The following is a 144,179-nucleotide window of genomic DNA, read 5'->3' as shown; positions in this document are numbered from 1 at the left end:
TTGGTGATATGAGTTTGTTTATATGAGCAAGGTCAATGCTGCCATTTCCTACCGCTCTGTACAAAGGGGAACACTAGCAAACACATCATCCTATATAATAATCTCCATGCGTCCTCCTGTGTCTGTACGTTTTGGCCAACGCACATGCGCGGCACGCGGGCAGACTTAGGACAGCGCAGGAGGCCAGGTGCAGGGGGCTGGTGTGTGAGCGCTTGGCTTTGGGCATGCATAGCGGCGTGCAGACATGGCACGGTCACGCGCGCTTTTTTGCGCTGACTGTATGGATATTGCTTTGGTGGCCACGGGGGGGGTGGAGGCGAGTGACAGGGGGTGAGTTACATAGCAGCCGAAGCCTCGCGCTCGTTATTTTAACAGGCCTAAGGTCCTAGCAAATAATAATAAAATATTCCTGCTTAACCTCCTTAGCGGTAACCCCGTGTGTGACACGGGGTAAGCCGCCGGAGGGTGCCGCTCAGGCCCTGCTGGGCCGATTTACTTAATTTTTTTTTTGCTGGACGCAGCTAGCACTTTGCTAGCTGCGCCAGCACCCCGATCGCCGCCGTCGCGCGCCGGATCGCCGCTATCCGGTGCGGCGCGCGGCCCCCCCCCCCCCCAGACCCCCAGCGCTGCCTGGCCAATCAGTGCCAGGCAGCGCCGAGGGGTGGATCGGGTCTCCCAATGACGTCCCGACGTCGCTGACGTCGGTGACGTCATTCCGCCCCGTCGCCATGGCGACGGGGGAAGCCCTCCAGGAAATCCCGTTCTTTGAACGGGATTTCCTGATCGCCTATCGCCGGAGGCGATCGGCCGGGCTGGGGGGATGCCGCTGAGCAGCGGCTATCATGTAGCGAGCCCTCGGCTCGCTACATGATTTAAATAAAAAATAATTTAAAAAAAACTGCTGCGCTGCCCCCTGGCGGTATTTTTCATACCGCCAAGGGGGTTAAAGGGAACCAGAGACGAAGCACCCTTGTGTATTTTACCATATATATCAGTAAGAACATTAGAGAAAACCCTTACCATGCTCTCTGTTTTATCCTCACTGTTAAAAGTGTATGTTATCAGCTGTGATAAAAATCCCGGACTGAGCATTCAGTCTGGCTTTGCAGGGAATATTTATAGCTGAGTCATTATAGCAGAGCCACAAGGGGGCAGGCTTGGGCTTGAAAAGACACCAGAGAAGACAGACTCAGCTATAATCTTTCTGTAGCAAAGCTACAGAAGTCGGGGATTCTTATCAGAGGTGATAACAGTCAGATTAAACAGGGAACAATGAAACAAAGATCAGATTAGGTGTTTACTGTCATGTTCCCACTGATTTATAAGGTAAAATACAAGAGGGTGCTAAAAGAGACACTGAAGCGAAAAAAAAAATATGATATAGTGAATTGGTTGTGTACTATGAATAATTACTAGAAGATTAGCAGCAAAGAAAATATTCTCATATTTTTATTTTCAGGTATATAGTGTTTTTTCTAACATTGCATCATTCTATAATATGTGCAGATTACACAACATTCAGCATTCAAAATGAGTCTTTCAGAGCAGTCTGTGCACTAATGACCTCTCCTCTAGCAGAGGAAAAGAAAACTGTTGAGATAATAAAAGTCAGATAACAGCCCTCTCCACGACTAAACTTAGTTGAAGAGTTAATGGCTTGTTTGCATAGAGATAACAACTGGAGTTTCTTAACTCTTCCTGTACTGGAAACAATTAGACTGATGTATCTGATCTTAATGTTTTATTTCTTAGCTGTACTACACATACAAATCATAATATCATAATTTTTTTTCAGTGTCTCTTTAATTACATAGTAATTTAGGATGAAAAAACTCGCTCATCAAATTCAACTTTTTATGTCTCGCTGTACCTTAAAGCAGCAGGGACAGCCATATACTATGCCAGGAAAAAAACACACATATATATATAAGTAGATAACTACTTGTTCTGCTTACATAACAGATGTATTGCACTGTCCACGTTTTGATTTCAGTGAGCTTTATATAGTAAATACAGAGAATTATGTTTCTCCTGGCATTTGCCATCTTGGTTCCCTCTGACTGAACCCAATTCTGATGTCATTTCCTCCCTTACTCTTTTTTTTCTCCTAGAATCTTGCAGGTTCACAAAGCTAGCTTGCTTTGTAAACATGTGATCACAGCAATATCAGATTTCAGCCCCATGTCTCTCTGAACTGCCCTCAGCAAATCAGTGAAGGAATGTGGGAGTGGTGATGACAAGCTGACTTCTCGTCGGCAATGTACCAAATAGAGCCAGGCTGACAGATGACATTTATGATAGCAGAAACGTTTCTGAATAGATTGGAGTGCTTGCAATGCAGGGTGAGGCTGCGGGATGCATAACAAACACAGAGCAGTGGGTAAATGGAATTTGATTTTGTGGCTGCCATCCCTGGTTAATCTAGAAGGACGAAAAGTCACAAAGGTAACATGTCTCTCCAATATGGGTTACCATCCTATACCTAGTAATTACATCTATGGATTCACTTCCCTGTACGGATACAAAATTTGCCAAAACTTCTTCCTCTAACGTTAACCACTCCTACAGTGAAGAACCCCGCTTTAAACAGGTAAGTATACTCTCCTTTCCTCCAAACACAGTACATGTTGTTTTGTCCTTTGTACCGATCTAGGAATAAAAATGTTATTTAAAAGCTTGTATATTGCTCTTGGATATATTTATATGCATTAATTAGATCAGCAGTAAGTCGTCGCTTGCCAAGCTAAATAAGCCCAGTTTGTCTAACTTTTCTTGGTAAGTGAGACCTTCAATCCCCTTGATTAATTCAGATGCCCATTTTTGGACCTGTTCTAAAATGTCAACGTCCTTCCTGTAGTGTGGAACTCAAAACAGTAGTTCATATGTGACCTCAAAAGTGATTTGTGCAGTGACAGCTGTCTCTTTTTTTTGTTTCCCTTTTTTATGAATTGTATGTGCGTTACCTCAGGTAACTTACCTGCTGCTCCTGCTGCTTGGTATTGAATATTGTTGTTTAACTTATCCAGTATTTCCAAGTCCTTCTTCAAGTCCGATGCCTAATGCTCAGTTTGAACTTCCAGCGATGGTCTTGAGGAGGACATGGTACCGAGGTAGGTATCTGACTTTCATGGGCGTAACAATCACCCCTGCAACCCCTCCTCCTCCTTTTCCCCAACTGCAAGTGCAGCCAATTAACAAAAAGCCCTCCCTCCCACACTGCCGTCCTACGCTGCCTGCAGCTCCGGTACCCAGTCCCATTACTTCTTCCAGTTGCGGGCGGCCAGTCTGCACAAGAGGAGGTGCGCTCTTTACGTATCTCTACAGCGGCTGCTGGAGAGATACGTAAATAGCACACTTCACTTGCGTCAGATTGGCCGCGACTGGCTGAAGTTACGGGACCCGGTACCCGGTACTGCAGACAGCGGAGAGTGGCGGCGTGGGATCGATCCGTGCGCATGGGTCTAGAGGAAGCTCCAGGTATGTATAAAAAGGTAAGTGTCTCTCGTCTCTGGTACACTTTAAATTCACAGGTTTGCTTCAATGATCGGGCATCGAACATTAGGATGACAGATCAGATCCTTAGCACTATACAGACACACTTCACGGCTATAGCCGAGCAGCACATAGTTGTCAATAATGAATGGAGGAGGGATGGCATACAAACCTGAGGGCTCTTGATCGACAGTGTCATTTAGTGATATAGCATTCTGGGTTGCTAAGCAACATTGGTGGGAAGCTGAACACATGCCAGATTCTAAGCCAAGAGATCCGCGAATAACCATCTTGCCTGAAGATCGTCTATCATGTGTATGAGGCTCAGGGCTGGTTCTAGTGGGGTCCCTGGGCAAAATTAAAGGCCCCCCTGACAGAAACTCCCCCTCCCCCAGCAGCATCAGGGGAAGCTAAATTGTCCCGACACCCCACCAGGACCTCACCCAACTTTATTTTGTACCCAGGGGTCCCTGCAGTGTATTGGCTCATCTGTTCCAGCTCGCGGGCACTCCTCCATATGTCCATGGCTCCAGAGATGGTTTAAGATGTAATGGGAGTAGATGTGGGGCGCTCTTGTGATCCTTTTGATAAGCTGAAGTGGAGGGAGGTCAGAAAAGGTAGCAGGTGGGCCCCTTGTCACCCTCTAGGCCCCAAGCACCTGCCTAGGTTGACTGATGGATGATCCTGCTCCGCCCAGGGGCCCATTATATCTTAGTCCATCTTTGCCCATCTCTGGGGTCGAAAATAAAGTTAGGGAGGGGAGACCTGGGAGGACTTGCCCAGGTTGCCCCAATGGTAGCGCGACCCTGAATAGGTTCATATTGAACACTGCTTAGACTACATGTTCCTATGTTTCCTTAATCAGGTAAAAACACCAATATGCAGTCCACAGAAGCCAATGAGAACTAAAGTTCATCTGATATGACTTCTCAGCTGGAATGGGTTTGGATGCTAAAGGTTACCATGGTTACAGAACTGTCACAGAGCTTGCATTGCTGTACATAATCCTGTTTGTCCACTTATAACAGGAGCTGGAAATGCCATATCACTCCCCAACAGCTGGAGCAGAACAGGTTCATCCTCTGCAGCTTTCACTACATTGTCGCTATACCAGTAGAGCTTGTATGTCCGGTACGTTAGTTGTTCCTATAAACGAAAGAGGAAAAATATGCACGTTGCATCATTGCTTCCAAGTAAATCGAGGATAAATATTGTCTTAAAAGCCGTGAAGAGGTGAGAGATGGGGGTGTCATGTTCCATGGGAATGTGAGACTGCGTGGCAGAAGACCAAGACTCTTTCTACCTCTCTGACAGCTAACAATTACAGAGTCATAGCTGGAATGTGTCTGAGGAGGCCCAACACCCAGTATCTGGTTTACATGGAGGGACAGGTGTGGGCTACAAAGGCAGAATTCGGCACATACATGCACAGCATTCCAAGCAGCGACTGTCTCTGAACACACAGGAATAGCTGCAGGGGAAAAGGCCGGGTGGATCTGTTTGGAGGTTTATAGCATTTTTTTTTACTGATATTCTCTATCCTTTGTACAGCTACAAAAAGGAACTCAATTATACAAATGAATTGTATGTGTTATGGTCAGATCCAGGAGTTGGCCACTTTGGGATCTGGCAGGCCAATGTGCGAAGTGTGGCCAATATGCAATGGTACTGCATTTAACTTACTTCTTTGGACTTTGAAGAAGGGTGAAGGCGCCCATAAATAAATACATGAGGTATTTCATCTCTCCAGATGAACCAACCCAGAAAAACAAGAGGTTAGATCAGGTAAAGTTTGTTCAAGGACAATTAAAAAAGACAACGTGTTTCTCAGGTCTCTATCCGCTTCCTCAGGTCAATAAAGTGCCTTAAAGAACAAGCGACACCCATGCTAACCTAGTAATAAAAAACACATATATAAGTAGATAAATACTACTTCTACTTACATAACAGATGTATTGTGCTATCTACGTAATGATTCCTGTGAATTTTATAAAGGAAAAGCAGAAAATCCTATTGCAGACAGTGGCCATCTTGCCAAGCTCAGTGGCGGCGCTACACTGGGGCTTGCCGGGGCTGAAGCCCCAGCTGAGAAACTGTAAGCCCCTCAGAAAGCCCCCCTGAATCAAGGGCCGGTGTTCCAACACCGGCTCTAGCGTGGGGCGAGAGACTTATCATTCCCTTACCTCAGGGAATGATAAAAAGAGGGGTCCTTTTATGCGCGGCGCCGAGCGGGAGATACAGCTAGCTATAGTCTCCGGGAGTCCGGGCTGCAGCAGACACTAGAGCTTCAGCCGCCTGGTCCACTCCTGTCTCCTTCTCAGCAATACCGCTCGCACTACTTCCTGATTCAGTGCGTGCAGAGCGGTATTGCTGAGGAGGAGACAGAAGTGGACCAGTCGGCTGAAGCTCTAGTGTCTGCTGCAGCCCGGACTCCCGGAGACTATAGCTAGCTGTATCTCCCGCTCGGCGCCGCGCATAGAAGGAGGGGGGTCCACTGAGGTGAGGGCATGATGGGGCCCCCCTCCCCAGCCTCTGCAAATAGTCCCCCACCCTCCTGACCAGGTATAACATTATGTGCATTTACTGGGGTAACGCTGTCACTTATGTGCATTTACTGGGGTAACGCTGTCACTTATACTGGGGTAACGCTGTCACTTATGTGCATTTACTGGGGTAACGCTGTCACTTATACTGGGGTAACGCTGTCACTTATACTGGGGTAACGCTGTCACTTAAAGGGGAACTGAAGAGAGAGGTATATGGAGGCTGTCATGTTTATTTCCTTTTAGACAATACCAGTTGCCTGGCAGCCCTGCTGATCCTCTGCCTCTAATACTATTAGCCATAGCCCCTGAACAAGCATGCAGCAGATCAGGTGTTTCAGTGGTTCAGACTTATAAGTCTGATCTGACAAGACTAGCTGCATGCTTGTTTCTGGTTTTAATCAGATACTACTGCAGAGAAATAGACCAGCAGGGCTGCCGGGCAACTGGTATTGATTAAAAGGAAATAAACATGACAGCCTCCACATACCTCTCTCTTCAGTTCCCCTTTAAGTGCATTTACTGGTGTAACGCTGTCACTTATACTGGGGTAACGCTGTCACTTATGTACATTTACTGGGGTAACGCTGTCACTTATACTGGGGTAACGCTGTCACTTATGTGCATTTACTGGTGTAACGCTGTCACTTATACTGGGGTAACGCTGTCACTTATGTACATTTACTGGGGTAACGCTGTCACTTATACTGGGGTAAAGCTGTCACTTATGTGCATTTACTGGGGTAACGCTGTCACTTATACTGGGGTAACGCTGTCACTTATGTGCATTTACTGGGGTAACGCTGTCACTTATACTGGGGTAACGCTGTCACTTATACTGGGGTAACGCTGTCACTTATGTGCATTTACTGGTGTAACGCTGTCACTTATACTGGGGTAACGCTGTCACTTATGTACATTTACTGGGGTAACGCTGTCACTTATACTGGGGTAAAGCTGTCACTTATGTGCATTTACTGGGGTAACGCTGTCACTTATACTGAGGTAACGCTGTCACTTATGTGCATTTACTGGTGTAACGCTGTCACTTATACTGGGGTAACGCTGTCACTTATGTACATTTACTGGGGTAACGCTGTCACTTATACTGGGGTAAAGCTGTCACTTATGTGCATTTACTGGGGTAACGCTGTCACTTATACTGGGGTAACGCTGTCACTTATACTGGGGTAACGCTGTCACTTATGTGCATTTACTGGTGAAAGGCTGTCTGTCATTACGTGCGTTAGCTGGTGAAAAGCTGTCTCTTATGTGCATTTACTGGTGAAAAGCTGTCTCTTATGGGCATTAACTGGTGAAAGGCTGTCTCTTATGAGCATTAACTGGTGAAAGGCTGTCTGTCATGTGCATTAACTGGTGAAAAGCTGTCTCTTATGTGTATTTACTGGGGAAATGCTGTCTGTCATTATGTGTATGAACTGGTGAAAAGTTGTCCCTTATGTGCATTTACTGCGGAAACGCAGTCTGTCATTATGTGCATTAACTGGTGAAAAGCTGTCCCTTATGTGCATTTACTGCGGAAACGCAGTCTATCATTATGTGAATTAACTGGTGAAAAGCTGTCTCTTATGTGCATTTAATGGGGAAACTGTCTGTCATTACATGCATTAACTGGTGAAAAGCAGGCTCTTATGTGCATTTACTGCAGAAACGCAGTCTGTCATTACGTGCATTAACTGCTGAAAAGCTGATTCTTATGTGCATTTACTGGTGAAAGGCTACCTGTCATTATGTGCGTTTACTTCATTTTTTTTCCATGTAACTACGTTAGCTGGTACAACTACATTACAGTTAGCCCCGCCCACATGACATCATGACCACGCCCAATTTTTGAGCCCCCCAAAAAATCTGAAGCTGGAGCCGCCACTGGCCAAGCTAATGCTGACATCATATCCTCCCTGACTCTTGTTTTCCCCCCTCCTTTCTCTTGTTCATTGTGTATTCATTAGCTGCCCTCCTCCCAGAGTCTTTTTTATTTACACATCCAATCACTGAGTCACCTCAGCCTTGCTTGTAAACACAAGTGATCAGCTAGGCAGGGAAATAAATGGAAGAGGAGGAATATATTATAGATAAAAATAACTCCCAGCATTCAAAAGAACTCCCAGCATTCAACTTTTTGGCACTGTTTGGCACTAGCGCCAGTGCTCCTAAAGTATGTGATAACTCCAAACCATAAGAGCAGAAAAAGTTTTGAACGCAGGATTAGCATCTTTATCACTCAATACACTCAGAGCAGTTGCTGTTGAAATTTGATTTTTATGGTGATAAAACCGCTTTAAAGGGAAGGTCCAAGCAAAAAAAAAAAATGAGTTTCACTTACCTGTGGCTTCTACCAGCCCCATGCAGCCATCCTGTGCCCTCGTAGTCACTCACTGCTGCTCCAGTCCCCCGCTGGCAGCTTTCTGACCTCAGAGGTCAGGGCCGAATTGCGTACATTTTTACGCATTCCAGCTAGTGCAGGAACATTAACACATACATTTTTACGCGTTAGTGGTGCAATGCGTACATTTTTTTTCCTGCACTAGCTGGAATGCGTAAAAATGTATGCAATGTGGCCCTGACCTCCGAGGTCAGAAAGCTGCCAGCGGGGGACTGGAGCAGCAGTTAGTGACTACGAGGGCACAGGATGGCTACCTGGGGCTGGTAGAAGCCCCAGGTAAGTGAAACTAATTTTTTTTTTTTTGCTTGGACCTTCCCTTTAAGGAATTCAATGTGCAGTGTGGGCACCAAGAAGAAATTTTTTTAAAAAAGTGCCTTCAAAATATGGTCACAAGCATGGGCAACAGAAAAATCTGGCGCTCATGCTTGTGACCGTATTATGAAGGCACTGGTATTGACCTTAAGAAGCAGGCCAAGACCCGTAAAACACGTTGTCTTTTATATCTACACTGGTTTTTGGGGTTGCATCTGGAGTGGTAAAGATACCTCCCTCCCCTCCCTTTCTGTTTTTTCTTGTTTTGCTACACTACTTATTTTGTGGGCGCCACCATCCCTAATTACATCCCCCCCCTCCCCCCGAAAAAAAAAGTGGACAACTAGCAACAGGTCATGTAGTGCTCAAGGCTCAGTGATGTGTCTAGGAAATGAAGACTAGCCTGTCTGATCGAGTCACAGAAATGAGCTATTGTAGAACACACTCTGGCCATGAGAGAAATGTATCAAAACACACAGTGCATTGCTGCTTTCTGTGTAATGCTGTCGAAAACAAAAAATCAAGTCATAATTGAATAGTGTATGGCCAGCTTTAGCCACGGACCAGTCACAGTGCCAGTGCTGATCCCAGTCCACGGTTCAAATCTCCTACACGTGAGTATGTTACGTGGGCTTAGAAATGATGGAGAAAGGTGGCCTGTACTGTCCACATAAATTACATTTTCTCTGGCCTTCCAGTTCCCCAGGCCTCAATTCAATCAAGCAGGGCTACCATAGGGGCAACCTGGGCATTTGCCCCTAGATCTTCCCCCGACTATATAGTGGTCTCTGGGGCCCCATACACAATTTTTGTAGTATCGACTCACCTGTCCGGAACGCTCCATCACTACTCCGTGCACTCCTGATGCTGGCCACATATTACCAGTGACCAGGACAGTGGCATGTTATTATGGCATAACAGAGGAGAAGCGCCCCTGCAAGGCGTAATGCAGGAGCAACCGGCCCAGACAGGTGAGTGGCTATGCTGCAGAAAACTCTGCAGGGACCACTATAGAGTTGGGGGGGGGGGGGCTTAGGGGACCCGGCAGCCAACTTGGGGGGCCATGGGCATTTGACAGAGATAATTAGCCTAATGCTGCTTATGGGAGTGCCCCCAAGATTAACTTTGCTCCAGGGCCCATTATCACCAGAACTGGCCCTGCAATAAGGCATCTGTTGGAATTGTTGGATAAACAAGTCCAATCCATGGTGGCTCCATCTCACAACTACAAATTATATTTTCACAATATTCCGCAACATTGTTTAACAAAATTTAGTTAAACGATGTTGACCGACACGCAACACCTGCAGCGATTGTTTGTTTTTGAACAATCAACAGTCATTGAGGATTGTTCAGATCCTCATTGACTTGCGCACGTTCGCCTGAGATTGTGTAAACAATCGTTTACATGATCGTTCGCTGACGACTGCTGATGCAGCCAGATGGATCGTGGAAACAATCGTTCAGTGGGGGCGGGGATCCCCGATCCATCGGCCGGTGGGTATTCAGCTTTAGATTATATAAAAGGATCTGTAGGTAACATTTCAGTGCCAGATATTCCAGGGCACCTGCAGAGGTCCATGCTTCAGTGGGTCAAAGCTGTTCTGGTGGTACCTACACAGCTTAATGATTGTCAAATCAAATCAAGGATATCTTTATTGTCATGCCCAAGATTCATACAGGCATTGAGAAAGCAGGGGTAGGGCGGTGGGGGGGATAAGGAGGAACGTCAAACAGGGTAGGGTAGGGGTACAGTGGGTTAGCAGTTCATGGGCATATTTACGTTTACAGTTCATTTGTCCTATATAACCACTACCTACCAGCTTGGACAGGACAGTAGAAGAGGGTAGAGGGGCCTGGCATGTTGTGGTCCATGGGGTCGGGAGGAGTCGGGCATGACTGAATACGACTGAACAACAACAAGCCATTCTGGGTGTCGGTCATTCTCTTTACTGACACGCCTCTTCCCCAACCCCTTTGGTGGAAGCAGTTTTCTGTAATGAGTTAATTTCCTAACCTTTGCTGCCATCTAACACGGCCTGCTATCTTTATAGCTGTTATAATACCTTCTTCCTGTTCTTAGATGCTCTTTAAGATAAAGGAAATTGGTTTGAGTGAACTCAAAGGAAAGAAAGTTCAGATCTGACTGAGGGGTTTATTGTGCTTAAGTCAGTTTAAGGTAGATAATATCTGACATTGCCTGACTGATAGAAATATGTGGGACCCATGAAATTGTTACTGGTGACCACCAGGCCTTTGTAGCTAGAATGAGGATTGTGTTGTGACTTGAGTCTGCAAACACAGATGAATAAAAAGAAAATAGTCTCCCCATCATCAGTTGCTCCAAACGGAAGACTTTCAGACGGGAGATATTCGAATTAGGCTCTGGCGGTTGTAGCAGATTTTATTCGCAGCGGGAGATTGGAGCATTTATGGCTTTCTTAAAGCAAACCTGAGCAGTTTCAACCCCTCCTCATTCTACAGCCCTGAATAAAGGTACCCATTCATTAATACAGGCGTGTCACTCAACAACGCTCGGCACCTTGGGTGGAGATGGGTTGACTTGGCATGCCCCATCCCCTCTTCCCTGCTTTTTCTCTCCTTTATTCACTTTTCTTTCCCCTCTCTTCCTCTTTTCTGATACTTTCGGATGCTGCTGTCTTATCCGCTTACCTCAGTACGTAACACAATAACTATATTTTCCAAGCAGTCTGTGTTTACACGAAGTAAAATTATACTATCCAGACACTCAGGCTGCCCGGTTCGTTGCATGGTACAAGTAGTCCAGTTCATTCTGGCCACTGAATCGAGCAGTGGCTTTATAGTCAGCAAATCCTAGTTAGCTACATGTTGACTGCAGTGATGCCAGTAAATGTTGCCTTAGTGCTGCTGGCATCCATTATCTGTTCATTTGTATAACTTCTGCTCTTGCAGACCCAACTGTACTATGCACTATTTCTGCGTTATTGAGATAATGTTTACCGCACTTTAAAACTGTAATGTTGATCTGTTTTGTATTGAAAAACTTAATAAAAACTTTTAGTGAAAAAAAAAATAAAGGCGTGTCAAACTCAATTGTGTATGGGGCCAAAATCCAAAACATAGTCTGTCGCGGACCAAATTTTCAAATAAAGAGGCCTAACTATGGTGACTAGGGGAAAGGGGGATCCCCACTCCTTCCCTCTTCAGCAGAGTGGTGCAGTGGAGTAGCTTAATATTATTCACTGTGTTGAGTCTTCTCTAATCTTCCTGACAGCCACACGCTTTGTGCTGCATACCTCTGGCTCCAAATGCATGTCATGTGATCAGAAGCTGGAGGTATGAAAGCACAGAGCGTGCAGCTGCGGGGAAGTACAGTAGAGACTCAACACAACACTGGAGCAAGTATATATTACACTGCTCTGCTCCTCTGCTATGTGTGAGGAGGTAGCGGCAGGGGAAAGGTGAGTGTTTCTTTTACCAGCCACACAAGGGGAGGTGGATCCAAGGAGGGGGCCCCATGCTAATTATGCGCTGGGGGGTCACATGGGTTGTTGCTCCACCCAGGCTCAAACTGACAATGTTTTAACCAGAAACACTGTCATCCTCTGGATGGGAAGGCAGTATACTGCTTATAATGATGCACATTTGAAGCTCTCAATGGGCAGATAAAATGACAAGGAGGGCCACCTTTGGCCCGCAGGGCTTGTGTTTGACACCTGTACACTACTAGATGAGCACCTGATGTGGCCAGAAGATCGATCCATCTCAAATCAGAATCTGACCAGCAGGGGCGTTGCTAGGATCCTAAGAGAGCCGCGGCACATTTGGGCACTCCAGACAGAAAATGTGGGTATGGTCACGAGTGGAGCCAAATTTACATGAACTTAAGTCTAAGTAGGACTGCCCAGCAAAGTGTTGGACGAAGCCCCCTCTCTATTAATAAAAAAAAAAAAAAGAAAGAATGCAGCATGTCACATAAATAGTCAGTGTCACTTAACGATTTATTTTGCCTGGACGTGATTGTCACGTCCAGGCGGATGCTGCTGTGCTTCAGCGTGCTCCCTTGCGCGATCGCGCGCACCCGTGCGTTCTCGTGCCGCCCCCGTTAGCCTGGAGATCAATGAATGGGAACATAGTTCCCATTCATTGATCTAAGTCCCTAAGTCCCCGGTAGAAAGACCGACGGCTTCTTTTCAGAAGCCGTAGTCTTTCTAAGAAAAAAAGTTTCTGTCGTCCTTATACTTCCTGGAAGCTTCCAGGACTAAAAAAAAAATTTCACTGTGGCCATCTTGTGGCCAAATAGTAAAACTACATCTACATACATTTTTTTTTATAAAATAAAAACACATTATTACATTTACAATTAACTGTTTACCTCCCACACCAAAAATTACCCAAATAAAATGTTTAATGAAAAAATAAAATTACAATTAAAATACATAAATAAATAAATAAATAAATAGTTACCTAAGGTTGTAATATGCATGTGAAGAGGGTATATTACGAGCATTTTTTTTAAATTATAAGCTTGTAAATAGTGATGGACGCAAAACTGAAAAAAATGCACCTTTATTTCCAAATAAAATATTGGTGCCATACATTGTGATAGGGACATAATTTAAATGGTGTAATAACCGGGACAAATGGGCAAATACAATTCATAGGTTTTAATTACGGTAGCATGTACTATTTTAAAGCTATAATGGCCGAAAACTGAAAAATAATGAATGTTTTTCCATTTTTCTCTTAATATTTCTGTTAAAATGCATTTAGAAAAAAATAATTCTTAGCAAAATGTACCACCCAAAGAAAGCCTAATTGGTGGCAGAAAAAACAAGATATAGATCAATTCGTTTTGATAATTAGTGATAAAGTTATTTATGAATGAATGGGGGGTGAAAATTACTCTGATGCACAAGGTGAAAAATACACGGGGGCTGAAGTGGTTAAACATAACTAGGCAGAGTTACCTGGCTTCTGTGCTGGCTGGTCTGGCTTTCTGCTGGGCAGACTGGCCTGCTGCCAGGGTACCTGGCAGTTGCCCCATAGCATTCCCTGACCTTCTACTGGACCCCCTCCACTGCTCCCACGGGCCTTCCATTGAGGCACCACAACTCTCAGCATGCCCAGCATAGAAGAACCACAGCTCCCTGCATGCTCCCATAAAGGCATCACAGCACCCAGCATAGCACCACAGCACCCAGTGTGCCCACATAGAGGCACCACAGCACCCAGCATAACCCTGATTGATGCACCACAGCTCCTAGCATGCCCACCATTGAAGCACCACAGCTGACTCTGCCTGGAGGACATCCAGGGCACCCCTGAAATAGATCTGGGGCACTTGCCACTGATCTTTGGGGCTAGCAATGCCCCTACTGACCAGAGAGGAGTTGAATCCTTCCACACACTACAAATCCATACTTAAGAGCATACATTAATGCAAAAACGATGAATTTTGTAACAAGGCCAATCAAAAAAGGCAGGAGGTACATTTCATCTGAAAATTGATCACAAAATTGATCTGCATGATGTGTCTCTTCAAAGAGAGGTGGGGATTCAATTACCTTCATTGTACTTACCTTATCCGAAACAGGAAGCTTTCTCTTATTTGCATGATGAAATAAGCTTGTTACTGTAGCTAAAAAAAAAAATCTTCCCACTATCCCACTGTCACTGCACAGTTCCTACAGTTAGAGAAAGGCACCCAGACTAGGTCAAAAGAAATAAAAATTGGAACATATTTAAGAAAAAAAAAGGGTTTACATGTATTATGGGGCACTAACTATTTTTTGGCATTTTTTTTTATTTTTGATGTTACAACCCCCTTTAAAGCTTAGGTCCACATTAATGTGTCTATCCTCCTCTCTCTCACCTTGCAAAACTTAAGGCCCGTACGGACCTCACAATTTTTCTGTTGATTTTCCCAACGACCGGCAATTTTTTTATTTATTTTCGCAAACAATCAGCAGCGACAAAGCGCTTTATCCCAACCAAAGAATAAGCTTCATCAGAACCATCTTAAGGTCCGTACACACGCCGGACTGGAGGCAACGTGTACGGACCTTTAATGTTGGGAAAATATATGCAGCATAGTTTGCTTACTTTAATTTTTAATCCTCATCAAGAAAAGCCAAAAAACAAACAAACAAAAAAAACAATCTCCATCTCTGCATAAAAATACAGTCCCATAGGACAATCACACATACTGAACATAACCACACTCATACCAGCCTACTACCCCAAAAACCCACCCAACCTTTGCAACCCCTCCTCACGTCCCCTTCCTCTCCTATCCTCCACCTCCTTCTCTAGCACTCTCACACTCCTTTCATGCATGCCTCACACCCCGCTTCCAAGTTCACATCACCAATTATTATTGCTTCTAATTGGAAAAATATCCTCCCATAACTGTTTTAAGATGGCCCAGTTGATGATACCCTTCCTCTCATCCTCCTCCTCAACTATTTCTTCACACTCTCTGTCACTTAGGAAGGTTGATAACTCCATTCTCCACTCACAAATAGAACAGGGTTCAACATCTTTCAATTTTCGAAAAATAAGCCTTCTAGCCAGCCTTATTCCCAAGTCCACCAATGACCATTGATGCCGGCACCCAATAGTTCTTTCTGTAGTTCGGGTGCCGAAAATTGTCATAGGGGTTCTAGACCAACCCTTAAATTCAAGTGTTGTGCAAAAATTCCTTCTATTTCTGTCCAAAAGCCCTCTACTACAGGACACTCCCAGACAGGGACGGATCAAGACCAAGTTGCGCCTGGGGCAAGGTCAGGTTTTGGCGCCTAAAGGTCAGGTTTTGGCGCCTAAACTGCCATTAATTTTGCCGCTTTTTTAAGAATTCAACAAACTGCGCCTGGGGCAAAATACCCGCTTGCCCCCCCCCCCCCTAGATCCGTCCCTGCTCCCAGAACATATGTACAAAGGATCCCGGACTCTGATTACATTTCCAACAAATGTCGTTTGTCACAAGGCCATATCTCACCATCTGCACTGGTGACAAATACCATCTAAAACAGGCATGGGCAAACTTGGCCCTCCAGCTGTTAAGGAACTACAAGTCCTACAATGCATTGCAGGAGTCTGACAGCCACAGCTATGACTCATAAAGGCAAATGCATTGTGGGACTTGTAGTTCTGTAACAGCTGGAGGGCCAAGTTTGCCCATGCCTGATCTAGAAACTAGTTTATAATAAGATAGCTGTAGATGGGAGTCTGGAATACTCCAAATGTTCTCAAAGATATTCAACCAAAGCCCCACTCCAGCTAAATTTTTTCATTTTTTTCCCAACTTGCACAAAATTTAGGGAGGTCCTTGTGGAAGGAATTGTCAACTATTTTATAGATCTTAGATACAATCTTTACTGGTTTTTGCTTCAATAAGAACCCCATTTCATAATTATTAAGCTTATTTCTCAGCACCCCCTCCCTCCTTTTCAGACTTCTCCTAAAGCTCTTAATCTGCAGTACTACATATGGATGGATTTGTTGAGTTTCTAATATGGGAAGTCTCAACTGAACGACCGGCAATTTTTTGAGCAACAATCGGTCGGTTTCGCAATCTCGCGACTTGGGTACAGGCACACGATCACGCGAACGTTGTTTAGCGATGCATGGCATTAACAGTGGATTGGATTCCCGATGACTGCCGATTCCCGATAGTGCCACGATCGCTTGAAGTCATCGCGTGATGTTGTGCATACCCGCCCGCCAAAACATGGATTGGGGAGTGCTTGTCATCTGGGAGACATCATTGGATAACTCTTCGTGTGTCACGAGGTGAGTATGTAGCTTAATAAATTCTTGCCACCCCTTACAATAACCATCATACTCACCCTAGCAACACAGAAGGTCACATAAGTCAGTCTCATACTCACCTACAGGGTATTCCAACACAGAGGATCACATGAACCAGGGACAGTTATAGGTAAAATGGGACCTTGGGAGAAAGTTAATGCTGACAGTAGACCTCTACAGGCTCTGACTTGTGGGCCCCTAAGAAGCTTGAGTCCCTGGGCAGTTGCCCATTTTGACCCTATGGAGGCACCGGGCCTGACATAAACCACTCTAATACTGCCTACCCCTAGCGTCTCCCCCCCACCCCCTTTTCTCCCGACAAGTTTGGCTCTCTGAAATTCTGATGTACCAGCTCCCCTTTCACTGAACCACACCATACACCCAAAGGAACAAGCAGAAGGTGTTGAGTGGTAGGCTGGCCATGGACCACAACACATAACAACATGGTATATAGTACAGATAGAGTTGGGCCGAACCTCCGATTTTAGGTTCGCGAATCGGGTTCGCGAACTTTCGTGGAAGGTTCGGTTCGCGTTAAAGTTCGCGAACCGCAATAGACTTCAATGGGGATGCGAACTTTGAAAAAAAAAATGTATGCTGGCCACAAAAGTGATGGAAAAGATGTTTCAAGGGGTCTAACACCTGGGGGGGGGGGGGGCATGGCGGAGTGGGATACATGTCAAAAGTCCCCGGGAAAAATCTGGATTTGACGCAAAGCTGCGTTTTAAGGGCAGAAATCATATTGAATGCTAAATGACAGGCCTAAAGTGCTTTAAAACATCTTGCATGTGTATACATCAATCAGGTAGTGTAATTAAGGTACTGCTTCACACTGACACACCAAACTGTTCACTGAACAGAACAGGTATACAGTGGCGGGTTCACTGAGCAGAACAGGTATACAGTGGCGGGTTCACTGAACAGAACAGGTATACAGTGGCGGGTTCACTGAACAGTACAGGTATGCAGTGGCGGGTTCACTGAACAGTACAGGTATGCAGTGGCAGGTTCACTGAACAGGTATGCAGTGGTGGGTTCACAGAACAGGTATGCAGTGGTGGGTTCACAGAAGAGGTATGCAGTGGTGGGTTCACAGAACAGGTATGCAGTGGTGGGTTCACAGAACAGGTATGCAGTGGTGGGTTCACAGAACAGGTATGCAGTGGTGGGTTCACAGAACAGGTATGCAGTGGTGGGTTCACTGAACAGGTATGCAGTGGTGGGTTCACAGTACAGGTATGCAGTGGTGGGTTCACAGAACAGGTATGCAGTGGTGGATTCACAGTACAGGTATGCAGTGGTGGGTTCACAGAACAGGTATGCAGTGGTGGGTTCACAGAACAGGTATGCAGTGGTGGGTTCACAGTACAGGTATGCAGTGGTGGGTTCACAGAACAGGTATGCAGTGGTGGGTTCACAGAACAGGTATGCAGTGGTGGGTTCACAGAACAGGTATGCAGTGGTGGGTTCACAGTACAGGTATGCAGTGGTGGGTTCACAGAACAGGTATGCAGCCAGGGACAAGCTAAGCCTAACTAATCTTTCCCTATGAGAGAGTGTGTGCAGCAGCTCGCCCTACTCTCACTAATGCAGGCATACGAGTGACCGTAATGGTCGCCGCTACCTGCCTTTTAGTAGGGGGGGGAGTGGCTCCAGGGGCTAGTGTAGCCTAATTGGCTACACTGGGCCTGCTGACTGTGATGTAGAGGGTCAAAGTTGACCCTCATGGTGCATTATGGGGCGAACCGAACTTCTGCAAAAGTTCGCCTGCGGGATGCGAACGCGAACCACTGAAGTTCGCATGGAACCGTTCGCAGGCGAACCGTTCGGCCCAACTCTACGTACAGACAGAGCCTCACTGTAAATATGCTAAGAAAAGTGAAGTATAAGCACATTATCACTTTAAGGCAGCTTGGCTGCAGTTTGCTGTCAGTTTGCAGACTGGTTGCAGCATGAGCGCTGAGCAGGACAGAGAGTGCAAACATCCTCTTCTCTACTGGAGCCAATCTCCGGAGGCGCAAAGCACTGTTGACAATTCATCTTTCACTTGGAAAGAAGCAGCGCAGAGATGTCAGGTGATATATGGGTATAGTTGGGGTGTGTCTCTCTGGCAGGGAAGATGAGGTGATGGAAAACATACTTATGTATATTGGATTTGTTTTTTTCTTTTTCCTGCTTGAACATTACTGGAAATGATTGCAAAGGTGATGGATTTGTAATGGCGTTAGCTGACTATGGGCTGGTTCACACGGACGTTTTGCTGGCATTAAAAGCAGAGTTTTAAAAGTAAAGTTTTTAGGGATCTACTGCCGTCCCGTGCAAGTGAATGGGATCTTTAGTACAAGCTTTTGCAGGCATTCATGAAAGCCTGTCAGTAGATTCCTGTGTCTCGTCTCATCTCAAAAGCAACATGAAGCTTCTAGAAGGCGTTTGCTGTTGTTGTTGCGTTTGAATGCCAGCAAAAGCCACTGAAAGCCAACAAAAGCCAAAATCCCATCCCTTTCCCTACACCTACTTCCTGCAAAAGCCCAAATCCCATCCCTTTCCCTACACCTACTTTCTGGAAAAGCCACCAAAAGCCCAGAAAACGCAACACTCTCCTGAAAGCCATTAAAAGCCTTCAAAAGACATTAAAAGCTTAGCTGTTAAACACTGGCAATCTTGAAAAGAAAAACCACAGCGTTTGAACGAGCCGCTGAGCAGAAGCTCAGCAGACGCCGTGTGAACCATCCCTAAATTGGCACCACTGCCTTACGCCAGACCAGAGCGAGAAATTTTTACGCTCTTGAGACCAAGAAGGTAAGTATTGCACAAGTTAACTAGTGTTAGTTAAACCCAAACTCAAGAAAAAACAATAATTTTTCTAAACTATGGGAAAAGGCTACAATCTCTGACCTGGTCAGCAGATACACACCTGGCCGCCCACTTCGCTCCTCCAACAACACCCCACGCATCTCACACTCCCATGCTCAACTACAGGACTTTACTAGAGCTGCCCCATCCTGTGGAACTCTCTCCCACTGCCCATCAGGCTTGCCCCCTCCTTCAACACCTCAGCACTTAAAACTCACTCCTTCAAGGAGGCCAACCCCACCTCAACGCTGCCCTAACTCTCTCTGCCGAGAACTTCATGATGCACCCCCCCCCCCCTCTTTTGTGTCACCACCCCCTCCCTCTAGATTGTAAGCCTTTGGCAGGGCTCTCTCCCCTTATGTATCACACTTGATTGTACACCTTACCCGGAATATATAAACCTGTATTATTAGCACTACCACTCCAGTGTATGATCTGGCATTATATTACCTGTATTGTTGTATCTATTGTCTATTACCTGTATTGTGCTGTCACCCCTGTTATTGTCTGTAATCCTATTTATTGTACAGCGCTCCGTAATATGTTGGCTCTATATAAATCCAATAAATAATAATAATAATAATAATAATTATGCGGATCAGCGGGGGCACATCTTGTAGGGGCCATAAAGCAAGTGTGGCCATTGTAATCTTCACACTCTTTATTGGAGAGACAGTTCAAAATCGCCGCAATTTTACTTCAATTCTAATGCAAGTCAATGGTAGTGCTTTTTTCAAAACGCAAACGCAGTGCAGACGGATCTCAAAGTGCTCAGCAGTGTGGCTCGGCCCTCAGAGTGTCCTTAGCACTGGTTTTCTTTTTAGAGTTCCCAATGCGTAGACATGTGGTCAATATGAGCAGTAGGGACTCAGACATTGGATCCATCTGAAAATGGCGCCTGCGAATAATGGCGCACGGTGTTGCCGCTAATCCGTTTGTTGCTTATCGCTATTTAGCGTGAAAGCCTTATTGTTATTTAGCGTTAACACACAGAACCCTCTCTGTACCTATCCCTAACCCCTTGACTCCCCCTGGGGGTGCCTATCCCTAACCACTTCCCTGGTGGTGCCTAACCCTAAGACCCCCCTGGTGGTACCTAACCCTAAGACCCCCCTGGTGGGGCCTAACCCTAACCACCCCCCCGGAGGTGCCTAACCCTAAGCACCCCCTGGTGGTGCCTAACCCTAAGATCTCCCTGGTAGTGCCTAACCCTAAATCTCCCCTGGTGGTGCCTAACCCTAACCTTGACAGTGTTACATTAAATCCATTCACCGTTTTGCAGTTAAATAACTTCTGCAGTTTGGCTTATGTAGGGCGCTATTGATAAATAACGTTACTGTGCACAATAACGTCTGCTGTTTGGCTTATGAACGGTGCTATTGATAAATAACGTTACTGTGTGCCATTTTTCTTCTTTTTTCCCTGTGCTCCATTATTATGCAGTACTAACGATAAATAGCGATAAGCGTATCTTTTTAATGCTGCGCCATTTTTATGCATAGGCGCTGTGCGCCATTAATCACTGATCCGCCAGACATTAACCTGTGTCCCTCACTTCCTTTTTACTTGTAGACAGAAGAAAATTAAACCTTTCTTGTAGGCTGGAAAAAAATTAGAACCATTGCAACTTTTTGCTGATGAATCTATACAGGCTGGCCTCCTACAGTGACTTCAGGGAAGGGGTGGTCTATTAGTGCAACTTATCCCTCTTTTTCCTTGTTGCCAGTGTGAAGGGGAGGGGCTTTGGTACCCAATCAACTTCCGTCCTGCACAGGATGCTTGCATGAGGTAGCTGAAGATCAACACAGAGCAATGCAATTTGATGTTTAACCATAGGTATCTAATGCTAGTACAAAGCTTTAATTAAGTTAAAGTATATGGAGAATTACTGAAATTTGCCCATCTATACTCTGCGATGTAGCATATTTGATTGGAAAAAACACATTCTATTATTATTATTATTTATATAGCGCCGACATGTTCCACAGCGCTGTACAGATTATAATAATTTACTTTTCCAAACCATGCAGAATTGAAGAAGTGGAGGAGCACCTCTGCTGACACATTGCTCTGGCCAGCTGTTGCATCATGGCAATGTAAAGGAACAGAGGGGCATTTTGGTTTTCTGTCCCTGCAATCATATATTGCTCCTCTTAAAGCGTTATGAAAATCAGCATTTATTCTTTGCTCTAAAAGATTCTTTACAGTATAAAACCCACTACCAGAAAACAAATGGTAGCAGAACAGAATTTAAACAGTTAAACTTACAGCACTTTGTTCTGCAGTTGAAAGCTTAGCTCCAGATCAAAGTTAATGAAGTGATTACATTGTCTTGTTTACTTTTCCTTATCAGCCACTATTAGTAAACATTCCTGGCAATGCTTCAGCTGAATACAAGCAGAAAGTGTATACAGTAAAGGTGGCCATACACTGGTCGATTTGCCATCAGATTCGACCAACAGAAAGATGATCCCTCTCTGATCGAATCTGATCAGAGAGGGATCGTATGGCCATCCTTTACTGCAAACAGATTGTGAATCGATTTCAGCCTGAAACCGATCACAATCCGTGGAGCTGCCGCACACCCCCCCCCCCCCCCCCCCCTGCATTCAATACCTGTTCCGGCCGGCGCGAGAAAGAAACAAAACTTCCGGGCACCTTCCATCCAATTTTCTTTATTGCAGTGTTCTGTTACAGGTAATGCGTCTAAGGTACATCCAAATTAAGGATCTTCAAGTGATGGTGTGATGGTCACAGCGTGACCAAGCGTCCACTGAGACGCGAAACAGCCGTCGCAAGCCCCATCTGGAGCCCGGCACCCCCCCACCTCCATCACACCATCACTTGAAGATCCTTAATTTGGATGTACCTTAGACGCATTACCTGTAACAGAGCACTGCAAAAAAAAAAAATTGGACGGAAGGTGCCCGGAAGTTTTGTTTCTTTCTCTACACAGCTGACATCATTGATGCCTTTCTTCACATGAACCGATGTGCACATGTCCCGGCAGCAGATGCAGGCAGCTTCGGTGATTTGGTGAGAACTTTTTTGCCCATGCACTCCACTGCTCCACATTAGTATAGGGAGTGCCACTCAGATCTATTTCTTGTTGACAAAATAGCCGGCCGGCGCGAGACCCCGCTGTCTTCTTCTTCTCCACTCCGGCTCCACTCCGCTCCGGCTACTGAACTCTAGTAGAGGGCGCTCTACTGTTTAAACTTCCTGCCGGGACAGGAAGTTCTGTGTAGCTCTGGAGCCCGAAGCGGAGAAGCGGAGAAGAAGACCAGGGGACTCGCGCCGGCTGAAACAGGTAATGTATTACCGCTGTATTGCGTCGGTCGTCGGGCATTCGAACGCCGCTAACGACGCACTCCCGACCCGCCGCCGACCGAAAAAAATCTTACGCACGGATGGGTCGACGGGAATCAACGGAAATGATCGATTTCGGATGGAAATCGATCATTCTGTCAGCGGTGTGCGCAGCGATTTCACAGCCATTTCGATCACTGTGATCGAAACGGCTGTATATCGGCGGGAAAATCGTTAGGTGTATGGGCCCCTTAAGACAAATCTAGCTGGATACATTATAATATATACATAGAGAAGCTATGCAATACATTGCAGATAAACTGTGCTTTGGGAACTTGTAATTTGTAAACAGATAATAATACTTGTGCATAAAAGCAAATATGACAAATGTATGGATAATAAAAAGTAGGAAAGAACATTCTTACTAAATGTTATGTCAGAGTTTATTCCTGCTTTAATTTGTGTATTATATAGTCACATCTGACCAGGGCCGGTTCTAGACTTTTTGCCGTCCGAGACAAACTTGTGAGGATGCGCCCCCCCCATAGGCAAACGCATTACAACTGCCCAGAATCCCCCTCAGACCGGCCAGTGCAGGGCCGGGCCGAGGCATAGGCTGGAGAGGCTCCAGCCTCAGGGCGCAGTGTAGGAGGGGACGCACAATTCATTCAGCTGTCATTCCTAATTGTGTATGAAGCAGAAAGAAATAAGAAATGGGGATACATATCAGTGACTGCAAGCCAGATAACTAGATATTAAGGTGTTGGGGAGGTTGTGGGCCCTGTGGCACCTCTTAGTCTAATAGCAATCAGTGTGTGACGGCTGGGGTGGCAGGGATGGAGGGGCGCACTTTGGTGTCTCAGCCTTGGGTGCTGGAGGACCTTGTCCCACCTCTGAGTGCGGTGTCCGTGGACAGGCGCAAGTTGAGACACCAGAATATCTGCAGATATCCTGTAGCTCACAGAACTGTCCCCTCTCTTTCCCTGCTACAGCTGACCTTAGATGAAGCAGCAACTTGTGCAGGGCATGGAGCGGCTCTGGGGAACTTAACAGAGTCAGGTATGAGCACAGCCCCGTGCCCTGCTGTGTGAATGCTTCACTTTCCCCTTCATTAGCAATATTCCGCTGTCCTCATTATTATCTGTATCGAAACTGCTCCTGATCGATCCGATTGCCGATTGAGAGCAGTTCAGAAATTTAGGAAATAAATGTCAGATCAGACACGAAATTGCATTGTGTGTACCCAGCATGAAGTCCTACCATATTTTTATACTGTATTGTGCCTGGCTGAGAGAGACCTTTTTGGAACCCCCCCCCTTGACAATGCTGTATAGTTGCCCCCAGTGCCTGCCCGCTCCACCCTCCTTCCCCGTAGCCGCCACTCTGTTACCTTATGAGCTGGCGGCGGCTTATCTGAACTACGGAAGTCTTCTATGATGGAGGACAGGGGCCGGGGAGAGACATAGAGAAAACGGCTGCCGCCAATGCCAGCTCAGAAGGCAACAGAGCGGCGGCCGCAGGGTCCAGGGAGGGAGGGGGAAGCGAGCACAAGAAGAATGCCACGGAGGGGGGGTGGGGTGGTCAGGATGCCGCCCCAGGGCCCATTGCCGCCTGAGGAACATGCCTCACTCGGCATCATGGGCCACCGGGCGCTGTATCTGACTCACTGACCCAACTTTCACACTAGGATTTTTTCATTGCATTGTGTTACCCTTTTTTTCTGCAGGGCAACACTAATACAATGAAAGTCTATGGGACAAATCATTCCTGACACAGTGTGATGCGCAGGAAGCATCCGTTCTGACACAAAAGCATCAGCGCGTTACTGGCCAACATCCGCGGCGATGTGCGTTGACCGGAAGTCATGTAAGTCAATGGCGATGTTATAATGTGTGCATGTGCGGAAGCGTATTTTTTTCAATACACTTCCATACAATTTGTATTTCAGCCACAGGAAGTGAGTGCTAGAGAGCCTTTCTTATAGTTTGGTTTGCTGCCAGAAGTGAGATTACTGCGTATTGCCGCGGTAATCTCTAAAGCCTATTTTAAGAGTTATGGTGCGTTGCGATCGTCTGATCGCACTGCAACTAAAACTCAGGTTGCTGGTGTGAAACCGGCCTGATTCTTATACATGGCTTTATAAACTTATGGATGCACATATCAAACCTACAACCGTGTATATCTTTAGTTTACTTGTCCATTTATTATGTGAAAAAGAACACTTCAGGCCAGTTTCACACTGCAGATTGGCGGTAGCGTTGGGGTTGCGGTCCGGGGAGCGCCCCACAAAAACAGGCCTTTGGGCATTACCGTGTTAGTATGCGGCAATCCTTGTCTGTCAGCCGACCAAGCAGGAAGTGACGCTCACTTCCTTTGGCCGAAGCGATCACGTGCATGGAAGCGTATTGCTAAACGCGATGCATAAAACTTGCAGCGGGCATTTTAACTACCTAATGACCGCGTCACGCCGATGGGCATGAACGTGGCGGGAGCCCCAGGACCGCCTAATGCCAATTGGCGTCAATTCTTGGGGCTCCGCTCCATCATCAGTCTCCCAGCGGCGATCACCGCTACGAGACTGTTAGACCACTGTTTATTTACTCTGTACAGTGTTGCGATCTAAGGCAGCGCTGTACTGGGGAGTGGGGACAGTTGTGTGACACGTGACAACCATGTGACACCTGATGCCTATGACAGCCGATCGCTGGCGGGGGAGGGAAAGAGGGCTGAAGCCAAATACAAAAAAAAATAGCTATATTTACTTAGAAAAAAAAAGTAAACATTTGTAAAAAAAATACTAACATTCCAGGAGCATCAAAGCCCCCCAATAGAAAGCTCTGTTGGTGGGTAGAAAAGGGAGGGGTATTGCTTGTGTGCTGAGTTGTACGGCCCTGCAGCGAGCCCTTAAAGCTGCAGTGCCCTAAATTGAAAAAAAAATAGCCTGGTCACTAGGGGAGTGTAAGCCTATGGTCCAAGTGGTTAAAAAACACACATCGCCATGACTCCCGGTCCGCCGCACTTTGCTGTAGGTCGCCGCATGGTAATGTAAGCATGCCCTTGCATTAGATAGGCTACTTCTGGCGTACTGCCCTGCATGCTATGTGAACTCCCCCATAGACTTTCATTGCCCTAGCTCAGTGATCTGCAAACTTGGCTCTCCAGCTAAAACTACAAGTCCCACAATGCATTTGCCTTTATGAATCATAACTGTGGTTGTCAGACTTACGTAAATGCATTGTGGGACTTGTAGTTTCTCTGGAGAGCCAAGTTTGCAGATCACTGCCCTAGCGCTAGGCTGTGGTAAGATGCCACACTGCGCCAGTGAGAAAGGGCCCTCAATCTCTCTATGTATTTTCTGCAAAAGTAAAAAAAAAAAATATTCAGTTTATTGGTTCCACACACAATGCAAGTCTCCCATCTTGAGTTATATAGGCTTTACTATCCCAGCCCGGTCTTGTTTCACCTCTATGGCAGTTATTGCTGTTTTTTGCAAATATAGCCAGGAGCATGTCCTCCTCATTTGCAAAGCCTTCCAGACCCCCCGTCCCTCTGTTCCCAATACCTTATTTTATATACACACAGGTGCAGCGTAATGCAAAGCATATACAATGGGTTATTGTTGGCCATGTAAATTGTATATGCAAATCGTTCATACATTTAATGTGGCTGTGGCAGGTTAATGTAGATATGCTCTTTGAAGCGTCTCCATCCATTATTTACTTTGACAGGGGATGGTTCCTAAACTGGGACAGAGCAATGTTGTCAGAAGGGATTCTGTTAGTGTGCTCAGGTGATTATAGGGAAGAGGAAGCCAGCCATATGCCCAGCAGGTGGTGTTACACAGAAATGGCCATTGTTATAAAGGGACAATAACGGCGACGTATAGACTGCGATGTACACCTGCATCAGGAAGGCTTTGTTACCGCATGTCTATAGTTTTATGTTTATCATTTACATATGGTAAATGTCTGATTGCACAATGTTTTCTCTGCAGTGTTAAAGTGGACCTGAATCCAGAACTTCACCTCAGCTCTAAAAGATAAGCAACAGCATAATAACTTTAAAGAACAAGTGACACTTATGCTAACCTAGAAATAAAAAACACACATATAAGTAGATAAATACTAGTTCTACTTACATAACAGATGTATTGTACTGTCCACGTTATGATTCTTGTGAATTGTATAAAGGAAAAGCAGAGAATCCGATTCTAGGCAGTTTCCATCTTTGTTACCTTTGACCTCCTGACATCATTTCCTCCTTCACTTTTTTCTCTTCTTACTAATTGTGTATTCGTTACCCTCCCTCCTCCCAGAGTCTTCAGACACTCCCACTGAGGTCTACACTAGCAAGTGCACTGTCTTATTTCATTAGAAGGAGGGGGAACTAAAGGGAAGAGGAGGAATATATTGTAGATGAAAAGACCCCCAGCATGCAACTGTTTGGCAATGGCAATTAAAGGGCCAGTGCTCCTAAGGTATGTGATAACTCCAAACCATAACAGCAGAAAAAGTTTTGAATGCAGGATTAGCATCTTTATCACTTAATACACTCAAACCAGTTGCTGTTGAAATTTGATTTTTATGGTGACAATCCTGCTTTAACATCTTGTATCTACAAATGAATTCTCTCCTGTGGCAGTCACCTGACGCAGCTAAGGCATCAACTTATGACTTGTGCTTAGTCACAGATGAGGGGGGATTATACAGGGTGTATTTCTCTATGTTTTCCTTCTCTCCAGTGCAAGAGTTCAAGTCCACTTTAAGGTAGCCATACATCTAGCGATTCTGATTCAATCAACGCGATTTTATTAAGCGATCGACTTCAGAATGGTTGATCAAAAGTCGATTGACTAGTGACCCACACACTGCAAGCGATATCCTATGCGATTCACCTTCACTAATTGATCTGACCGATGTTATGTCTACATGCTCTGAATACAAAAATTGATTCAGAGTGGATCGAATGATGTAAACAGCAGCCGATTCCTGTGCGATTGACCGATATCTTGCATCCTGCTCAATTGACTAAGCTGGTCGATTGGACATATCAGGCACTTTTCAGCAATTGGGAATACAGGAACACACTCAATTCTCTCTCAATTCTATGAAATGATCAAATCAGATGGTTGGTTGATCGTACAGCCAAATCGATAGATGTATGCCCACCTTTAGGGCCCGTTTCCACTGCAGTGAAAAACACATGACTTGCATTTAGAAAATTCACATTGGAACTAATAGCAATGCAAGTTCAATGGGATACTTTCCATTTTTTTTTTTTAGTAATTTGCAATCAGAAAATAATTTAGACAGCCTGCTAAAAATTTGTTTGCACTAGACTGATGTAGGATAAACACAGGTGCCAGAAAGAATAAAATACACTAAGAACAGTTTAAAGGATACCCGAAGTGACATGTGGCATAATGAGATAGACATGGGTATGTACAGTGCCTAGCACACAAATAACTAGGCTGTGTTCCTTTTTTTCTTTCTCTGTCTGAAAGAATTAATATTCAGGTATGTAAGTGGCTGACTCAGTCCTGACTCATACAGGAAGTGAATACAGTGTGACCCTCACTGATAAGAAATTCCAACTATAAAACACTTTCCTAGCAGAAAATGTCTTCTGAGAGCAGAAAAGAGATAAAAAGGGGAATTTCTTATCAGTGAGGGTCACACTGTAGTCACTTTCTCTCTGAGTCAGGACTGAGTCAGCCACTTACATACCTGATATTTAACTCTTTCAGGCAGAAAAAGAAAAAAAAGGAACACAGCATAGTTATTTGTGTGCTAGGCACTGTATATATACACATGTCTATCTCATCATGTCACATGACACTTTGGGTATCCTTTAAGGCCAGAAACCCACTAGGAGTGATTTCTAATCGCTAGTGATTTGAAAAAGCTCTTGCTAATGCAATACTATGGGGGATTTTTATAAAATCACATCGCTTCAGAGGGATCACACCCATAGCATTACATTAGCAAGAGTTTTCAAATCGCAAAGCGCTCAGAAAAATGCTCCTAGTGGGTTTCTGGCCTCAAAGTGGGAGGCAGTGATGGACTTACCTCCCAACAAGGACACAAAGGGATTGATTCATTAATCTGCGCTTCTAAAGTAGGCGCAGCTTAATGACAGCAGCGTGAGTTAAAAATCTCCTGCGCACGCTAAGCTGCGGTAGTGCAGCATAGCTTACGCTGCTAACATAACGAGCTCTCCATTAATTTAACGAGCACTCCATTAACTTAATGGGCGCTCCACTGAACCCGCAGGCCCAATGGCTTTAAAGGATGAGATTACTGCACTTTGATTGGCCCAATAGGCTGCCTGTCACTTGACAGATTGCACTACCACAGCATAGCGTGCACAGGAGATTTTTAACTCACTCTGAGCACTGACCCACCCCCTCAACCTCCCCGTCGTAGGCACTGGCCTTGAGAATGCCCCGCCCTAAGCATGGGCCTTGCGGGCCTTCCCCCAAATCCGGCCTCGCCTCCATGTAGCTTGCGGACCAACAGATTTGAATATTATAAATAGATTGAGTAGGTGGGCTGTCATACTACATGGAAGGGTAAAATTGGCCAATCATTGGCCATTCAAAATTGTATGTGTGTACCTGACCTCAAGTGCCCAAATTTCCAGCTGTAGATGATAATTGCTATTTTTATCAAGGGCTCCTATGGCTGCACCCAAAATTTCCAGGCCGCGATTGTGTCCAAATATCTCGCTTCCTTGGAAGGGACTCATCCTCTGGTGCCAACTACAGTATTATCTCTCTATTGGTCCTGTGCTCATAACAATCACCTACATACATACTTTGAATAGTGGTAATCATTAACAAACTGTTCACCCATCCCCTTCTTGCACCTCTGTAGTTGCCATTGGCAGGTTTTAGTGCACCGTATCAAGTGTTATGTTTAGAGTGCTTGGGGGGCCCCATTGTAAAACTTGCATCGGGGCCCACAGCTTCTAAGCTACTCCACTGCTATCACAAATAAGCACCCATAGCAAGGAGCTTATTGGCTATAGTCATGCCTTACTTGGGCAAATACATCTTCAAAATGGCCTCTGATCCTAACAAGCCTGCTAGGGTTTGGCTTAGCTAAGCTAGGGACTTTTAATACAAAAGAAGGTTCCCAGTGACCAGGGCATAATGACATCATATAAACATGCCAGTGGCTGGGAATAGTGGCATAGCTGCTAAGAGAAGGCCAGGGCACTTGATTGGACAGGAAGAAGTGACCTGACAGGACAGATGAGAAAGTTGCAAACACCAGTAGGACCTGCTGCTATTTCTCTGCACTGTCCATCTCAAAATGTAAGGAAAATTATTATTTTTTTATCTCTCTCTATTTTTTCAGTTTGGCCTAAAATAGGTCCATTTTTATTGACTGTTGAAGCTACTTTATGGGTTAATTATTATGTTAATATATACAGTATACAATAACCTGGATAAATTAGAATATACTGTAGATCCCAGAAATAACTGCAGGAAAGATCTGTATTGCCATCTGGTGGTCATGAGCCATACTGCAGCTTTCTTGTGGCTATGCTTTTAATGGAAACTGAATGTTAGAGGAATGTGGTCATTGCTTTTACTACACTCTATTTAAAAATGTGATTTGCCTGATAGCCTTTCAGACTCAGTAAGCCACACACCAGGGATCAGAATGCAGCCAGAGGAGTCAGTGGCTCAGAGAGGATTAGAAGCAGCCCCATCATCGGCACAAGAAAATTAGCATTGTTATTATTGATTTCTATAGCGCCAGCCTCTTCCGTGGCGCCGTACAACAGAATACAGGGTATCACAATACAAAATAAACAATACAACAGTTATTACAGGAAAATGGTGGATTACCGCTGATTCAGTCAACAAACCAACTACAGATTTTTACACAGGGGTGGGAGGTATGCAAACATTACACAGCATTCTGAGACAAGAAAGGGGAAGAGAGCTCAATAGGCGAGTACGATAGGTGGAGGGAAGCTGTGTATGAGATGGTAGAAATGGTGGCCAGTGGCCGAAGTGTCCTAGGTAGGAGGGTATGCTTGCCTAAAGAGGTGAGTTTTCAGATTGCGCCTAAAAAGGGTAAGTGTGGGTCAGTGAGGGTGTATCACGCTGATACGTGAATAGAGCAAGCGTAACAAGTGCAATTCAGAGTACTAGTAAGAAATAGCGTGGTCAAAGACAGGCCGAGGTCATTCACGTGAGCAGATGGCTATAGTACAGACGGGCTAGGCAAAATCGTAGTCAGAAATCAGGCAGAGTCATACACATAAATCATATGTCAATCGTATTGGAAGGATCAAACAGGAGCGAAGTCAGGGGCAGGCCGAGTCGTACACAGAAATCACATAGCAGTAGTACAGAGGGGCTAGGCAGATTCATAGTCAAGAGGCAAGCAAAGGTCGGTACACAAAAACATACAATAGTACAGAATTACAATACTACAATAAGCTTCAAGCTTCAAATTTTTGGGAGTCACCATCGCAGAGAACCTGTCCTGGGCTGACAATGCTTTAGCTCTAACTGGCAAAGCACAACAACGCCTCTACTTTCTGAGAAAACTAAGGAGCGCTAACCTCCCACAGAAGCTGCTGGTTAATTTCTACAGATGCACTATAGAAAGCGTTCTGACCAATTGCATGACTGCCTGGTACAACAGCTGCACGAAGGCTACTAGAGAAGCCCTGCAGCGAGTTGTTAAAACAGCAGAAGCCATTATTGGCACTGAACTACCATCACTGGAACTTTTGTATAATACTCGCAGCTTGAGAAGGGCCAAAAACATTATCAAGGACAACACTCACCCTGGAAATGCCCTGTTTGAGCTCCTTCCATCAGGTAAACGTTTTAGATCAATCCGCACACACACAAACAGACTGAAAGACAGCTTTTTCCCATCCGCCATAAACTTGATAAACTCTGAATCCTCTCTGAAATAATTAACACTGTGTACAAATTGTTTAAACATCTGTAATACCTGGCATACTTGTATAATTTCTTCTCTTCCTTGTTACTATCACTATGTTCCCTATATGCACCGTGGGGTTGTCATGAAAAGTAATTTCGTTGTGTTACACAATGACAATAAAGTGAATTGAATTGAATTGAATTAAATACACTGACTGACTAGAGTACATATATACCGTGCTGATGCGCAATATATGAAATGTAGCTCTCAAGATTCTCACTAGCTAAGGGCCAAGAACCAGCGAACTGATTAGTATCAAGGCCGATGAGCAAGTGAATGCTCTGGCCTTAAGTACTCCAGGGACAGACCCTAAGCCCACCCCCAGAATTGACAGCACCTCCTGCAAAAAGGTGTCAGCTGGACATCACAGCTGACACCTCATCAAACACGCCTCCTCAGCCTATAAAGGCCGCCCTGTCCCGCGCGTCTGACCGTACTGCGCACGCGCGCATTGATTCACCGCCGCAGGGCTGCTAGGGATGCCATCGGAGGATGGCAACGCGGAAGTCTCGCCTCGTGAGCGAATACCGCTGGAGGCGCCGCGGGGGACGTCGCAGGACCCGCTGCAGAAAGGTAAGCTCGTTACAGGGTGTTCCAGAGGAGGGGAGAGGATCGAGAGAAGTCTTCCAAGTGGGAGTGAGAAGAGGTGACCAGAGAAGAAGACAGGAGAATGTTGTTGGTAGAGCAGAGATTGCGTGTAGGAGTAGCAGTATTTCCATCCCTATCCTTCTCAATCAGGTTTCTTGAAGTTACAGATTACCCAGCAAGCTCATAGTGAACCAGAACTCCTAGGAGTGTGTAAGGGGCTACAAAGGTCCAAAAAAACCTCTTACTACAATGTTATGCAAAACAAAAGTTTTCCTTCTTAAAACAGAAGGCATTTGTGATAATTCAGGTTGGGGTGAGCATATAATGTCTTCCACGATGCATCACTGCTGAATATGCAAATCATCTCTTTGATGTCACTGAAAGCTAACCACACCTCCATAACCGCTGGAATGTGTCAGCTTGTTAATTGTAAGGAGCCACAATAATCCAACATGCATACAGACTGTTTCGGATTGGTTGATCCTCATCAGTGCAAGGAAACGCTCACCAATCACTACACCTGTGTGATTTGATTAGTTTTAGAACAGAGGATCTTGAGTAGAGTGAAAAAAGTTAATAGCAGTTTAAAATGGGAGGTAGTGGTGGACTTACCACTCCAAATAGACTCAAACAGTCAAGTAATAAGTTGAAAAATTATTTAATTGAACACTCCAAACAATGCAATGCGTTTCACAGGCATTCACCGGCTTCATCAGGCAACCAACAAGAGTAACTGGTAGGATAAAATAAAACAGGCTAAGAATTTAAGCAATAAGCAGAGTAAGTGTTTTTGACAACCGGTGTTGACTTATACAAATACCCAATCAGTGGTGAACTGAAGGCTATCGATAACACCACCTGTGTGATTTGGTTTCACTGATGCAGACAGTGGAGCCAAGGGCGTACTTATAGGAAGGCAGTCCCTGCAAGTGCAGGGGGGCCCAGGCCTGTGGTGGGCCCCCAACTACTAACATTCTCTCCCTCTCATACAGTGGTCCACTGTCCATGGATGAAAGTCATGCTTGATTGGCTTTGTTCTATTGGACAATGGACATGCATGGACCTTACTCACACATGCCCAGTTCAGATGTACACGCCCACGACCAGAAGCACGGCCAGAAGAAACCTAATTAATTCTCCCTGAGTCCTATAGGTACAGATGGTCCCTGCACTGGAATAGTGGGCTGCAGAAGGATCCGGAATGCCTCTCGACCATCCGGAGGTTTCCTGCTACTTAGGTCAGTAATTAGATATTAGAGAGACTCAGAATGGAGTACCGTATATTCCGGCGTATAAGACGACTGGGTGTATAAGACGACCCCCCAACTTTTTCAGTTAAAATATAGAGTTTGTGATATACTCATTGTATAAGACTACCCCTCTTCCAACGCACACCAAATTAAAAAAGAAATCATATACTGGTGCTGTACTGTATGTATATAACAGTATATAGTCAATTGACTGGTTGGATTGGTCAGCTCTCGTTTTCCCTAAGTGGATTGGTCAGCTCTCCTTGTCTACCTGTTTATCAGAGCAATATGGAAGAATAGATCATGCTGTGCCCATAAAATATGCTTCTTTCACCCCTCTGGCCCACCCTTGTATCCTATTTACCTCCCTCTCTGCCTCTCAGATCTCGCACATGTGCACCTGCGTCGCTTCACTACAGTCCTCAGCAGCAAGATCTGAGAGACGGTAACAGGATAGGGGGTATCACCCAGCATCAATGATACCTGGCGTATAAGACGACCCCCAACTTTTCAGAAGATTTTCAAGGGTTAAAAATGAGTCTTATACGCAGGAATATACAGTATCTGTAATTATTTTATGTTAGTAGGAATTTAGTATACTCCCAACATACCAAACATAGAAATAATAGTGAACAGTATCAGAAGATTATCTAGTAGAATTTATTAGTGATGAGCACTAATTTTGCATAACTGTAATTTTGTATCGTAATTCGCAATTATGATGCAAAGTCGTACGGCGAAATTTCGGGAAAAGTTGTATGTAATCTCATGCTAAGTTTAGAAGTTAATTGCAAAGTTCCCATACATACTATTGTTACCAAAATTGCTACTCATGGGAATAAGTAAAAAAAATTTTTTTCAAAAAGACCTTGTAGTTTTTGAGATAATTTTTGAAAAAAGCAAAGGAAAATGGTTTTTAAACTTTTTTCCTGAGTTCAAATAAAATAAAAAAACATTTTTCCTTAGCATTTTGTCAAAAACTGCAAGTTCCTTTTGATTTTTTTAAATTTGTTTCCACTATTCCCATTAACCACTTCACCACTTAGGAATTTTTCCCCTTATGGACCATGTTCACCTTTCAGCGCTCCTTCCATTCATTCACCAATAACTTTATCACTACTTATCACAACAAAATAATCTATATCTTGTTTTTTTTTAACAATGAACAACAGCAAACAACTTTTTTGGTTTGTTTCAACAACAAAAGTTGTTTGATAATTGTGCATTTAAAAGACTTTTGTTGAGCGTGTGTATGAGCCTTCAGCCATAGACCCTGAACAAGCATGCAGATATGGTGCTCTGACTGAAGTCTGATTGGCTAAGCCAGTGCAGGCGTGTGATTCAGACACTACTGGCGCCAAAGTGATAAGCAGAACTGTCAGGCAGCAGGTATTCTTTAAGGCTGGTTTCACAGTGGGACGTTACAGGCGCACGTTAGAGCAGCCTGTAACGCACCCCACCGCACAGCAATGAAAAATCAATGGGCTGTTCACAGTGCCCACGTTGCGTTACTTAGTAACGCTGCGCCACAAGACAACGTACTGCATGCAGTACTATATAAGCGGCAGAGCCGCGTTAGACTGCTTGCACATGCTCGGTAACGTTGGGGAGGAGCGGAGAGCGGCCAGGCACATGGCTAATTAATATTCACTGCACTCAGTGACGTGCAGTGTATACTTCCTGGGGCGGCCGCTCTGTGCGGCGATTGGCCGGGCGGGACCACGTGATGCCGCATGCGTCCAAGAGTACGCATCACGGACGCCAGAGTGAGCTGCACAACGCGGCTCACTCTGACGTCCACAGCAGAGAGCACCAGGCGTTGCGTTAGGGGCACGTTATGCGACCATAACGTCCCCTAAAGCGCAACGTCCTGGTGTGAAACCAGCCTAAAAGGCCTCTCACCTCAGCTTCCCTTTAAGTTTGTATAAACCCATCCATGGTTCCTTTAAATGACAAATAAAAACTCTAGTGCCAGGGATGCGATCTCTGTTGTGTATAGAGTAAGTAGACAGAAGTGCATAATCTGATTTTAAAAATGTGTCTGGAATCCACCAAACCTCACTCTCCACACTTCAATGTGTCAAAACAGTGCTACCATTACACTGCACAGCCGTGAGATCCGCTGCAGGCCGTGAGGATGAGCTGTGCAGTTGTGCTCAGCTGGTTTCACTCAGTAAAATTTAATGACTAAAATCCTTTCTACATAATGTGCAAGCTCTGTAAAAATTGGCTATAAAGTTCACAAGAAAGACTTCTAGCGATAGATTGCAACAATTCCAGCATTTCCAAAAACTTCATCCATGAATATGGAATACGTCTCCTAATGTGCCCAACACATAAATCATGGGTCCCCGAGCAAAGCTTTGATGGGGCCAGGGATGGTCGTAGTCAGCCAACTTCGCTACGCTGTAACTACACGTAGTTTTACCAAATTACGCTTCGCCAAACTACGGCTTCGAAATGAAATATCCGCTTCGTATGCATTTCGTAGACTACGCGTTAAAATACACAATTATGCGTAGTGTGAAGCGTAGTGTATGCGGGTACTTTTTGCCCGTATGCAGAAAATTGTATGCATCAATACCTATTTAAATTCTTATACGAGGAACTCTTCTATGCGTACATCCCCCTTTCCAATGCTTACATTTGTAAGCATACAATCGCACGCGGACAATTAGACGCGAGTAACGCATTTGTAATACACAGGTTAACTACGCATAGTGGGCGTAAGCTACGCATAGCGGTATTTCGCTACGCGTAAATTTGTAAGCACAGTTTTGAAACTTCACCTACTAACTACGATGCATAAATTCGCACTGGCGTAGTTTCTGCTAATCCCTGGATGGAGCCCCCCAATGTTAACACCCTTTCCCTCGTGTCTAACCCTGGTGACCCTTACAACCTGGGGGCCCATCTTACAAGGGTCATAAAACAAGTGTGACCACCAGGATCTTCACACCCATAACAAGTGTAGCCACAAAAACATCTGATCTGAAGGATGGACCCCTTTATCGAAGGGAGAAAAGTAGTAGTTAGGGCCCCCTAATAGTGGCATAGCTAGAAATCAGGGGGCCCCATAGCAAAAGTGTCATGGGGCCCTGAGATGTAGGCACTCTTAAGTAATACCACTTGCCCCTACCCTCTGGATAAGAGTTAATTGGGCAATTTACATTCTCATGCAATCGACACTGCCAGAGCCGGGACAAGGTCCTCCAGCACCCAAGGCTGAGACACCAAAGTGCGCCCCTCCATCCATCCCACCCCGGCTGTCACACACTGATTGCTATTAGACTAAGAGGCGCCACAGGGCCCACAACCTCCCCAACACCTTAATATCTAGTTATCTGGCTTGCAGTCACTGCCATGTATCCCCTTTTCTTATTTATTTCTGCTTCAAACACAATTAGGAATGACAGCTGAATAAATTCTGCGCCCCCTCCTACACTGCGCCCTGAGGCTGGAGCCTCTCCAGCCTATGCCTCGGCCCGGCCCTGGACACTGCACATAGTCCATGGGCACTGAGACAAAGCCAGAGGGGGGAGAAACACAAGAAAGTTAATGGTGAATATTAAGTACCACCTGGGCCCCCTGTGCTCCAGGGCACCATAGTAGCTGCCAGGCATGGATTTACATCACAGGAGCCTATAGACATAGATGTCCTTGCACCCTGCCCTCCATGAACCTACAAACCCGCCCATCATAGCTACAGGTGTCCCTTAGCATTAGGCATACAGAGTTACCCTCAGTATTAAGTAGCTAGTGGTGCCCCAGACTGAAGGGAGATCTGGCCATTGGAATGCCGAGAGCACGGTGATGACGAGAACTGCATGCAATAGAGACATCAGTTCCACATAAAAGCAATACGTGTGTTAGCAGGTACGCCTCGTGCAGGCTTCTCTCATGGTACCCACCCTAATCTCTCTCGAATATTTTGTTCAACCATATACAGGAGAGGCAGTGGCGTACCTACCACAAGGCTACAGGTGCTCACATCCCTGAGTGTAGCCATGGCTACGGGTGCCACTGTGGTGTTCAGCTACTGTGTTCTTCCACCTGGGATCTTTTTTCATAATTCATGTAACATTCGGGAAAATAGCAGCAGGCAGTGCATAGGGCTGTACTACTTCTTGCACTAGATGGAGCACCCAGGACAGTCTGCTGTTGCAGAAACGATTGATTGCAGGTCATCTTATCTCTTTAATGAATAAAACTGCAAGATTCTAAAAAAAAAAAAAATCATTTTTAGGAGATGGAGGATATGTACAATTATGTATCTCATCAATTAATTATCACCTCGGTACTTGAAAAACAAAAAAAGAACAATCAAGGGCCCTTGATAGTGTAGTTTTTTAGTACAGTGTGATTTCTCTTAAAGTGTACCAGAGACAAACATACTTAAAAGATTTAAACATACCTGGGGTTTCCTCCAGCCCCATCCGCACGGATCGCTCCCATTCCACCATCCTCAGTCTTCTCCCTCTTCGGTCCTGGGTCTCGTAACTTCGGCCAGTCGACGCAAGCGCAGTGCGCTCCCTCAGTCTCTCTCCAGTGGAGAATAGTACTGCGCAGGCACAGTACTATTCTCCGCTGGAGAGACTGAGGGAAGGCACTGCGCGTACGTAAAACTGTCCGCGACTGGCCGAAGTTACGGGACCCAGGACCGAATAGGGAAAAGACTGAGGATGGTGGAATGGGAGCGATCCGTGCGGATGGGGCTGGAGGAAACCCCAGGTATGTGTAAATCTATGTTTGTTTGTTTCTGGTTTCCTTTAAGATAGATAAGAAATGGGTACTCACAAAGGTGAGTTACTGCTAAGGCAACCACTGCAATAGCAGGTGGAAAAATTAGACCTGACCCCACTCGGATTAAAAAGTTGCTTTCTGTAGACATGGAATGGAAAGGGGCAGCATCCTTCCACGGATGGACTTAAGAATATTTGTTCTTGAACAGAAGCGACAGATTAGAGTAAAATATGTTAAAAACTATTTAAAAGGGATGCGCTTTTGCTGGCTTTGAACTACAGATCAGTCGCTCCTATTTATTGCCTGAGGAAGCGGGTAAATGCCTGTGAAATGCGTTACTTTTTTGGAGTTAATGAATAAAGAATTTTTCTACTGGATGCTGACTGCTTTGAGTTTATTTGGGGAGGTAAGTCCTCCTACCGCTACTCCCTATTAAACTGTTTTTAATGTATTTGACTCTAATCTGACACCTCTGTTCAAAAACAAATATTTTCACCTCCGAGAAAAAGAATGTGCGGATCAACTTACCTAAACTTATCTCAATAAAAACAACCTGTTTTGAAACATGAAATCTAAATATGCTGGGTGAGTTGGGCCCGGGCTCACTAGAGCGCTTCCTGCAGCGCTTGCCTGGCAAAGCGCTGCAACAATAAACCCTTTGGGGGTGTAGCGTTGGGATTGCAGAACGATTGCAAAAGCTCTGAATGCTGCATTTTTGGAGCGATCCCAGAGCGACTGCATTGAAGGAATGCAGAGGCAAATTGCATTCCTTTAGGATTACTCCGGGAATCGTGCACAAAATTGTGATGATTCATGAACTGGAAATCACAAGCGTTTTCCAAAATTGGAAAGCTCCTCATAGAGGGCCACAGCAACAAATATACCTGAACAGCTGCTGGTACAGAATTCTTAGAAACAAAAAAAAAGAATGGTGTATGGCTGCCATCTGCTGGTGAAATAGATGATTTTTTTGGCAATGTTTAGATGACCTGTCTCATAGAATATCCAGTTAATGCAAGAAGTTTTGAATCAGGATGATTTATTTTATTTTTATTTATTGTATTTATAAAGTGCCACTTTATAAATTTATAAATTTGGAAAAATTACACTTTGTGAAAAAAAAACAATAAAAATCCATTTCCGCTAACTTGTGACAAAAAATAAAATCTTCTATGAACCCACCTAACAGAATACCTTGGGGTGTCTTCTTTCTAAAATGGGGTCACTTGTGGGGTTCCTATACTGCCCTGGCATTTTAGGGGCCCTAAACCGTAAGAGGTGTAGTCTAGAAACCAAATGTCGCAAAATGACCTGTGAAATCCTAAAGGTACTCATTGGACTTTGGGCCCCTTAGCGCACCTAGGCTGCAAAAAAGTGTCACATATGTGGTATCGCCGTACTCAGGAGAAGTAGTATAATGTGTTTTGGGGTGTATTTTTACACATACCCATGCTGGGTGGGAGAAATCTCTCTGTAAATGGACAATTGTGTGTAAAAAAAAATCAAAAAAATCTCATTTACAGAGATATTTCTCCCACCCAGCATGGCCTAGGTGCGCTAGGTGCGCTAAGGGGCCCAAAGTCCTATGAGCACCTTTAGGCTTTACAGGGGTGCTTACAATTTAGCACCCCCAAAATGCCAGGACAGTAAACACACCCCACAAATGACCCCATTTTGGAAAGAAGACACACCAAAGTATTCAGAGAGGGGCATGGTGAGTCCGTGGCAGATTTCATTTTTTTCTGTCACAAGTTAGCAGAAATGGAAACTTTTTCTGTCACAAAGTGTCATTTTCCGCTAACTTGTGACAAAAAAATAAAATCTTCTATGAACTCACCATGCCTCTTAGTGAATACTTTGGGATGTCTTCTTTCCAAAATGGGGTCATTTGTGGGGTATTTATACTATCCTGGAATTCTAGCACCTCATGAAACATGACAGGTGCTCAGAAAAGTCAGAGATGCTTCAAAATGGGAAAATTCACTTTTTGCACCATAGTTTGTAAACGCTATAACTTTTACCCAAACCAATAAATATACACTTATTGGATTTTTTTTATCAAAGACATGTAGCACAATAAATCTGGACAAAAATGTATATAGAAATTTTACTTTATTCGAAAAATGCCAGCACAGACAGTTAAAAAAATCATTTTTTTGACAAAATTCATGTCTTTTTTGATGAATATCATAAAAACTAAAAATCACAGCAGCAATAAAATAGCACCAAAAGAAAGCTGTATTAGTGACAATAAAAGGAGGTAAAATTATTTTAGATAGTAGGTTGTATGACCGAGCAATAAACCGTTAAAGCTGCAGTGGTCTGAATGGAAAAAAAGTGACTGGTCCTTAAAGAGACTCTGAAGCGAGAATAAATCTCGCTTCAGAGCTTATATTCAGCAGGGGCATGTGTGCCTCTGCTAAAACGCCGCTATTCCACAGCTAAACGGGGGTCCCTTACCTCCCAAATCCCCTCGTGGAGTCCCGGGGATCTCTTCCTGGTGAGGCAGGGCTAATGGTCGCAGCCCTGCCTCCATGCGCGTCTATCAGCGCGTATCTCCGCCTCTCCCCCGCCCCTCTCAGTCTTCCTTTGCTGAGAGGGGCGGGGGAGAGGCGGCGATGCGCCGCTGATAGACGGCGCTGAGAGGCAGGGCTGCAGCCGTTAGCCCTGCCTCAACAGCAGAAAAATCTACGACCAAGTTGGTTGCGGATTTTGCGGGGGGGGGGGGGATTTAGGAGGTAAGGGATCCCCGTTTAGCCGCGGGATAGCGGCATTTTAGCAGGGGCACACATGCCCCTGCTGAATATTTAAGGGGTTTTATGACAGCAGTCCTTAAGTGGTTAAAGGGGTACTTAAAGGACAACCAAGGTGACATGTGACATGATGAGATAGACATGTATATGTATAGTGCCAAGCACACAAATAACTAGGCTGTGTTCCTGTTTTTCTTTTTCTGCCTGAAAGATTTAAACATCAGGTATGAAAAAGACAGTTTCTATCTGGGTCGAGACCAGATCGGACTGGGTCAGACTATAGTATAACCCTCATTGATAAGTAATTACAGCCATAAAATACTTTCCTGTCAGTAAATGGCTTCCGAGAGCAGGAAAGATATAAAATGGGTGAACAATTCATAGATTTGAGCTCTGACGTAGTTCAGTGAAGGTGTCATTGAGCAGAGACAATGAAACAGTAAAAACTTAAAAACTAGATTTAAATATAAAATAAAACTGTGGGATATCTTAAAAAGTCATTTTTAGGAGAAGGAGAATAGATCCAATTGTTTTTCTCATCAGTTTATTTTCACCTCAGATGTCATTTAAGCCAGGATTAAAAAATAATTTCTACATACACGGTGATGCCCAACCACAGCATCACCGCCGGCCCAGCCACAGTATCACCGCCAGCCAGGCCACAGCATCACTGCTAGTCCTTTCAGCCCACACATCATCCCCAATCCAGCCAAAAACAGTATTGCCAGGCCAGACAGGCACAGCAGCCAGTAGAGGAGAATTCAGAAGCCAGGTGAGAGGTGTCTACCAATGCCATAATAAGGGGGCATTCTGCCTATTTATGTGAAATGCTGTCTATTTATGTGCCTCATGACTGCAGAATTTGTCTTGTTGGGGGCCTCATGATTGCTGAATTTGTCTTGTTGGGGGCTCCATGATTGCTGAATTTGTCTTGTTGGGGGCCTCATGATTGCTGAATTTGTCTTGTTGGGGGGCCTCATGATTGCTGAATTTGTCATGTTGGGGGCCTTATGATTGCTGAATTTGTCTTGTTGGCGGGCCTCATGATTGCTGAATTTGTCATGTTGGGGGGCCTTATGATTGCTGAATTTGTCATGTTGGGGGCCTCATGATTGCTGAATTTGTCTTGTTGGGGGTCACATGATTGCTGAATTTGTCTTGATGGGGGCCTCATAATTGCTGAATTTGTCTTGTTGGGGGTCACATGATTGCTAACTGTGAGACTATGGGAAAAGCTGAATCATCATCATATGAGACAATAGCATTAAACCTACTTTTTTAGCTTTTTAAAACAGAAAATAAAACTGGGAGGTTCTAAAAAAATGAATACATTTTTCAGGAGTAGGATGGATGAAATTGTCAATCTTTACAGTTTATTTTCAACTTGGATTTTCCATAATGTTCATGTATGAGTTAAAATGTTTGTATTTAGTTTAAATTGCTGTTGGCACTTTGCGATAGATAAGTGACTTTTGGGTTGCAGTTTGGGCACTCGGCCTCCAAAAGGTTCGCCACCTCTGTCTTAATCTAATGTCCCACCATAGCTAAGTTCATGTAAATTTGTATCCACCCGTGACTGCACCCACATTCTGGTCCATGACCACACCCATTTTTCGGCGCGGCGCGCTACGCACGCCACAACATAACCCCATTTTTCAGCATGTGCTACATCTACGCACGCTGCGCCACTTCTTCCCATAACCCCCGCCCCCTTTTTGTACCCCCTGGAAAAAATTTTGCGGACGCCCATGGTTATAAGAGATCATTGGTTCCCCAGTTATTGATTGCTGCTAAAAGCTTGATTCCAATTACAGTAAGTGGAGATGTCAGGATCCTCCAACCATTAGAGTTTGGATTAGGAAAGTTAATTTATTGAAGGATGCGGAGAATCAGATTGCTCTTCAGCAGGATAGATTGGGTTTTTTTATGATAAATGGGATATTTGGTTTGAGTTTCAAAACTCATCTAAATATGAAATTTTGTTGAGGGTGTCGAAGAAGGCAGGGGCGTAGGGGCAACGGTTGCAGCAGTCACCTGTGCGACCGGGACCTGGGACCCTGAGGGGCCCGCTCGTCCTCCCCACCTGCTGCCACTGAGGGAGTAAGAATAGGGTGACCATATTTTGGTTTCCAAAAAAGAGGACGATCACAACAACATGTGGGCTTGGTCATGGGTGGGGCCAAATATACAAGACCTTAGCAGTGTGCTGTCCAACTTCGCGGGCATTAAGGGCCGTTTTTTTTTCCAGACCACATGGTGGAGGGCCGGCCGACCACAAAAAACAATCAGATTCGCAGAAGATTTCCCCACAAAATGCAATGAGATTGGCAACAGATTTCCCCACAAATGGAATCAGATTGGCAGCATATTTCCCCACAAATGCAATGAGATTGGCAGCAGATCTCCCGACAAATGCAATGAGATTGGCAGCAGATTTCCCCACAAATGCAATGAGATTGGCAGCAGATTTCCCCACAAATGCTATGAGATTGGCAGCACATTTCCCCACAAATGCTATGAGATTGGCAGCACATTTCCCCACAAATGCTATGAGATTGGCAGCACATTTCCCCACAAATGCTATGGTCCTTAAAAAGACTCTGAAGCGAGAATAAATCTCGCTTCAGAGCTTATATTCAGCAGGGGCATGTGTGCCCCTGCTAAAACACCGCTATCCCGCGGCTAAACGGGGGTCCCTTACCTCCCAAATCCCCTCCTGGAGTCCCGGGGATCTCTTCCTGGTGAGGCAGGGCTAATGGCCACAGCCCTGCCTCCATGCGCGTCTATCAGCGCATATCTCCGCCTCTCCCCCTCCCCTCTCAGTCTTCCTTTGCTGAAAAGGGCGGGGGAGAGGCGGCGATGTGCCGCTGATAGACGGCGCTGAGAGGCAGGGCTGCAGCCGTTAGCCCTGCCTCAACAGCAGCAAAATCTATGACCAAGTTGGTCGCGGATTTTGCAGGGGGGGATTTGGGAGGTAAGGGACTCCCGTTTAGCTGCGGGATAGCGGCGTTTTAGCAGGGGCACACATGCCCCTGCTGAATATGTATACGTATAGTGCCAAGCACACAAATAACTAGGCTGTGTTCCTTTTTTTCTTTTTCTGCCTGAAAGATTTAAACATCAGGTATGGAAGTGACAGTTTCTGTCCAGGTCGGACTGGGTCAGACTATAGCATAACCCTCATTGATAAGTAATTACAGCCATAAAATACTTTCCTGTCAGTAAATGGCTTCTGAGAGCAGGAAATATATAAAATGGGTGAACAGTTCATAGATTTGAGCTCTGACGTACTTCAGTGAAGGTGTCATTGAGCAGAGACAATGAAACAGTAAAAACTTAAAAACTAGATTTAAATATAAAATAAAACTGTGGGATATCTTAAAAAGTCATTTTTAGGAGAAGGAGAATAGATCCAATTGTTTTTCTCATCAGTTTATTTTCACCTCAGATGTCATTTAAGCCAGGATTAAAAAATAATTTCTACATACACGGTGATGCCCAACCACAGCATCACCGCCGGCCCAGCCACAGTATCACCGCCAGCCAGGCCACAGCATCACTGCTAGTCCTTTCAGCCCACACATCATCCCCAATCCAGCCAAAAACAGTATTGCCAGGCCAGACAGGCACAGCAGCCAGTAGAGGAGAATTCAGAAGCCAGGTGAGAGGTGTCTACCAATGCCATAATAAGGGGGTATTCTGCCTATTTATGTGAAATGCTGTCTATTTATGTGCCTCATGACTGCTGAATTTGTCTTGTTGGGGGCCTCATGATTGCTGAATTTGTCTTGTTGGTGGCCTCATGATTGCTAAATTTGTCTTGTTGGGTGCCTCATGACTAGTGTTGGGCGAACAGTGTTCGCCACTGTTCGGTTCTGCAGAACATCACCCTGTTCGGGTGATGTTCGAGTTCGGCCGAACACCTGATGGTGTTCGGCCAAACCGTTCGGCCACATGGCCGAACTAAGAGCGCATGGCCGAACGTTCCCCGAACGTTCGGCTAGCGCTGTGATTGGCCGAACGGGTCACGTGGTTCGGACCCGAACGCGCTCTGATTGGCCGAACTGTCACGTGGTTCGGGTAAATAAATACCCGAACCATGTCATATTTCCGCCATTTGTCTGTGGGTTTAGCTTTGGGTAGGCAGGCAGGGTAGTTCGCGCTCCAGCCACGCTAGCCAGGGTCCCCCCAGTCATTGTGTCGCTGCTGGGAATAGTAGTACACCGCTCGCTCAGCATTCTGTTTACTGCCACTCTGTGTACCTCGCTCAGCCACACTATATAGCATTCTGTTTACTGTTCTGTGTCTGTTGGGAATAGTAGTACACCGCTCGCTCAGCCACACTATATAGCATTCTGTTTACTGCCACTCTGTGTACCTCGCTCAGCCACACTATATAGCATTCTGTTTACTGTTCTGTGTCTGCTGGGAATAGTAGTACACCGCTCGCTCAGCCACACTATATAGCATTCTGTTTACTGTTCTGTGTCTGCTGGGAATAGTAGTACACCGCTCGCTCAGCCACACTATATAGCATTCTGTTTACTGCCACTCTGTGTACCTCGCTCAGCCACACTATATAGCATTCTGTTTACTGTTCTGTGTGTGCTGGGAATAGTAGTACACCGCTCGCTCAGTCACACTATATAGCATTCTGTTTACTGCCACTCTGTGTACCTCGCTCAGCCACACTATATAGCATTCTGTTTACTGTTCTGTGTCTGCTGGGAATAGTAGTACACCGCTCGCTCAGCCACACTATATAGCATTCTGTTTACTGCCACTCTGTGTCTGCTGGGAATAGTAGTACACCGCTCACCCGCCACTGTATAGCATTGTGCTCTGTGTCGCTGCTGGGAATAGTGGTACACCGCTCACCCGCCACTGTATAGCATTGTGCTCTGTGTCGCTGCTGGGAATAGTGGTACACCGCTCACCCGCCACTGTATAGCATTGTGCTCTGTGTCGCTGCTGGGAATAGTGGTACACCGCTCAGCCACACTATATAGCATTCTGTTTACTGTTCTGTGTCTGCTGGGAATAGTAGTACACCGCTCGCTCAGCCACACTATATAGCATTCTGTTTACTGCCACTCTGTGTACCTCGCTCAGCCACACTATATAGCATTCTGTTTACTGCCACTCTGTGTCTTCTGGGAATAGTAGTACACCGCTCACCCGCCACTGTATAGCATTGTGCTCTGTGTCGCTGCTGGGAATAGTGGTACTGTATAGCATTTCTGTACTGCCACTGTACTGCTGCCAGTCAGCGTGTACTGTAAGGATAAGTAAAATGAGGAAGAAATCCGGTGAAAGAGGGAGGGGCAAGGGAAGAGGTGTTTCCCCTGACGGTTCACGTACAGGCCACAGGGGAGCACCCAAGAAAACCCACTCAATACCGCCCATGTTGTCCAGGACAACAACCCTCACAAATCCAAAAGAACAGGACCAGATAATTACTTGGATGACCTCTCAAGCATCCAGCAGTGGGTTAAGCAGCACCAGCACATCACGCACGAGGTCCGAGTCCTCAGCCAGTTACAAGGAGCCAGTGGGCACAAAGCTGACACAACCGGCAGCGACACCACGCACACAACTGCCAGATAACCAGTCCGATGAATTACCTCAGGACACAATGGGGTATTCGCAGGAGCTATTCCCAGCCCAACAAACTTCCACCTTTCAAAGGTCAATGGAGGAACAGCCAGAAATGTTGTGCCCGGATTCACAACCATTAACTGTGGGAAATGCACCGCGCACTGAAATACAAGGCGAGTCCGAGGAGGACTCGGAAACCCAAATCCCAGAGCAAGTTGGGCAGGAGGGGTTGCAATTGCAGGAGGTCGGCCGACAAGATCTGGAAGACGACGTTGGAGTGAGCTGCGCAGAGGTTGTTCTGGGGAGCTCTACTCCACGGCGGCGGCCCCCCACAATGACATATGACGAGTTTGAGGAGATGGAAGAGGAGGGTATGGACAATGTGGACAGAGACCCAGATTTTGTTTGTGAACGAGAACATCGCCGTCGTAGCAGCAGCACAGATGAGTCTGTTGAAGAACCCACTGCTGCACGAGTTCGCCTTGTGCCACAAGGTAGGCGGCGCGCAATTTCAGGCACCACAAGCGTGGAAGTTCAAGTGAGAGGCAAAAGAGGAGCAAACAGAAATCGCCAGCAAGGCAGGTGCTCCAAAGTCTGGGCTTTCTTTGAAGACTGCACTGAGGATGTTACCATGGCGATTTGCAAGGTGTGCAAGACCCGCCTGAGCAGGGGGAAAAGTATTAACAACCTCTCCACCACCAGCATGAGCCGCCACATGCTATCCAAACATCCCACTCTGTGGGCAAACTCGGCAGGACAGGGTACCAGCAACACTGCCTCCCTTGGGTTCACCAGACTCACCACCAGACCCGCCTCAGCACCAGCGGTAGCCCAGCCATTGCGTGGTTCACAACATTCACAGACATCAGACGACGCTGACACTGTCACTTTCCGGAGTAGTGCTCTTGAGGTCTCCCAGTCTTCATCAAACACAACAACCAACAGCCCTTCCGTGTGCAGCGCTACGGTTCAGTTGTCTGTGTCGGAGATGTTTGAGCGCAAGAGGAAATTGCCAGCAAATGACCCCCGGGCCGTGGCAGTAACAGCCAGCATAGCCAAGCTTCTGGCCTGCGAAATGCTGCCATATCGAGTGGTGGAGACAAACAGCTTCAAGGGCATGATGTCAGTGGCCATCCCACGTTACGTGGTTCCCAGCCGCTACCACTTTGCGCGCTCTGCAGTGCCTGAGTTGCATGAGCACGTGCTCAGCAAAATAACCCGAAGCTTGAAGAATGCCGTTGCCTGCAAGGTTCACCTCACCACTGACACCTGGACGAGTGCGTTCGGCCAGGGTCGATACATCTCCCTTACCGCGCACTGGGTGAACCTTGTGGAGCCTGGCAGCGATTCCTCACCTGCTACGGCGCGGGTGTTGCCCACGCCGCAAACAGCTGCACCGCCGTCCCTCCCACTGGATAACAACAGCAGCACCTACCTCTCTGACTCCTTCTCCTCCAACGCATCTCAAAGCTGTACCTCATCCGGAAACGCTAACCCAGCAGCAGTAGGATCGTGGAAGCAGTGCAGCACAGCTGTTGGCATGCGTCAGCAAGCGTTGCTGAAGCTGATCTGCCTTGGGGATAAGCAGCACACAGGGGAGGAAATTTGGAAGGGAATAAAGGAACAGACGGATTTGTGGCTGGCACCGCTGGACCTGAAACCGGGCATGGTTGTGTGTGATAATGGGAGTAATCTCATTCGCGCTTTAAGGTTGGCTAAGCTGACACACATCCCTTGCCTGGCGCACGTGATGAACCTAGTAGTTCAGCGGTTCCTGAGGACATACCCAGGCGTGGCCGATCTTCTGTTGAAGGTGCGTCGAGTGGCCAAACATTGTAGAAATTCCAGTACTGCTTCGGGGGCACTCGCCAAGATGCAGGAGCGCTTCAATCTCCCCCACCATCGCTTGCTGTGTGATGTCCCTACGCGCTGGAATTCTACGCTGCACATGCTAGCCCGCTTTTGTGAGCAGAAGAGTGCAGTGGTCCAGTACATGACGGCGCAGTACCGAGGCGCATCCGGACAGCTGCCAAGCTTCTGTGGATCCGATTGGGCCAACATGTTGGACCTCTGCCAAGTCCTCCAAAATTTTGAGCAATCCACGTTGCTTGTGAGCAGTGACAACTCTTCAGTCAGCATTACCATACCACTGCTGTGTTTACTGAAGAGGTCAATGTTGAAAATCAAGGAAACAGCTGTCATGATGCAACTGGGGGAATCTGAAGGAGAAAACGATCAGCGTGATGGTACCAACATCAGGCCATCCGCCTCAGGGAACGCTGGCCCCAGCAGCTATGACGAAGAAGAGGAGGAGGAACAGCTGGAGTTGGAGCAAGAATTTCATGCCACCACTGACGAGGGCCAGAGCGGTGCACGTTGGACTTCCACAATTCAGCGCGAATGGTCAGCAGAAGCAGACCAGGAGGAAGGTGACGACTATGATGCATCACAACAACTATCACAACGCTCACAAGAGGATGATGAAGAATGGAAGAATACCAGCAGGCCCTTGTGGAGACTTTAGAGAGGAGATTGACATCCTCCCCCTCCTCTAGCCAGTTGTACGCCGACAGACTGACTTCCGCAAACCCAGGACGACCAGGAGGGCAGCAAGCAACGCAAGCCGCAACTAGTGACCAAAAGGGAATGGTATCGGCAGTGTCCTTGGAGTGGGAAAATTTTCTGACACCCATGCAGCAGCAGCCCACTGAACAGCAAGCGTGCAGATCCACCTCTAACACCGATCGCCTGGAGAAGATGGTCAAGGACTACATGTCAGATGACGTAGCTGTGTCGAACAATCCATCTGCACCCTTCAACTATTGGGTATCGAAGCTAGACACCTGGCACGAACTGGCAATGTACGCAATAGAGGTGCTGGCTTGCTCGGCAGCCAGCGTTATGTCGGAACGCTGTTTCAGTGCTGCCGGAGGCATCGTCACAGATCGGCGTATCCGCCTCTCCACAGAAAATGCAGACCGTCTGACTCAAATTAAAATGAATCAATCCTGGATTGGAAATGACTACGCAACACTCCAGGACCCCAACCAAGTAACATGACCAATGAACATCTGGGATGGTGTAGCGTTTCCGGTCCCTGTTTATTGAACCTCTCATCTGTATTACATTTATGACTACATGGCGGCAAAAAGCATTGCTGCTATATCCGCACGCTTTTTGTCCTCATGCAAGGCCTGGGTTGTTGTGTCTCACAAAGCGTGGCCTTCTCCTCCTGCACCTCCTCCTGTTCCATCACGTCTGCTGCTGCTGGGTTAGCGTTGCCGCGTGGTCCCTGTTTATTGAACCACTTATCTTTATTACATTTATGACTGCATGGCGGTACAAAGCATGCTATCCGCACGCTTCTTGTCCTCATGCAAGGCCTGGGTTGTTGTGTCTCACAAAGCGTGGCCTTCTCCTCCTGCGCCTCCTCCTGTTCCATCACGTCTGCTGCTGCTGGGTTAGCGTTGCCGCGTGGTCCCTGTTTATTGAACCACTTATCTTTATTACATTTATGACTGCATGGCGGTACAAAGCATGCTATCCGCACGCTTCTTGTCCTCATGCAAGGCCTGGGTTGTTGTGTCTCACAAAGCGTGGCCTTCTCCTCCTGCGCCTCCTCCTGTTCCATCACGTCTGCTGCTGCTGGTGCTGGGTTAGCGTTACCGGTCCCTTTTCGTGGAACCTCTTCTCTGTATTACATTTATGACTGCATGGCGAAAAAAAGCATGTTACCTGTGCAAAGAAACATGACATTTTCCACATTTAAAAGACAGTTTTTCCTTTGAAACTTTACAATCAATTTTCTCAAAAACTATAAGCTCTTTTTCACATATTTTTTTCCCTCTTGTACCCACTCCCAAGGTGCACATACCCTGCTAATTTGGGGTATGTAGCATGTAAGAAAGCTTTACAAAGCACGAAAGTTCGGGTCCCCATTGACTTCCATTATGTTCGGAGTTCGGCGCGAACACCCGAACATCGCGGCGATGTTCGGCGAACGTTCGCGAACCCGAACATCTAGGTGTTCGCCCAACACTACTCATGACTGCAGAATTTGTCTTGTTGGGTGCCTCATGACTGCAGAATTTGTCTTGTTGGGGGCCTCATGATTGATGAATTTGTCTTGTTGGTGGCCTCATGATTTGTTGGGGGCCTCATGATTGCTAAATTTGTCTTGTTGGGGGCCCCATGATTGCTGAATTTGTCTTGTTGGGGGCCTCATGCTTGCTGAATTTGTCTTGTTGGGGGGCCTCATGATTGCTGAATTTGTCTTGTTGGGGGTCACATGATTGCTGAATTTGTCTTGTTGGGGGTCACAAGATTGCTGAATTTGTCTTGTTGGGGGGCCTCATGATTGCTGAATTTGTCATGTTGGGGGCCTTATGATTGCTGAATTTGTCATGTTGGGGGCCTCATGATTGCTGAATTTGTCTTGTTGGGGGTCACATGATTGCTGAATTTGTCTTGATAGGGGCCTCATAATTGCTGAATTTGTCTTGTTGGGGGTCACATGATTGCTAACTGTGAGACTATGGGAAAAGCTGAATCATCATCATATGAGACAATAGCATTAAACCTACTTTTTTAGCTTTTTAAAACAGAAAATAAAACTGGGAGGTTCTAAAAAAATGAATACATTTTTCAGTAGGATGGATGAAATTGTCAATCTTTACAGTTTATTTTCAACTTGGATTTTCCATAATGTTCATGTATGAGTTAAAATGTTTGTATTTAGTTAAAATTGCTGTTGGCACTTTGCGATAGATAAGTGACTTTTGGGTTGCAGTTTGGGCACTCGGCCTCCAAAAGGTTCGCCACCTCTGTCTTAATCTAATGTCCCTCCATTGCTAAGTTTATGTAAATTTGTATCCACCCGTGACTGCACCCACATTCTGGTCCATGACCACACCCATTTTTCGGCGCGGCGCGCTACGCATGGCACAGCATAACCCCATTTTTCAGCATGTGCTACGCCTATGCACGCTGCACCACTTCTTCCCATAACCCCCACCCCCTTTTTGTACCCCCTGGAAAATTTTCTGCGGACGCCAATGGTTATAAGAGATCATTGGTTCCCCAGTTATTGATTGCTGCTAAAAGCTTGATTCCAATTACAGTAAGTGGAGATGTCAGGATCCTCCAACCATTAGAGTTTGGATTGGGAAAGTTAATTTATTGAAGGATGCGGAGAATCAGATTGCTCTTCAGCAGGATAGATTGAGGTTTTTTTTATGATAAATGGGATAGTTGGTTTGAGTTTCAAAACTCATCTGAATATGAAATTTTGTTGAGGGTGTCGAACAAGGCAGGGGCGTAGGGGCAACGGTTGCAGCAGTCGCCTGTGCGACCGGGACCTGGGACCCTGAGGGGCCCGCTCGTCCTCCCCACCTGCTGCCGCTGAGGGAGTAAGATTAGGGTGACCATATTTTGATTTCCAAAAAAGAGGACGATCACAACAGCATGTGGGCTTGGTCATGGGTGGGGCCAAATATACAAGACCTTAGCAGTGTGCTGTCCAACTTCGCGGGCATGAAGGGCCGTTTTTTTTTTTCAGACCACATGGTGGAGGGCCGGCCGACCACAAAATGCAATCAGATTCGCAGAAGATTTCCCCACAAAATGCAATGAGATTCGCAACAGATTTTCCCACAAATGGAATCAGATTGGCAGCATATTTCCCCACAAATGCAATGAGATTGGCAGCAGATCTCCCGACAAATGCAATGAGATTGGCAGCAGATTTCCCCACAAATGCAATGAGATTGGCAGCAGATTTCCCCACACATGCTATGAGATTGGCAGCACATTTCCCCACAAATGCAATGAGATTGGCAGCACATTTCCCCACAAATGCTATGAGATTGGCAGCACATTTCCCCACAAATGCTATGAGATTGGCAGCACATTTCCCCACAAATGCTATGAGATTGGCAGCAGATTTCCCCACAAATGCTATGAGATTGGCAGCACATTTCCCCACAAATGCTATGAGATTGGCAGCATATTTTCCCACAAATGCAATGAGATTGGCAGCAGATTTACCCACAAATGCTATGAGATGGGCAGCAGATTTTCCCACAAATGCTATGAGATTGGCAGCAGATTTCCCCACAAATGCTATGAGATTGGCAGCAGATTTCCCTACAAATGCTATGAGATTGGCAGCAGATTTCCCCACAAATGCTATGAGATTGGCAGCAGATTTCCCCACAAATGCTATGAGATTGGCAGCAGATTTCCCCACAAATGCTATGAGATTGGCAGCACATTCTCCCACAAATGCAATCATATTGGCAGCAGATTTCCCCACAAATGCAATCTTATTGGCAGCAGATTTCCCCACAAGTGCAAGGAGATTGGCAGCAGATTTTCCCACAAATGCTATGAGATTGGTAGCAGATTTCCCCACAAATGCTATGAGATTGGTAGCAGATTTCCCCACAAATGCTATGAGATTAGCAGCAGATTTCCCCACAATTGCTATGAGATTGGCAGCACATTTCCCCACAAATGCTATGAGATTGGCAGCACATTTCCCCACAATTGCTATGAGATTGGCAGCACATCTCCCCACAAATGCTATGAGATTGGCAGCACATTCCCCCACAAATGCTATCATATTGGCAGCAGTCTGAGACTCAGTCTAGTGATAGGAATTCCGGCTCTTTAGAAAGCATCGGCTCTTCTGGCTTGCTTGGCCGCTCGGCTCCCTTTAAAGAGCCGTCTCGTGTTCGGCTCCCAAACGGCTCTTCACTACCAACTACCCGGACATTTTTAAAAACCCGCCAGGACGCCCCGGACAGGTCGGAAAAAGCGGACCTGTCTGGGCAAAAGAGGACGCCTGGTCACCCTAAGTAAGATATTCACTTCGCCACAATCCAAGCGCTGCAGCTACAAACTTCTTCCTGTTCTTGTGTTCCATCTCACTGTAAGAGTGCCCTCTAGTGCTCTTATTGTGAGATGGAACACAAGAACAGCAAGAAGATTGTAGCTGCAGCACGTGGATTTGGCAAGCAAGTATCTGATGACTGCTGAGCCGCTGAGCAGCAGATTTCCCTACAAATGCTATGAGATTGGCAGCATATTTCCACACAAATGCTATGAGATTGGCAGCAGATTTCCCCAAAAATGCTATGAGATTGGCAACAGATTTCCCCACAAATGCTATGAGAATGGCAGCACATTCTCCCACAAATGCAATCATATTGGCAGCAGATTTCCCCACAAATGCAATCTTATTTGCAGCAGATTTCCCCACAAGTGCAAGGAGATTGCCAGCAGATTTTCCCACAAATGCTATAAGATTGGCAGCAGATTTCCCCACAAATGCTATAAGATTAGCAGCAGATTTCCCCACAATTGCTATGAGATTGGCAGCACATTTCCCCACAAATGCTATGAGATTGGCAGCACATTTCCCCACAATTGCTATGAGATTGGCAGCACATTTCCCCACAAATGCTATGAGATTGGCAGCACATTCCCCCACAAATGCAATCATATTGGCAGCAGATTTCCCCACAAATGCAATCTTATTGGCAGCAGATTTCCCCACAAGTGCAAGGAGATTGGCAGCAGATTTTCCCACAAATGCTATGAGATTGGCAGCAGATTTCCCCACAAATGCTATGAGATTGGCAGCAGATTTCCCCACAAATGCTATGAGATTGGCAGCAGATTTCCTCACAAATGCTATGAGATTGGCAGCAGATTTCCCCACAAATGCTATGAGATTGGCAGCAGATTTCCTCACAAATGCTATGAGATTGGCAGCACATTTCCCCACAAATGCTATTAGATTGGCAGCGCATTTCCCCACAAATGCTATGAGATTGGCAGCACATTTCCCCACAAATGCAATCTTATTGGCAGCACATTTCCTCACAAGTGCAAGGAGATTGCCAGCATACACACCTCAGATCGGCAGGAGATAGGAGCCGAGTCAGTCACATGCCCACACCAGCCGCGCGCCGGTGAATTCAAATGCAGGAAGTGACATCATCGGTCACGTCCAGCATTTAAAGTCCACCCTGTGGCTGTTATGCGCCGGTCTGGCTAGTTCCCATCATGAAGAGCCGTTTTGGGAGCCGAACGAGCCGGCTCTTTGGGAGCCGAGCAGCCGAGCCAGAAGAGCCAATGCTTAAAGAGCTGGAATTCCCATCACTAGACTGAGTCTCAGTCTGAGACTCAGTCTAGTGATAGGAATTCCGGCTCTTTAGAAAGCATCGGCTCTTTTAGCTTGCTTGGCCGCTCGGCTCCCTTTAAAGAGCCGCCTCGTGTTCGGCTCCCAAACGGCTCTTCACTACCAACTACCCGGACATTTTTAAAAACCCGCCAGGACGCCCCGGACAGGTAGAAAAAAGCGGACCTGTCTGGGCAAAAGAGGACGCCTGGTCACCTTAAGTAAGATACTCACTTCGCCACAATCCAAGCGCTGCAGCTACAAACTTCTTCCTGTTCTTGTGTTCTTGTGTTCCATCTCACTGTAAGAGTGCCCTCTAGTGCTCTTACTGTGAGATGGAACACAAGAACAGGAAGAAGATTGTAGCTGCAGCACGTGGATTTGGCAAGCAAGTATCTGATGACTGCTGAGCCGCTGCTGGTCCTGCTGCTGCGTCCCCCCTCCACCTGGTTACCCTGGTTACCTATACTGAGGTACCTATTCCTGACTATCTAATACTCAGTCATCTAATCCTCTGGAGAAACATATGGACCATAACTCACATCTCTGCTGTGGTGAAAGCATCCTATTTTCACCTGAAGAGCATCACAAAAATCAAGCACCTCATACCCCCAGAAGATCTGCCAACCTTAGTCCATGCCTTCATTACATCCCGACTGGACTACTGCAATGGTCTCTACACTGGCCTTCCAAAAAAGGACCTGTATCGCCTACAGCTGATACAGAATACTGCTATCAGTCTGTTAACCAACCAACCCCGTCACTGCCACATAACGCCAGTCCTGCACTCCCATCACTGGCTACCTATAAAATGGAGGGTCCTTTTCAAGATCGGCCTACTGACATTTAAATCACTAAATAATCTGGGTCCTGGATACATGAAAGAAATGTTACAGCTGCGTAGCAATCCCCGCAATCTCAGATCCACAGGTTCTAATAATCTAGTCATACCCAGAGTCCACTTGGAAACTTTTGGTCCCAGAGCCTTCTGTCATGCTGCTCTTATGTTTTGGAACTCCTTACCTCAGCAGATCAGGACAGCTCCATCCCTGGACGTGTTTACATCCAGACTGAAACCCACCTGTTCAGTTTGGCATTTGCAGAAATATAACTTTTGTTGTGTGAATACTTCATCCTACTACCAACTACTGAATCTGAGAGAGCCTAAGCGCTTTGAGTCCTATGGGAGAAAAGCGCTAGAGAAATGTTATTGTATTGTATCATGTGAACCAGTTCTGATAACTATAAATTGCTAATGTTATTTTCATTTTGTTCCTACTTCACAGGATTCCCCTTTAATATCATTGTTTTTTCCCTCTTTCCAATCACCATGCTATTTTATAATGTGAAAACATAATTACACCCCTCCGACCACAACCTACACCTGGCTCCACCTTCTCTGCGTTCCTCGTCATCTCTTGTAATTGTAACGTTCTAGGACACAAATCTCACGCTTGCCATGGCAGGATAATATAAAGTGTATCAACGTAAGACTAGACAAGTTATGTCTTGTTGATGTTCTTTCTTCTTTATTAGTGTAACAATGTCTTAACTCCAACGTTTCCACTGTAATTATAGTATATGTGTCATCTTGTGTAGGATAACCAATAGAAAAATCCCTCCCAAAACTCAATGTGTAGGTGGCTAATACAATATCTGGAGAAAGAAAAATGAGCTTGAGTTGTTTAATCAGTTTGGGCAAGAATGAACGCATAGCATACTTCTTGTAGAACAATGTCCCTGGGGTAAGGCTGTGTGATATAAACTGCACGGAAGATAGAAAGTACATGATCAGAAGTTACCTACAGTGAAAGCCGCAGGATACATTTTTTTTTTCCAGAGCTACACCCAGGAGACTAATATGCAAATTACTACTGCTATGCTAAACTTGCCCATTCATAGCCACCATCAACTGAGAATCAAGTGTTTGTACCACAGGTGCAGTACGCTCCCGATAACGTGGGCGCGTACACAGAAGTTGCCGACCTTTCCGGGGTCGGCGATCCTTCAGAGGCTACCAGCAGGATCCAGGAGAAGCCCTGAGCTGCAACAAGTGACGCAACTGACTTCTAGGGGCTGGAAGAAGCCCCTGGTAAGTTTTTATTTATTTAAAGAGAAACTTTGACCAAGAATTGAACTTTATCCCAATGAGTAGCTGATACCCCCTTTTACATGAGAAATGTATTCCTTTTCACAAACAGACCATCAGGGGGCACTGTATGACTGATATTGTGGTGAAACCCCTCCCATAAGAAACTCTGAGGACGGTGGTACTCCTGGCAGTTTCCTGTCTGTGAACCTTGTTGCATTGTGGGAAATAGCTGTTTACAGCTGTTTCCAACTGCCAAAAAAGCATGCAGCAGCTACATCACCTGCCAACAGTAAAAATGTCAACATGTAATAAATGTCAGAATGTAAATCAGGGATTTAAAAGATTTTACAATGGGCAAACACTGACTAAATCATGTATACATAATTATTGTAAAAATGAAGCACTTTTTTTATTACATTATTGTCACGATCGCTTCTGCAGCGTGTACTGCTGGCTGCAGTTGTATTGCAGCCCAGGCAGTTCTGATTTCATTGCGTGCATTTGCTTGCATGGTTTTGTTTGCACTCAAACTAGTTGCTGATTCCATCTGCAGTTGCTCTGCAGCAGGGATGCTCGGATGTGCCTCATCCACGAATTCGGCAATCCGCGTGGTTGCAAAAAAAAATCCGCATTCGGCCCCGCCGCATGCGGATTTTCGTCCGCGTCCACGCAACCACGCGGATTTTCTGCCATGAATGGTGTAATCACGCGTGGATTCCCGCCCGGAGGCGGATTTTCTTTTAACGTTAATAACAAAGCCCCCATACATGCTACAATCCCCCAAATTGCATGGATTATTGAGGTGATAAGGGGCAACATAACTTCAACATAAAAAATTCCCCAAATTTTTTTTTTTCTAGAGAAAATGGATTTTAAAGTGAAATCAACACTTTAAATGGGGCTATTAATTGGTAATAAGTGGTTTTAAAAAGGGATATATACGCGTTAAGCAGTCAAAGAGGTGAAGGCGAGTTCCAATGGCACTTGGCGGCGAAGGTACCGCTGGAGAAGGATGAGTGGCTGGCGCCAAAAAGGCCCCAGAGAGGTTTTTGTAATTTTTTTTTGTTTTTTTTGCAGCAATTAGCAATGACATCGCAGCAGAGTTGTCAGTGGACACGGGCAGTGTGAACGCAGAGTGCAGTGGTGGTAGCGACTGAGTCAGGAGAAGGACTATGCGGGCGGTCAGTTCAGCAGCACAGAAGGACCACGGCAACATACTGGTAGTAGTAGTAGCAGCACAGCGTCATAGTGCTGGCCAAAAATTAAAAGGTGCACACAGGCCTCAGAAGAAGCAAGGCTTATTCCACAGCGAAACGGTCGTAAGGCTGTGCACCCACTGGCGCCCACAGACGTCCCTCCCTCACCTCAGCAGCAGCACGATAAGTACTTGTGATACAGTGCCACTTGATGCCACACCATTGTTTTCACTCATGTATGCCTGCTGATATATATTAAAAGCTACAGTGCCAGACCATTTCCTTCCTTTCTTGCAATATGTTCCATGATACTGCTCACCAACGGTCTTGAGCACGTAGCCTCTGCTGGGGATACACGTTTATCTGCTAATACTTGCTACATCTCATCCCCGGGTCATCCTGAGTGCCTGCCTAACCTTTTCTTTTTTAAAAATTAAATGCACCCGGTGACACGGGCAGTGTGAACGCAGACAGAGTACATTGGTTGAAGCGAGTGAGTCAGGAGGAGGAGGACAATGCCGGCGGTCTATTCAGCAGCACAGAAGGACCATGGCAACATACTGGTGGTAGTAGTAGCAGCACAGCGTCATAGTGCTGGCCAAAAAATTAAATGCACCCGGTGACCCGGGCAGTGTGAACGCAGACAGAGTACATTGGTGGAAGCGACTGAGTCAGGAGGAGGAGGACAATGCGGGCGGTCAGATCAGCAGCAGCAGCACAGAAGGACCATGGCAACATACTGGTGGTAGTAGTAGCAGCACAGGCACAGCGTCATAGTGCTGGCCAAAAAATTAAATGCACCCGGTGACCCGGGCAGTGTGAACGCAGACAGAGTACATTGGTGGAAGCGACTGAGTCAGGAGGAGGAGGACAATGCGGGCGGTCAGATCAGCAGCAGCAGCACAGAAGGATCATGGCAACATACTGGTGGTAGTAGTAGTAGCACAATGTCATAGTGCTGGCCAAAAAATTAAATGCACCCGGTGACCCGGGCCGTGATAACGCAGTCAGAGTGCATTGGTGGTACCATGGTAGCGACTGAGTCAGGAGGAGGAGGAGGACAAAGCGGGCGTTCAGTTCAGCAGCAGCAGCACAGAAGGATCATGGCAACATACTGGTGGTAGTAGTAGCAGCACAGCGTCATAGTGCTGGCCAAAAAATTAAATGCACCCGGTGACCCGGGCAGTGATAACGCAGACAGAGTACATTGGTGGTACCGTGGTAGCGACTGAGTCAGGAGAAGGAGGAGGACAAAGCGGGCGTTCAGTTCAGCAGCAGCAGCAGCACAGAAGGACCATGGCAACATACTGGTGGTAGTAGTAGCAGCACAGCGTCATAGTGCTGGCCAAAAAATTAAATGCACCCGGTGACCCGGGCAGTGATAACGCAGACAGAATACATTGGTGGTACCGTGGTAGCGACTGAGTCAGGAGAAGTAGGAGGACAAAGCGGGCGTTCAGTTCAGCAGCAGCAGCAGCACAGAAGGACCATGGCAACATACTGGTGGTAGTAGTAGCAGCACAGCGTCATAGTGCTGGCCAAAAAATTAAATGCACCCGGTGACCCGGGCAGTGATAACGCAGACAGAGTACATTGGTGGTACCGTGGTAGCGACTGAGTCAGGAGGAGGAGGAGGACAAAGCGGGCGTTCAGTTCAGCAGCAGCAGCAGCACAGAAGGACCATGGCAACATACTGGTGGTAGTAGTAGCAGTACAGCGTCATAGTGCTGGCCAAAAAATTAAATGCACCCGGTGACCCGGGCAGTGATAACGCAGACAGAGTACATTGGTGGTACCGTGGTAGCGACTGAGTCAGGAGGAGGAGGAGGACAAAGCGGGCGTTCAGTTCAGCAGCAGCAGCAGCAGCAGCACAGAAGGACCATGGCAACATACTGGTGGTAGTAGTAGTAGCACAGCGTCATAGTGCTGGCCAAAAAATTAAATGCACCCGGTGACCCGGGCAGTGATAACGCAGACAGAGTACATTGGTGGAAGCGACTGAGTCAGGAGGAGGAGGACAATGCGGGCGGTCAGTTCAGCAGCACAGAAGGACCATGGCAACATACTGGTGGTAGTAGTAGTAGCACAGCGTCATAGTGCTGGCCAAAAAATGAAATGCACCCAGTGACCCGGGCAGTGTGAACGCAGAGTGTAGTAGCGACTGAGTCAGGAGGACAAAGCGGGCGGTCAGTTCAGCAGCTCAGAAGGAGGACCATGGCAACTTACTGGTAGTAGTACCATAACACCAAAAAGTTAACCAAGGTAGGCACTAGGCAGGTAGTAACTGTCTTTATAAAGGCAGGCATAGTTAACAACAGCACATGCAGCAGCCACTTCATGTCCCCCTGTGTCCGACAATAGGGGCCAGGAACTCACCTTCCACCCAAGCCTGGTTGATTTTCAGGAAGGTGAGTTTGTCCACAGAGGCGTGGGAGAGCCGAGAGCGCTTCTCTGTGACCACGCCACCGGCCGCACTAAAGCATCTCTCTGAGAGGACACTGGAAGGAGGGCAGGATAGGAGTTCGAGGGCGTACTGGGAAAGCTCGCTCCAGATGTCCAGTTTCTTGACCCAGTACTCCAAGGGGTCCACGGGGCTGTCGGTGTCATTGAGCCCGCTGGATGACCCCATATAGTCAGACACCATGGTGGTCAGTCGTTGCTTGTGCTGGTTGGTGGTGGATGCTGTGGCGGGCACCTCTGTTCTGGGCTGCTGCACTGCATACAGGCTCTTGCTTAGGCTCTTCAGGTCTCCGGGGCGCCAGTTGCTGCTGCTGCTGCTGGTGGTTGTTGTTGTGCTGCTAGTGGCAATAGCAGGCACCTCTTGCTGGCTTGGCAGAGCAGTTACAGTGGGGGTGGAAGGCTGGGGGAATGCTTCCAGTAGTCTGCGCACAAGGGCCTCCTTCAACTCCCTTGTGCGTTGCTCGGTGGTGGATGGCGTCATTAAGTCTCCCAGCTTCCCCTTCAGACGGGGATCAAGCATCAAGGTAATCCAGATGTCCTCCCTTGAACGCATCTAGATCACCCGGGAGTCCCTGCGAAGGCAGCGCAACATGTGCACAGCCATGGGAAACAAGTGGGCCCTGCCAGCAAGATCTTCCTCGTCCTCGCCATTGTCCCATAACGCATGCCTGTCCTCTTCCTGTGCCATGTCGTTGTCCTCCTCAAACCGCCATCCATGTACAACGCCTGCTGCACTCTGCTCCTCCTCCTCCTCCTCATTCAGGTTAGGGACCTCCAACTCTTCCACTACCTGCTGTGAGCCCTCCTCTGAGCTGGACTGTGCTGCCATCTGCTCCTGTTTTTCCAACTGCCTCAGGGCTTCATCCCCACGCTCAATTAAATTGTCCATTGCCTGCTCCAGTAGACAAACCAAGGGCACCCACTGGCACACAGAGGCCCGCTCCTCACTGACCATCTTGGTTGCCTCCAGGAAGGGACTCAGCACCAGGCATACTTGCTGCATCAGTGTCCACTGAGTGGCAGTAATCATGGGGACTTGCTGGTTGCTGGGGACACTTGGGTCTAGCATGTAGGCCCTAAGAGCCAGCCTGTGCTGACACAGCCGCTCCAACATGGCCAGAGTCAAATTCCAGTGAACTGGCATGTCGATGATCATCCGGTGTTGTGGCCTTCCATACTGCTGCTGTAAGGTGGACAAGAGTGCAGAGGCAGTGGCTGACAGGCGGAAAAAGCGTACCACCGCCCGGGCATCCTGCAGCAGCTCGCTCATCCCCTGGTAGGTGCGCAAGAAGCGCTGCACCACAAGGTTGAGCATGTGGGCCAAGCAGGGGATGTGCTGGAGGTTTCCCTGCTGCACTGCTGCCACCAGGTTGGCCCCGTTATCGGCTGCCACATACCCCACTTCCAGGCCTCTGGGGGTCAGCCACCTCCGCTCCTGCTTCCTGAGCGCGGCCAGGACGTTGGTGGCCGTAAGCCTCTCCTTCCCCAGGGTCACCAATTTTAAAAGGGCTTGGCAGTGCCGAGGCTTGGCGCTGCTGCTGCCGAGGCGGGCTTGCTTTCCGGGCGCAGAGGGAGTGTCGTGACAGGACCCTTCTGCATCCCCCCTGATCCCGCGTGGTGGCACCACTAGCTGGGCTGATGCGCTCTTGTCCTCCCTCCCTTCCATCAGTGTCACCCAGTGGGCCGTAAAGGACAGGTAGCGACCTGTCCCAAATCTGCTACTCCACGAGTCCATGGTCACGTGGACCCGCTTGCCCACAGAGTAGTCCAGGGAACGGGCCACGTTTTCCACCGCAAACTTGTGGAGTGCTGGGATCGCGCTCCTGCTGAAATAGTGGCGACTGAGGACTTGCCACTCGGGGATGCCAAATTGGAGCAGCGTCCGCATGGCGCTCCCCTCCTGCACCAGGGAGTAGGGAAGCAGCTGTGATGCCATGGCCCGGGCCAGCAAGCCATTTAGTTTGCGGATCCGCCTGTGGCTTGGAGGCAGAGGCTTGGTCAGACCCTGAAAGGTGTCGCTAAGCAGGGTCTGACGACGCTGGGATGCAGGGGAGACAGAGGAGAGAGACGAACACTGGCTGCCAGCCTCAATGTCTGTGTCCTGAGTAGCCGAGGTGGAAGAGCGCTTGCGTGCTACTACTGCTGCTGCTGTGGGGGATTCACGACCCTGAGGGAGGGATGATGCTGCTGCGCTGGTGGGCCTTCTGCTCTCAGGAACCCCTGCCAGCAGTGCCTGCTTCCTCTTAAACTCCGCATACTCGCGGCAGTGGCGGCTTCTCAGGTGGCCCTGGAGGGATGAGGTACCCATCTTGCTCAGACTTTTCCCACGGCTCAATCTTTTGCTGCATAACCTGCACACTGCATACCTTTTGTCATCAGTACATTCCTCAAAGCAATCCCACACTAGTGACTTTAATTTACTGCGGCCCCCACTAGCAGAGGGTGCAGCGGAACAATGTGTGGTAGTAGTTGCCGGGGGTTGCATGGTGGTGGTGCCGGCTGAAGCAGTGTCCTGTCTACTTCCTCCACGCCCACTGCTGCCGATGCCCCTGCCTGACATATGGCGATATCCTTGCCTAGGCCGAGGTGACTCGTCATCCTGCTCTGCCTCTGATCATTCTTCCACGGACTCAGCAGGCTGCACATAGTTAGGGTCCACAACGTCGTCATCAGCAGCAGCATCATCATAATCCAGCTCTTCCTCTGACTCCCCCACCTCCTCTTCTGTCCCTACATCCCCAGACACAGACCCCTCTTCTTCATCACCAGAACTCAACAACGCTTGTGATTGTGGCCCGATCTCAATCTCTGCCACATCAGTCCCCAGTAAGTCCTGAGCTTCTTGCATCAGCAGGTTCCCAGAAGCCGGACTGAGGGACAGAACGCTGTCATCCTGGGAGGACTGCTGACCAGTGGGTGCTGGGGTGGATGTCACAACAAGCGTGGGACGTTGGCTGCTGCTGCTGCTGCTGCTTGGAGTGGTGCTCACAGTAGAGGTCTGGGAGGAAGTCATGATGTCCATGAGTACGTCAGGTTCCATTTGCTCAACCACCACACGGGGACCAGAAACTTTAAAATATTTGGACAATGGCGTCCGCTGACTCGGCCCAGGCTTTGCTGCCCCCCTTTCTGCTGCATCACGACCACGTACAGCTGGGCGTCCTCTCCCTGGACGTGGAGCAGTCCCAGAAGTGGCTGAGGCAATTGAACTCCCTTTCCTCTCACCCCGCGAAACCCTGCCAGACATGTTGCTAGTAATGAATCACTGGATGCAGTGGGCACAGTACAAGGTCACTGAAGGATGCACCAGGCACAGTACAACGGCACTGAAGGATGCAGTGGGCACAGTACAAGGTCACTGAAGGATGCAGTGGGCACAGCAGTGGGCACTGGATATACAACTAGGTCACTGAAGGATGCAGTGGGCACAGTACAAGGTCACTGAAGGATGCAGTGGGCACAGTACAAGGTCACTGAAGGATGCAGTGGGCACAGCAGTGGGCACTGGATATACAACTAGGTCACTGAAGGATGCAGTGGGCACAGTACAAGGTCACTGAAGGATGCAGTGGGCACAGCAGTGGGCACTGGATATACAACTAGGTCACTGAAGGATGCAGTGGGCACAGTACAAGGTCACTGAAGGATGCAGTGGGCACAGTACAAGGTCACTGAAGGATGCAGTGGGCACAGCAGTGGGCACTGGATATACAACTAGGTCACTGAAGGATGCAGTGGGCACAGTACAAGGTCACTGAAGGATGCAGTGGGCACAGTACAAGGTCACTGAAGGATGCAGTGGGCACATCAGTGGGCACTGGATATACAACTAGGTCACTGAAGGATGCAGTGGGCACAGTACAAGGTCACTGAAGGATGCAGTGGGCACAGTACAAGGTCACTGAAGGATGCAGTGGGCACAGTACAAGGTCACTGAAGGATGCAGTGGGCACAGCAGTGGGCACTGGATATACAACTAGGTCACTGAAGGATGCAGTGGGCACAGTACAAGGTCACTGAAGGATGCAGTGGGCACAGTACAAGGTCACTGAAGGATGCAGTGGGCACAGCAGTGGGCACTGGATATACAACTAGGTCACTGAAGGATGCAGTGGGCACAGTACAAGGTCACTGAAGGATGCAGTGGGCACAGCAGTGGGCACTGGATATACAACTAGGTCACTGAAGGATGCAGTGGGCACAGTACAAGGTCACTGAAGGATGCAGTGGGCACAGCAGTGGGCACTGGATATACAACTAGGTCACTGAACGATGCAGTGGGCACAGTACAAGGTCACTGCAGGATGCAGTGGGCACAGCAGTGGGCACTGGATATACAACTAGGTCACTGAAGGATGCAGTGGGCACAGTACAAGGTCACTGCAGGATGCAGTGGGCACAGCAGTGGGCACTGGATATACAACTAGGTCACTGAAGGATGCAGTGGGCACAGTACAAGGTCACTGAAGGATGCAGTGGGCACAGCAGTGGCCACTGGATATACAACTAGGTCACTGAAGGATGCAGTGGGCACACAAGGATGTCACACTGTGTAATGAGATGCTTATATGCCAGCGAGCGAGCGAGCAGTGGGCACTGGGCACGGCACAAGGTCACTGACAGAATGAATGAACAGCGCTGGCAGAGAGTGGCGGCGCCGGCGGTGTGACTGGCTGCCTGCAAATAGTACAAGTGTATAACTGTCACTGGAATATACAAGTGAACCCTGCAGCTGCACTAACCTGCCTGCCTGCACTACACACAGATAATCCCCACTCCCACTACACTGACTACACTGCAGCACTGAACCTGCCTGCACTACACACAGTTAAATAATCACTAGACTCCCACACTCCCACTACACTACACTGACTACAACTAACTACAGCAATCACTCACTGACTAGCTAACTGTGTACAGTATAAGAGCAGTGTTAGCAAAAAAACCGCTTTGTTTTTAACACAATAAATGCACTTGCTCAAACAACAATGGCCTGGAGATAATCCTCTCAGCACCACAGTCTAGCAAGGACAGAGCTTTTCATCATGGCCGCCGCTTTATATTCAGGAGGGGAGGGCATAGCTCCCCTCCTGTGATTGGTTGCTAGGGCCTGGCTGGGGCACTCTGATTGGCCTGCAATGTGTCACTTCCGCATAGTTTGACGCATTTCCGCAAACCACGACTTCAGCGCCGGGTTTCACGAGCGTGAATGCGGATTTCTGTCCACATTCACGCGTAGCCGAAGCAGATTTTCGTGGTTGAAAATCTATTCACGGATTTTCGTGTCCGAGGCGGAATGCGTCAAAATGGTCGTGAATCCACGCGTAAGCGTGATCACGACCTGGCGGTGAGCACCACTGCTCTGCAGTTCTGGCCAGCTCAGGATTTAATAATTACCATTCACCTGTGTGGGAATCTGCATGTCTGCTCCCATTGGATGACCTCAGTATAAAGATCTGCTTCCTGCAGGGCTCCACGGGCTATCATAGTTTCAGATCAGTCTGTTCCACCCCGTTCCTAGATCTCGTGTGGACTGCACTGACTCCTGCGAAGGGGTCAGTGAGTCCTTCTAGTCCTGATCCTGTTTATCAGTATTTGTTACTTTGCTAGTCTTGCATCATATATCGGTTTCATCGCCAATATATACGCATACTAGCGTGTTTGTTATTTTCCTTGTATTCGTGTTACGTTAATACATCAGTGTCGCTGATATATACGTACTTGAACTGTTTATATCCTGTGTTCAGTCAGTCAGTTTCCAGCACGTTTAGGTAGGTTGCAGTTATCGTGATCACCCGTGCTTAGTTAGTTTAGTCCTGTTCCTGTTACCTTGCGTGGATTGCGCTCACTTCTGCGTAGAAGTAGCGAATCCTTCCTAGTCCTGTTCCTTGTCCTGCTCCAGTTCTTAGCTCGTGTTCCTTGCTTATGTCATATATCGGTTTATCGCCGATAAATACATATGTCAGTCGTTTGTAGTTTCATTGATAGCTGTAATCGTAATACGCTAGGAAATCATACCTATTGTATATTTATGTGTATTACGTCAGCCTTCTTGACTCTATTTCCTGACTATTCTGTCCTGTCCTTGTGAGGCACGCCACCGCTACAATCGCATTGGCTGCCTCATTCCAGTCTGTCTTGTTATGGACGCTTGCAGCTACTTAAGCAGTGACTAGTTAAGCAAGCGTTCATTCTGTTACCTGTCCTGATCTTCTGAGTTCTGGTTTATGCGCTCAGCGCTACCTTGCGCTGAGCCACTATAGTGGAAGGATTGTTTGTGGCTGTTCGGATCTACGCCTGCTCTGTGCGCCACATCTCCTGTTGGAGTCAGTCCTCTCCTCCACTAAACTGGGGATATCCTGGTTCCTTGTGCTAGCGTGTGTACCTCCTTCACGTCAGGTTATGCATTACGTGCTGACTGTGGAGAATATACCACCAAGCCTAACAATTATTTACACTGGAGTTCCTCTTTAAGTATTTATATAGCGCCGACATATTACATGGAGCTGTACAGAGTATACATTGTCTTGTCACTAAAGGTACATACACATGTCGTTTAGCTGAAAAGACTGGATTTGACCGATCCACCAAGTGGATCAGTCAAAACTAGTCTTATCAGTTGAACGACCGATCGTACACACGCCCTATCAGGGCCGGTTTAAGCAACAATGGGGCCCCAGGGCAAAATAAACCTGGGGGGGCCCCCCCAACAGATACCCCGGAACAAAAATCGGCATTAGGGGACCTTTTTTGCAGCTGGTATAGTCAGGGTGTGAAGTCCCAATCGGTCGGAGCTCCACATTCTGGCTATCCCAGCCTGCATGGGGGACAAGGGGTTAAAAAGTTTCAGGAGGGGGGACCCCACATAATTTTTTGTTTAAAAAATTTCCCACACTCTAAACATAAATAAAAAAAAATGGGAAAATAGGAAAAAATGCCAGGGATCTTCATAGAGCCATATTGCGGCTGTATAGCGATCTCTGGCCAAAGCGGAGCGGCTGCGTATAGACCCCCTGGAAACCCCGTCAGGAAATTTATTGCGCTTTCGTTTGATGCATGTAAAATTACACTACCGTTAGGTTTGCTACTAAAAGTGACATTTACCGCATTTAAAAGTATACTTTTTTCCTTCAAAACTTTAAATCGATTTTCTCAAAAACTATAAGGTCTTTTTGAAAAATTGTTTTTTCCTCTTATTCCTAATGATCTCCTTAACATATCCTGCAAATTTAGGGTTTCTAGCATTTAAGGTGGATTTGCTATTAACCATTAAAGTCGGCAGGTTTTTAAATGTGTATTTTTTTTCCTTTGAAACTTTAAAATCGATTTTCTCAAAAACTATAAGGCCGATTTGAAAAATTTGTTTTCCTCTTGTAGCCACTGGGGGCCCCTACAAGCTCTGGGGCCCTGGGGCAGCTGCCTCCTTTGCCTCTATGGTAGCGCCGGCCCTGGCCCTATTTGATGTCCAAATGACCGGTCATTTGGAAAAATTCGACGTGTGTACGAGCCTTAACTGTCCCTCAGAGGGGCTCACAATCTAGTCCCTACCATAGTCATATCTATGTATATATCGTGTAGAGCATGTTTCATAGCCTAGGGCAGGCATGGGCAAACTTGGCCTTCCAGCTGTTAAGGAACTACAAGTCCCACAATGCATTGCAGGAGTCTTACAGCCACAGTCATGACTCATAAAGGCAAATGCATTGTGGGACTTGTAGTTCCTTAACAGCTGGAGGGCCAAGTTTGCCCATGCCTGGTCTAGGGCCAATTTAGGGGGAAGCTAATTAAGTTATCTGTATGTTTTGGGGATGTGGGAGGAAACCAGACTGCCTGAAAGAAACCCACACAGACACGGGGAGAACATACAAACTCCTTGCAGATGTTGACCTGGCTGGGAATTCGAACTGGGGACCCACGGCTGAACGGAGACACCAGGGAGGATGGTGAGGGACACATCCGTGCTTATGGGGCTAGAGGAAGCCCCGGGTCAGGATAAAATCTTTATATTTGGACATCTCTGGTTTCCTTTAACTACTATTATGAATGCATTTTTGAAGGAGGAGTTGCACTTATAATGATGACACTTTCACTTAGACTAGTTTTACACCTAAGCGGTGCGGTGATTGCGCAGCAGGGGAGCCTGCCACCACATCACTGCACCACAGAGATCAGCCACAGTGTGGCGACAGGGTCATGTGCATAGCGTTGCCCCCAGTGACGTACTACTTGCTGGGCAGGAAGTACATCACTGGGGTCTGTCAGTCCGCACCACGCTGCCGTCATTCACACTTGCTGCATCGCTCATTGACTTGCATTGCTGCATAATCTGTGCGGTAGGCACGGATTGTGTGGTAATGGGCTGCAGACTTTGCGTCGGGAATGCGGTGACCTGGATACTCCTGGCGCACCATGTCACAATGTGTGAATTGTGCAAGTCTCCATAGACTTGCATGGCCCTTGCGGTGGAGATGCGTAACACGGGGCAACGCAGCACGCAAGTGTAAACGGGGCCTTAAAGCGAACGCCAGGTAAAAATATACAAATTAAATTATATAATTCTATGCTCCTACTCCTAAAAATGACTTTTTTGAGATATCCCATGGTTTTGTCTTGTTCAAAGGGAACCTAAAGCAAACCTTAAAAAAAGAGTTTCACTTAACTGGGGCTTTGACCAGCCCCTGCAACCACCCTGTGCCCACTGAATAATCCTCCGGTTCCCCTCCGCAGCTCAGTCTCAATTTTACCGACTGAGCCTGTTGCTGGCCACTGCACCTGCTCCATCAGCAAAATAAAAAATGAGCCACCGCGGGGGACCGGAGAATCGTTTTGTCCCGGCGCGGACACAGGGCGGCTGCAGGGGCTGGTCGAAACCCAAGGCAATTGGAACTCTTTTTTTTAAGGTTTGTTTTAGGTTCCCTTTAAAGAGAACCAGAGATCCTGTAAAGAAAAGAAGTTATACATACCTGGGGCTTCCTCCAGCCCCATAAGCACTGATCGATCCCACGCCGCCGTCCAGCGCTGCCCACAGCTATGAGAACCGAGAACCCTGCTCTGCCGCCAGTCGGAGCCAGTCTAGCGTAGCAGAGGTGCGTCTTTGCGTATCTCTGCAGCGCTGTATGGAAAGATACGTAGAGGGCGCACTTCTCCTGCGTAGCCCGTCTCCGATTACATCACTGATGGGATCCGGTTCTCGTAGTTGCGGGCAGCGGTGGATGGCGGCGTGGGATCGATCAGCACGTATGGGGCTGGAGGAAGCCCCAGGTATGTATAACTTATTTTCTTTACAGGATCTCTGGTTCCCTTTAAACATTTACAAAGCAGATTTTATGTTTTATTGTCATTGCTTAATTGCAGTCTCTCAAGAGTCTCAGAGCTAAAATATATGAACTATTGACCCTTTTTTTATCTATCCCGTTTTAGGAAAGAGCTTTAGGGCTGTAAATCCTGATCAATGCGGCTTACGCTAAAATCGGACAAGACAGAAAATGTCACTTGCATACCTGAAGGTTACCGTAACTCTTTAAAGCAGAGTTCCCCAACCCTGTCCTCAAGGCCCACCAACAGTACATGTTTTGCAGAAAACCACAAACATGCACAGGTGAGGTAATTAGCATCAGAGCTGATTAACTACCTCTGTGGATTTCCACAAAACATGCACTGTTGGTGGGCCTTGAGGACAGGGTTGGGGAACACTGCTTAAAGGACTTACGAGGTGAAAATTTTAAAAACAAAAGTGCAGTACCTGTGTTTATTCTGTATCCACGGAGGACGCCATCCGCGGACTGCGTTTACTTCCGCCAGGTCCCCTGCCCTTTGCCAGACCTCCGGTCGGCTCCCGACCCCACTGTCTGGGTCAGGCTCTCATTCCACAGGTAAAATGGCCGCCGTCATCGACATGTTATTTCCAGATAAAAAACTGTGAGATAGAGTAAAGGAGGGGTATGGCCTGATTGAAGACAAATCTTGTTATAAAAGTACAAAACTTTATTTAATACTTGCAAAACATCAGGATATCAAAAAATATATAAAATTCCGCCACGGTAACCCAACCCCCATGCAGCCCGAGCCAATCCCTCCCCGAACCCCATATACCCCCACTCCTATCCACTTAATTGGTTATGGCCATTGGGGACATGTGCACATGGAAAAAATCCTCAGCAGTGTTCAGTAGATAATTATTCTGTATCATATAGAGCTCAGTATTCAGCACAGCGTGTGCATACAGAACATTACACCAAGGCAAGCCGGATACTTCCTGTTTCCATAGGCTCTTTGACCACCACAGCAGTATATATCAATGTAACATAAGCGATGTGTAGGTGCTAGTTAGTCAGGGGCGTAGCAATAGGGGTTGCAGAGGTAGCGACCGCATCGGGGCCCTTGGGCCAGAGGGGCCTCATGGGGCCCTTACTAAACCAAAGTATAAGCTGTTTATTGGTCCTGAGGTGGAAATAATCACTTCTATAGATGCTTTGAATGGTAGTAATCATTAACAAACTGTTCCCCATCCCCTTCTTGCACCTCTAATACTGTAGATGACCTTGGCAGGTTTTGGTGCGCCGTATCAATTGTTACGTATAGAGTGCTTGGGGGGGGCCCAATGTAAAACTCGCACCGGGGCCCCGAGCTCCATAGCTATGCCACTGCAGTTAGTCATGTAGGTGACAGAAGCACATAGGCAGCAATTCACATATAGAAGCATCAGCGACAAAGGCACATGAAGCAGCAGTTCACATGTAGATAGCATCAGCAGGCAGTGTGTGAGAGCCAGTCAATCATGCAGATCACGGAAGCACATATAGTAGCAGTTCACATATGAATAGCGTCAACAATGCGTCTGTGTGTAGCCAAACAAATATTGCTGGGTTTGTTGGCACAACATATGCCCAGAGGGCTCTTACTGTGTCCTTAGGTGCAGTTGTTGACGACCTGTGGTGCTGAGCAACTGAAGGGAAACTCCATTCAAATTCAATGTGGCTGTAGAAGAAGTGGCTGTGTGGGAGATGGGAGCCAGGAGCCCGGGTATGGCGGCTTAGGAGCATGGAGGAGGCACCGTCATGGCGGAGGACGGCGTCCTTAATCGATTTCGCTGGGTCTGCCGGCTTCTTCAGGAGGCGTGTCATTGCAGCGATGACGCTGCAGGTAAATGCGGGCCGCCGCCCAATCCAGCCGCAACGCCCGGCATCTCCCGCCCCCACCCCAGGGCCAACGCGAGCGGGGGGGCGGGGCAGGCAGACACGACAGGCGCACCGACCAATAGCGCGCCCGGCGCATCCGCCACAACCCGCCCTCCCCCCCCCGCACGCAGGCCCAGGGGAAGGGGCAGGAGCCACCACAAAGCAGCCGGATTCGACGGAGGCAGTGCAAAAGCCGCAGACGTCCAACACATGGACCCAGAGTCAATGCTGCGGTGGCCGCAGCGCATGGCATAGCCAAAATCCAAAATTAGATATGCCACCTATCTACAATTGTAGCCCAAACCTTAACTACTGTTAGCATGTTACCATAATGCAGCAAAATTTACTCCACTTATAACTATTGTTTAACTGAACCCCATCAATCAAAGTGGGGAAGCGCACACATATCAGGCGCAGCTCCCCACCTCAATGGAGTCTATGCTTTTACAAGCAACTTATGCAAACAGGGTGGTACAGCCCACACAGGGAGTAAACCATACAGTGTGAGATGCCCCGGAGGACACCAGTCCGCACCTCGCCCAAAGCAGAGGTGCAGCGCAAGCGCAGGTAGCTAAAATATATGAACTATTGACCCTTTTTTTATCTATCCCGTTTTAGGAAAGAGCTTTAGGGCTGTAAATCCTGATCAATGCGGCTTACGCTAAAATCGGACAAGACAGAAAATGTCACTTGCATACCTGAAGGTTACCGTAACTCTTTAAAGCAGAGTTCCCCAACCCTGTCCTTAAGGCCCACCAACAGTACATGTTTTGCAGAAAACCACAAACATGCACAGGTGAGGTAATTAGCATCTCAGCAGAGCTGATTATTGATTAACTACCTCTGTGGATTTCCACAAAACATGCACTGTTGGTGGGCCTTGAGGACAGGGTTGGGGAACACTGCTTAAAGGACTTACGAGGTGAAAATTTTAAAAACAAAAGTGCAGTACCTGTGTTTATTCTGTATCCACGGAGGACGCCATCCGCGGACTGCGTTTACTTCCGCCAGGTCCCCTGCCCTTTGCCAGACCTCTGGTCGGCTCCCGACCCCACTGTCCAGGTCAGGCTCTCATTCCACAGGTAAAATGGCCGCCGTCATCACCATGTTATTTCCAGCACGTTAAATTCCATCCAAGTTTTATGGGATTTATTTTATGCTGCTACACATAATGTATGATTCCAAACTGGCCCGACTAGTTTGCACCTATTTAGTTTCAGCCTTTCAGGTGAGCTCATTGTACTGCATTCATCATCACACATTGTAAGCAGCTGTTGGGGAAGATGACCCATTGGCATGGGTGTTTACCTGGCAGTATCTGAGTCAGCGGGAACACATGGCAATGCTTTTATAATAAGCAATGTATAATTCTCCAAGAATCTGGATACACACTAAATCTGGGCAATTCAGGCTAATAAGTCCTCCACAGTTGGCTGATCCAATGCTAAATGATCAGTTTGGTGACCTGAAAAAAGGGATCCTTGGACCTGTTACCAACACATAGGCCTAGTGCACACCAGAGCGGTTCTGCTGCGGTTTGCGATCCGCTTGCGGGTGCAGATGTGCTAGGGTAATGTATTTCAATGGGCTGGTGCACACCAGAGCGGGAGGCGTTTTGTAGAAACGCATACTCCCGGGCTGCTGCAGATTTTGGATTGCGGATGCGTTTCTGCCTCAATGTTAAGTATAGGAAAAACGCAAACCGCTCTGAAAAACGGCACTTCAGAGCGGTTTGCCAGGCGTTTTTTGTTACAGTAGCTGTTCAGTAACAGCTTTACTGTAACAATACATGAAATCTACTACACCAAAAACGCTTCACAAAACCGCAAAATGCTAGCTGAAACACTACAGAAAAAGAAGAAAAAGCGTTTCAAAATCTGCCAGCATTTTGCGGATCTGCACCATAGGCCTGGTGCACACCAAAAACCGCTAGCAGATCCGCAAAATGCTAGCAGATTTTGAAACGCTTTTTCTTCTTTTTCTGTAGCGTTTCAGCTAGCATTTTGCGGTTTTGTGAAGCGTTTTTGGTGTAGTAGATTTCATGTATTGTTACAAAAAAGCTGTTACTGAACATCTACTGTAACAAAAAACGCCTGGCAAACCGCTCTGAAGTGCCGTTTTTCAGAGCGGTTTGCGTTTTTCCTATACTTAACATTGAGGCAGAAACACATCCGCAATCCAAAATCTGCAGCAGCCCGGGAGTATGCGTTTCTGCAAAACGCCTCCCGCTCTGGTGTGCACCAGTCCATTGAAATACAATACCCTGGCGGATCCGCACCCGCAAGCGGATCGCAAACCGCAGCAGAACCGCTCTGGTGTGCACTAGGCCATAAAGCTGCTTACACATGTCCTATGTAGCTGGATAATGTAATGGTTAAAGCGGACCCAAACCAAACATTTTTTTTTATTAAAAATATTTCGTTGCACCACTCTGACACATACAAAGATAAATAAACATTCCTTCAAGCCTATGCGCATTTCAGTGCATGCTTTTCACCCTTCTCTTTTCATTACTAGGGTTATACTGGGGGCAGCCATTAGCAATTCCTCCATTGCCGGACACCACCTACTCCACCAGTTTGCCGGATTATGTCCCGGCAATTTGAAAGGAAGGGAGGGGTTCCTCCAATAAATGTAAAATATTTTCTTTTTGTCATCGTACAGCTGAAAAAAGGCTGCTATTTATTATTATAATTTAGAAAATAGATTTTATTTCTGAAATCTTGTATTTTTAATTTGGGTCCACTTTAAGGGCTCTGACACAGGAGACCAGGGTTCGAAACTTGTCTCTTCCAGTTTAGTAAGCTGTCCCTATTCAGTAGGAGACCTTGGGCAAGACTCCCAGTGCCCTTTTCCACTAGCCATCACAAACACCAGCGATTTTTCATTAATTTTGTTATGGGATTGCGATTTTTCATTTGCATTTTAATATCCCGCTAAAAATACCCAGAAAGCGATTGCGATTTACAAATCGAATCACTATAGTGGAAAATACTTCTCATGATTTCTATGATAAAGTAGCAGCCCTAGCGATTTAAAAATCACTAGCGATTCACGATTTTGCGATTCAGCTGTGCAGTGGAAAAAGGCCCTAACACTACTACTGCTTATAGAGTGCATCCTAGCGGCTGCAGCTCTGGCGCTTTGAGTCCACCAGGAGAAAAGCACAATATAAATGTTATTTGTCTCGTCATATGGAAGTTGTTCAAAATGAATGACTTATCGATTATCATTTAAGAAAATGAAGCGAAAGAAAATGATAAGCGAAGGTTCAAATGCAAAAAAGTCATCAGATCAGCGGAGAGGATCATTGGGAGACTCCTCCCCCCCACTTTACCTCCTCTACAACTCTAGCAGAGTTCCCCAACCCTGTCCTCAAGGCCCACCAACAGTGCATGTTTTGTGGAAATGCTCAGAGGTAGATAATCAGCTCTGCTGAAACACTAATTACCTCACCTGTGCATGTTTGTGGTTTTCTGCAAAACATGTACTGTTGGTTGGCCTTGAGGACATGGTAGGGGAACTGTGCTCTAGAGCAGTGCTGTCCAACTTCACGGGCATGGAGGGACATTTTTTTTTCAGACCCAATGGTGGAGGGCCGAAGGTTCTTGCTAGAGCCGCAGACATATTCCCCCCCCCCCCCCCCCCCCCACCCCGGAAAAATGTGCAATTAAAGGACAATTAGATTGGCAGCACTTTCCACAAAATGCTATTTAACCACCTTAGCGGTATGGACGAGCTCAGCTCATCCATTACCGCCAGAGGGTGCCGCTCAGGTCCTGCTGGGCCGATTTTAATGAAATAAAGTGCAGCACACGCAGCCAGCACTTTGCCAGCGAGCAGCGGCGAAAGAGGGTCCCCCCAGCCTCCTGAGCCCTGCGCAGCCGGAACAAATAGTTCCGGCCAGCGCTAAGGGTTGGATCGGAGGCGGCTGATGTCAGGACGTCGGCTGACGTCCATGACGTCACTCCGCTCGTCGCCATGGCGACGAAGTAAACAAAACACGGAAGGCCGCTCATTGCGGCCTTCCGTGTTACTTTTGGCCGCCGGAGGCGATCAGAAGAACGCCTCCGGAGCGCCCTCTAGTGGGCTTTCATGCAGCCAACTTTAAGTTGGCTGCATGCAATAGTTTTTTTTTTTATTTAAAAAAACCCCTCCCGCAGCCACCCTGGCGATCTTAATAGAACGCCAGGGTGGTTAAGATTTTGGTGAAGTTGTGTGGCGAAAACCGCCAAAAACCATAAGGGTCCCGTTGTGCGTAGAGCGGTGCTCATAGCGCGCCGTGCCGAAAAATTGGAGTGGCCATGGACCAGAATGCGGGTGTGGCCACGGGTGGAGACAAATTTACATGAACTTAGCAATGTGGGACATTAGATTAGAACAGTGGTTGCGAACCTTTTGGAGGCCGAGTGCCCAAACTGCAACCCAAAAGTCATTTATCTATCGCAAAGTGGCAACAGCAATTTAAACTACATACAAACGTTTTAACTCATACATGAACATTATGGAAAATCCAAGTTGAAAATAAACTGTGAAGATAAACAATTTCATCCATCCTACTCCTGAAAATGTGTTTTTTTTAGAACCTCCCAGTTTTATTTTCCGTTTTAAAAAGCTAAAAAAGTAGGTTTAATGCTATTGTCTCATGATGATGATTCAGCTTTTCCATAGTCTCGTAGTTCGCAATCATGTGACCCCCAACAAGACAAATTCAGCAATCATAAGGCCCCCAACAAATCATGAGGCCCCCAACAAGACAAATTCTGCAATCATGAGGCCCCCAACAAGACACATTCAGCAATCATGATGCCCCTAACAAGACAAATTTAGCAATCATGAGGCCCCCAACAAAGCATGAGGCTCCCAACAAGACACATTCAGCAATCATGAGTCCCCCAGCACAACAAATTCAGGATTCATGAGGCACATAAATAGACAGCTTTTCACATAAATAAGCAGAATGCCCCTTTAATATGGTAGACACCTCTCACCTGGCTTCTAAATTCTCCTCTACTGGCTGCTGTGCCTGGCTGGCCTGGCAATAGTGTTTTTGGCCGGATTGGGGATGATGTGTGGGATGAAATGCCTTGCAGTGCTGCTGTGGCCGGGCTGGCGGTGATGCTGTGGTGTGGCCAGATGAGGTAGTGACAGGTGCCCCCCCCCCCCCCCCAGTTAGTGACAGGTGTCCTCCCCCCTCAGCTGAGGTAATGACAGGTGCCCCCCCCAGTTAGATAGTGACAGGTGTCCCCCCAGATGAGGTAGTGACGGGTGCCCCCCAGTTAGATAGTGACAGGTGTCCCCCCTTCAGCTGAGGTAGTGACAGGTGCCCCCCCCCAGTTATATAGTGACAGGTGCCCACCCAGTTAGATAGTGACAGGTGCCCCCCAGTTAGTGACAGGTGCCCCCCCCCCAGTTGAGGTAGTGACAGGTGCACCCCCCCAGTTAGATAGTGACAGGTGTCCCCCCAGTTAGATAGTGACAATTTTGCCATTTAAGTTGGTTTTTAAGCTCATTTAATGTAATCTTATACTTTTGGCACCTCTGTTCATTGTATACAATTTTGAGTCCACCCTTGGTGGAGGGTTGCTACCCTTTCTTCCTGTCTACAGAGAGTGACTTCTTAATCCTGAGTGGGGTCAGGACAATCTCCCCTCTTGCCTTTACAGTGGTTGCCTGCTGGTGACCCTGACTTGTGAGTATCTAGCAATACAAACTTATTGCCACCTTGTCCAGTACGAATTACACTATTGGGGCTCTTGGTGTTCCCTGTTTTTATCTCTTTGCAAGTGACAGGTGTCCCCCCAGCTAGATAGTGACAGGTGTCCCCCCAGCTAGATAGTGACAGGTGTCCTCCCAGCTAGATAGTGACAGGTGTCCCCCCAGCTAGATAGTGACAGGTGTCCCCCCAGCTAGATAGTGACAGGTGTCCCCCCAGCTAGATAGTGACAGGTGTCCCCCCAGCTAGATAGTGATAGGTGTCCCCCCAGCTAGATAGTGACAGGTGTCCCCCCAGCTAGATAGTGACAGGTGTCCCCCCAGCTAGATAGTGACAGGTGTCCCCCCAGCTAGATAGTTACAGGTGCCCCCCCCCCCCAGCTAGATAGTGACAGGTGTCCCCCCAGCTAGATAGTGACAGGTGTCCCCCCAGCTAGATAGTGATAGGTGTCTCCCCAGCTAGATAGTGATAGGTGTCCCCCCAGCTAGATAGTGATAGGTGTCTCCCCAGCTAGATAGTGATAGGTGTCCCCCCAGCTAGATAGTGATAGGTGTCCCCCCAGCTAGATAGTGATAGGTGTCCCCCCAGCTAGATAGTGACAGGTGTCCCCCCAGCTAGATAGTTACAGGTGCCCCCCCCCAGCTAGATAGTGACAGGTGTCCCCCCAGCTAGATAGTGACAGGTGTCCTCCTAGCTAGATAGTGACATGTGCCCCCCCAGCTAGATAGTGACAGGTGCCCCCACCAATTAGATAGCGAGGTGTCCAGTGCCTCGCCCGTTACCTCTCCTGTGTCCCCGCTGCCGCTGCCCCACAGCTCAGACCTCACAGATCGTGGCGACTGAAGCAGGCAGAGTGCGCATGGCAACCGCGCGGAGGAACGTCACATGCGGAAGTCACTAATGATGTCACTTCCGCATGTGACGTTCTCGTGTATGTGAGTACCATGCGCACTCTGTTTACCTCAGTTGCCGCAATCTGTGAGGTCTGAGCTGTGAGGCAGCGGGGACACAGGAGAGGCCACTATAAGAGGGAGCAGGCATGGCGCCGATAGCGCAAGCCATGCCTGCATCTCAGGGAGACGAGCGGGCAGCGGCAGGTGGCCTGGCGGGCCGGATGCGGCCCGCGGGCCGCCAGTTGGACAGCGCTGCTCTAGAGCATTAAAGTGAACCAGAGACGAAGCACCCTCATGTATTTCACCATATATATCAGTGGGAATATTAGAGAAAGCACCTACCCTGCTCTCTGTTTAATCCTTCACTGCTCAGCTTGCTTGTTATCAGCCCTGATAAAATCCCCGACTGAGCATTCAGTCTGGCTTTGCTCAGGAATCATTATAGCTGAGTCTGTCTTCTCTGATGTATTTTTTAAGCCCAAGCCTGCCCCCTTCTGGCTCTGCTTTCTTGGTCTGTATATTCAAAGCATCACAGAGAGCAGTGATGAGATGGGAGGCGATGCTAATGTAAGGGTATATTGAAAAACTTTTTTTTTTATCTATATATGTTATTCATAAGAGGTTTTTAGAAATGTAGTATGTAACTGAACAGAGGCGCCAAAAGTATAAAAACAGTATTTAAAATATTAAAAATTGCTTAGGAGGCAGTGGTGGACTTACCTCCTTCAAGCAGACACAGGAAACTGTGTATATCAACAAAAAGTAAATTTATTGGTACACTCCAGGGTATTGCTTACAACGCGTTTCGCAGGTCTATACCCGCTTCTTCAGGCAGTAGAGGTAGGAGTACACTGATAGGGACAAAAGGCACGCATTTGGTATGTGATTTAGACACAACATGATAAACATACATTCAATTTCTTTATTTGGATATATGAATTTTGGGGGGAAGGTAACTATTTGTGAAGGGGAATGAGGGGAGCCACTGGGTGAAAATCGGATTATTTAGCATAGGAAAATTAAGTAAAATATAATCACTATAATGGTATGTGCAGCGTATATTATGGACCTATATGGGAAGATGGGAGGAGCCTAGAGGGAGGATGATATGTGCAGCGTATATTATGGACCTATATGGGAAGATGGGAGGAGCTTAGAGGGAGGATGTGGAGTGTAGGGGCTGAATAAATATAGGGAGGTTGTGAATGGTGGATAGAGGAGTGTGACATATAGTGCTGAGGGGAAGATCATATAAGGTGTACAAAGCCTTATATGATTTTACAGGTTTTTAAATGCCAGGTATAGTATTTATTATGTAAAATCTATCAGGGGATATGTTTATTTTGTGCCAAAGCGTTCATCTCTGGTTTCCTTTAAAGCAGTACGATCAGCCATACCATGCCAGGGGAAAAAAACACATATATAGGTAGATAAATACTTGAGCTACTTGCATAACACATGTATTATACTGTCCATGTTTTGATTTCAGTGAATGTTATATAGTAAATGACGAGAATTCTGTTCCTGGTGGGGGCCATGTCTTTTGCCCACAGTTAAGGCTAACTCGTGATGTCATTTCTGCCCTTTATTTTTTTTCTTGTCTACTCCAATCGCTGAGTTGCCTCAGCGTTGCTTGTAAACACAAATGAGTAGGGGATCAGGTTTCAGATAAGCAGCTGGCAGGGGAATAAAGGGAAGAGGAGGAATAGATTATAGATAAAAAGAACCCCCAGCATGCAATTCTTTGGCACCGACTACTAAAGAGCCAGTGCTCCTAAGGTATATGATAACTCCAAATCATAACAGCAGAAAAAGTTTTGAAAGTTTTGAATGCAGGATTAGTATCTTTATCACTTAATACACTCAGACCAGTTGCTGTTGAAATTTGATTTTTATGGTGACGATACCGCTTTAATGGAGTCATTAGGGGAGAAATAGTAAAATAAATGGTACTTACCGGGGGCTTCCTCCAGCTCCAAGCTCCCAGGACGTCCCTTGCCCGAAGCTCTGCCCGCAGCCGTTCGCCGCAGGTCCGTCCCGGTCCCCGGCGATGACGTCAGAGCGACCTCCAGCTCTACTGTTTAAACTTCCTGTCGGGACAGAAAGCAGTGAAGCCTGCCAGAACCCAGAAGGAGCAGCGGTGACATGCGCCGGCAGAACAGGTAATGTATGCAGGGGGGGCGGCGGCAGCTTCACAGATGGTGAATCGATGGCAGCCATACGATCCCTCTCTGATCAGTTTCGATCAGAGAGGGATCTATCTGTTGGTCGATCTGATGGCAAATCGACCAGTGTATGGCTACCTTTAGGCTGCTTTCACAGTGAGACGTTACAGGCGCACGTTAGTGCAGCCTGTAACGCTCCCCAACGCACAGCAATGTAACTGCAATGGGCTGTTCACAGTGCCCACGTTGCGTTACATTGTAACGCTGCACGTCAATCTAAAGTGCAGCATGCTACGGCGTTAGAGCGGCTTTGCCGCGTTAGCCTGCTTGCACAGGCACAGTGATTAGCCACATGGCTAATTAATATTCACTGCACTGTGCTGACGTCACTGGCGGGACCCTGTGATGCGGAGTGTTCCGCTCACGTGGCTCTTTGCTAACGTCCTCTGCCACCACCACCATGCGTTGCGTTAGGTGCACGTTATGCGACCTTAACATACCACCTAACACAACGTCTTAGTGTGAAAGAAGCCTAATGCTGGGTACACACGGTGCGTTCCCGCACTCGATGCCCCGCTCGATTCCCGGCCGCTCGATTCGTTCCGACATGTCCAATTCGCGATTTGATGGATCGTTAGGTCGATTTGGCATACTTTACATGAGAATCGACCTAACAATCATTGAAACGTGATCGGAAATAATCGAGCGGACAGGAATCGAGCTGGGCATCGAGTGTGTGTACACAGCATTAGATTTACCTGTCAGATAAATAATTTCCAACATGTTGGAAATTATCTAACCATCTATCTGCTGAGCAATTAGTTCTACTCAGCAGGAAATAACCAGAAGACAATGCACCAGAGATAATGACCAGTCTCTACCAGTACTTTACAGAAAATAATCTAATTACAGAAAATCTAATGCTGGGCATACATGGGTTGATGTGGCGGCCGATTAGCCGCCGGATCGACCCCCGCCGCGTCCCCGCTCGTCCGCGCGGATTGATCCCCGCTCGTCCCCGCCGGCGGTCCTTATCAGCTGCTCGATTCCCTGCCATTGTCCGCCGGCGGGAATCGAGCGGGCGCGGGGTGGAGTGGCTTGATCGGTCCAGCTGAATATTATCAGAACAGAAACGTACTGTGTATCCCCAGCATAACAGAAAAATCTGTACTTTTCCGTTAGCCGGGCGCATCCGGCAGGTGGCGCTAATTACATTAATAGTTCACGTAACAAAAGTGTTAATGTAACCGATTGTATTGTATTCTGCCTCTCTCCTATAGAACACTGGCAGTCGGGAGGCACGTGTGTTCCCCCAGAGTTGTTCGTCGCAAGAAAACAACCAGGATTCCCTGCCACAACGAACATCTCTGGAGGGACACGCATGTCCCCGCCGACTGCCAGTATTGTATAGGAGAGAGGGCAAGGGGGAGAAGAGCGAGAGTCAAAGCCGCTCACAAAATAAGCCGCCGGCTTAATTTTAATTTAATAAACTTACTTTTTACAATACATTTGGCTGCAGCGAGACTCCCAGTAAAAACACAATACAATTGGTTACATTAACACTTTTGTTACTTGAACTATTAATGTAATTAGCGCCACCTGCCGAATACGCCCAGCTAACGGAAAAGTACCGAAAAATCTTACAGAAAATTGTATGGTGTGTACTAGGCATAAAATAAGCCTGAAGATCTCTTTACAAAATCGCTATATGCTAGTGATTTTTTTTTTTTTGACGTTTCACACCATGTAAATGGCATGATGCTTTTAACAGGCGGCTGACTGCAGTGGCCCGGTTGTCACACGTCTGACCGCATTGCTACGGCGCGTCCTGCGCTATGGACCAGAATATTGAGTGAGAGCAGCTAAGGACACCGGAGCATACAGTCAATGCAGCACGGCACTCTCCCCGCCCACTCCATCCGTGCAGCGCTCTGGCCACGCCCGCTACTTCCTTACATCACAAGCAGGCTCTTTTATTGGCGGAAGGTTTAGACCCAGCAAAAAGTTGTGGTCCCGCCTACTCCACTATTCTCCTGGATACGGCCGTGTGCAGCGCGCCTGCGCACTGCTCTCGCCGAGGCCCAAAGAAGGGGGAGCTTGCAGTGGCGCAGGGAAGCAGGCCGCCTACTTTGGTGTTCCCCTGGATACGGCCGTGTGCAGCGCGCCTGCGCAGTGTGTTCGCTGAAGTTTGGGGGAGGAGCCGGCGGTGGCCCAAGTCCGGATACAAGCGGTTCAGTTCTCTGCCGCCTTAGCTTTACTCGGTTGTTGCTGAGAGCCCGCAGCGCACCGTCCCGCCGGAGCCTGCCAGAGAGAGGTGAGTCACGTGACTGCGGTGGGGGAGTCCGGGTGGTCAGGAGTGAGTGCAGCGGGGAGACCTCTCTCTCCACTGGCCGCCATGCGCTGCCTTGTCCCATACACATTGCCAATGTGCCCTCCTGACAGCTGTTCCTCCTCACTCCCCGCCTGCGCTGTAGCTACTCACCCCCAACTAGAGCCTCTGCTGGGACTTGTGGTTCTTCCGTCCCCTATGCTTCTTGTTCTATGCAGAGACTTATGGCTGCCTCTTCCTCAGCTGGAGTCTGCTGGGACTTGTGGTTCTCTTAATCCTTCCAGATGGGTCTCTGCTGTGCTGTGACTTGTGGTTCCTCTTCCTTCCAGCTGGAGTCTGTGCTGTGCTGGGACTTGTGTTCCTCCCTCCTCCAGCTGGAGTTTGTGCTGTGCTGGGACTTGTGGTTCCCCTTCCTTCCAGCTGGAGTATGTGCTGTGATGGGACTTGTTCCTCCAGCTGGAGTATGTGCTGGGACTTGTGGTACTCCCTCCTCCAGCTGGAGGCTGTGCTGGGACTTGTGGTACTCCCTCCTCCAGCTGGAGGCTGTGCTGGGACTTGTGGTACTCCCTCCTCCAGCTGGAGTCTGTGCTGTGCTAGGACTTGTGTTCCTCCCTCCTCCAGCTGGAGTCTGTGCTGTGCTGGGACTTGTGGCTACCCCCCCCCCCCCCCCAGCTCCCCATTTCCCAGGTGGTCTGCTGTGTCCAATGCTGTGCTGAGATCTGTGGTCCCCCTTCCGTCCAGCTGGAGTCTGTGTGGTGCTGGGAGTTATAGTCCCCCCCCCCCCCCCCATTCCAGCTGGAGACTGCTGAGATTTGGGGTTCCCCTTCCTTCCAGATGGAGTAGGTGCAGCGCTGGGATTTGTGGTTCCTGCCGCTCTGTTGAAGTCAGTGTTGGGACTTGTGTTCCCCCCCCCCCCCCCCCTCATTCTAGCTGGTGTCTGTGCTGGGACTTGTGGTTCCTCCTACCCTACCAGCTGGATTTTGTGCTGTAAATTGTGGTTCCTCCACGATCAAGATATTCATTATACTTGCTAAGTTAGCAATAACTGCCAGATGCTACGGTTAAGGTAAAAAAAACTCAATGAAGCATATAAAAAAAAATTGGGCCTATTGTATCTGAGAAAACCTTACAACTCCTAGTCAGCTTGTTTCACTATATATACCGTATACTCCTCAAACCTTTCCACATACCATATGGCTGAAATTTTACCAACCCTGCCAATCAAAAAAAAAAAATGTACTTCTAACAAATTAAGCCAGTTGCATTGCTATGCATTACTAGAATCACCTCCTCACATTCATGTATGTAAGATTTTGCATGTGTTTCACACCCATCACCCCTCTGGAGTCCTCTGCCACAACAGATTAGTCACTCCCCAACGTTTGAGATCTTTAGAAGTGCCCTCAACACATTTACTTTTTCCATCAAGCATATGGTCTACCTTAGGCCACCATGTTGACAAGTTGTACTTCCTACCAGATCACTTAAAACACACTGGACCGTATGCAATTGACTTTTTCTCCTAGGAGATCATTTTTCATCATCCATTTAAAATACCTTTGTAGCGCTTTACAATAGAAAAAGTACCTAAAAGTAAGTGGGAAAAGTACTGTTAAAATTTATTTTGAGCATTTTTTTTCTGCTGGTGGTTTAAAAGGCATTTTATTTACAAGTTGTGAAAGTATCACCTAGGAAAAAAACTAAGGTGAAAAAACGAATTGCATATGGCCTCCTGTCTCTAGGTATAGATATTCTTTACTACCCCACCTCGTTTTCCCTCTGTTCCATTATACTGTAAGCTTGCAAGGGCAGGGCTCTCTCACCCTTTTGTGTTTTGGATTTTATTACACATTTATTCATATTAATTATTTCACTGTTATTACCAATTCTGTACTTTGTACAGATTCTGTGTCTTTGTATACTGCAGTATAGCATGGTTTGTATTATATTGTAACCCAGGTTTATTTCTTACTTTGTACAGCGCTATGGAACCTGTTGGCACTTTATGAATCATTAATATGTGCATGGCCACTTGCAGATCATAAGCTTGATGGAATTGTTTCAAATTGTAGGACCCTGCATGATGATTTCCTTCCTTGCAACCTGCCTTTCATGTATATCTCATAACTCAGGAAGGGTTAGCCTCTGGATCCTAATGAGGCTTACCCCGTCCTCAGCCAGCCAGATTCAGCACTTGCACCCCAGGAAAAAGTCAAAGCAATGACTGAGGCCTGCCTGTGCAGGTGCACTAGCAGCTTTCTGATCAGGCTCCATCGGAACTAGTCGAGCCAGATTGGGTCCTCTACTGTGCCGGCACAGACTGCTTGTGCCTTTACAGCAGAGCAAACCCGATCGGGCTCGGCTATTTCCGCCAGACCCCAAGGGAAGGCTGCCAGTGCGCCTGCGTAGGAATGGCGACAAACGGACTTTCGGGGGAGCCAGTGCTGGATCCCCATTGCTGAGGACGGGGCAAGCCTCTATTGCAGTGGTCTCAAACTCAATTTACCTGGGGGGCCGCAGGAGGCAAAGTCAGGATGAGGCTGGGCCGCATAAGGAATTTCACAATCGCGGCGCATCGCCGCCTCTGCCCGCCCCTCTCACTCTTTCTTCACAGAGAGGGGCGGGGAGAGGCGGCGATCCGTGCGGCGATTGACGTCAGGAGGGGCAGAGCTGAAGCTGAAAGCTCTGCCCCTTCCAGGAAATGCCGGCGGATTGCCCCCTGGGCGATTTGGGGGCTCTGCAGCCCTCGTTTAGCGGCGGGATGCGGCCGATTACTTTGGATCACTGAAGCGAAGTATAAGGAAGCTTTTGCCAGCGAGGGCCACAAAATATTGTATCGATGGCCGCAAATGGGCCGCGAGTTTGAGACCCCTGCTCTATTGGGATCCAGAGGTTTTCTCCTCTCGAGGTAAGTACCCCCCAGGTGCACTTTTTTACTTCACACTACCATAAAATATGTTCTGCTGATCAAAGCGGAATGTATCAGCAGACATGCAAACAGTTATGCAAGGCAACAGAATCTGTTTTCATCTATTCATTCAGTTCCAATGAGCGGTACTGAAGACTCTGCAGTACATAAAGTGAACCTGAGGTGAGAGGGATATGTCCTCCTTTAAAGGATACCCGAAGTGACATGAGATAGACATGGGTATGTACAGTGCCTAGCATACAAATAACTATGCTGTGGTCCTTTTTTTTTTTTTTTTCTTTCTCTGCCTGAAAGAGTTAAATATCAGGTATGTAAGTGGCTGATTCAGTCCTGACTCAGACAGGAAGTGACTACAGTGTGACCCTTACTGATAAGAAATTCCCCTTTTTATCTCTTTCTTGCTCTCAGAAGCCATTTTCTGCTAGGAAAGTGTTTTTATAGTTGGAATTTCTTATCAGTGAAGGTCACACTGCAATCACTTCCTGTCTGAGTCAGGACTGAGTCAGCCACTTACATACCTGATATTTAACTCTTTCAGGCAGAGAAGGAAAAAAAACACAGCATAGTTATTTGTGCTAGGCACTGTACATACCCATGTCTATCTCATTATGTCACATGTCACTTCGGGTATCCTTTAAAGCCATACCAGTTGACTGGCTGCCCTGATGATCCTCTGCCTGTAGGCAGCAGCGGTGGTACACTGCAAAGGGTGATGGCAATAGCTGACTGATGTACAATGGTGCATATGTGAACGAGGCGATGAACGCATTGTGTCCTGAGGGTTGTACATTTGGCGCAGTGTGAACTGAGGGGAAAAAGATAGAGGCCTCAGTGAAGTCTCTGGCTTGCATAGCTTTTTGCACATGCAGCTTCATGCTACTGATCAGACTATACTGGTGTCTGTGTAGTGCGGCCTCGCTCACACGGAGGGAGGAGTGCAGCCACAAGCAAAATATTCAACAATATTGTCAAATAAGTTTAGAGGGACCGATCATAAGAACAGAGGGGTTTAAGAAGATTGGAGAAGCGTCTGGGCTATCCAAAGGCTTCTCTTGCCTGAATTAAGTGACCTTTTTTTTTTTTTTTTTTTCCCCTCCTAGCTCCAGGTACACTTTTATGCTTGGTAAAGTCTAGGACTGGTGCTGATTAGTTCTGGCAAGCTCTTGTTTTCTGTGGAGACTGGTTTGGCTTGGCAAGCAGGAGTAGTCCCACTTCGTGTATAATAGTAATTGTCAGAGGATTTACCAACCTGGTGAATCATTGAGAAGTTTTTCTTTCGTCCTCTTCTGTTCAGGTGTGCTTTAAAGCAAACGTGAGGTTTGCAAAGGAGAGAGAAGTCTATAGGTTCTAAGGTGGCTTCTCCATTCTCCTGCGTCAGCCCCGGGGCTGTGGAGTCAGTACAAAAATCATCCGACTTCTCAGTTAAAGGATACCCAAAGTGACATGATGAGATAGATATGTTTGTACAGTGCCTAGGACACAAATAACTATGCTGTGTTTTTTTTTTTCCTTTCTTTGCCTTAAAGAGTTAAATATCAGGTATTGTAAGTGGCTGACTCAGTCCTGGCTCAGACAGGAAGAGACTACAGTGTGACCCTCACTGATAAAACATTCCCCTTTTTATATCTTGCTCCTCTCAGAAGCCATTTTCTGCTAGGAAAGTGTTTTATAGTTGGAATTTCTTATCGGTGAGGGTCACACTGTAGTCACTTTCTGTCTGAGTCTGAACTGAGTCAGCCACTTACATACCTGATATTTAACTCTTTCAGACAGAGAAAGAAAAAAAAGGAACACAGCATAGTTATTTGTGTGCTTGGCACTGTACACACCCATGTCTATCTCATCATGTCACATGTCACTTCAGGTATCCTGTAAAGGAGTCATCAGGGAACATTTAATAAAATAAGTGCTACTTACTGGGGGCTTCCTCCAGCCCCAAGCTCCCAGCATGTCCCTCGCCGCAGCTCTCACCGCAGCCGTTCGCCACAGCTCGCTCCTGGTCCCTGTCGATGTCAGGGCGACCTCCAGGTCGGCCTGTACTGCGCCTGCTCGAGCGGCGCTGTCAATCACCGCCACGTGGGACGCTGTGGACTGCGCAGGCACAGGGACATGCTGGAGGAAGCCCCCGGTAAGTAGCACTTATTTTATTAAATGTTCCCTGATGACTCCTTTAATGAAACCACCAACTCCAGGCATTCAAAGCCGTGGTCAGCCTGTTTCAGTGCTGGGACCTGTGATGTGTAGCCTCCATGTGCACTTGCACTGTCCCACTCAGGCAACTGGTAGAGCCCGATCAGGTCTGTGCTACAGTGCAGTAGCGGGGACTCGATCCGACCCCGCTTTTTCCAAAGAAAGTGGTGCTAGTGAGCCTGTGTGAGCTGAAGAGAAGCTTTTTTTTTTGGGGGGGGGGGGGGGGGGGGGCAGCGCTGGAAAAGGCCTTCAGAGGGAAGCCTCATTAGGACCCAGAGGCCTCCCCTTATCAAGGCAAGTGCCTCCACTATTTTAGAGTGCTTCTGAGCTCAGAGCTTCCTCTCTGTTCTCCCCAGGCTCTTTTAGCCGGCTGCCCCACACGGCTAGTTTTAATGAGAACCCGGCTGTCATCGGCTCACCTTCTCCTATGCTGTCAGCAGTGTAGTCACAGAAGCACCGGCCCTGCATTCTCTCTTGCCCCACCCGGCTACTTTTTCATGCCACCCGGCTGGAAAAAATTTCCGGGGAAAACACTGCTCTCTACTCTTAAAGATTGGGCACAGGATGAAAATCGGGGGAAAAAAAATTGTTGCGATGCACAGAAATCCTAGAAAATCCCTGAAAATTTACTGGATGAACTTTCAGGGAGCAAAGGAAGGGTTAAAGCATCAGTCTTTCCTGTACAACTAATGCTGAGGTGAGTCATGCGTACTGATTACACACTTGTTACACTCAACTGTAGGCCAAAGCCTACTTTTTTTGACAATGTTGTCATTTTCATGACGAACCAATAAAGAGCTAATCTCTTTTATTTTTGCTACCTTTGTGTGGTGCCAGCCTTTTTCTACAATACTTTATGTGGACCCTGAGGGTACTGGGGTCTGAGGCTTAGGCACGCAGCAATTCCTCCCTAAGGCATAGTGCTCCTCCACTTCTGTTTGATACTCAACTGTATCTAAATTAACCCTCTGGGCGATATAATTACATCACCCAGGAGGGGGCGCAGCACTTTTTTTTTTTAATTTCTTTTTTTTTATATCATGTAGCGAGCCCTGGACTCGCTACATGATAGCCGCTGCGCAGCGGCATCCCCCCACCCACTCCGATCGCCTTCAGCGATCAGAGTAAGCAGAAAATCCCGTTCAGAACGGGATTTCCTGCTGGGCTTCCCCGGGCGCCATGGCGACAGGGCGGCATGACGTCACCGACGTCGTGACGTCAGAGGGAGTCCCGATCCACCCCTCAGCGCTGCCTGGCACTGATTGGCCAGGCTGCGCAAGGGGTCGGGGAGGGGGGGGGGGCTGCGCAGCACGGCGGGTAGCGGCGGATCGGCGGCGATCGGAAGTTACACACAGCTAGCAAAGTGCTAGCTGCGTGTAACAAAAATAAAATTACGCAAATCGGCCCTCCAGGGCCTGAGAACTCCTCCTCCTGCGCGACATACCCCGAGCTCAGCTCGGGATTATCGCCCAGGAGGTTAACAGCTCAGTGCAGCTGACTTCTATGCGGAATTAAGTTTTCAGTCTGTTCTTTGCAAGAGCTTGGGTCCAATTTTTTTTTTTTTTTGTGTTATGAGCAAATTATTTAATATTCCTCCACTAGTCAGAAATGGGGATATTCCAATGAAATGTGAATAATTGAGTTGATGCATAATTTGCCTAACAAATGTAACCTCAGCTCTGAATTATTTGCAACTCATTGATGGTCTCTTACCTGAAGTGATAGTGGGAGTAATTTTAAAGCGGATCCAAGATGAAAAACGAACTATAACAAGTAACTTGTCTATATATCTTTTCTAAAGTTTAGATCGTTTACACAGCAAATCTAGCTGCAAACAGCTTGAAAAGTTTATGATTTATTCCTGTGATACAATGAGCGGCCATGTTCTGTTTGTCACATTTGTCACAGGCAAGCTGATAGCATCTCCTGCCCTCAGCCTGTGAAAACTTCCCTTTCCTCCTCCCCTCTGCCTCTGAAATCTCTGGCTAGTAACCTCCTCCTCCTGCCCAGACTGTGCTCCCATAATCCCTTGCTACATGGGTCAGAGAGTGCCAAGGCACTCTGGAGAAGCTGTGGGCAAGGCTTGTTTAGTTTATAGGGAATTAGTGTTAAAACAAAACGGTATTTGGCTTGAGGAATGCCCTATAAACTATTTGAAAGGAACACCGTTATGCAATGAGTAAAAGTTTATCTTGGATCCACTTTAAAGGACAACTAAAGTGCGAGGGGTATGGAGGCTGCCATATTTCCTTTTAAACAATACTAGTGGCATTGCAGCCCTGCTGATCTACAGTGGTGTGAAAAACTATTTGCCCCCTTCCTGATTTCTTATTTTTTTGCATGTTTGTCACATTTAAATGTTTCTGCTCATCAAAAACCGTTAATTATTAGTCAAAGATAACATAATTGAACACACAATGCAGTTTTAAATGATGTTTTTTATTTTAAGGCAAAGAAACTCCAAATCTACATGTCCCAGTGTGAAAAAGTGATTGCCCCCCTTGTTTAAAAATAACTTAATTGTGGTTTATCACACCTAAGTTCAATTTCTGTAGTCACCCCCAGGCCTGATTACTGCCACACCTGTTTCAATCAAGAAATCACTTAAATAGGAGCTATCTGACACAGAGAAGTAGACCAAAAGCACCTCAAAAGCTAGACATCATGCCAAGATCCAAAGAAATTCAGGAACAAATGAGAACAAAAGTACTGTAATTGAGATCTATCAGTCTGGTAAAGGTTGTAAAGCCATTTCTAAAGCTTTGGGACTCCAGCGAACCACAGTGAGAGCCATTATCCATAAATGGCAAAAACATGGAACAGTGATGAACCTTCCCAGGAGTGGCCGGCTGACCAAAATTACCCCAAGAGCGCAGAGAAAACTCATCCGAGAGGCCACAAAAGACCCCAGGGCAACATCTAAAGAACTGCAGGCCTCACTTGCCTCAATTAAGGTCAGTGTTCACGACTCCACCATAAGAAAGAGACTGGGCAAAAACGGCCTGCATGGCAGATATCCAAGGCGCAAACCACTTTTAAGCAAAAAGAACATTAAGGCTCATCTCAATTTTGCTAAAAAACATCTCAATGATTGCCAAGACTTTTGGGAAAATACCTTGTGGAAGGTGCGTGTCCCGTTACATCTGGCGTAGAAGTAACACAGCATTTCAGCAAAAGCACATCATACCAACAGTAAAATATGGTGGTGGTAGTGTGATGGTCTGGGGTTGTTTTGCTGCTTCAGGACCTGGAAGGCTTGCTGTGATAGATGGAACCATAAATTCTACTGTCTACCAAAAAATCCTGAAGGAGAATGTCCGGCCATCTGTTTCTCAACTCAAGCTGAAGCGATCTTGGGTGCTGCAGCAGGACAATGACCCAAAACACACCAGCAAATCCACCTCTGAATGGCTAAAGAAAAACAAAATGAAGACTTTGGAGTGGCCTAGTCAAAGCCCTGACCTGAATCCTATTGAGATGTTGTGGCATGACCTTAAAAAGGCGGTTCATGCTAGAAAACCCTCAATAAAAGCTGAATTACAACAATTCTGCAATTCTGCAAAGATGAGTGGGCCAAAATTCCTCGAGCGCTGTAAAAGACTCATTGCAAGTTATCGCAAATGCTTGATTGCAGTTATTGCTGCTAAGGGTGGTCCAATCAGTTATTAGGTTCAGGGGGCAATTTCTTTTTCACACAGGGCCATGTAGGTTTTGAGTTATTTTTCTCACTAAATAATAAAAACCATCATTTAAAACTGCATTTTGTGTTCAATTATGTTATCTTTGACTAATAATTAACGGTTTTTGATGAGCAGAAACATTTAAGTGTGATAAACATGCAAAAGAATAAGAAATCAGGAAGGGGGGCAAATAGTTTTTCACACCACTGTATATCTGGATAACATCAGAAACAAGTATGCCGCTAATCTTGTTAGATCTGGCGATGTCAAAAACCTGATCTGCTGCATGCTTGTTCAGGGTCTATGGCTAAAAGCATTAGAGGCAGAGGTTCAGCAGGATAGCCAGGCAACTGGTATTGTTTAAAAGGAAGAAAATTATGGCAGCCTCCATATCCCTCTCATTACAGTTGTCCTTTAACCCCATGTGAAGCTAAATATTTGCAAAATTGTACTTCGCTTGTCTATTGTAGTGCTTCTGTTTCCTATAAGGGTAGCTATAGACCAGTGGCAAAGCGCCTGCAATTTGCTTAGTCACAGAAGTGCTGAAATTATGACAGCAATCGCAATTTGGCTATTGCAGCCACTGATGTGATTGCTCTCAAAGTGCTGCAGGCAGCGATTTGCGATTCAATGGACTGAAAGAGGTAGGAAAGATTTTTTTTTTCGCAATGCCAGTCTTTAGTCAGTCTTAAAGGTCAACTGAAGTGGTAGGTATATGGAGGCTGCCATATTTATTTCCTGTTAGGCTGCGTCCACACTAGGTCCGGAAACGTATCCGTGGCTGCATTTTTCAAACCTGATGAAAAACGGAGTCCCGGATACTAATGTTTAAAATAGCAGCCAGCCTCACCCAAGTAAAAAACGGATCCGTCTGCGTTTGTGGGGATCCGTTTTCAAAACCTGAACGGAAGGTCCGGACCTGCTGCATTTTCATTTTCACGCAACGGATCAGGACCACGGATACACGCAGGGGCAGTAAAAGCAATGAGAAAACGCATCTCCAGCTCCACAGGCAAAAAACTGATGTGAAAACGGATAGCCTGAGCTTTATGATTGGCCCAAAAAATCCTCCAACTCCTTCCTAATGATAGAGACGTTTTCTGTCAGGGAAAAACCTGAATGGAAACTGATGCACTTTCATCAGTTTGCAGTACGGTTGGTACTTCCCCTGATCCGGACTGCAGTGTCCGTCCTGCAACCGGGTCTAGTGTGGACCTAGCCTTAAACAATACCGGTTGCCTGGCAGCCCTGCTAATCTATGTGGCTGCTGTAGTGTCTGAATAACACACCAGAAACCAGCATGCAGCTAATTTAGTCAGATATTATGTCAGAAACACCTGATCTGCATAAGCCCTGTTATTGCCTAAAAGGAAATAAATATTGGAGCCTCCACATACCTCTCGCTACAGTTGTCCTTTATATTATTGATAATTATATAGATTGTAATCTTGATCAAAAACCCGATTCATAATTGAATAATGTATGGCCAAGATTGCACCTTCACATCCATATGAAGAGATCTTTTGTAGGCCACGTTAGGATTAATTTTCTGTCCCTATGTGTCTGAGTTGATGCCCTTTTCCTCAGTCACCACAATCCTGTAAGCTGACTTTCTTGTTCTTTCTACCCAGTGATTATCTTAGACAAGGGATTTCTTGTTTTCATGTTGCAAGTTGTTGGTTCAGGTTCTGCAGTTGTTTCTATGGAAACATAACATCTGCTTCATATCCAATTTGCTAAATTCTAGTCAGATCTTTGTTGCTGTTCATAGGCTGCCTGTCTGGGAATTTCCCTGAAAATGAGTTCTTCTGGTCCTCTGACTTCCAGGAATGCACACAGGGCTTTTTCTACACACTGCCATTGCCTTAGATGTGTGCACAGCCTGGGCTTGTGTTACATAAGCACTGTAACGGAAATGATATAAAGATGTTATATACAAGTGTTTTTATGTATGTACTAGTTTTCCCCTCTCCCCGCTGTGAATTCAGTGCGTCTTGATTAACTTGTATAACCATTCACAAACCACAGTTATATTGAGTGGCTATTGTTTTGTACTTGCTTGTGGTCCTTGCTTTGGTAAGTGGCTGGTTTTGTAACAGCTGTTTCAGTATCTATGCTACACATCCTTACCGTAATTGTCTGCATTGGTAAGAGCTGTGAAGGTTGCATGTAAATGCTCGTGTGAAAGAAGAGGACGTTTGTTATTATTTAAAGTGCCAATATATTTTGTTTCGTTGTGCAAAGTAAGAAACAAACATGGGGTACAAAACAATAGACAATGGTGTACAGCAATATACAAAATACAGAATTAGTAATTTCAGTGGCAAAAATAACATGATTATTAAAATGTATAACAAATTCCAAAGCACAAAAGGGTGAGAGAGCTCTGCCCTTGTGAGCTTACAATCTAAAGGAATGGGAGGGAACAAGAGGTAGGGTAGTATACAGTATTCATACCTAGAGGCAGTGTGTTTTAGGAGTGCAACTTGGCCAGAGGTAGAACGGGAAATGGCCTAAAGGGCCCATACACTTAACAATTTTCCCGCCGATATACAGCAGATTCGATCACTGTGATCGAATCTGCTGTGAAATCGTTGAGCAAACGCTGACCGATCGATTTCTGTCAAATAGATCGTTTCCGTCCGTGCGGAAGATTTCGCTCGATCGCCGGTGGGTCGGGAGTGCGTCGATGGCGGCGTTCGAATGACCGACGCTAGCGGCAATACATTACCTGCTCCGCCGGCGCGTGTACCCGCTGTCACTTCTCCACGCTGGGCTCCGGCTGGCTGCACTTCCTGTCCTGACAGGAAGTTTAAACAGTAGATCGCCCTCTACTGTTTAAACTTTCCCCGGCTGGAAATAAAGTGAAGCTGGAGCCCAGAGCGGAGAAGAGACAGCGGAGACCAGGGGACTCGCGCCGGCCAGATCAGGTAATGTATGCGGGGGGGCGGGAGGAATTGTCGGCAGGCAGCGGCAGCTCCAGATTGTGAATCTGTTTCATACTGAAATCGATTCACAATCTGTTTGCAGTAAAGGCAGCCATACGATCCCTCTCTGATCAGATTCGATCAGAGGGGGATCTATCTGTTGGTCAATCTGATGGCAAATCGACCAGTGTATGGCAACCTTAAGTTAGAGCGTATGCTTGTTGTAAGAAGTGAGTTAACAATGCATACATCCATAAAGGGTGCCGTAGTAATTTTGTTGTTGGCGATAGCCACTTGTAGACTAAGGGCCTGTTTCCACTGGGAGCGAATCATCTGCAGGGTTTTTCTGCTTACGAGCTGCATAGGGAAACACTGCCTATCTTTCTTTTTAGTGGATTGCCGTCCAGATCGCACTTTAGTGAATAGAAAAAGCAGCTTGTGTGATCGCATGCACAGCATGATTGTGGAAAAGGGCTCTAATGCTGGGAATACACGTTTCGTTTTTGCCTTCGTTTTAGCCTTCGATTCGTTCGGTAAACGAATCGAGTGTTGAAAACGTATGTGAAAATAGTCATAATCTCATTATAGTTTCGATTAATAGACCCCAAAAACGAACGACTAGTGATCGAACATGTTTGATATTATCTCTCTTTATCCATCTAATCGAACCATTGGTAGGCTTGATGGCTGTTCAGATCGATTATATATTCGTTTATGCCGTCCGTCCCTGTACTACGTTTCGTTTCTTTGCAGCCTTCGATCATTGGAAAAACGAAACCATCAGAATCGGAAAAAAAAACCGAAACCGTGGGTGGTGATATTAACCGTACGATCGATTATTTCGGGATCGAAAAGGACAAAAGGCACAATCGAAACGAAGGCAAAAACGAAACGTGTATTCCCAGCATTAGCGATCGTTTGTGTAACTTTTTTTTCTTGACAATAGAAGTTTCCCTCTTTTCTGAAGGTCTGTGCCTCTTTTGGGGTTTTATAGCTTTTCACTGCCTTGTGTGAGAATTTCTTGCACTTCCTGTCCAGACAGGAAGTGAGATAATCTTTCTAAGAGCAACAGAACGCAACAAAAACCTTTATTTTTATTATTGTAGAATGGAAACCTAGTAGAATCCACTACAAGGTTGTGGTTTGTTTGGGGGTGGGTAGTTATTGGGTCTTGAGTCAAATCTGCCGTTTGATTCTCCCTAGTGGTGAGATCTGGTGAATTGTTGTGACCATGATATTGTGTACTCTGCTGTCTGGCTGAGAACCTTGGCCAGACCTGGGATGAGGGTCCTGCTATATATTACAAAGGTTGTTGGACACCCCATGTCCCCATCTAGATGATGCTCTATAGGGATGGAGGATTTAAACACATTGTGTAATGTCAGTGGTCTCTTCTTACTAAAGTGCTGTATTATGTAGCTACCCTTTATAGTATTATTTATACTGTCTTAGTTTCTGCATGAAAACCAACAGGTGTTGCTGATCGGCCCTCCCTTCTCAGTCTTTGTTTTCCAGTAAATAGGTTTCAGCACACCTGCTATGCTTTGTGGATTTTCTCAGCTTCTGTGCATGTAAAACTGTTTAACATTGCAGATATGGCTCGAGGACACCAGAAGCTACAATCCCAACAGAAAAATGCCAAGAAACAGGCGGAACAGAAGAAGAAACAAGGACATGATCAGAAGGCTGCAGCTAAAGCTGCTCTAGTGTTCACCTGCTCTGTGTGTCGGGTAAGACTTTAATCCCCAGCGCTGATCTTACAGGCTAACGGCCGTCCGCTACTTGTGTCTAATAATCTAATTGTGCTCGCCACTCACATCCCTGCTCCTTTCTGTCTCTTCGGGAGACGAGCAGCCTGCCATATTCACTTTTTTAAAGTGTTGGCTTTTTAATCTAGAATTTTTTTATTTTTTTTATCCATAATTCATTATTGGTAAGATTTAAAGAGAACCTGTAACAAAAAATCTCCCTCTGGGAGATACTTACATCGGAAGGGGAAGCTTCAGGGTCCCAATGAGGCTTCCTTGTCCTCTGTAGCCTGGGGGAATCCAACGCTGGCTCCCCCAAAACTTCCTCGACAAAGCCTGACCATTACTGCGCAATATTTACCTACTGAGATCTGCCGCAGTAGCGGCTCCTCATTCAGGCTAGGGTGGAAATAACAGAGCCTGATCGATCTGCTCTACTGCATAGGCGGAAAGGACTCGGGCCTGCGCAGTAGAGCAGATACGGTCGGCTCGGCTAGTTCTGCCGTAGCCCAAACGAATAGTCGCTACTGTGCCTGCTCTGGATCACAATAGGTAAATATTTACCTTGCCGCTGTTCAGGGGGTCGCAGTGCTTGCTTCCCGGAACGGAGGAGGATGGAGGAAGTCTTGGTAGGATCCAGAGGCTTCCCCCTCCCAAGGCAAGTATCCCCCAGAAGGTTTTTTTTTTTTCTTTCTTTAAAGCGGATCCAAGATGGAAAAACTATAACAAGTAACTTGTCTATATATCTTATCTAAAGTTTAGATAGTTTACACAGCAAATCTAGCTGCAAACTACTTCAATAGTTTGATTTATTCCCTTGATACAATGAGGGCAGCCATGTTCTATTTGTCACAGGCTGAAGGCTGGAGATGCTATCAGCTTGCCTGTGTGTAGTGTGACAAATTCAGACCCTTCTCCTTCCCTCTGCCTCTGAAATCTCTGACTAGTAACCTCCTCCTCCTGGCCAGACTAAGCTCCCATAAGCCCTTGCTACATAGAGTGCCAAGGCACTATGAGCTGTGGGCGAGGCTTGTTTAATTTATAGGGAATTAGTGTATTAAAACAAAACAAAAGTATTTGGCTTAAGGAATGCCCTATAAACTATATGAAAGGAACACAATTCTGCAATGAGTAAAAGTTTATCTCAGATCCACTTTAAGTTACATTCCAACTTTCAACTGAAAAGTATATTTTATTTGTATGCCTGAATGCTAGGTGAGCCGGACTGTGAATTACCAGTGGGAGTGGACAGTGTATTGTCCGCTCTGAAGGTCTGTTGTGGGCTGGCTGGAGCCCGGGGTGGATGTCATTCAACCATAGGCTATATGGGAAACTCATTTGCTCTTATGGAAATTACAGACCGCACAAGGAATGCTGTATGCTTATCGCAGCGGGTCCAATGGTTACATTACAGACTGACAATTAGGAAGGAACAGATGTTGTTGTTTAGAAAATGGGATCTGTTCATTGTCCGGTTTCCAGTGTGGTCAATGTCCATTCTCTGCTGTAGTGGGAACCCAGCCTTAGGCTCGGTTACCACTTGCAGCAGATAAGCAGGAGTGGACAGTGTAATGTCTGCTCTGATGGTCAGGCTGGAGCCTGGGGCAGATGTTACCCCCATAGGCGCTATATGGAGAACACATCCACCTGGCCCAGGATTATCGCAGACTGCACAGAAGTTCAATCTGCTTACCGTATATACTCGGGTATAAGTCGCAAAATTTAGGACTGATTCAAAGTAAAAAAGTGGGGGGGTCGACTTATAGTCGCATAGTCCTAAATTTTGCGACTTACAGCCTGAGTGGGGTGAGGGTGTGTGTTATGGATGTGGGGTGTGTGTGTGTGGAGGGGTTACTCACCATCCATCGCTGGGCGCAGTGTCCTCTTTTCCTCTCTTCTCCCTCACTCGCGCGTCTGCCCCCTTAAGAGAGATGGTCCGGCTCCCGATGTCACATGACGTCGGGACCGGAAGTTACCGCGCGAGTGGAGAAGCGAGCAGAAGAGAGGAGACTGCGCTCAGCGGTGGATGGTGAGAGGAGACTGCTGCAGCGGCGGGGAAAGCGGGCATGGAGGCAAACATCCCACCTTCCACAGCCTCTATCCTCCATCTACTTCCTCTCCCACGCATCCCCTTGTGCTGATACCAGCGTCTCCTGTGATGATGTCATCACAGGAAACGCTGGTATCAACGCATGGGATGCCTGGGAGAGGAAGTAGATGGAGGATAGAAGGTGAGATGTTTGCCTCCATGCCCACTCTCCCCACCGCTGCAGCCTATACATGGGGGCAACTGTACTGGCTACCTACCTATGCTGCTGGCAACTATACTGGCTACCTACCTATACTACTGGCAACTATACTGGCTACCTACCTATGCTACTGGCAACTATACTGGCTACCTACCTATACTAATGGCAACTATACTTGCTACCTACCTATGCTACTGGCAACTATACTGGCTACCTACCTATACTAATGGCAACTATACTGGCTACCTACCTATGCTACTGGCAACTATACTGGCTACCTACCTATACTAATGGCAACTATACTGGCTACCTACCTATGCTACTGGCAACTATACTGGCTACCTACCTATGCTACTGGCAACTATACTGGCTACCTACCTATGCTAATGGCAACTATACTGGCTACCTACCTATGCTACTGGCAACTATACTGGCTACCTACCTATGCTACTGGCAACTATACTGGCTACCTACCTATACTGGGGGCAACTATACCTGGCTGCCTACCTATGCTGGCTACCTATACTGGAGGCAGATACCTGGCTGGCTTACCTATAGACTCTATAGACTTACCTATAGACTTATACTTGAATAATTGGAAAAATCCACCTTGTGAGGGTCAAATTTTGGGGGTCGACTTATACACGGGGTCGACTTGTATCCGAGTATATACGGTAGCTGTTCACAAGTTTGAACAGTTCCTTTTTATAAAATAGCAAACGTTCACTGTCCATTTAGCCAAGGAATGGAGAAGGGACAAATGTCCGTTCTCCACTCACAGGGAGACACAGCCTTAATTGTAGCCCTTACACTGAGGGGAAAAAAGACAGCCTAGTTCTATACAGGATTGTGACTACATAATTTTATCCCATCATGCCGCGTCAGTTCAGGTAACCTTTGAGCGCACCTTATATACTCGCGTATAAGCCTAATTTTTCAGTACAAAAAATGTGCTGAAATGTGACCCCCCTCAGCTTATATGTGAGTCAGTAGAGCAGAATGGATGGTGGAACAGGTTTTGTTATTAGCAGAGGAGCGTAAGGATAGTGCACTAGTGATCCTGCTCTTGCCAAATGGCTCCCTGCTGTGTCCGTCTCCCGCAACATGGTGTGCAGAGTGCGCTGCTCAAGACTACCTGTGTCCCCTGGCTTGTGGAGCGGAGCGTGCAAGCAACATGTCAGTGGTGCAATACTCGGGGATTCTTCCTGTGTGGCAATTGCTGTGTCTCATATCTGATGCCATCTAGTGGCCTCTTGACACAGCTGTATCATCCTTGGGGAACATCTGACTATGGGGAGAGGAGCTGACTTGTACTTGGGGCACATCTGGCTACTGGGGAGGGATCCAGACTGGGGTGGGGGCTTATACACGAGTCAATCACTTTTTCCTAGTTTCTCAGGGGAAAGTGGGTACCTTGGCTTATATGCGCGTATATACGGTACTTAAAATTAGCTTCTGATCAATAATGCAGTGTGCTTGTACTGATTTTGCTTTTGTTACAACATGTAAGCATATTTCTGCCAATGATTGTATTACACAAATGAGCCAGGAGCAACCTGTCCACGCTGCTCAGTGTTCTCAGATGTTATCAGCACTTTCACAGAGCTATGCTGATGAATTTAAAGAGTCAACTTAATCCAGCAGAAGCGATGAACACAGCTTCAAAGCACATTATTCAAGCAGTGACCCAGCACAGACTGCAATCTCTATGGGATTAGTATATGCATGGAGTGAAGCTACGTACACACGCCCAACTAGTGCACAACATGCACACGACCACCCGACGTACCGCGTGACCTGTATGTCCAGGCGGATAAACGACCAATTCATTTACCTACTGTGTACGCAAGCGGAATGACGGACTACACATTAGGAAGGGCATTGCTATGACAGGAAGGGTCAGTTTTAGGGGATTGCTATGTGAGGAAGGATTAGTGTTAGTCTTTTAAAGGAAGTCTGAAGCCAGTTTTAAAATATAAAAATGGATACTCGCCTAAGGAGAGGGAAGGCTCTGGGTCCTATAGATCCTTCCCATTCTCCTGTTGGTCTCTGCGTTCCCCACCCCCCACTCGCAGTCCACGACCAATTGGTGGTGCACTGCTCTCGTCCGGGTTGGGGAGACTTCGACTGTCTTTGAAAGCACTCGAGCTTCCAAAAACGGGCCGCTTTGTACTGCGCACGTGCAAGCGCCCTCTCTGGCGCACTCATGCTTGCACAGTAAAGATCCGCCGGTCCAGGAGCCAGAGTGCTTACGAAGGCTGCTGAAATCTCCCGCTGCGGGAGATTCGAGTGGAGCAGCCTGTGGGGAAACAAGGAGACCGGCAGGTGCATAGCAAGGCTTTATAAGAGCCTTCCCTCTCCTTAGGTGAGTTTTTCTTTTATTTTAAAGGGAAGGTTCAGGGACAGTTGGTAAAAAATAAAAATCCGAATCCACTTACCTGGGGCTTCCTCCAGCCCGTGGCAGGTAGGAGGTGCCCTCGGCGCCGCTCCGCAGGCTCCCGGTGGCCGAACCGACCTGGCCAGGCCGGCGGCCAGGTCGGGCCTCTTCTGCACTCCATTGTGCGGTCCACGCCGGCGCGCTGACGTCATCGGACGTCCTCCGGGCTGTACTGCGCAGGCTCAGAACTACTGAGCCTGCGCAGTACAGCCCGGAGGACGTCCGATGACGTCAGCGCGCCGGCGTGGACCGCACAATGGAGTGCAGAAGAGGCCCGACCTGGCCGCCGGCCAGGTCGGGTCGACCACCGGGAGCCTGCGGAGCGGCGCCGAGGGCACCTCCTGCCTGCCACGGGCTGGAGGAAGCCCCAGGTAAGTGGATTCGGATTTTTATTTTTTACCAACTGTCCCTGAACCTTCCCTTTAACATTGGCTTCAGACTTTCTTTAGGGGCCTGCTATCAGGGCTGTGGAGTCTGAGTCGGGGCAATTTTGCGTACCCGGAGTCTGAGTCATTGTTTCATAAACTGAGGAGTCGGAGTTGGATGATTTTAGTACAAAATCCTCAGCCCTGTTAGATATTAGACTAAGGAGTCGAGGAGTCAGAGTTGGGAGCCATTTTGAGTACCCGGAGTTGGAGTTGAAGTCGTCGTTTCATAAACTGAGGAGTCGGAGTTGGAAGATTTTTGTACCGACTCCACAGCCCTGCCTGCTATGTGAGGGAGGGTTTGGTGTTTAGGAGTTTGCTTTCGGGGGAGGTTTTGTTTAGATTAGTGTTGGGTGCTGAGCAAGCCAATAGTGATATATTTGTAATCTTACATTACCGATATTCTACCTGTCGGCAATACCCTGTGCCCAAATGGACACGCCAGCGTTTTGGATGACATTTTGCGATTGTTTTGCTCTTGTTGTAGCGTGCTGCCCTTCACTATCATATGTTAGTGCTTTATTCATGGGAGGTACAGAACTGAAATAACAGCCAGAAAAGTGACCTATTAGTAAGTCTAGTCTTTATCTTTCCTATATGACAACTGTTGCCAGTATGAGGAATGCTGTAGTGAGGTGCAGATGTGTCTAACATGTAGTCCACTAATGTCCTCATCCGTAAGCCTTATGGTTGGTCACCTTACAGTGGAGTGCAATGCCAAGAATTGAATTGCTCTTCTTATGGCTATCTGGTGGTCTGACGTGCAGTGGGGCTCCCAGGTGGTCCTAGGAAGACCCCGGGAGTGCAGTGCAGCAGACTTGGGGTATCCCACTCTGTAGATAATGTCTGCTGCATCTGCTTGTGCATGGCATCCAGGGCTCAGCACAGACAGTAACGAGAGCCGCCCTGCACATGCTGACATGTGTCAAAGCTTAGGAATGCAAGAGATGTGCTCTGCTCAGGGCTAAATGAGTTTGAAAAAAAAATCTCTTCACTACATCAGCATGAGCAGACTCTGGACAAATGACAGAGAAGAAATCTACTGGTTCAGATTTGTATTAGCAAGTTATAGCTGATCTTAATGAAAGAAAAAATAGTTTACAAAAATGTCTGCGGAGTGTAGCAGATTTGCTTTTTTTTTTTTTTTTCCGCTGCTCCACTTATGTGTGCTGTACTGTGTGACTACTTAGAACAAGGCGTCTAGAGTAATCACTATAAAGCTATGCAGACTCTACATTGAAGTTGCCCGAAATGGTCATTTGTGATCATTTCTGTTGCTGGTTTAGGAATGGCTGCTGTACAGACACTTCTTGCAGTGCAGACAGTGTCAGACACTTCTTGCAGAGTGGTGATACCATTCTTTTTAGGGTGCCCGGCTTCAGTCTCAGCCAAGGCACTATCTGCAAGAAGTTTTTGTGTTCTCCCAGTGTCTGCGTGGGTTTCCTCCAGGCACTGACTATGGTAGGATCTCGTTGACCATCCCTGGTGGCGGATGCTGGAATTGGCAGGTGGTGTGTATGGTGGGGCTTGGTGACCCAGTTGGTTTGGAAACCAGGGGCAGGTAGTGGTTAGAGAGAGATGCAGCCTCTATAGATGGGGGCCCTCCTACACATCATTGTATGAGGCGGGGCATAGCCTATGCATTTCCTGTATAACCAGTGACAGCATCCACTCCCCACCAGCTGAAGGTAGACTTATCACGAGGGTAATACCAGGCTGGCACTGCCGAGATCTGATGGAGAATGCCAGCTTTCTGGCTGCATTGCTGATTCTCTGTAGGGATGCTCTTTCGGCTTTCGCAGTATTGAAATTTCCCATTTCCAATCAGAAATGGGATTTCTGTGGAAATACTGCATTACCACAACTCTGTCATTTTAGCCCAATCACAGAACTCGGAAGTATATGGCCAATCAGAGAATGCAAAAAAGACTCCTTGGGAAATCCACGGAATCAGTAATCTACATTGTATGCAGAATTGGAAACTAGCATTTCCGACCATCCCTAATCCTCTGTAATATTGTGATTTATTCACCTGCAGCAGATTAGGGAAATCATGTCTGCAGTCTGGTTCCTAGCCAGTGATTTAGAATGCTTTATAGCCTCAGAATCCTCTCTCCAGCCAAGGAAAGGACTTCCTGCAGCAGCAGGTCAGCCATTGGCAGCCTCCATATTTCACGTGTCCGGTTTATGCTAATGCTTTCTGTGTTCTGAGCTCATAACGGTCATCTGGGCTCATTTTCAACTTATTTGATAAACTGCATTCATCATGCTAGGTACACACCATACCATTTTCTGGCAGATTCACCTGCCAGATCGATTATTTCCAGCATGTCCAATCTGAATTTCGATAGATTTTTCAATTTTCCAATACTTTTTTTTTTTTCCATTCAGTTCTATGGAAACCAATGAAATTCAGATTAGACATGTTGGAAATAATTGACCTGGCAGGTAAATCTGCCAGAAAATTGTATGGTGTGTACCAAGCATTAAATCCATGAAGTACGTCACTTGTAGACATACGTGGGTGCTGAGCAAGACACTTTAAATGTAAATACATACAGATGAGTGAAATGGCTTCCCCGCTAGATTGGCTCTAGACTGCCATGGACATGTGACTATGGTAGGGATTACATTGTGAGGTCATCTGAAGGACAGTCAGTGACAAGACTATTGACTGTTAAAGGGGCACTATGGCGTAAAATTTAAAATAAGTACGTTTTTTTTTCCAGCATAAAATGAGCCATAAATTACTTTTCTTCTATGTTGCTGTTACTTACAGTAGGTAGTAGAAATCTGACAGAAGTGACAGGTTTTGGACTAGTCCATCTCTTCATGGGGGGATTCTCAGGGATTTATTTATTTTTCAAAAGCACTTAGTGATTGGCAGTTGCTCTGTCCAACTGCCAAAACACTGTGTAGCGGGCAGGGAAGCTGGCCAGCATCATTGTTTAAATCCTTTTTAGGGAATATCTTCATAAAGAATAAAAGCCTTGCTGAAAATCCCCCATGAAGAGATGGACTAGTCCAAAACCTGTCGCTTCTGTCAGATTTCTGCTACCTGCTGTAAGTGACAGCAACATAGGAGAAAAGTATAGTTCATTTTACTTTGGAAAAAAAAACATACTTCTTGTTTGTTTGCACATATTTTACATTTTACAATTTTTCACCAGTGTCCCTTTAAAGGAGTCATCAGGGAAAGTATAGTAAAATGAGTGGTACTTACTGGGGGCTTCCTCCAGCTCCAAGCTCCCAGGATGTCCCTCGCCGCAGCTCTGCACGCAGCTGTTCGCCACAAGTCCGTCCCAGTCCCCGGCGATTACATCAGAGCGACCTCTAGGTCGCTCTGTACTGCGCCTGCGTGAGCGGCGCTGTCAATCACCGCCACGTGGGCCGGAGCGGACTGCGCAGGCTGGCAGAGCTGCGGCGAGGGACATCCTGGGAGTTTGGAGCTGGAGGAAGCCCCCGGTAAGTAGCACTCATTTTACTATACTTTCCCTGATGACTTCTTTTTAAGCGCTGCAGATTAAAAGAAAAAAAGTTTAGGAAAGCCATTGCTCTCCATAAGGTCTAGGACTGCTCAGATTGTGGCCTGTGTGTACTGAGGAGGCCTGGGGACACTTGAAACAGCTGGCGACACTGGCCTTTTGTGTTCTGGTGTAACTTTTACCATACCGAGTGGCGGAATCCACTTGCCTTTGTTGTGGGACTGCTCTGAGATTATTCAGTCAGATTTTGTGTGACCAGCATAAGGGGTCCACCTTTATCTTTTTGTTCCCCATATTGCTCAGTGATATATACAGTAGTAAACCTCTGGAAATGGTAAACTCAGTCCTCAGGTCCCAGCAGCTGCATCTGTGTAAATATACAATGTATGATGGATTCTGATTTAATAAACTTCTCATACAGTATACTTATCCTGGTCCCTTGGAGTTTACTGTACATGGATTATACTGTATATGCTTGAGGGGAGCTCTGTATTTGCTCATACATGAGCAGGCCAGGTGTACAGAGGGGAGAATGAGCGAGTCAGGCATTGAAGCCACAAGCTTGACATAGTTTATCTCTGGTGTCTATGGGAGGATGTATAGTGGCTTTTGGGTTATTCTCTAGCTGAGTCATCTGCATTCCCCAGCATGGGTAGGTCTCCTTTCACACTGTGTGCATAAATGATTCACCGTCAGTATACATCACAGCGGTGTGATCTCCACCCTAAAATCACAAATACGTTTCTGCAATAAAATCAACTGCAAATTTACAAACACTATTATTATTATTCCACATACTTTTTTTTTAAAGTGTAACTTGGGCATATAAAGACAAAAATCAATTCTTTATTTTTATCTGGTAAACAAGTAAAAAGGATGCTAACCAGGCAATTAAAAGGTTAAAATCACTTTCTTTTCTTGTTGATAAATGATTATTCCCCAGTTTACCTGACTCTTATTTGGTACATTGCCGCACAAAGGAAGTTGCAGGGCATGCTGGGTTGTCCTTTTTGCTTCTCTACTTCCCCTCACTTAACTAATGCAGCCTGATTGACTGAAGCCTCTTTCCCTCCCTTTTTTCCCTCCCACACCTCTGTTCCTCTTGGCCAATATTTCTGATGCGGCGACAATGCACTTTCTATATTGGAAGGCGGCAAGGCTGTGGGGTCGGTACAAAGATGATCCGACTCCAACTCAGTTTATGAAACCTTCGACTCCAGGTTCCCAAAAACGGCTCTGATTTCTCGACTCCGACTCCTTATTCTTTACAGGGCTGTGGATTTGGTACAAAAATCATCCGATCCCGACTTTGACGCCTCAGTTTATGAAACCTCCAACTCCAGGTACCCGAAATTGCTCCGACTACTCGACTCCGACCAGGGTTGCTTTCCACGGAATAATCACAAGTTACCACGGTGGTGACTCGTGATTCAAATCAGCTCTAATTGCCCTAGATGAGGCGGGGTTAATTACCCAGAACGCCGCTCTCCGCCCAGCGTTTCAATGAGGTGCAAGCGTCCGAATGGACGCGTTGCAAGCCTCGTGTCCTAATGGGGAAGTGCTCCATAGCGAGACTTGCAACGCGTCCATTCGGAGGCTTGCACCTCTGTAATGCTGATCGGCGTTCTGGATAATTAACCCTGCCGCATCTAGTCGCTCAGCTGCAGCAATTAGAGCTCATTTGATTCACTAGTAACCACCGTGGTTACTCGTGATTAATTTGTGGAGAGCAACCCTAACTCCGACTCCACAGCTCTGGAGGGCGGGCAATACATACACAATCAGGTAGAGTGAGGGAGGAAATGACATCAGGCTTGGCTTCAAAATGGCAGCAATTAAAATGGGAAATGCTGGATTTTTTGTTTACGTGGACAGTGCATTACATATGTACCGTAAGTAGAGCAAGTATTAACTTGTGTGGTAACCCCTTCCCCACCCCCCAGAGATAGTATAGCTGGCAGCTCCTGTTTTAAAGGGGACCTTAAAGGGAACCAGAGAGGATTCAATATACATACCTGGGGCTTCCTCCAGCCCCATACGCACGGATCGCTCCCACGCCGCCGTCCTCCGCTGCCTGGATCCGCAGCCACCGGGTCCCGTCATTGCCGCGAGTCGGCAAGTCGGCCGGCGGACGCGGCCAATTCTCCGCATTACAGGGTGCTCTCTCTCCATACAGATACGCATGTGGCTGCTTACTGCGCTGCCGCATGCGTACATGTATGGAGGGAGCCCCTGTGATGCGGACAATTGGCCGCGTCCGCCGGAAGTGACGGGCCCGGTACCGGCGGATCCAGGAAGCTGAGGACGGCGGCGTGGGAGCGATTCAGGCTTATGGAGCTGGAAGAAGCCCCAGGTATGTATAAAATCATTTTCTTTTTTCAACCCCCCGTTCCTCTCTGGTTCCCTTTAACTGAGAGGGATATGGATATTTCCTTCTAAACAATACCAGTTGCTTGGCAGTCCTGCTGATCTCTTTGGCTGCAGTAGTTTGCTGAATCGCACACCTGAAACAAGCATGCAGCTAATACAGTGACTTCAGTCAGAGCACCTGATCTGCATGCTTGTTGAGGGGCTGTGTCTGAAAGCATTAGAGGCACAGGATCAGCAGGCGAGTGAGGCAACTGGTATTTTAAAAGGACAAATCCATACCCTCCTCAGTTTAGGTTCCCTTTAAACACTGTGCTTCATTCACACTGCACAGCAGGATCTACTTAAAAGAATACTGTAAGGGGTCGGGGGGAAAATGAGTTGAACTTGTCCGGGGCTTCTAATGGTCCCCCGAAGACATCCTGTGCCTGCGCAGCCACTCACTGATGCTCCGGCCCCGCCTCTGGTTTACTTCTGGAATTTCGGACTTTAAAGTCTGAAAACCACCGTGCCTGCGTTGCCGTGTCCTCGCTCCCGCTGATGTCACCAGGAGCGTACTGCGTAGGCACAAACTATACTGGGCCTGAGCAATACACTCCTGGTGACATCAGTGGTAGCAAGGGCACGGCCACGCAGGCACAGTGGGTTTCAGACTTTAAAGTCGGAAATTCCAGAAGTGAACCGGAGGCGGGGCCGGGACATCGGTGAGTGGCTGCGCGGGCACAGGAGGTATGCGGGGGACCATTAGAAGCCCCGGGTGAGTACAACGCCTTTTCCCCCAACCTCCCTACAGTATCCCTTTAAATACTGTATTTAGAAAGGATGCTTCTTGCCCAGAAGGGTTAAACAACTTGCGGTTTGTCAGCTGTGACACAATTACTGCAAGAAAAATAAATGAAAGACATTACATAATGGCCCAAATTATGTCTCCACCCAAGACAAACCTGAACGTTACTCTAATCTCGTGTAAATAGTGACAGAACAGCTATAAGAGGCGTAGTGGGCTGATGAGGCTGTATCTGCAGTTCAATTTATTTAATTTTTTCCAGAACTGTTCATTTATAATGTACATTGTCAGGAAAAAGGATTGGCACAATTCCATGTTTTACGGTAAAGCAGAAGAAATCGCCATGTTTGCAGCCTTCGTAAATGTTCTTGGAACTGTCAACATGTCAACAATAGGATGTCTATCAAGGCTTTAGAATGGACTTGAGCTCTTGCACAGGACAGAAGGAAAACATAGAGAAATGCACCCTGTATGTATTTAGAGAGTTTAGCCTGTTGACCCCCCCCCCATCTATGACTAATCACCACTGTAATTTGATCTCTCAGCTGGCTGCCTTAGCAGAGCAGCCAATCCAATTTGTAAACACAGGATGTTAACCCTATTTCTGCCTCCATAAAAGCGGGAAGTAGACACACTGCAGACTTATTGCATGATCTGTATCTCCTGTAACAAAAATTTTTTTTTTTTAAAAGTCATTCTGCTGTTGCTTTACTTTTAGAGCAGAGACCACGTTCTGAGTTCAGGTCTGTTTTAACCACTTGCCGACCAGGGCTGTATTGGCTGATCTGTGCTGCGTGGGCTCTCCAGCCCGCAGCACAGATCAGTATTATGCCAGGGCGATCAGACTTCCCCCCCCCCCCCCCCCCCCCTTTTTCCCCACTAGGGGGATGTCCTGCCCGGGGGGTCTGATCGCCGCCGGCCATCTGCGTTTTGCGGGGGGGGGCTTCTCAAAGCCCCCCTCCGCAGCCATTTCCGCCCTCTGCCTCCTTACCTCCCTCTCTCCGTAATGCGCAGGACGGAGTTCCGTCCTGCGCATTGAAGGATAGGCTTCCGCCTATCAGATGCCGGCGATCCCCGGCCAATCAGAGGCCGGGGATCGCCGATCTGCCTTACGGCGCTGCTGCGCAGCAGCGCCGTATGATGTAAACAGCGGGGATTTCTTCCCTGCGTGTTTACATTTAGCCGGCGAGCCGCAATCGGTGGCTCTCCGGCTGTTCACGGAGACACCCTCCGTGAACTGACATGGAAAGGCCACTCGATCGAGCGGCCGTTTCCATGGTAACCCGCAGGCGACCAGTTTACGCCGATCGGCGTTAGCTGGTCGTCAAGAGGTTAAGCAAGGTTCCCACTTGACAAGTTTGCATGTGTTTTTTAGCATTGCTAAATGCGAACAGTTGCATTCCCAATGATGCGTTTTCTGTTCGCATTGTAGGCACAAAAGAAAAAACAAAACTTAACAGCGTGTTGCATACTGTCAGTCACTGTGCGAATTTACTCTATTTACACTTTTACATTAGTCTTCTGTGGAAGACCACAAACCTTTTTCCGCAGACAAATGCGTTTGGTGTCCAGTGTAAAAATAAAATAAAAGCAAAAGTGCGTGTTTACTGTGCATACAAGTGTGAACCCAGCCTTACCTATCGTCATACTATTGCCTGACTTATCATACATGCAGCAGTTCACATTGCTTTGATATTGTCATGGTTTTCCCTAAAGTGATTTGTGTTGTTGTGTTTTTGTTTTTTTTTTGTTTTTCCTCTTTTTATTATAGACACAAATGCCAGACCCCAAAACGTTCAAACAGCACTTTGAGAGCAAACATCCCAAGGTGCCGCTGCCTCCAGAGCTGGTTGGAGTCGAGGCATAGAATAAAAGGTAAGTTAGTAGTGGCGGAACAATATCAACGTGGACTTCTCACCAGCAGGTGGTGCTTGCCATCATTCTTTATAACTCACTGGTTTTATTTACATTTTGGTGACTTGTAATTGGCACACAGCAAGTGGGACTCCTTTATCAAAACAATACTAAAATACTTAAACCAATGTATTTATTTAAGTATTTATATAGCGCTGACATATTACGCAGCGATGTACAGAGTATATTGTCTTGTCACTAACTGTCCCTCAGAGGGGCTCACAATCTAATCCCTACCATAGTCCTTTGTCTGTATGTATTGTGCAGCACATGTTTCAGTTCAATAGTCTAGGGCCTATTTTGGGGGAAGCCAATTAACTTATCTGTATGTTCTTGGGATGTGGGAGGAAACGAGTGCCCGGAGGAAACCCACGCCGACACCTGGCTGGGATTACAACCGGGGACCCAGCGCTGCGAGGTGAGAGCGCTAACCGCTACGCCACCGTGATCCAATCTTCACACATTCATTTATAGTGTTAAAGCTCAATTTAACCCCAAAGTGGACAAGGCATGTTCTCAAAGCAGCTATGCTAGCTGGCGTAAATTATAAGTGTTACCTGTGGATCTGAACTTCATTAAAATCTGAAACCTAGTGTATTCTACTTGCTGCAGATGTGCAACTATACATACAGGCTTAAAGAACTGAAGCATGAGTGATCTATAGGCTGCCATATTTATTATACATATGGCAGCCTCTGCATCTCTCCCAGTCCAGATGTACTTTAAATGAAGTCTGAAGTGAAAATAAACTTATGATATAATAAATTGTATGTATAATACACAGATGAGTCTCATATTGTTAACAGTACAGGAAGAGTTAACAAATGTCACTTATCTATGCAAAAGAGCTTCTCTGAGGTCCCTGGCTAATTTTGTCAGAGCAGTGCTATTTTCTGAAGCACTTATTCATCAAAGAAACTGTGAAAAACAACTTCAGATGGGATTTTACTGCAGGGAAGTTCTAAGGTCATCAGCTGTGCTCTATTTCGTAGTTTAAAGTACTGAGTGTAGTTTGTAAACTGCAACTATTAGAGAATGATGCAATGTTAAAGAAAAACAGCTATATAACTAAAAATAAAAATGACATTTTCTTTGCTACTGTTTCTTAATTATCCATACTACACATACAATTCATTATATCGTTCCCAGAACCCCCCCCCCCCCCCCCCCCCTGTAGTGAATATTCTCTCTCCAGCTGGGAGATGCAGAACCACACAACACTCAACTTGGTGGAAATGCATCTGATTTGTGTATTTGAAACAAGTGTAAATAGGCAGTCAGTGAATTTCAGTGAGTTTACAGACTAATCGGCTTCTTGTACATTTCAGTGTGTTTGGCCACAGGCGCATCATTTGCTTGTACAGGATGGGATACATGTTTGACTAGCTGACCCTAGTTTGTCATTATATTTACATACACAATCACAATGCTTTCTACTTTAACCTTTTGCCGACCGCGTCACGCCGGTGGGCGTGGCCGCGGCGGCAGCCCCAGGGCCGCCTAACGCCAATTGGCGTAAAGTCCTGGGGCCAGCTAATGCAGGAGATCGCGTGCATGATGCGCGCGCATCTCCTGCTTGGGGGGCGGAGCTCCGCCTCGCCTTCAGTCTCCGAGCGGCAGTAGCCGCTCGGGAGACTGTTAGACGGCGAGATCGCCGTCTATTTCTGTGTACAGCGCTGCGATCAGCAGCAGCGCTGCACTGGGGACAGCCGTGTGACACGGCTGTCCCCCTGGGGGACAAGAGAGCGATCGGCTCTCATAGGCAGAAGCCTATGACAGCCGATCGCCATAATTGGCCGGCTGCGGGGAGGTAGGGAGGGAATTTATGTAAACAAACAGTGATTTTTTCAATAAAAAAATCACTAACAATAATATTTATATTAAAAAAATAAACATGTGGGGGGCGATCAGACCCCACCAACAGAGAGCTCTGTTGGTGGGGAGAAAAGGGGGGGGAGATCACTTGGGTGCTGTGTTGTGCGGCCCTGTAGTTTGGCCTTAAAGCTGCAGTGGCCATTTAAGCAAAAAAAGGCCTGGTCGTTTGGGGGGTTTGACACTGCAGTCTTCAAGAGGTTAAGGGCCTGTTTCCGCAGAGTTTCCCCGCACACAAATCGCACGGGGAAACTCTGCCATAGGAAACTATGGTGCCGCCGGCCGAATCGCTTGCGCTAGCGATTTCGGACGAAACTGCCCAGTTTTTGTGCGGGAGGCTGCAAATCCCATTGCCCTGCATGGCACGGCTTCTGGGAATTCGCCTGCGATCCCGCACACCCGGAAGTGCCGCCGCGCGTCTCGCTGACGCATGCGGCACAAGTGGAAACGGGCCCTATCACACTGATGTACATTTTAGTATGTTTGGCTACCTGACTCTAGTTTGTCATTCTGTTTACATGCACAATAGCAAAGACCAATATAAAACAATGCAGTCTAGCTTACATAAGTGGTCACAAGATCAATACGTATCTCCTTTAACAATTAGCAAACCTTTAACAGACTTGATCCACAACACTTGGGCCTAGTGCACACCAGAGCGGTTCTGCTGCGGTTTGCGATCTGCTTGCGGGTGCGGATCCGCTAGGGTAATGTATTTCAATGGGCTGGTGCACACCAGAGCGGGAGGCGTTTTGCAGAAACGCATACTCCCGGGCTGCTGCAGATTTTGGATTGCGGATGCGTTTCTGCCTCAATGTTAAGTATAGGAAAAACGCAAACCGCTCTGAAAAACGGCACTTCAGAGCGGTTTGCCAGGAGTTTTTTGTTACAGTAGCTGTTCAGTAACAGCTTTACTGTAACAATACATGAAATCTACTACACCAAAAACGCTTCACAAAACCGCAAAATGCTAGCTGAAACGCTACAGAAAAAGAAGAAAAAGCTTTTCAAAATCTGCTAGCATTTTGCAGATCTGCTAGCGGTTTTTGGTGTGCACCAGGCCTTGGAGGACTTTTCACAATGCACACTTGTTCTGTGAAGGACAAGAAATTCCTATGGTCTCTGAAGGTAAAACATTTGTTCTTATAACAGGTAATATAATTAAAAGAAAAAGACTGGTCCCTAATGAATCAATATAAAATAATACAATTTATATTCTTCACAATCCTCCATTTGATCCTATGTTTAAATAGGATCATTCTATTTTAGCAGCAATATTACAGTAATTGACCCCCTGGGTATGAGTTTTGTGCCTTAACTGGTGGTATGCAGGATCTACACATATATATTGCAGCACAACAGTATAATATTCAGTGCTCATAGATTAGTACACTGAAATATTATCATTAGTGTTAGATATTAACCTCCTCAGCGGTATGCCCGACACTATTGGGCATACCGCCGGCTGTCCCCAGGAGTCCCACAGTATGATTTTAAGTCATCGCATAGTTGTAATAGCTTCAGCTAGCACTAGGCATCCTCAGATTACTTTTGACCACCACCCTGCACCCCCCCTGGATCCAGCGTGCGCGATCTCCGGTCCTCTCTATGGGGAGGATCGGGTCTGCGCATGACGTCATGTTCGATCCTCCCCATAGAGAAGAGCAGAGCTGTCCGGGGAGGCTGCGCCGATTGCTGGATCCAGTCTGGGTAATGTATTTAGCGGCAGTCGGGGGGATCAAAAGTAATCTGAGGATGCCGACCACCACTGCTAGCTAGCCTAGTGCTAGCTGAAGCTATTACAGCTATGCGATGACTTAAAATCATCCAGGGGGACCGTCGGCTGCAATCCCTCCGGCGTGCGTAACACCCAGGAGGTTAAGGAGTAAGGGTGGATTCACATTAAGGCGCATCCGCCCGTACACTTGCGTTCCACTCTGTGAGCGGGAACGTAAGGTCCCGACATGTTGGGAACGTCCGCTCCGATGAGTGGAGCGGAACGTAGCAATGTGAACTTTCCCATAGAGAAAGCATTGCTGCGGCTGCTGCGTTCTGCTCATCTGAGCATTTTTTCAAAAAAAAAAGTTTAAATAAATTCTCAAGACAACAGAATGTAATGGTCACACAAGCTACAGCATGTGTTATCAGTAGTTAGCTTTATTAGTATATCATCCTAATCTAGCACTGCATAGATTACAGGAAAACTGAAGGTGGTCAACTTTAACAGGTTGCTTAAAGCCACATATCACCCATAAGGTTAAAACTTCTTAAAGGGACACCGAGCAGTGCAGAAACTATGGAAAGATGCATACCATTTTGAAGCTCTCTTTCTCCTCTTTCCAACAATATATAAACCACCGCCCTAGGCCTTTTAGTTTTCGATATTTTCACGATCGAAATCGTGGCAAACGGTATTTATATCGCGAAAATGACAAACTAAAAGGTGTAGGGCGGCGGTTTATGTGTCGTTGGAAAGAGGAGCAAGAGAGCTTCAAAATGGTATGGACGACTTTTTTTCCCCAAAGTCTGCAGCTCCATTCAGCTGCCGACTTTGGGGAAAAGTCGTCCTGTGTAATACAAGCAACTATGGAAAGATGCATACCATTTTGAAGCTTTTTCTCCTCTTTCCAATGACTCATAAACCGCCACGCTAGGCCTTTTCGTTTTCGATACTTTTGCAATCGATATTGCAGCGGCTGCGATTTCGATCACGAAAATAGCGAAAACTAAAAGGTGTAGGGCGGCGGTTTATGTTTCGTTGGAAAGAGGAGAAAGAGAGCTTCAAAATGGTATGCATCTTTCTATAGTTTCTGCACTGCTCGGAGTCCCTAATGCATTTTGAAAAAAAAAAATCTTCTGGTGGGTCCAGGAAATGTCAGTTCATTGTAGTTTTGCTGAAACAAGTAGAATATTCATCTGATGGGTGATGGAGGGTGGTGAATTCAGCACCACAAGACCAGTGTGGCTCAAAGTATGAAGGAAAGTCCTTTTGGCCAACAAGATGTAAAGGGTGTAAGTAACTTATCCGGTACAGAGAAAGTGTAAATTCAGTGGTTCATTGTGCTCCATATTCTGCCTGTATAGTACAGTGTTCACCTCTCAGCACATCTCTCTGCTGACAATAAGCCTCCACACACTGCCTGACAGTCCCAATCCTCTTTTGGAAGGACTCCTCTCACATGCAAGGGAGCAGCTGCCAGGCAGTAAATTCGCCTCCTTCAGCATCCCATTAGTGATGGCCATGTCTAGGAGAACTCATGGAGAAGCATGTGATCAGATTGGTTCCAGATATGCAAGTCCCTTATTTGCTAGTTATGACCATGTGCTAAAACAGGATGTGCACACAGCAAATCAGAGCTTTGTAAATTAATCAGCTGATCAAACAAATCACATGATCATCACATCCCATATGAAAAAAGCCTTTGCTTTGCTTTGCTTGCACTGCTGGGTTCCCAGGTTCAGTCCCAGGGCACTCTAGCTGGAGTTTAGATTCTCTCCCTGCTTTGGAACACGTTTCCTCCAGACACCCTGGTTGCCATTCACACACTAGGTTAACTGGGCTCCTGCCAAAATTGGCCCTAACACTGCCATGGGAATATTTACTTGTGAGCTGCTCTGAGGGTCAGTTAGTGACTTCTTGTAAAATGCAGCAAAAAAATGTTCAGTATACATTCACTGAGTGCATCAGTATAGTCGTGGCATTGCCTCTCAGATGAAATAACCCTCCCATGTGACCATTCCGAAGTAGGGATGATCAATGAGATGCAATTTGTTCAAAAATTATGTAAATTTGTATGCAGTTTGAAATCGGACCAATCAATTTAAACCCAGGTCTAAATTGATCGGTCCATTTTCAAGCTACAAATATTTGCATAAAAATTTGCATATCTGTGATCATCCCTGTTCCCAAGCATGTGAGCGGGTTAGTTTGCTTTGTAGCAAGTAAACTGGGTACATACAGGTCTCATATCCAGTGCTGTGGAGTCCGTACAAAAATCATCCAACTTAGACTCCTCGGGTTTAGGGATGGCCCGAACCATTCGTCGGATGAATCTCTGTGCCCTGTACTACTTCCGGGTCGCTATGACCTGGAGTAGTACGCCTGCGCTGGCCTGGCGGTGCGCGTCCTAGATCGCACTCCTGTTGCCGGGCACTCTCTGCGCATGACCGTGACGTCACGCACATGCGCAGAAAGTGCCCGGCAACAGGAGCGCGATCTAGGACGCGCACCGCCGAGCCAGTGCAGGCGCACTACTCTGGGTCATAGCAACCCGAAAGTAGTACAGGGCTCAGATGCTGAGATGTTCGCCGGCGAACGGTTCGGGAACCGTTCGCGACATCTCTACTCAGGTTATGAAACCTCCGACTCCAGGTACCTTAAATGGCTCCGACTCCTTAAGCTGGCCACTAACGGTCCAATTTCTAGCGAAAATTCATTCGAGCGATCAGAAATTCTGATCAGATGAAAAATCGTTCACTGCACCATCAACTAACCAATCATTGCTTCCTATCTATCACGACCACCAAGAAAATCCAAATTTTCGTTCGAAAATTCATTCGGGCGACATTTTTTTTTCACTCGTTCATAATCGATTGTGGCCATCAATGGAGATTATTTACAACCAATCCGATCAGAATTTCTGATCGCTCTAACGATTTTTCGCTAGAAATTGGACCGTTAGTGGCCAGCTTTAGTCAAATACTTCCCATGGCTGTGGATTTGGTACAAAAATCATCAGACTCCTCAGTTTATCAAACCACCAACTCCCACTCCAGATACCCAAAATCTCCAACTCTGACTCCACATTGCTGCTTATATCCTAGTTACTATAACAGATGTTGACAGAAATTCAGTTTCAATAAGGTTTTATTGGATTTTCATCACAGGTAACAAAAAAGTGACACTGGCTTCCGTTAGTTTACTGCACAGGGGGTTACAAAATAGGCATTTAGCGTTATGAAAAAACTAGAATTATAAAACAGAGGAATTTAAAGTGTGCTTGTGTCACTGTTTATGGAGTGAGACCCCAGGCTGAGTATTGAAGCTCTATGTCAGCTTCAAATTTTTTTGTATGCGTGTGATAACAAATTTGCTTTAAAGGATACATGAGTAAAATGAAAGTAGTGAAACTTCTTCCTGCCCCCAGAAGTTTATCTGCTCCAGCGGTGCAGTTTGAGCTTACAGAGGACGGCAGCCTGGAGGACAATGAAACTGCACGGTTAGAATAGATGGACTTCTAGGGGCTGGAAGAAGTCTCAGGTAAGTAAAACTTTGCTACTTTCGTTTAAAGGACAACTGAAGTTAAAAGGTGTGTGGAGGTGGCCATATTTCTTTCTTTTAAGCACTACCCATTGCCTGGCTGTCCCGTTGATCCTCTGCCTCTAATACATTTATCTATAGACCCTGAACAAGCACGCAGCAGATCAGGTGTTTCTGACATTGTCAGATCTGACATGATTAGTTGCATGCTTGTTTCTGGTGGTGTTCTGGCACTGCTGCAGCTAAATAGACTAGCGGGGCTGCCAGGCAACTGGTATTGTTTAAAAGGAAATGTATATGGCAGCCTCCATATACCTCTCACTTCAGTTGTCCTTCAACTCGTGTTTCCTATAAGTAGAAAATTGCTGGCAGAGAAGTGTGTTATTCCCCCACAATGCAGATCTGACCCAGCCCACCTCCTTCCACTGCTGGGAGAGACTAGCGTTGTGGCTAGCACTGCAGTACTTCCCTGCCTAAAGGATACCCGAAGTGATATGTGACATGAGATAGACATGTGTATGTACAGTGCCTAGCACACAAACAACTACCGGTATGCTGTGTTCCTTTTTTTTTATCGCTTTGCCTGAAAGAGTTAAATATCATGTTTGTAAGTGGCTGACTCAGACAGGAAGTGACTACAGTGTGACCCTCACTGATAAGAATTTCCCTTTTTACCTCTTTCTTGCTCTCATAAGCCATTTTCTGCTAGGAAAGTGTTTTATAGTTGGAATTTCTTATCATTGAGGGTAAGTGAGTCAGCCACTTACATACCTGATATTTAACTCTTTCAGACAGAGAAAGAAAAAAAGGAACATAGCATAGTTATGTGTGCTAGGCACTGTACATGCCTATCTATCATGTCACATCTCACTTCTGGTATCCTTTAAAGCGGATCCAGGATGAAAAACTAACACTGACAAGTAACTTGTCTAGATATCTTATCTAAAGTTTAGATAGTTTACACAGCAAATTTAGCTGCACACAGCTTCAACAGTATATGATTATTTTTTCCTGTGATACAATGAGGGCAGCCATGTTCTGCTTGTCACACACAGGCAAGCTGATCTGCATCTCCACCCCTCAGTCTGTGAAAACTTCACTCTCCTCTCTGCCTCTGAAATCGCTGGCTAGTAACACCTCCCCCTCCTCCTGCCCAGACTGAGCTCCCATAAGCCCCTTGCTGCATGGGTCTCAAAGTGCTAAGGCACTGGAGAAGCTGTGGGTGAGGTTTTAGTTTATAGGAAGTTAGAGAATTAAAACTAAAAAAAGTATGGCTTGAGGAATGCCCTATAAACTACAGGATCTTCTCAAAAAATTAGCATATTGTGATAAAGTTCATTATTTTCTGTAATGTACTGATAAACATTAGACTTTCATATATTTTAGATTCAAATACACACAACTGAAGTAGTTCAAGCCTTTTATTGTTTTAATATTGATGATTTTGGCATACAGCTCATGAAAACCCCAAATTCCTATCTAAAAAAATTAGCATATTTCATCCGACCAATAAAAGAAGTGTTTTTAAAACAAAAAAAGTCAACCTTCAAATAATTATGTTCAGTAATGCACTCAATACTTGGTTGGGAATCCTTTTGCAGAAATGACTGCTTCAATGCAGCGTGGCATGGAGGCAATCAGCCTGTGGCACTGCTCAGGTGTTATGGAGGCCCAGGATGCTTCGATAGCGGCCTTAAGCTCATCCAGAGTGTTGGGTCTTGCATCTCTCAACTTTCTCTTCACAATATCCCACAGATTCTCTATGGGGTTCAGGTCAGGACAGTTGGCAGGCCATTTGAGCACAGTAATACCATGGTCAGTAAACCATTTACCAGTGGTTTTGGCACTGTGAGCAGGTGCCAGGTCGTGCTGAAAAATTAAATCTTCATCTCCATAAAGCTTTTCAGCAGATGGAAGCATGAACCCACTTTTAAACCAGAAACAGCGGCAGAAGCGCCTGACCTGGGCTACAGAGAAGCGGCACTGGACAGTTGCTCAGTGGTCCAAAGTACTTTTTTCGGATGAAAGCAACTTTTACATGTCATTTGGAAATCAAGGTGCCAGAGTCTGGAGGAAGACTGGGGAGAGGGAAATGCCAAAATGCCTGAAGTCCAGTGTCAAGTACCCACAGTCAGTGATGGTCTGGGGTGCCATATCAACTGCTGGTGTTGGTCCTCTGTGTTTTTATCAAGGGCAGGGTCAATGCAGCTAACTATCAGGAGATTTTGGAGCACGTCATGCTTCCATCTGCTGAAAAGCTTTATGGAGATGAAGATTTCATTTTTCAGCACGACCTGGCACCTGCTCACAGTGCCAAAACCACTGGCAAATGGTTTTCTGACCATGGTATTACTGTGCTCAATTGGCCTGCCAACTCTCCTGACCTGAACCCCATAGAGAATCTGTGGGATATTGTGAAGAGAAAGTTGAGACGCAAGACCCAACACTCTGGATGAGCTTAAGGCCGCTATCGAAGCATCCTGGGCCTCCATAGCACCTGAGCAGTGCCACAGGTTGATTGCCTTCATGCCACGCCGCATTGAAGCAGTCATTTCGGCAAAAGGATTCCCAACCAAGTATTGAGTGCATAACTGAACATAATAATTTAAAGGTTGACTTTTTTGTTTTAAAAACACTTTTCTTTTATTGGTCGGATGAAATATGCTAATTTTTTGAGATAGGAATTTTGGGTTTTCATGAGCTGTATGCCAAAATCATCAATATTAAAACCATAAAAGGCTTGAACTACTTCAGTTGTGTGTATTTGAATGTAAAATATATGAAAGTCTAATGTTTATCAGTACATTACAGAAAATAATGAACTTTATCACAATATGCTAATTTTTTTTAGAAGATCCTGTATATGAAAGGAAAACCATTATGCAATGAGTAAAAGTTTATCTCAGATCCACTTTAACATGTTAAAAGTATTTATATAGTGCTGTCTTCCACGGCGCTTTACAGGGTATATCGTCTTGTCACTAACTGGCTCTCAGAGGGGCCCGCAATCTTAATTACTACCAAATACATATGTCTATTGTAGTCTAAAGGGGCCCATACACCTAACGATTTTCCCGCCGATATACATTCGATTCTATCAGTGATCGGATCGGCTGTGAAATCGCCGCGCACACTGCTCGAATGCCTGACGACCGACGCAATACAGCGGGTATACATTACCTGTTTTGTCCGGCGCGAGTCTTCGCTCTGGTCTGGTCTCCGTCATGCTTTACTTCTTCCTGCCCCGTAGGAAGTTTAAACAGTAGAGGGCACTCTACTGTTTAAACTTCCTGCCGGGCAGGAAGAAGTGAAGCATGCCGGAGACCAGAGCGGAAAAGAAGACAGCAGAGACCTGGGGAGTCGCGCTGGCGGAGCAGGTAATCCCGGGGGGCGGGCGGCGGCGGCAGCACCACCACCACAGATTGTGAATGGTTTCAGGCTGAAATCGGTTCACAAGCTGTTCGCAGTAAGGCAGCCATACGATCCCTCTCTGATCAGATTCGATCAGAGAGGGATCTATCTGTTGGTCGAATCTGATGGCAAATCGACCAGTGTATGGCCACCTTAAGGCCAATTTAGGGGGAAGCCAATTAACTTGCCACTAAAGCTACAAGAGGGGTGGGAGGGCTGGAAGGAAGCCCCTGGTAAGCAAAATAGAACGTGTTCCCCGTCTCAGGTTTACTTTAAAAGCTGAATGCTTGATTGCATCTTTCTGCTTTTACTGTTTTTAATCTGTCATTTCGTGTTTCATCTAACAATTGTTCGTTTCAATTTTTTTTTTTTTTTATGTTTAGGGATTTCCTTCATTGTACTGACTGTTCTTGGGTGGTTTATTGGAAAAGGGGACTCTAGAAACCACGTTTTTATGCTGTTTCCTCAAAAGAATTCATACAGAGACCTCTAAATGTACAGTTATTTACTAATTTGTAAATCTCAAGCCGGCAACCCTCAAATTTTTACAGTTGTAATTATATTGATTTGATGTCCATAATGTGTATAATTTGTTCAATAAAAGTAGTACTTTGATTTTACTCTGGTCTTTTCATTGTGAAATGTGTGGATGGGTTGAATGGTGTAATGGGATCTGCAGGCTGTGGTGGATGGAGGAGAGATGATGTGATATCCTCCTGGAAAATAAGCATTTCGGGCTGGTGCACACCGAGCTGCTTTTTCAGCGTTTTCAGATCCGCTTGCGGCTGCGGATCCGCTTGGTCAATGTATCTCAGTGGGGTGGTGCATACCAGAGCGGGAGGCGTTTTGCAGAAACGAATCCTCCCGGGGTGAGGCATTTTTTTGGATTGTGGATGTGTTTCTGCCTCAATGTTAAGTATAGGAAAAACGCAAACCGCTCCTGAAAAACGCCAGTTCAGAGCGGTTTTGCAGGCGTTTTTGTTACAGTAGCTGTTCAGTAACAGCTTTTACTGTAACAATACATGAAATCTACTACACCAAAAACGCTTCACAAAACCGCAAAATGCTAGCTGAAACGCTACAGAAAAAGAAAAAGCGTTTCAAAATCTGCTAGCATTTTGCGGATCTGCTAGTGGTTTTTGGTGTGCACCAGGCCTTCTTCAGGATGTTAAATACAAGTATCTACTCCCTGGTGTCTAGTGGCTCCCCTATACAGTTCCCTGGTGTGTAGTGGTTTTCACTTCATCCCTTTATACCGTTCCCTGGTGTCTAGTGGCCCTGTTCCCTGCTCTATAGAGTTCCCTAATGTCTAATACCTCCTTCCTCCCCTGTACAGTTCCTAGGTGTATAGTGGTTCTTACTTCATCCCCCATACCGATCCCTGGTGTCTAGTGTGTCGTCTTCCCTCCTGTATACAGTTCCCTAGTATCTAATGCCTCCTTTCTCCCCTATACAGTTTCCTTGTGTATAGTGGTCCTCACTTTATCTCCTATACAGTTCCTTTGTGTCTACTGGCCTACTCCCCTATACCGTTCACTGTTGTCTAGTGGCCCCTCTCACCTATACAGTTCCCTAGTGTCTAATGCCTCCTCCCTCCCCTATACAGTTCCCTGGTGTTTAGTGCTTCCCTCATGATCTAGGGATTCACCCCCAATATTGCTTTTCTTGTGGTCTAGATTGGGTCAAACCTAATGCAGTGTTCTCCCTAGGCTATTTTAGCCGGGTGCTCCACCCGACTAGTTTTGGTGAGCACCCGGCTGTCATTGGCTCACCTCCTCCTATGCTGTAAGCAGAATTGCACACACAAGCACCGGCCCTGCACTCTCTCATCTCGCCCCACCCGGCTACTTTTTCATACCACCCAGCTGGGAAAAATTTCTGGGGAGAACACTGCTAATGGAAAGTGGGAAACTACTTGATCGCCAAATTTGATGGCTCTGTGGGCCAGATTTGTCCTGCGGACCAGAGTTTAGCTACCCATACACTACGTCTATTACCCATCTATATACATCAGATTCGATTAGTGTGATCGACTCTGCTGTGAAATCGATAATGCAAATGTTGACTGACCAATTTCCATCCAAAATCGATCAAGTCTGTCTTGGCAGAAAATTTTGCTTGATTGCGGCTGGGTTGGGAGCTTTTTGTTGATTTGATGACCGATGCAGCATAGCAGCAGCAATACATAACCTATCCGCTGTAATGGGCAGCCATTAGATCCCTTTGATCAGAGAGGATCCATCTGGTCAATTGCCACCAGATCGACCAACAGTGTATGGCTGCCTTTTGCGGTGTATGCTCCAGACCGAAAGATCTAGCTTGAAAGGGGGCAGTTGGGTGTCCAGTGGACAATCTACTGGCCTCCTCTAGTCTAAAATGTGCACCCTACTCCAGGGGCCGTGAAGAGTGTTGGCAAGAGAGCGTGCTCGCACCTGTCTGCCGGTGAGCTTCTCCCTGTGTCGTCTCTCCATACCCGCTCGTGCGCCTACTCCCCGTGGTGTGTATGTTACGTGACTGTACATCCCCCAATGTAACAGCACAGGCGGAGCACATTTTACATGGGGCCCAGCGGTTGGCCCTGGAAGGTGAAATCTAATAAAAATATATCTTATCGTGGTGTGTGGCCGTAATAGATTCCTCCCAGATTTCAATCAGAGTGATCGTCTTGTTGGTCGAATCTAGTGGCCATCTCCCAGTGTATGGAAACCTTTAACAATGGCTAGTATCTCTGTAGCTGTGAAGCTTCCTACACGCACACGCTGAGGCAGATAACCAGGCGTGTGTACAGAGGCTCAAAACCCACAAGCAATACACCTGGTGGATCAACTCTCTCCCAGTGACGGCCAATCCCATTGTGCATGCCGCTCGATGCCACGCCCACATAGTGACCGAGTGCGTCGACAGCTGCTCAGCTGAGTTGCCTTTTAGCAGCCCAGCCTAGGGAATGTCTCCCATGGGCATTGGGTCCTGACAGCCGACATCCTTTGAAGGTGTATAAGCACCTTTTTTTTAAAAAACGGATCCATGATGAAAAACTAACTTTAACAAGTAACTTGTCTTCAAAGTTTAGATAGTTTACACAGCAAATCTAGCTGCAAACAGCTTCAACAGTTTATGATTTTGTATTCCTGTAATACAATGAGGGCAGCCATGTTCTGTTTGTCACAGGCTGAGGGCTGGAGATGCTATCAGCTTGCCTGTGTATAAATTCAGTCCCCTCTCCTCGCCTCTGAAATCAATGGCTAGTAACCTCCTCCTGCCCAGACTGAGCTCCCATAAGCCCTTGCTACAGTGCCAAGGCACAAAAGGAGCTGTGGGCGAGGCTTGTTTAGTTTATAGGGAATTAGAGTATTAAAACAAAGCATTTGGCTTGAGAAATGTCCTATAAAGTATATGAAAGGAACACAATTATGCAATGAGTAAGTTTATCTCGGATCCACTTTAACCACGCAGTTGGTTTTACGAACGGTAAGGGTATGTAGTGTATCTACATTATTCAGATGGTGTGTTTAGAAAATCTGGCTATATTGGGGTTTTTGAGTTAACAATTCTGCAGGTTTCAAAATATGAAGGACAGAACAGAAGCTTTTTAAATGTATCATTTACAAATGTTATGTCCTATCCATTTAGACTACATTAAAGTTCCCTCTAAAGACTTTGGTAAGCCTCATGCATACACTTGTCTGATCATTGCTGAAGGGAGTGGTCGGGCCGTCTTGGCAAATTCACCTAGCTTGTCTTCATTCAGCTGTGTTTAAATGTACACAAGTTGATATATAGTATTTCCTGTTCCTATGTCAGATGTGGCCAGTGACATCCTGCACCTGGCAGAACTAGTTCCTTTCATTTCAGTCATACTGCTGATAAGCAAAAAGGAGCGTGCCCAGTCCAGGCTGCTGTTCATACAGACTTATCAGGCCTTTCTTATCTCGGCAGCAGATGCTGTTCTATGAACGCAGTTGTGAGTTTGTTCCAGGCAATACTGCCCAAAATGAATGTTCTGCAGTTCTATCCATATCCAGGGCTGTGGAGTCTGAGCAATTTTTGGGTACCTGGAGTTGGTCGTTTCATACAAATGAGTCAGATGATTTTTGTACCCCCTTAAAGCCTTGTAAGGGCTGTGGAGTCAGTTGAGGAGTCGGAGAAATTTTGGGTACCTAGAGTTGATAGTTTCATAACCTGAGGAGTCAGAATTTGAATCAAATGATTTTTTTTGTAATGACTCCACAGCCCTGGTCCTCTGTGGTGTTGGCCAGACTACAATCTGCAGATCTAGTACACACGATACAATTTTCCCATCAGAAATTTTACAACATGTCCAATCTGCTTCCAATTGAGAAAGGGATTGATTTTTTTTCTTTACTGATCTTAAAAGGAACCTGAACTGAGTAACATTATTTAAAATAAACACATGATGTACCTGTAAATGAATATTACATACTTACCTCGCGGTCAGTTCCTCTCGGAAGCTCACCATTTTCTTCTTGCAGTGATTCCCTTCCCGTTCTGACAAGATTTTGTCAGAATTGAACTATACCGGTTGCTGTCAGTTATATATCAGCTGCTGTCAGTTACAACTGAATGTGCAAGGTAATGTCCATGTTTCCCTATGGCTCTAGTGGGCGATATAACAGTTTAACAGTGTGCTGACCAGGAAGCTGTTATGGGGTAATGACCATTTTGAAAATGGAAGACAGAGAATTCCATCGATCACAGTAGAGAAAGAGGATGCAGGAGAGGAGAAAGAAATTGATGAGCAGACTACATGGGAGGTAAGTATGACCTGTGTATGTTTATTTGCAGTTCAGGTTCTCTTTAAAGGGAACGATAATGGAGAGGGATATGGATGTTTCCTTTTAAACAATACCAGTTGCTTGGAAGTCCTGCTGATCTCTTTGGCTGCAATAGTGGCTGAATCACACACCTGAAACAAGCATGCAGCAGAGCACCTGATCTGCATGCTTGAGGGGCAGAAACGTATTAGAGACACAAGATCAGCAGGAGGGTCAAACAACTGGTATTTTAAAAGGTAAAATCAATATCCTCTGTTAGGTTCCCTTTAAAAGCAATCCCTTTCTCAATTGGAAGCAGACCGGACATGTTAAATTGTTGAGGGACTTAAAATTTCCTGTCAGTCTGATGTAAAAATTGCATTGTGTGTAGCAGGTGCTTTGGGTCCGCCAGGAGAAAAGCGCAATATAAATGTTTTGTCTTCTCTTGTCTAAAGAGGCTGCTACACAAAAAGCTATTTTCGCTTCAGATCCTACTTCTGAATAAGAAAAAAATGTACAGCCTACCGATTACCAGTGACCAATCCCAATTTCAAAAAATGTTCTCTTTCTTGATCGGACATTCTGGAAAGTACTGATTGATTAGGACATCTGTGTGTATGCCCTTTCAATCGATATCCAAATGGCAAAATGAGAAAATCGCATATGCCTGTACACTAGCTCTCTTCTACATGTGATCGATGTCCGATCTGAATAACCTTTAAATCATATTCAAGCAAATGGTCAGAAGTGAAAATTGTGTAATGTGTATCAGGCTTCTATTATTATTTAGTGTTTATATAGTGCCAACATCTTCCACAGCACTGTACAGAGTATATAGTCCTGTCACTTAACTGTCCCTCAGAGGAGCTCACAATCTAATCCCTACCATAGTCACATGTCTGTATTGTGTAATGTATGTATTGTAGTCTAGCGCAAATTTATTCATTTTTTAGCTGAATAAATTTGCATATAAAATTTGCACGATCCTGCTTCAACTTGGAATTATTTGCAACTTCCTGACGATAATGATTATCTCTATTCAACCCACGTATAGACGATGATTACCACAACAGCACCAATAAAGTGCTAAGGCAATGATTGGGGGCGGGTCCTTGGTGCGGTCACAACCTCTGCATGCACTATTGTGTACAGCAAGACCCCTGTCATACCTCCAACACCAACCTCAGCCCACACTTACACCGCTTTCCTCCGCAGTAACAGGAACATTAGCATTTCTTCTGGACATATCTCCATTATTTGCACGCTATGATATATTGCAATATTTTTTATGCAATGTCCGTCTTTATTGCAGTCCTGCCAGAGCCTGTTTCGAGCACACATAAATCCCAATCAACGGAAGACGGTATCGCAAAGACTTCCTGCAGCATTATTCTCTGCAGGGAACCGGAGACCGATCAATATATATGGCTTGCCAGCTCTTTACAAACCATTGCTGACTGATAGATTCTGTTGTGCCTGGGGCTTTTATTATCTGCATTCATTTATAGCTCTGAGGAAAAAGGACAAGAGTACCCAAGTGACAGCCAACGCTCCAAAGGTCAGTGATGACATCACTAAGGCTATTTCCGTAGACATTAAACATTGCTAAACAAAGCTGAGGCATTTCTTCTGATCAAATGATTTTTAATAACAAAGACCGGTCCACAAATAACTTCCTCTACGGGGGAAAAAAAGTAAACTATGGGTAGAGGGGTAACTATAGGCTGACCAAGGGTCCTCTTTTGCCTGGACAGGTCCACTTTTTCAGACCTGTCTGGGCCATCCTCCCGGGTTTTTGAAATGTCCGGGGCTGGGGTTCACCACATTTCCCCCTCACCCCCGGGGCCTGACTCCAATCCCCCCCTCCCTCACCTCGGGGGACCCCCCCTCCTATTATGAGCGGCGGGAGAGCAGCATATACAGCAGGCTCCGGCGGGGTAATCAGACGCTAGATGTCCAGCTGCCTCCCGGGCTACGCTGTCTCCTCTGTATGCTGCTCGCATTGCTTCCTGGTTTATTGCAAGCAGCATACAGAGGAGACACCGTAGCCCAGGAGGCAGCTGGACATCTAGTGCCTGATTACCCCGCCGGAGCCTGTTGTATATGCCGCTCATAAAAGGACTGAGGCGGGGATCCCTAGGTGAGGCAAGGAGGATAGGAGTCAGACCCCTACCCCACTAAACTACCCGTCTACCTACCCTCCCATCCGGCTACCTAACTGCCTACCCTCCCACCCTGCTACCTAACTGCCCACCCTCCCACCTGGCTACCTAACTGAAAGCTACCTAACTGCCTACCCTGCCACCCAACTACCTAACTGCCACCCAGCTACCTATCTGCCTACCCTGCCACCCAGCTACCTATCTGCCTACCCTGCTACCTAACTGCCTACCCCTGTCTACCTATCTGCCTACCCTACCACCCAGCTACCTAACTGCCTACCCTGCCACCCAGCTACCTATCTGCCTACCCTGCTACCTATCTGCCTACCCTCCCACCCGTCTAACTATCTGCCTACCCTGCCACCCGGCTACCTAACTGCCTACCCGACTACCTATCTGCCTACCCTGCCACCCGGCTACCTATCTACCTACCCTCCCACCCGTCTGCCTACACTGCCACCCAGCTACTTAACTGCCCACCTGGCTACCTATCTGCCTACCCTCCCACCTGTCTACCTAACTGCCCACCCGGCTACCTATCTGCCTACTCTTCCACCCAGCTACCTAACTGCCTACCCAGTGCAGTGCCTGCACCGCAAATAGCGTGCCAGCTTGCTCAACCACTTTCCCTCAAGGTAATTAATGTTAGCCCACTATAGACCTGGCTACATATACTGCATTTTGTGGGGAAATCTGGCGACAAGCTGATTGCATTTTGTGGGGAAATCTGGCGACAATCTGATAGCATTTGTGGGGAAATGTGCTGCCAATAAGATTGCATTTGTGGGGAAATGTGCTGCCAATCCCATTGCATTTGTAGGGAAATGTGCTGCCAATCTCATACCATTTGTGGGGAAATCTGCTGCCAATCTCATAGCATTTGTGGGGAAATCTGCTGCCAATCTCGATGCATTTGTGGGGAAATCTGCTGCCAATCTCATTGCATTTGTGGGGAAATCTGCTGCCAATCTCATTGCATTTGTCGAGAAATATGCCGCCAATCTTAATCCATTTGTGGGGAAATATGCTGCCAATCTCATTGCATTTGTAGAGAAATATGCTGTCAATCTGATTCCATTTGTGGGGAAATCTGTTGTCAATCTCATTGCATTTTGTGGGGATATCCTCTGCGAATCTGATTGCATTTTGTGGTCGGCCGGCCCTCCACCATGTGGTCTGGAAAAAAAAGGCCCTCCATGCCCGTGAAGTTGGACAGCACACAGCTAAGATCTTGTATATTTGGCCCCACCCATGACCACGCACACATGCTGTTGTGATTGTTCCCTTTTCTGGAAATCAAACTATGGTCACCCTAGGTAACTATTGGGTGGAAAAGTCTCCTAAGCAAAGCTGCTTCTAGTCATAGACTGTGGGGATGAAGGGGGAAGGGGGGGGGGTGAGAGTGATATGCCATGCACTGTTATACAGTTACCTCTGGGGGAGGGGCCATGGTGCATGCACTGTTATTGGGGGTGGGGAGTCATGGTGCATGCACTGTTATGGGTGGGTAGAATCATGGTGCATGCACTGTTATACTGCTATGGGAGGGGGTGTGATGGTGCATGCACTGTTATTGGGGGTGGGGGGAGTCATGATGCATGCACTGTTATCCATTGAATGTATATGATACAGTATATCTATGCCCCTGCAGACTACATCTTAGCTCCGGGTGTCGATATACATATCTCCGCCGCAATCGCTGCTGCGCGCGCTCCTGCTCGCTCGCGTCACCGCCCGGAAATCAGTGAATGGGAAAGCGGTTCCACGTTACATGTCCATGCTTCACTTCCTGTAAGCGTACATAGTACATTTACAGGATACAATAAAGGAGCACTATGGCGAAAAATTGTAAAGTGTAAAATATGTGCAAACATATACAAATAAGAAGTACGTTTTTCCCAGAGTAAAATGAACCATAAATTACTTTTCTCCTATGTTGCTGTCACAGTATGTAGTAGAAATGCGACAGAAGTGACAGGTTTTGAACTAGTCCATCTCTTCATAGGGGATTCTCAGCAAGGCTTTTATTCTTTATAAAGATATTCCCTAAAAAGGATTTAAACAATGATGCTGACCAGCTTCCCTGCTCGCTACACAGTTTTTTGGCAGTTGGACAGAGCAACTGCCATTCACGAAGTGCTTTTGAAAATAAATAAATCTCTGAGAATCCCTCCGTGAAGAGATGGACTAGTCCAAAACCTGTCGGTTATATCAGATTTTTACTACCTACTATAAGTGACAGCAACATAGGAGAAAAGTAATTTATGGCTCATTTTACTCTGGAAAAATGTACTATTTTTTAAATTATGGGCTTGTAAATAGTGATGGACGCAAAACTGAAAAAATTCACCTTTATTTCCAAATAAAATATTGGCGCTATACATTGTGATAGGGACATAGTTTAAATAGCGTAAAAGCTGGGACAAATGGGCAAATAAAATATGTGGGTTTTAATTATGGTAGCATGTATTATTTAAAAACTATAATGGACAAAAACTGAGAAATTGTGAATTTTTTCTTATTTCCGTTAAAATACATTTTGAATAAAATAATTCTTAGCATAATGTACCACCCAAAGAAAGCTTAATTGGTGGCAAAAATAACAAGGTATAGATCATCTTGTTGTGTTGAGTAGTGATAAAGTTATTGGAGAATGAATGGAAGGAGCACTGAAAGGTGAAAATTGCTCTGGTGCTCAAGGGGAAAAACCCCTCAGTGGTGAAATGGTTAAGGGGGGGGGGGGAAGAGTCATGGTGCATGCACTGTTATGGGGGGGGGATCATGTTGGCCACACTTGTCATATGGTTTCCCAGCTGTGGGGTTTCCACAGAGGAAGGGGTAAAGGCCTGTACCCACTATGTGTTTTTTACGACGACCAGAGCAACTATACAAATGACATTTGGCAACACACGGCGGATCTGATTTTTAAAGAGAAACTCCAACCAAGAATTGAACTTTTTCCCAATCAGTAGCTGATACCCCATTTTACATGAGAAAGACAATGATTTTCACAAACAGACCATCAGGGGGCGCTGTGTGACTGATTTTGTGCTAAAACCCCTCCCACAAGAGGCTCTGAAGACCGCGGTACTGCTGGCAAACTGCTACAATGTAACAATGTTCAGAGACAGGAAATAGCTGTTATTAGCTGTCTAACAGACAGAGCAGCTAGAAACAGCTAAATAACCTGCCCACAGTAACAATGTCACCATGTAATAAATGTCAGAATGTTAATCTGGGAGAGGAAAGATTTTACAATGAGCAAACACTGACTAAATCATTTATACATAATTATGGTAAAAAATGAAGCACTTTTTTTACTACATTATTTTCACTGGAGTTCCTCTTTAAGATCTCGACTACCATGCAAAGTGCCACAACTGTTTGAACTCTCATTCGCTCCCATCCTTTGCTGTCACTTGTTACACTTACCACAGGCAGGAGGATGGATCAGGGACCGCTTGTTGTCGGGGGACGTCACTGCGATCCATCTTCCTGTGTCATTAGGTAAGCAATCAGCTTTAGGGGCTGAGAACTTGAGGCAATTCCCATCTTTCAGATAGACCAAGTAAATCACTGGGTCCAAAGATCCCCACATTGTTACCACAATTTGGAGTATAGTAGTAGTGTTCAAATTATTAGCTAATTTTTATCCGTTTTTCAAGAGGATAAGTTGGATGGCATGATAGTATTATTATGCCAATGTATCAGGTTTGCCAATAGGAGGGTCCATACCGCCCGAGATAGATAATTACCTCAGTCATAGGAAGCCACTGGATTGTCTAGATCAGTGTTCCCCAACCCTGTCCTCAAGGCCCAACATGGGTGTCACTAGGCAATTTGATCCGGGGCACCGTCCACAAACCTGTAGCCATGGTGCCCCGGATCTATTATAGCCCCCCACACTTCCCCCATCTACAAACAGCAGCTGCTTACCTTTGCCTCGATTCCAGCGTGGAGCCTGGAGACCACAGCCGCAGACCTCTCTCTGTTCATGTACATTTGGCCCCACCTATGAACACGGGCACTTTCCCGCGACATGACACGCCCATTCTTTGCCGCTATTCGCGCTGCACAATCTGCCGCACAAAGGAAGTTGCAGGGCATGCTGGGTTGTCTTTTTTTGCTTCTTTATTTCCCCTCAGACTTAACTAATGTACAGAAGCAAAAAAAGGAGAACTGTAGTGAAAATGACATAATTAACAAAATTGTTTTGTTTTTTTACAATATTCATTTAAAGTGTACCAAAGACATTAAAGTCCTAAGATGTGATATTTACCCGGGGCTTCCTCCATCCCCATGAGCTTGTCTGATTCCCACACCGCCCTCCCGCAGTCTGCTGTTTAACCGCAATCAGCCCCGGTAATGCGCAGAAGATGCAGACTGGACCCAACTGAGCCTGTTACTGGGGATGATTGCGGGAGGACGGCGTGGGACTCGGATGAGCTTGTGGGGCTGGAGGAAGCCCCGAGTAAGTATCAAATCTTTAGACTTTAACGTCTCTGGTTTACGTTAAGTTATTTAGTCTGTGTTTGCCCATTGTAAAATTTTTACTCTCCCTGATATACATTCTAAAATGTACCACTGGTGGTGACATCTTTAGCCCCTTTGCTGGTCCAATTCCCGCGGCAAGGGGGCAGCGCAGAACTTTTTTTTTTTTTAAATCATGCAGCGAGCCCAGGGCTCGCTACATGATAGCCGCTAAGCAGCGGGCTTCCCCGGTTGCCATGGCGACGGGGCGGGATGATGTCACCAACGTCGGGACGTCACAGGGAATCCCGATCCACCCCTCGGCGTTGCCTGGCACTGATTGGCCAGGCTGCGCAGGGGTCGGCTCGGCTTGGCGGGTAGCTACTGCCAAGGCTCTCTGAAAACCTGTGGGCGTGGTTTATTTAGTTTATAGGGAATTAGAGTATTAAAACAAAAACAAAAAAGTATTTGGCTTGAGGAATGCCCTATAAACAATAGGAAAGGAACACAATTATGCAATGAGTAAAAGTTCACCTCGGATCCACTTTAACACCTAGATGAGCACATACCATTACAGTATATTCCCGTTCTGATGTGATTATAGCATTTCTTGCAACGCAATGCAGCCAATACAGCGGGAAAGAGTTAAACGTAACCCGACGCTGAAACCTGTTAGGTCAATTTCAAAGGGAAGCTTCAGACACTTACACATGCACAGTTGTGACTATTGTACTTTAAAGACTTTGCAGACTTCCCGGGGCTTAGAGGTGACCTTCCACTTTTGTTGCCGCAGTTCTTATTTTATAATCGATGTTTACTTGGGAAAGATGCAGTGGTGGTAATTATTCATTCTGGGTTTAATGCACACATGCCTGGAATTGGGGAAACTAATCAATTTGAGATCTGTGCGCTCATTTTAATGAAGATTGTTAATTAAGCAGTGCAGACTGCTAACAGCTTTAAAAGTCTGATTGAAAAAAAGCAATTTGATTCTTAATAAAAATAAAAAAAAAATAGGCAAATTCTCATCAGGAAAGATACACTGATATTCGTGTTATTGAAGTTTGCTCGTGGGATTTACAGAAGTAGCGCAGTAATAAGCATTCACATAAGTGCCAGTTCCAGGCAAATATTTACAGTTTTTTTATATCATGGAAATGGGTTAGAATGTGTTTCCCCTTTTGCTGGCTTTTTAACCACAGTGGAAATTTTGACCCCACTTCCTGTCCCTGAGACCTCCATGAATGTGCTGAGCCCTGGTGGTCCTGGGACAGGAAATGAGGACATCAATAGCATTTATTAATACTTAAAGAAAACCTGTAACTAAAAAAGTTCCCCTGGGGGGTACTCAATTGGGGTGGGGGAAGTCTCCGGATCCGATCGAGACTTCCCCTGTCCTCCTGTGTCCCACGGCGGTCTCGCTGGGCCCCTCCAAATAGCGGGGATGTAAATATTTACCTTCCCGCCTCCAGCGCAGGCGCAATATCGGCTCTCCGCTCGGAGTTAGGCGGAAATAGCCGATCGCTGTTGGTCCGCTCTACTGCGCAGGCGCAAATCTCATGCACCTGCGTTGTAGAGCGGACCCGACGGAGATCGGCTATTTCCGCCTATCTCTGTGCTGAGAGCCGCAACAGCTCCCGCTGGAGCCAGGAAAGGTAAATAAAACAGCGCTTGTCAGGCTTGTCGGAGGAGGATTCCGGGATGCTTCGGGGAGCCAGCGCTGGACTGCCTGCAGCTACACGGATGGAGAAAGCCTCATTGGGACCCCGAGGCTTCCCCCTCCCGAGGTGAGTAAAACCCAGGGGATTTATTTTCTGTTACAGAATCTCTTTAAAGTGAACCCAAGGTGAATATAAACGTATGAGATAAACAATTATATTTATCCTCCTACTCCTAAAAATTACTTTTGTAAGTATCCCAGGGTTTTCTTTTATTTTTAAACATTTACAAAGTAGGTTGAATGTTTTACTGTCTCTAATCAGTGGTGACCTATTAAGTGTCCCAGAGTTAGAAAATGGCCAGTAGTTCATGTATGTTTGCTGATCAACAGGGATTAGTAAAGCACTGCAGCACAAGTAATTGTATGGAATTATTCACACTGCGGCGATTGTGGCGTGTTTGCAATTTCTGCTGATCGCAAACGTGCTGCATGCAGCATTTTCCTTGCAATTGCATTGTGATTCTCATTTACAGAAATGTGAATCGGAAAACACAATTGCGGAAAAAACACAGAAAATAGCTATGTGAAATCGTGGTTCTGAGTGTGAATGGGGCTTAACCACTTAAGGACTGCAGTCATAAAACCCCTTAAGGACCAGAGCCTTTTTTTCCATTCAGACCACTGCAGCTTTCACGGTTTATTGCTCGGTCATACAACCTACCACCTAAATGAATTTTACCTCCTTTTCTTCTCTCTAATATAGCTTTCTTTTGATGCTATTTGATTGCTCCTGCGATTTTTACTTTTTATTATATTCATCAAAAAAGACATGAATTTTGGCAAAAAAATGATTTTTTTAACTTTCTGTGCTGACATTTTTCAAATAAAGTAAAATTTCTGTATACATGCAGCGCGAAAAATGTGGACAAACATGTTTTGGATAAAAAAAAACCCATTCAGTGTATATTTATTGGTTTGGGTAAAAGTTATAGCGTTTACAAACTATGGTGTAAAAAGTGAATTTTCCCATTTTGAAGCATCTCCGACTTTTCTGAGCACCTGTCATGTTTCATGAGGTGCTAAAATTCCAGGATAGTATAAATATCCCCCAAATGACCCCATTTTGGAAAGAAGACATCCCAAAGTATTCACTGAGAGGCATGGTGAGTTCATAGAAGATATTATTTTTTGTCACAAGTTAGCGGAAAATGACATTTTGTGACAAAAAAAAAATGAAAAAAAAAATTCCATTTCTTCTAACTTGCGACAAAAAAAAATGAAATCTGCCACGGACTCACAATGCTCCTCTCTGAATACCTTGAAGTGTCTACTTTCCAAAATGGGGTCATTTATGGGGTGTGTTTACTGTCCTGGCATTTTGGGGGGTGCTAAATTGTAAGCACCCCTGTAAAGCCTAAAGGTGCTCATTGCACTTAGGGCCCCTTAGCGCAGTTAGGCTGCAAAAAAGTGCCACACATGTGGTATCGCCGTACTCAGGAGAAGTAGTATAATGTGTTTTGGGGTGTATTTTTACACATACCCATGCTGGGTGGGAGAAATATCTCTGTAAATCACAATTTTTTGATTTTTTTACACACAATTGTCCATTTACAGAGATATTTCTCCCACCCAGCACGGGTATGTGTAAAAATACACCACAAAACACATCATACTACTTCTCCTGAGTACGGCGATACCACATGTGTGGCACTTTTTTGCACCCCAACTGTGCTAAGGGGCCCAAAGTCCAATGAGTACCTTTAGGATTTCACAGGTCATTTCACGACATTTGGTTTCAAGACTACTCCTCACGGTTTAGGGCCCCTAAAATGCCAGGGCAGTATAGGAACCCCACAAGTGACCCCATTTTAGAAAGAAGACACCCAAAGGTATTCCGTTAGGAGTATGGTGAGTTCATAGAAGATTTTATTTTTTTGTCGCAAGTTAGCGGAAATTGATTTTAATTGTTTTTTTTCACAAAGTGTCATTTTCCGCTAACTTGTGACAAAAAATAAAATCTTCTATGAACTCACCATACTCCTAACTGAATACCTTGGGATGTCTTCTTTCTAAAATGGGGTCACTAGTGGGGTTCCTATACTGCCCTGGGATTTTAGGGGCCCTAAACCGTGAGGAGTAGTCTTGAAACCAAATTTCGCAAAATGACCTGTGAAATCCTAAAGGTACTCATTGGACTTTGGGCCCCTTAGCGCAGTAAGGGTGCAAAAAAGTGCCACACATGAGGTATCGCCGTACTCAGGAGAAGTAGTATAATTTGTTTTGCGGTGTATTTTTACACATACCCATGCTGGGTGGGAGAAATATCTCTGTAAATGGACAATTGTGTGTAAAAAAATTAAAAAATTGTGATTTACAGAGATATTTCTCCCACCCAACATGGGTATGTGTAAAAATACACCCCAAAACACATTATACTACTTCTCCTGAGTACGGCGATACCACATGTGTGGCACTTTTTTGCACCCCAACTGCGCTAAGGGGCCCAAAGTCCAATGAGTACCTTTAGGATTTCACAGGTCATTTTGCGAAATTTGGTTTCAAGACTACTCCTCACGGTTTAGGGCCCCTAAAATGCCAGGGTAGTATAGGAACCCCACAAGTGACCCCATTTTAGAAAGGAGACACCCCAAGGTATTCAGTTAGGAGTATGGTGAGTTCATAGAAGATTTTATTTTTTGTCACAAGTTAGCGGAAAATTACACTTTGTGAAAAAAAACAATTAAAATCAATTTCCGCTAACTTGTGACAAAAAAATAAAATCTTCTATGAACTCACCATACTCCTAACTAAATACCTTGGGGTGTCTCCTTTCTAAAATGGGGTCACTTGTGGGGTTCCTATACTGCCCTGGGATTTTAGGGGCCCTAAACCGTGAGGAGTAGTCTTGAAACCAAATGTCGCAAAATGACCTGTGAAATCTTAAAGGTACTCATTGGACTTTGGGCCCCTTAGCGCAGTTAAGGTGCAAAAAAGTGCCACACATGAGGTATCCCCGTACTCAGGAGAAGTAGTTTAATTTGTTTTGCGGCGTATTTTTACACATACCCATGCTGGGTGGGAGAAATATCTCTGTAAATGGACAATTGTGTGTAAAAAAATTAAAAAATTGTGATTTACAGAGATATTTCTCCCACCCAGCATGGGTATGTGTAAAAATACACCCCAAAACACATTATACTACTTCTCCTGAGTACGACGATACCACATGTGTGGCACTTTTTTGCACCCCAACTGCGCTAAGGGGCCCAAAGTCCAATGAGTACCTTTAGGATTTCACAGGTCATTTTGCGAAATTTGGTTTCAAGACTACTCCTCACGGTTTAGGGCCCCTAAAATGCCAGGGCAGTATAGGAACCCCACAAGTGACCCCATTTTAGAAAGGAGACACCCCAAGGTATTTAGTTAGGAGTATGGTGAGTTCATAGAAGATTTTATTTTTTTGTCACAAGTTAGCGGAAATTGATTTTAATTGTTTTTTTTCACAAAGTGTCATTTTCCGCTAACTTGTGACAAAAAATAAAATCTTCTATGAACTCACCATACTCCTAACTGAATACCTTGGGGTGTCTTCTTTCTAAAATGGGGTCACTTGTGGGGTTCCTATACTGCCCTGGCATTTTAGGGGCCCTAAACCGTGAGGAGTAGTCTTGAAACCAAATTTCGCAAAATGACCTGTGAAATCCTAAAGGTACTCATTGGACTTTGGGCCCCTTAGCGCAGTTAGGGTGCAAAAAAGTGCCACACATGAGGTATCCCCGTACTCAGGAGAAGTATTATAATTTGTTTTGCGGTGTATTTTTACACATACCCATGCTGGGTGGGAGAAATATCTCTGTAAATCAGAATTTTTTGATTTTTTTACACATAATTGTCCACTTACAGAGCTATTTCTCCCACCCAGCATGGGTATGTGTAAAAATACACCCCAAAACACATTATACTACTTCTCCTGAGTACAGCGATACCTCATGTGTGACACTTTTTTAGCAGCCTAGTTGCACAAAGGGGCCCAAAGTCCAATGAGCACCTTTAGGCTTTACAGGGGTGCTCACAATTTAGCAACCCCCCCCACATGCCAGGACCGTTAACAAACCCCACAAATGACCCCATTTTGGAAAGAAGACACCCCAAGGTATTCCATGAGGGGCATGGTGAGTTCATAGAAAAAAAAATTTTTTGTCATAAGTGAGCGGAAAATGACATTTTGTGAAAAAAACATACAACAATTTCTGCTAACTTGTGACAAAAAATAAAATATTCTATGAACTCACCATGCACCTCACAGAATACTTTGGGGTGTCCTCTTTCCAAAATGGCATCATTCGTGGGGTCTGTCCTGGCATTTTAGGGTCTCTGCAATCATTACATGTATGGCCAGTATTAGGAGTTTCTGCTATACTCCTTATTTTGGGCATACGGGTAATGCACTCTGGGCTGAAAGGAAAAATGACAGTCAATCAATCAATCAATCAATGTGGATGAAAAAATATCTGCCAAAAAAATGTGAAAAAAAAAAGAGGGGAAGGCGTCTGCCAGGACATAGGAGCTGCCACCCAAAAACGTCCACCCACTCAGCTCGTATGCCCTGGCAAAGCCGATTTATCCATTCACACCGATCGATGTGGATGAACAAATCATTGCCAGAGTTCTTTTTTGATACAAAGTGCTTGCCAAAGCATAGGAGCTCCAACACCACCCCTCAGCTCATATACCTCGGCAAACGTATCTTTTTTACTGCAGAGGAGAAATCTCGTCCTGCAGCGCTGCATGCACCGACTTGTGTGTAATCTGACAGACGCACAATGCTTCTGTCAGGATGCACCATCAGTGCTGCAGCTGGTTGGTCGGTCGGTCGGTCCACCTGGAAGGGTAAAGGATGGAAAAAAGAGAGAAAAACACACACAAAAAAAACAAGCAAGCAGCAAAGCAATAACTTCATTAACATCAACTTTTATAAACTTTAATGAACATTTTTAACCCAAACATTAACATTGGGAACCAAACATTAACTTTTTTGCTTACCTGTTTTTTTTATTTGTTTTTTTTTTCTTACCTTTCTGAGGACAAACCTCTCGTCCCCCATGGGACAATATGCAAAGTGCAAATCGCACAGAGATGTGGCGAAGTACATTATGCACTTTGTCCCAAGTGAAAGGAGAGGTTTCTGGCAGCACTGTGTATTAGGGTCTCTGAAAACCTGATGTCTGGGTTCACACTGCATATTGGCGTATCCGGTGGGTCGCGCGCACTAGAATACCGCTAGAGTAGCATTCGACAGTAATCGCATTCGGCCTAGTAAGTAACTGCGTCGCCGTAGACTAACATGACTTCCGGGCCGACCCAAATTGCCACAGAAGCCACCCAGTAACGTAGGCATGCACTAGCGTTAAGTCAAGCACTTCCGGCGTAGGGGGGGACCGCAAAGTGTGACTTTCGCTAGGCAATTTTCCCTAACGCATCACGCCAGTGTGAAATAGCACAGAGACCCTTGTGTGCCTACTGCTATGTTTGGAGTTCCCTACTCTCTAAAAGTGTATCTGCTCATGATACCTCTGGAAACACTCCCCTAGGCATAGACCAGGCTGGTCAGGACACATGGGACAGTAAACAGAGGTGTCACGCCTTGTTCCAGCCCTGCTGCAGACACGACAACGTTTTCTTGGGGTGCGTTGATTTGGGCCACTCGGAATGGGAAAGGCGTAGTGCCTTTCATGCAGCCGGCTAACTGCATTTTGGGGTTGGGCCACGGCACCTCCTGGATACAGGAGTTCCATAACGATGTCTTCCTGGAATTTAAGGAACGCTCCAGTTCTCCCAGCCTTACTGTAGAGAACAAAGCTGTTGTAAATACCCAATTGAATTAGATAAACAGACACTTTTTTATACCAGCGTCTGGTTTTGCGGGAAACTAAATAGGGCCCTAACATCTGGTCATTGAAGTCCACCCCTCCCATGTAAGCATTATAGTCGTGGACGGCGAGGGGTTTTTCAGTGACCTCAGTTGCCCGTTGAATTTGGACTGTCGTGTCTGTGTGAATGGTGGACAGAAGGTAAACGTCCCTCTTGTCCTTCCATTTCACCGCGAGCAGGTCATCTGTACACAAGGCAGCCCTCTCCCCCCGTGCAAGCCGGGTACTAACGAGCCGTTGGGGGAAGCCCCGGCGACTAGGCCGCACGGTGCCACAGCAGCGGATCCCTTCTATCTTTAAATGCTGATAGAGGGCCACACTTGTGTAGAAGTTGTCCACATAAAGATGGTACCCCTCCTGGAACAAAGGTGACACCAAGTCCCACACAATCTTGCCACTGCTCCCCAGGTAGTCAGGGCATCCGACCGGCTCCAATTTTGAGTCTTTTCCCTCATAGACCCTAAAACCATAAGTATAGCCTGTGGCCCTTTCACAGAGCTTATACAGTTTCACCCCATACTGGGCGCGCTTGCTTGGGATGTACTGTTTGATGCCAAGGCGCCCGGTAAAATGTATGAGGGACTCGTCTACACAAATGTGCTGTTCAGGGGTATAAGCATCTGCAAATTTTGATGACATGTGGTCTATGAGGGGCCGAATTTTGTGGAGCCGGTCATAAGCAGGGTGGTCACTCCGATGACAGGTTGTGTTGTCATTGAAGTGCAGGAAGCGCAGGATCATCTCAAACCGTGTCCTGGACATGACAGCAGAGAACATGGGCAGGTGATATATTGGGCGCGTAGACCAATAAGACCGCAATACATTCAATTTGACTAGACCCATGTTAAGGAGAAGGCCCAAAAAAGTTTTAAGTTCGGAAACTTGGAGTGGTTTCCACCGGTAAGCCTGGGAATAGTACTTATCCGGGTTGTCGGTGATGTATTGTGTGGCATAACGGTTGGTCTCAGCCACAATTAAGTTGTAGAGATCCTCGGTGAAGAACAGATGAAAAAAGTCTAGGGCCGTTACTAGATTATCTGTCTCCACCTGGACTCCAGACTGGGCGGTGAAAGGGGGCAGTACGGGTGCGGCGGAACCAGGGGATTGCCAATTGGGATTTGCCAGCACCTCTGGAAGACTATGGGTAGTACGGGCCCGTTTTCTTGGTGGCTGCGACTCGGGTCTTAATGCACGTGTCACCGAACCAGTTTCAACTTCCCTTCTGGTGCTCACCACTTCACCAGGGTCTACGGAAGTACTGGTGCCAGGTCCAGGAGATGCTGCGCTGCTGGTGTATGCCTCACCATGAAACCTCAGACCAGCGCTAGCTCCACTCTGCTGCCCTTGAGGCAGATCCTGCGGTCCAGTGACATGGGGTGTGGTACGCCTGGCTCTAGCCGGGACCTCAACCTCGTTATCGCTATCGGTCAGCGAGCCACTGCTGTCCACAGGTTCGTACTCTGACCCAGAAGATTCGTCGGATGAGATGTCCCAATCGTCCTCATCCGACTGGGCCATGTACCTGAGAACCTCATCATCGGAATACCCCTTTCTTGCCATGGTGGGCTGCTAAATTTAGGGGGTATTCCTCTGAGACTACCCAGGAAAAAGAGCACCTACCTAGCAAAAGGGAGTACTTGCGGAGCAGAAAGCTGTGGTCACTGAGTTTTGGGAAAAAAAAATCAAAACTGATCTTTATAGTGCCACAGCTATTGTACAGTGTGTTTTGCAGTGATCAGAAAAAAAATTCTGTCACTGCGGTGGGGCGGGCTGAACGCAAGTGCAGGCGAACGATCAGGCCTGATCGGCAAACACTGCGTTTTTAGTGGATCCTAATGACTCCAATATAGATCTGTGTGCGATCAGTAATGATCACTTACAGATACTATATAGTACCAATGCTGATTAGCGACAGTGATGACGCTAATCAGCGACTAATTAGTGACTGTGGTGCGGTGGGCTGAGCGCTAACTGACACTAACACAGGGGCCTAGCTAACTGGCCTAACTGTTAACACTAGTGATACTAAAAACACTATTTTTAGATCACTAGGATAGTGACCGGGGGTGGGTGGGGGGGGGATCAGGGGGCAATCAGACAGCAATGGGGGCAATCAGAAACAATCACAGACAATCAGAGGGCAATCAAGGCAATTACAACACAATTAGAGCCAATAAGAGTGATTAGAGGGCAATCACAGCCAGTCAGCGCAATCAAAGCCAATCGCGGGGCAATCGAAGCCAATCACAATACAATCGAAAACCTATCACGGGACAATCGAAGCCAATCACGGGACAATCGAAGCCAATCACGGGACAATCGAAGCCAATCACAGCACAATCGAAGCCAATCACAGGACAATCAAAAACCAATCACGGGACAATCTAAGTCAGTCACAGGGCAATTGAGACAATTGGAGCCAATCAAAGCACAATCAAGCGTTACAGACAGGAGATTAGATATACACAATGGCAGGGGGGTGATCTAGGGCAGGGTGGAGTGATCAGAGGGAGATATAAGGGCAGGGGGGAGGGTGATCAGGAGCCTGCAGTGACAGGTGGTGACGGGGTGATTGATAGGTGATCGGTAGGTAATTACAGAGGAGAAAATAAGCAAGCAATGCACTGGCGGGGGGTCTGTGGGCGATCTGAGGGTTCGGGTGGGTGATTGGGTGCCCGCAAGGGGCAGATTAGGGTCTAATCTGATGGGTAGCAGTGACAGGGGGTGACGGGGTGATTGATAGGTGATCAGAAGGTAATTACAGGGTAGAATATATGCAAGCAATGCACTGGCAAGTTGATCAGAGGGGGTCTCAGGGCAATCTGAGGGGGTGGGCGGGTGATTGGGTGCCCAAAAGGGGCAGATTAGGGACTGATCTGATGGGTAGCAGTGACAGGTAGTGACAGGGGGTGATTGATGGGTGATTGATGGGTGATCAGTAGGTGTTTAGAGGAGAGAAAAGATGTAAACAATGCACTTGGTAGGTGTTATGAGGGTGGGCCTGTGGGCGATCTGAGCGTGTGGGTGGGTGATCAGATGCCCGCAAAGGGCAGGTTAGGGTCTAATCTGATGGGTGGCAGTGACAGGTGATGACAGGGGGTGATCGATGGGTGATTGACAGGTGATTGACAGGTGATTACAGAGAATAGCTGTATACAGTACACGGGGGGGGGGAGGTCTGGGGGGGGGGGGTCTGGGGAGGATCTGAGGGTGTGGGGGGGTGATCAGGGGCCCCCAGGGGGAAGTTTAGGACCTGATCTAAAAGATAGCGTTTACAGTTAGTGACAGGGGGTGATTGATAGGTGATTAGGGGGGTGATTGGGTGCAAACAGTGCTGTCAGGGGGTGGGCAGGGGGGGGGGGTCTGATGGGTGCTGTGGGCGATCAGTGTGCAGGGTGGGCAGGATCAGTGTGTGTGTGGTGTCACTCACAGTGCTGCCTTCCTCTCTGGTGGTCGATCGAGCGCTGTGACCACCAGGGAGGAGGCAGCGTGTATAATACGCTTTGTTTACCTAACAAAGCGTATTATACACTTTCAATTGGCCATTTCAAAAAGTTGCAACCCGCCGGCGCTGCTGATTGGCCGGCGGGTTGACGTCACATGTGGGCGGAGCCTAATGCCGGCGATGCGCGCGCAGTCCACGCGCGCGATCGCCCGCAATCCCCTCCCCCAGGACCCGACGCCATTCTGCGTTACGTGGTCCTGGGGCTGCCACTTTGCCGCCGCCAATATGAAGTAGGCGGTCGGCAAGTGGTTAAAGAGGAGCTGTCATACTATCTCAGGAAAAAAAACACTTATATAAGTAGATAAATACTTGCTTTACTTACATAAAAATGTATTTCACTGTCCACGTTTTGATTTTAGTGATTTTTGTACAGTCAAAAAAAGAGAAAATCCTTCTTAGCATTTCCCATTTTAAGTGTGGCTATTTTGAAGCCAATCCTGATGTAATTTCCTCCCTTACTCTCCTCTGCCTGATTGTGTATGCATTGCCCGCCCTCCACTATAGAAAGTGCATTGTCTCAGCATGAGAAATATTGGCCAATCAGAGAGGAACAGAGGTGTGGGAGGGGAAAAACAAGAGGGAAAGAGGCTTCAGCCAATCAGGCTGCATTAGTTAAAGAGACTCTGTAACAACATTTTTAGCCTTATTTCTTCTATCCCATAAGTTCCTATATCTGTTCTAATGTGGTCTGTCTTACTGCAGCCTTTCCTAGTTGCACAGTGGCTGTATTATCACTGTTATATAATCTAATCTTCTTTCCTTTGCCGGCTTTGTCAGCTCAGGCACTCAGGCAGGAATGTGCTGCTCTGCTTGTGATAGGCAGAAGTTATACACACCCTCTCCATGCCCACTGCAGGCTCTGTATGAGTCACAGACTGAGCTTTTCTCAGCCTATCACATGCTGGTTAGCAGCCATGTTTTTGTTTGTAAACACTGCCTAAAACTGGCAATTACAAGCCATGATTGCAGCAGGAAGTGGCAGAAACAGCACAGAGGGGCCCAGGAGAACATAATGAATAGAATGGTATGCTTTTTATTGTAAGAATTTTAGAGTACAGATTCTCTTTAAGTCTGAGGGGAAGTAGAAAATCAAAAAAGGACAACCCAGCAAGCCCTGCAACTTCCTTTTTGTGTACCAAATAAGTGTCTGGTAAAGTGGGGAATGATAATTT

General features: G+C 46.5%; 1 protein-coding gene and 1 long non-coding RNA gene across 2 annotated transcripts; one reads left to right on the top strand and one right to left on the bottom strand.

The window, feature by feature from the left end:
* Positions 1 to 37,504: 37,504 nt before the first annotated feature.
* LOC137517843 (uncharacterized) lies at positions 37,505 to 82,550 on the bottom strand. The gene is made up of 3 exons (XR_011020688.1): positions 82,455 to 82,550; positions 70,290 to 70,463; positions 37,505 to 37,740 (listed from the first exon to the last, which is right to left on the bottom strand). It is a non-coding gene; the product is annotated as an uncharacterized lncRNA (long non-coding RNA).
* Positions 82,551 to 82,727: 177 nt separating this feature from the next.
* On the top strand, positions 82,728 to 121,128 carry ZNF706 (zinc finger protein 706). Its single transcript, XM_068234902.1, has 4 exons — positions 82,728 to 82,812; positions 96,147 to 96,283; positions 109,823 to 109,926; positions 120,892 to 121,128. The coding sequence occupies exons 2-3, from the start codon at positions 96,149 to 96,151 to the stop codon at positions 109,916 to 109,918; spliced, it is 231 nt and encodes a 76-aa protein (XP_068091003.1). The 5' UTR covers positions 82,728 to 82,812; positions 96,147 to 96,148; the 3' UTR covers positions 109,919 to 109,926; positions 120,892 to 121,128.
* The last annotated feature ends 23,051 nt before the right edge of the window (positions 121,129 to 144,179 follow it).

This window comes from Hyperolius riggenbachi, chromosome 5 (assembly GCF_040937935.1).
Source record: "Hyperolius riggenbachi isolate aHypRig1 chromosome 5, aHypRig1.pri, whole genome shotgun sequence".
Taxonomy (NCBI): domain Eukaryota; kingdom Metazoa; phylum Chordata; class Amphibia; order Anura; family Hyperoliidae; genus Hyperolius; species Hyperolius riggenbachi.
This window is presented reverse-complemented; position numbering and strand designations above follow the sequence as displayed.

Excerpts from the sequence above, each read along its gene's own strand:
- ZNF706 (XM_068234902.1), top strand. The coding sequence starts at position 96,149 with ATGGCTCGAGGACACCAGAAGCTACAATCCCAACAGAAAAATGCCAAG. Across the intron at positions 96,284-109,822 it reads TCACCTGCTCTGTGTGTCGG|ACACAAATGCCAGACCCCAA; the intron begins GTAAGACTTTAA and ends TTTTTATTATAG.